Here is a 144,179-nt window from a genome sequence, read left to right as displayed (position 1 = left end):
TTTACCCTTTTCCTAATTAATCCTCATAATAACACTTGGAAGTTGGCATTAGTACAAAAGAAAGAAACTGAGGCTCGGAGATGTGAAGCAGTTTAGCCAGAAGAACTGAAATCCAGATGGGTCCCACTTCAAATCCTGGGCTATTTTCCCCTCTCTTCACTGCCTCTCCAGTGGCACCCTAACTTTCCATGCCATAAAACCCAGGTGTGAGGGGAATCTTTCTTGGCTGTCATGGCTGAAATCGGAACCATCCTACTTTCACAGAAAGGTCCGGGTCTGCCCACATGATGAGAGTCTGCCCACTGCCCAGGTTGTCCAAGGGCAGACCTTGCAGGAAACACACATGCTGATAATGGTTTCTAGAGCTCACTGTGGAAGTTGGAGATGCCTTCAGAGACACCTGCTTCAGTCTCTAAGCTACAAGAGAAGAACCACTTTCACTGCATCTCCCTCAGCACTTCGGGAAGCAAAGGAACCCATTAATGTTCATGGCTATGGTTGATACAGTTGTGGCAGTGCTAGGCACCCAGCTACCATTCTGGGCTCTAATGCTGATGTTTGCTTAGGAACTCCGTGGGCCAAGGGAGCCTTGTTTCTCTCCACACAGATATCAGGAAGGAAAATATTACCACATAGAGGAGATGTAGACAAGTTTAGTTATCTTATCACTCACTTTCAAAAATGGACTCTAGTCCCCACCCTAAAAATCTGCAAAATGAGACAACCTAAAATAAATTGATAGGATTTTTACTTTTAGCTAGGATGGCCATAAGACTTTTCCAAAGCTGGACACTTCTAAGAGTGAAAGAGGGTGGCACTAATAAAACAACAGGTGCAAAATAGTCTTCCTTCTACTTCTCAGGTTCTCTAGGAAAATTACCTGTAAAAAATGTACTCACACCTGTAATCCCAGCAATTTGGGAGGCCAAGGCAGGCGGATCACAAGGTCAGGAGATCAAGACCATCCTGGCTAACACAGGGAAACCCCGTCTCTACTAAAAATACAAAAAATTAGCCAGGCATGGTGGCGGGCACCTGTAGTCCCAGCTACTCGGGAGGCTGAGGCAGGAGAATGGCATGAACCTGGGAGGTGGAACTTGCAGTGAGCTGAGATTGTGCCACTGCACTCCAACCTGGGTGACAGAGCAAGACTCCGTCTCAAAAAAAAAAAAAAGTATTAGTTGGCTATCTGGTAACTGCTATTAAATGCATTATAATGTGGCTTAAAAGAAGGAATAGGATTTGGATAAAGGAAATGGAGATAAGAGGATAGTTCAGCCAAGAGAAGCAGCCACACTGAAGTTATAGTTCATGCATAAGTGTGTGCTATGTCTAAACAGTAGTAACATTGACAAGTGCAAGGAACAGAATGCACAGAATAATTGATAGCACAAACAAGTATAATTTTGTCCAGATTCTTTTGCCAAGAGAATTTATTTTCACATGGGATGGTGGTTGCTACACTTCTGGGTTTTCATTATTTGCATGTAATACAGCAGTCAGGTTGCCAACTCTATCAGCAATCTATTGCTGCATAACAAACTGCACCAAACCTTAGTGGCTTAAAACATAAACATCTATTATCACACAGGTCAGGAATTCAGGAGTGGCCCAGCCAGACGGATCTGGCTCAGGGTGTCTCATAAAGTTGCAGCTGAGACATTGGCTGAGGCTGTATTATCTGAAGGTGTGACTGGGGCTGGAGAGATTGTTTCCCACGCCCACTCACACAGCTGTTGACAATGGGCCTTGTTTCTTCCCTACCTGTTCTTCACTATGTGAACTTCATTATAGGGCTGCACACAAAATGGCAGCTGATTTCTCCCAGACCCAGTAATCCAAGAGAGAGTGACCTCAATAGGAAATAATGCCTTTCAGAAACCAGTCTCAGAATTGACTACCATCACCTCTGCTATATTCTGTTGTTCACACAGACCAGCCCTTGTACCAATCCTACATCCTCGTGCAAATACCACCATGTAGGGGTCACTGCAGACAATCTTGGAGCCCAGCTACCACACCAACTTTTAATTGTGCTAAATTTTTAATCATCATCTGATATAACAATTATAAATAAATAGAAATAAAATGTTGATTCTAAAATACTAAGAAAGATATAATGTTGGCATAATGGCAATTTTTTACATTAAAACTCCTATGACTATATAGAAAATATAATACATTTTCCTTATTTTAAAAATTTCACTGATAATAATTATGTATCTGTTTTATTTACCATTGCTTATCTCCACCAACTAGAACTGACATTTTATCTGTCTCATTGATACCTCCAGTGACAATAACAGTAACTGACATGAAGTAGGAGACATGTAAATATTTGTAGAATAAATGAATGATGAACACTTCACTTTGGATTGGTAATTAGTAGCAGACTAAGGCTTGGACATAAAGATCTTGGGACCCAATCCTGAAGACATGCTTTTTGTTCAAAATGGCAGAAGTGGTCCAGTTGAATGTAAACACTGAGGGTAAAATCATGGCACATAGCCTCTATTTAGAGCAACAAACTGCAGCAGAGGCAGAAAGAAAAGCCACGCATGAGGTAACAAGAAGCAGAAACTTTTCTATGACTTCAAAAGGTCAACCCCCTTAGGAATAACGTTCATGAGACTAGTCTTTAGAAGCAACCAGGGTCAATGACAGGTGGAGATATTGATAATGACAGTTTCTTGTCATTGGCTGAATTTCCATGCCTGATGGTACAATTAAGGCTAGAATGGGTTTCAATCCTTACCCATGGTCACAGAGCTGGATTCCAATGAGGTCAATGGTTTCTCCCCCTCAATGTTCTTTGATAGTCTTCCCCACTGGAATCATTCCCATCCCCACCCCACCCTACTCCCACCTTCATTACTCCCACTCCAAGACAGAAAGGCTCAGCCCAGGACAGCCATGGGCTCCACAATACATTCAATATCCCCTCGGCCCCAATCCCCAGTGGAAACCCAAGGAAACTCATACCACCAGGACTTCCCTGGCGGCCCTACCTCTTATTCCAGACAGGAAATGGAGCCAGCGCAAACATGAGCTCAGCATTTTTTGCTGACTAATTCTTCCTGCCATAAAAAGGCTTGGTAAATATGAGTTCCAGTGTAACCTAAAGACTCACTTAACCAAGGGGAAAACCCACCAGCATTTCTTAATTCTAACACAACTTGTGTTATGCAACAGGTATGTTTCTTTTTAAAAAAAATGAACTGATTTTAAGACACACACACTAGTAATTTAAATTCACTAGAGAGTTAGCTATTTAGAGGAACCCTGTTGTAAATCCTTTCACAAACTGAAGAACATTTAAGTAATTACCCTCTAATTTATGTGCTCTGTAAGGTCAACTATTTAAATGTCTGGTTTTCTTAATTTGAGGCATACCCACGTTTAAAGAATGTCTTTAAAACTCATTATGGCTGACAAATATATTTCTTTGTTTTCTTTAACAGACAAAACTGTATTTTGGTGAAATAGGCAGAAGATGCCTATTATTCTGGAAACTGTTTAAATACTCACTTATTGCAAAGAGGACTTCTGTGGAGGTGATGGAGAACAGATATGATCAAGAATCAAACTGTCTTATATTTAAGAACATATTGTGAACACATACATGTGAAGTCTTTGTAATTTGTATGCAGTCTTTAAACCTCTGTGATTTATATTCAATCTACTCATAATTTATTTGATGGTTAACCATGTGTTTTTATTTCTCAGTGAACTAAACAAAAGAGCTATCAACTAGTGTAGGTTAATAACAGGAATATTTTTAAATGTTTGAAATATTTTGATATTGGAAACTATTCTTACAAGTATTTAATGAATAAGTTGTCTTTTACATGTTGTTAAGCCAAGATAAAAAGACTCAATGAAAACTTTGCTCCTTATTGGTGACAACATGGATTTGCATGCTTGGTGTTTATTTGGTTGAAGCAAGTGTCCTGGGGAGGAGTATACCAGAATTCACACGCTCAAAAGGAACACACCAGGGGGTCGGAGGAAGCTGCTCCTGAGAATATCTTGCTGTTCTGATTTTGCAATAGGACAGGCTATAAAGATTGGCTATATTAAGGCCACGCACATGTCCCCAGTCTTAATTCTTTCCCTAGGTCTGGTTTTATAAACTCTGGTAATAAACCAGGTCAAGAAGAAGGTCTTGGGCTATCAGTGTGAATAGCTTGGAAAAAATGTCAACAGACATTCTTTGTCTGTTCAACCAAATAAACACCAAGCATGCAAATCCATGTTGTCACCAATAAGGAGCAAAGTTTTCATTGAGTCTTTTTACCTTGGCTTAACAACATGTAAAAGACAACTTATTCATTAAATATCTTTAAGAATAGTTTCCAGTATCAAAATATTTCAAACATTTAAAAATATTCCTGTTATTAACCTATGCTTGGTTTAGAGGCGGTGCTGCCAAGTTCTGAGAGCAAGGCTGCAAGTGCTGGGAGAGCTCAAATCTCCCGTGTGACCTGGCCAAGGGGCAGAGCCCCAGGCACCAGACCAGGGCCACCACGCATGCCTACAGGAACCCCATTCACCTGGAGTCCAGCACGAATGTTGCCCTCTAGAGCACAGTGCAGGGATGACCTCTCACATAGGTAACCCGTGTCCCTGGAGGCCCACCACAGCCCTGCTAGTCCCTCCTCACAGGTTCAGTTCCACAAAACTGTGGTCTAGATACAAGTTGAGGGAAGAGGATTTGCTTGACCCTTCCCAATTCAACCCGGCCATACTTGTTAACATAAAATGCTGGCTACCCTAGACAATGGAACTTTCTAACTCTTCTATGCCGCCAGCAACTTCTCCACGCCAAATGTCAGGGCTGCCTGGTAGATGTCACCTTCCAGGGTAAACCTGAGAAGTAGCTGGCAAGGCTAGAGATCATAGAAGGAGCAATAGCCAAAGGCACAGTGCCGTTCACCTGACTCAGGCAAAGCCATATATTTTAAAAGTCTGAACTGTGCAGGGACCAGATTCAAACTAGGGGCTGCCAAAAACCCGCTGATATCAGGGGACATCAGGGGCCCATCAATAATACATGACAGCTTCCTAAGAGAGAGGCAAGTATACTCAATCTTGTAGATGAATATGCAGATGGTTGCTTGGTTCTTTTTGCTCCATATAATAATAATAATAATATCATCATCATCATCACCATCACCGTCACAGCTGACAGATCTTTACCGGTCACATATATCAGCAGTGTTCTGAGCACTTTACACACATTCATTTTGTGTAAAGCGCAAAATGATTTGCACACCAACCTTGTGCAGGGTACAGCCCTTCATGACAGGCTCTGCTTCATGACTGCTCCTTGCACTTCTTACCTCCTGCCCTGGGGATACCCTGGTGTCACAGGTGAACCCACAGAATCCTGCTCAGCACTCCCACATGCAACTGGGAAGTACAAGGGTATTGTACACTCAAGATGAAAGGTGCACAGTTCTGAGGCATGTATTGTAAGGTCCTGGGCACCAAGCAGCCCAGCCATACACCGTGATCACCTGTTAGTCCCTCCCTCCCTGCAGGCTTCTCTTTCCCAGCTCTTTACTCTTAATGCCCTAAGATCTCATTCCCATAAATTACTCACATGTTAACCTTTGTCTTGTCCTCTGCTTTCAGATGATCTAAGCTAGGATAGTTGGCGTTATGGAATGAATGTTTTTGTTACCCCAAAATTCAGATATTGAAGTCTTAACCTCCAATGCGACTGCATTTAGTGATACGGCCTTTACAGAGGTAATTAAGGTGAAATGAGGGCATGGGGTGGGGCCCCATCTGATAGGATTAGTGTTCTTATAAAAAGAGACCTCAGAAGGTGAACTCCGCTCTCTCTCTCTCTCACTCTCTCCCCTCCCACACACATGCACACAAAGAAGAGTTCATATGAGGACACAGTGAGAAGGCAGCTGTCACAGGAAACCACAAAACACATCAACCCTGGCAGCACCTTGGTCTTGGATCTCCAGCTTCCAGAATGGTTAGAAATACATGTCTGTCGTTTAAGCCACCCAGGCTGTGATATTTTGAATGGCAGCCCTAGGAGACTAAGGCAATTGGTAAAAGGATAGCCCTGGAAATAGTATGCTCAGAATAAAATACTAGAGCGGGGTCACCGACCAATCAATCAGATGGCCATAAAGATGTCACTGCTGGGGTGAGTGGGTTTGTGCAGTCAGTCTCTATGACTCTTGTCTGTGATTGATTGGGATGGGGGACAGGTGATGGTGAAGCATCAGGTTAGTGACAATCATTAAAAAGGAAACCACACATGTCATTCATTCTGCATTTATCACACCCATAGAATAAGCAGCATCAACCTTGAACCCTGATGTAAAGTATGGACTTCAGTTCCTACCAACATATCAATATTGGCTCATTCAGTTGTAATGAATGTACCCCCCCTAATGTAAGACATTAATAATAAAAGAACTGTGCAGGGGGGTAAAGGGAGGGGTACATGGGAACTCTCCGTACTTTCCTCTCATTTTTCCTGTGAATGCAAAATTACCCTTAAAAAGTCTATTAATTTAAAAGATAAATTTGAATATGAGGAAGTTAATAAAAAAGAAAACAACAGGCTCAGATGAGTCAACTCTCACCTCAATGTAGGCTCAAAATCACAGTCAAGGTCTTATGAAGAGAGGCAGAAGTGCACAGGAGACTGCGTGTACAGCCAGGACAGGTCTGCTATGTGGAAATCAGGGCACTCACAGGAAAGCATAAGTCCCTGAGACCTTGTAGAGGCCAGGCAGGCTGGTGGATGAGCTGAGCCTGAGAATCTTGAACGTCAGATGCCCTGAACTCTCTGTACTGGCACAAGCAATGCCCTGCTCTGTGATGGAAGAGAGCAGCCTTCCCCACCTGGATCCCTGCAGACATCTCACCTAGAGCGTGCTTCTCAGACCACAATGCCTGTCCTTCTCAGGATCTGTTCCCACCCCACCCGCTTTGCCTCAGCAGAGACTGTGTGGGAAAATAAAGTCCTTGATATGAATGGAAATGACTCACACGCTGAAAGGATGGCAGGACTTGATGGATATGTACCAGCAGAAACCAGAAGATAGAGGCACAGGGCAATAGGGTTGTAGGGCTGGTTGGGGAGGAATTGTTGACATGGGCAATCACTTGTGAGTTCCCATACCTGCTTTTGATGATTCCTTGAAGTTAGAACAAGGTAGGTAGCGACATACAGCAAAAAAAGGGAAAATGACCCAGTGCAGTGGCTCATTCATGCCTGTAATCCCAGCACTTTAGGGGGTTGAGAAAGAAGGGTCACTTGAGGCCAGGAATTTGAGACCAACCTGGGCAACGTAAGGAGACCCCAACTCTACAAAAAATAAAATAAAATGAATGAGCTGGGCAGGGGTGGTGCATGCCTGTAGTCCCAGGTACTGCTGCAGCTACTTGGGAGGCTATGCTGGGAGGATGGCTTGGGCCCAGCAGTTCAAGGCTGCAGTAAGCTATGATTGTGCCACTGTACTCCAGCCTGAGTGACAGAGAAAGACCCTGAGAAGAAAGAAAGAAAGACAGAGAGAGAGAGAGAGAGGGAGGGAGGGAGGGAGGAAGGAAGGAAGGAAGAGAAGGAAGGAAGGAAGGTGGGAGGGAGGGAGGGAGGGAAGGAAGGAAGGAAGGGAAGGAAGGAAGGTGGGAGGGAGGGAGGGAGGGAAGGAAGGAAGGAAGGAAGTGAAGGAAGGAAGGAAGGTGGGAGGGAGGGAGGGAGGGAGGGAAGAAAGGAAGGAAAGAAAGGGGCTGGCCACGGTGGCGGTGGCTCATGCCTGTAATCACAGCACTTTGGGAGGCCGAGACAGGTGGATCACGAGGTCAGGAGATCGAGACCACCCTGGCTAACACGGTGAAACCCTGTCTCCACTAAAAATACAAAAAAGAAAAAAAATAGCAGGGCGTGGTGGTGGGCGCCTGTAGTCCCAGCTACTCGGGAGGCTGAGGCAGGAGAATGGCATGAACCTGGGAGGCGGAGCTTGCAGTGAGCCAAGATCGCGCCACTGCACTCCAGCCTGGGCAACAGAGCGAGACTCCATCTTAAAAAAAAAAAGAAGAAGAAGAAAAAGACATGAAGACATGGCAGAACATGTGAAAAGGACACAGTGAGAAGGTTATGAAAGACTGATTAAAATGAACAGCCTGGTGCCAAATGCAGTGTCTTCACAAGACAGATCAAGTCCTCAACATTGGAGCAATCTGTCACCCACAGCAGTGGCCATCCTAACACACATCCTTGAGTTGGCCTTCCCTTTGTCCCTGTCCCACCTCCCCTGTCTCTCTCTCCTGCTATCTGGGATCTCTTTCTAAGATAAGCAACTCAGAAAGATAGATCTCTTTGTTCACACTCCACCGTGGGGAGAACCTGGGCTGTGACAGATTCTGTCGTTATCCCCATTTTGCAGATGAAGAAGCTGTGGCACAGAGAAGCTGACTAACTTGACTGAAATCACACAGCTAATGAGTGGCTGAGCAGGGCCGTGACTCCAGGCCACCTGATTTTCAAATCTGTACCTTTCACCATTATGCTTAGTCAAATAAGACAGGACAAGTTGGAGAAACATAGACCTCATTCCTGCATATCCTAACCCATAAATTCTGAAGTCTTGAAACAAGTTTCTCAATCGCCTCAGTCTAAAATTTTTCAACTAATTTTTAAAAAGTGGAATGGAACTTGTCTTAAATCATCCAATTAAGTATTCCTTTGCTTCTCTTCTCTTTGACTCTATAGATCCGGTTTCTCTTATCTCCATGATACTTTACCACCTTCTCCTCAACAATGACAAAGCCATTAAAATTATTGCTAAAAAATTAGAACTTTAAAGCAGCTTGGAAAAAGTACTATTCAAAGAGGCAGAGCAAGTATTTGGAGCAACTAGACTGTCACAGGTAGCACTGGGTACAAGATATGGGTATTTATTCATCTAAACCAAGCCCTAGGACCAAAGGATAAATTGGTTAATTTTTTCATTGAATTCCCTTTGAAAACTTCTTATTTCGTAAGAAAAATTCTTATAGAAGAAAAATAAGAATTATTCTCATTTCAAAAAAAAACCAGCAAAAAATGTAGTAGCAAATATCTGTATCAATTGGAATCTTCTTCCTTGGCTTCGTGATACCACTTTCTCCAGCATTTGCTGCTTCATTATTTTCCTGGACTCTTTTGCTCCCTTAAACTTTCTATGACCATGACCATCCCTCAAATGTGGGTCCACCTTGGGAATCTGACCCCAGTGCTTGTCCTTGTTGTGCTCACTAAGAAGTCTTTCAGCAGGGCGAAGTGACTCACACTTGTAATCCCAGCACTTTGGGAGGCCGAGGCAGGAGGATTGCTTGCTTGAGCCCAGGAGTTCAAGACCAGCCTGGGCAACATGGAGAGATTCTGTCTCTACCAAAAATAAAAAAAAAAAATTAGCTAGGCATGGTGATGCACATTTGTGGTGCCAACTACTTAGGAGGTTGAGGTAGGAGAATTGCTTGAGCCAGGGAGGTTGAGGCTGCAATGAACTATGATCAAACACTGCACTCCAAGCTGCGTGACAGAGTGAGACTCTGTCTCAAAAAAAAATTTTAATTTAAATTTAAAAAAGAGGCCTCCTGTAATCCACAACCCCTCGTCCTGGGCCCCAGCCCCCAACACGTACACACACACACACACACACACACTCTCTCTCTCTCTCACACTCACACACCCACATACACTCATTTCAGCCAAAGCCAACTACTTACTAAGACACCAAACTCCTCCATGTCTCCGTTCTATGCAAGGAAACAAAAAGAGATTTCTTTCCCACTTTCTCTTTAATTCTTATGCATGAGCCCCAAGGTCTACATGTAATTTTAGGGAAAAAGTTCATTTTAAGGACAAAGAAGGTTTTTCATCTCTCATACAGTAGTCCTGCACCTGTATGCTCAAAGCCAGTTGGTCTTCGGCTACTCTGTAGTTCAGCACCAACCACAGGGAAGGCTGTATGTCAGACCCAGGGCCTAGAAATGTCTCCTGTCCCTTCTGCTCACATTCCTCTGGAAGGAACTCAGACACACACCTGCAAGTGGCTCTTGAAACATAGCCACCAACTGAGAGGTCACATATTGGGCTACAGCTAGCTCATTACCTTGAGAGAATGGGAAGGTAGACTTGGTGGGTAGTCAGCCATCTGGCCACTGGGATATGTCTACAATTCTTGGGTTCATGGTGCAGCAGAAGCTTTAGTTCACTTCCCACAAAAGAAATAAGGAATAAAGGGGAAAAGCAGACCTGATTAATTCAAATAAACAATAAACAAAAAACTATTTTACTATGTACAAGATTGTGAGCCTGAATGTTCCACATATTTTCTTTGGATCTCTGTTTTACTTAGAATAACTTTTCTGAGAAAGAAAGGCACAACACCTTTCGAAGCATATGGCCCTGAGACTCATCTAAGAAGAGTAATAATGGATAACAAAAATGTTTCTGCATGACACAGAGGGTCAAGGACATACCCAGGATGCCTCCAAATCTGAAAATGATGCCAAGTTTGAAATCAAAACAAAATCTAAGACTCTCCAAGGCAAAACATAAGGGCCTTAGACACACATATGGTTTCCATCTCTAACTGAAAGAGCTGGATCTAAACGGAGTTTCAAAGCACATATGCAGTTTCATAAATAGAATTAGGTATATCAGGATACCTTCCAACCCAGAAGTTTAGCAATGTCCTTTGCACAACTAAAGATCTGCTGTTCTGAAATCTAGTCTTTACTAAAGTTTCCTGGCTGGTCTTGAATCCTCATAAAATTCGGTTTTCACATGTGTTGGGGAAGCTTTAAAGACTTGCTTTGTGAGAAGGCTAATGAGAATGCCAGAATTTTCATTTTCGGGTAAAGAGTATAAACTAAGCCATCCATTATTTGAACATTTGAAAAAGATCTCCAAAGCATGTCTTTTGGGGACTAACCTCTCAATAAAATGTCCTTTCTGTCAAAACAGTTTGACCAATGAGACAGTAATCACAGTTAAAACTAAGCCACTGCTATGGTCAAGAAGAATTTACAAAATCTAGAGTCGTAGCTGTTTCAGATTCCATTGTCAAAATGCAATACCTAGCCTGCATTAAGACCATAAATCTGAAAATATAAAAGAAAATTTAAAAAGTATGAATCTGAAGTGAGAACTTAATTGTTTCTGTTTTCCCCAAATTTATTGAGCCACTGGTCAAGTCTCAATTTTATCAAGGTAATGGCATACACATGGGGAAGGTCCTAATTGAGAGATTCTGTTTTCAGAAATTTTGTACCCTGCCTATTTCATTTTATAAGGTGTGCTATATACACACACTGCTTCCCAGTACACCTGTTTGAGGTGGGATGTTGTGATGGTTTACTTTTCAATTACTTTCAGTTTGGGATTGGATGACTTATTTGCTCAAACTCGTGATAAAATTATTCTAATTGCTGTGGTCCTAGGGGAAAAAATAAAGTAAAAGAAAGCTGGAATCATGTTTGTCCTTCAAATTGGTCAGTTGATCCAACTTTCATAATTTTTGTAAATTTTTACCCAACAAGCACTAGATAAATAGAATAGTTACTTAAATTATTCATGAAAACAATTCCACTTGAGGTCTCTCAATTTAACTATACAAGCTGTACCAAAAAAAAAATCCTCCAAGAATTTCCAACCTGCTCCTTTGTTTGACAGTAATTGTCTGGATTAGTTAATCTACTCTGTGAGGAGAAGGCTGGAAGCCAGCCAGTGTGCAAGCCTTGCGGTTAACTTCTTGAAACTGTGTTTTCCATATGAAATCAGGATAGTGCAATTGCTAGGTGAATTCAAAATTCTTTCAGACTCATCTACAAAAATATGGTGAAGGATGTATAAATACCTTTTTGCCAATGTTCATGTTCTCCTCTGGAGCACAGGTTTTCTTGACTTACAGGGTTTGACAGTTGGGAGCATCCTTCATTCACTCTCACTTACGGTTGATGACAATGAGATTGAGAGAGATGAAGTCACTTGCCCTGTAGGGTTCACAATGCTTTCTGACTCCCACTCCAGTGCTCCTTATCATACAGTCTGCTACCAAACTCGTCCCAATATTCATCTTGAGGAAAGCTAGTTGTGAGAATCCAGAGATCACATTGCCAATGCCAGAATAACTTTAGTTTGTAGTTAAGCATTTGAAAAGCTGGTAGGAAGTCACAGAAATGGAAAATGTGGCCATCGCAAGACACTAATGAAGGAAGAGGAAATTCTCAAGGGGAACAGGCTCATGCACAGGCTGCTCTTCTTCTGAGTCAAGCTAGCAGGAATTTTTCTGGAGAGCATCCTGGAAAGAAAAGGAAAGATTTCTTTGCTCATTCTTTCCTTTCTCAATAAGACAAGTAAACGTTGGCAACCCACCAACATGGAGAATTGGCATAATAGTTCCAGGACCCCTCACGTATTCACCTGTCAGAGAAGGGTTACTGAACACAGTTGGCAGTTCCTGAAGTTCCTTGTTGAGGGGACAAGTCACGACCAACCTTTCCCTTTCTGAGAGGTTTCAGATGAAGGAGGATCCTCTCAGTCTTTGAAGATGAAGCTCCAAGAATCACAGAAAGGTGGCATTTAGTTAGACAAGACCTCTGGCTCTTTGGTTGGGAGTATTAGAAAGAGGTTTTCTTTTAACAAAGCACATCCTCTTATATCCCAACGCTGGTTTCATGCTGCTTTCTAATAAAGGGGTTTTCTAGAAGCAGCACCTGTAACACACCAGAGCAGGACTTTTCACTTGCATTTTCATAGTTAGTTTGGGTTCTTCAGGAGCCTCCTAGATGTAGAGCTGCTGTTCTGTGACTGGAATGTCCACACCCACAGGAACTGGATCAAAGAATATGGAAAAGAGAATTAAACTACACACAGCATATGCAGGCTTAGCTGTCCCAGACCTTGCCATGTGTGTGTCAGGTGGTGAGCTGCACTGGATGGTACTAACCACCTCTCTTCATAGCCAGAATCTCCACTGATAACTGATATGTTCAACCTCTTAGCACATGGTCACCATTGGTTCAATAAATATTCACTTTACGCTTTATTAGGCACTCTGTTGGACACTCTTTAAGCTTCCAAGAGTAGAATATGTGAATTCTCTGCTTTCCAAATCTTGTCGGGGGTTTCCTTCCCTTCTTCTTCTTCTCCAACCTCTTGTCCCATTTTACCAATATTATGAACAGATTCAGAGTAGAACAGAATGGACACAAAGTATCTTCCAGGGATTTTTGAGCCTGGTGTGATACATGTTTAACTGTTATGTCTGGTGATTACTAATGGAGACACAGCCTCAGATTCTCTGCTGCTTTGAAAGGCGGAATGGTAGCATATGGATTCCGCACTGCACTCTCCTTTTAACTAACCTGCAGGAGCACCTGTGTCAGGCTGAATTGTTCCAGAACAGCATATCAATTAGGCAAGCAGAGGCTTGAGGGGTTTTTTGCAAACCATCCTACCAAATGCTTCTCTCCAATTTTGTCTGTTGGCACTTCTATTTCAGTACCTCTCACCTTATTACCTAGTCTTTTTGAAATGATGACCACTTAAGAAAAAAACAACAGAAATAAGTAAAGAATACAGAAAATCATCCCTTTCTTCTTCCAAAACACCCCTTAACCAGCAAACCTTTGGAAGCTACTAAATATCCAGAAATATCCCAGTGGCAGAGCTGAGTAAAAGCTATATACATTTCCATATTATCTGTGTTTGTTGGGACACACTCTGCTATGCTACAGTAACAAATAAAGTAGCAGGGGTTCAACCTTATAGAAGATTATATGTTGTTCATGCAAAGTCTGATGCAGGTCAGCAGGACTCTCCTCCATCTGATGTCTCAAGGATCTAAGGTCTTCCCATTCCATGCTGCTACCATTTCAACTCCTGGCTCCCACGGATAGAGTGAGCATGGGAGACTCTTAACTGCCTCAGAACAAAAATGATATGCCTTTTTACTCAAAGTCCACTGGGTAGTGCTGGTTAGATGATCTTGAACTACTTTCAGGACAACTTGAGTCTTCTCATGTGCTCAGGAATGAATACCTGGATGTGGTAAGCACTAAGTATCTCTAGGGCTTCCATCAATGGCCCAACTCATATATTGTGAAGCAGGTGTTTTCATTACAACCATCTTCACAATTGTTAGCAACTGCCACATCTGACAAGTAGCCAGTCCCATTGCTTCAGGGCCAATGACCTCACCATAATCTCAAGGCCCTGCCTCCCAGGCCCACATGAGGGACCAGGGTTTCTCATCACCACTTTCAACAGCATCACGGCATTGCTTTTTGACCTGGAGATTTAGATTAACTTCTGCTCTACCAATACAGTCACCAAAACGTCAAGAGTAACAAGAGAAGGAAACTTAATTCTCCAGGATCTCTTACAGCATAAGAAATCAGGTCTTGGTGAGAAAAATACTTTCATAAATTGGTTGAGTATAAAATTCGCAAATGTTGAGGAATCATGTGTTAGACATAAAGCTGAAGTCATCCCAGAGGAGGGAGAGAAAAGGCAAAAAGGGTGGGCCTTTTCTAATAAAAGACTGGGGGGATTCCTAGGAGGGGGTCCTATCTCAGAGAATGATTCTCCAATAAAGCTGCTAAACTGAGAAACAGGCTTGAGAATGACCTTCCATGAAAACAGTGGCATGGACTAAGGAGGTGACATTCAGGCAATGAGGCTAAGGGAGGCTGAAGGAAGAAAGCACTAAGGAAAAGAAATTGCAGGAAGGACTCTGAGTTCTTCCAAGGCCACGGAATGAGGATTCCAGTAAAATTTGACCAGATTCTCCTAGGCGGGAACCCAGCTGACAGCTGGCTCACACAATAAGGACCTTAACTCGACTGGGTGTGGACTGGTGAAGCCCTACAGCCAAGCCACAGGAAAGGAGGGGTAGCTGGGGCAGAGTAGTTGACTCGTTTCATGCCACCCTTCAGGTGTCTCAACCTTACATCTCCTGAACATCTGCAGTGAAAGTAACCTACTTTCACCTCTTAGAAAACATCCCAGTTGGCCTTATATCATATAGGAATTGTGTTAACTTCCTCCAGCTCCCCTCCCCTCTGCTTTACACACATGCCTTGAGAACTAGGACCAAGAGAAATGTGCCTTCTCCCCAGGACTCAGCCCCATGTCAGGCCTACCATGGAAACTTATTCACCTTCTTCCCTAACCTATAAGATGGGCATGGTGACAGAGATCATACAGGATACAGGAGAGGTAGTGTGGCATAAAGATTGGCAGCAGGGCTAGGGCATAGGATCACACTGGTGTGTACCACGATTTTGATCCTAATTTCCATGAAGAGCAATCATCTCTTAGAGCTGTGCTAGAGACTACGTGAGAAGAAGAATATAAAACCGAGTGTAAGAGCTGGCATATAGTGAGCCTCAGTGAATGCTGTCTGCTTGAATAGGTAATGCCCTCTGAGAGGGTGGACAACAGGAAAAAAAATATCTTGGAGGTGAATCACCCGGAAATCAGCTCAGTTGGGCTGGGGAAATATTGGGGGGAAAAAAACAAATCAGCACCGGGAACTCTCCAAATGACCTGGAGCAAGAAGGTTTCGGCATGAGAAAGTCCTCTTTGTCTTAGTGAGAGACTTAACAACTGTTGAGAATGCAGGCATCAGCTAAGTGGACTGGGAGATGCAGGAAGGTAGGGGAAGGCAGAGGCACTTCCCAGAAATCTGGAAATTACACAAATGACAGAGATCATCAGTGGTGGCCAGTGTGCTTCCCACTTCTTTCATAGTACTTGTTTTTTGCAGGCACTGGCTGACTGAATAGAGACAGCTAGGTATAGTCCTAGACCAAGGCTCAGCCCATGGGATGTAAGTGAAAGTGTGTGCTGCAGTTTCTGGGAATCTTCTTTAAGAGACAGCAGGTGTCTGCTCTTTGCCACGTCTTCCTCATTCCTCTTTCTTGCTGGCAGGAATGCAGGCGTGATGGGCAGTGCTACAGCAGTCATCTTGGACCTAGAGGTATCCTGGGGGAACAGAAGCCCATGTGGAACCACAAGAAAGAAGAAGCAATGAGCAATGGAGGCCAGACACCCCAGCGTCTAGTGTGTTAGATAAGCAAAGTTGCCCTCACTCCAGAGGACACAGAGAAAAGAGGGAGGGTGGTGTCCAGATTTTTATGTAAGAAAGAAATAAACCTCTATCTAGCTAAAGCCACAGTTATTCTGGATCTCATTTTATGCACAGTCCAACTCAATCCTCAAAGGTAGTAACTTACTCTACCTATGTGGCCGTTGATGACATTTCCACTTACCAGCCTTGGCTGTTCATTATATTTCTATTCAATTGTTCTGGGATGCTAGCATTTATTATAACATTAATCTTATTTTAGCAGTGTTATAATCTCACTCCCATTTAACTGCTCTTCAAAATGAAGATTGAATGTCAGTTCTACTATTGTCCATCTTGCCTGGATATTGTAACAGTTTTCACATACCTATTTTAAAACAAGTGGGGCTTGGGGGAGCTGAAACGGAGCTTCCCAATTTTGCCCAGAGCTGGCCTAAGGAACACCTTACTCAGCAGTGGGAACACATACAAATAAAATACTATTTTTAAAGGGCTCCGGCCTCCCTTCATCCAAAAGAACTTCATCTCCTAACACGAACTTGGCATTCTCTGTTACTCACCCAATGTAAATTGGTTTTCCTTCTGGGTAAGCATTGATTTGCAGAGATCACCGGGGGCAGGGCAGCTCCTGATCCCAGGCTGCGTTGGCAGTGGCCGCCCTGCACATTCAGACAGCTCCTCTGCCTCTGCGGACTGGGAGAGACTGCCTGCTGGCTCTCCGGACCATGCTACCGACCCAGGCCGGAGAAGGAGAAAAGAAGGCGGGAGAAGTGATCCCAGCCAGGTGGTGCTCGGCACTGCCACATGCCATTGTCCTCCTGACCGATGGGAGGTCACCTGGTAAGGGCCGGGGCCCCCACCCCTCCGCTGTGACTGCTGCTGTCCGGCATGCTTGGGATTCCAACTCATCTATTATTTAGTTGGAAGGGATGTTTTTAACACCTTGTGTGTTTAGGCTGTTTTATTCTTTCACCAGCCTTCACAGGTATGAATCTACGTAATCTTCATAACAACTTTTAGAAACTAGGTATGGAAGATACTGTTCTCAGTATTTCAAATGGAGGAAACCAAGGCTCTGAGAGTCGCCTCCTATAACTTCTGTAGCTGGAGCCCTGCTACCTCTTGCCTGGCCTGAGGACAGCGGGGAAGCTACGACAAGTGCATGGATAGCAGCTGGGAGGGGAGGCTGGCAAGAGGCTCTCGGTTTCCCCCTGCATGCTGCCTTCCCTGGCCCCGCCTCTGCTTGGAGTCCCCAGCAGGCAGTGTCAGCCCCACACAAGACAGAGATCTGGGGCCTCACACCTCACCTTGCCCGCCCCTCCAAGGGCCCAGCAATTACTCGAGAATCTGACTTTGGTGATTTAATTGCTTTTCCCTTAAATATGAGAAATAGGTGTAATTTCTCCTTTTGTTCTTTTACTACAGCCGGAGTGGTAAATACTACCTACTGCCAAAGAACACGGGCATCCACTCTGTCTTCAATGCCTCTTCCGTAAGACATTTGAACTGAAATACGAGGTGTATCATCTAGAATGAATAACCAAGGGGGCCAAGAAAGGCCTAGACTGAAGAAATAAGTCAACATGTGCGTTCTCCGGCACAGGCCCCTCCATGGAGCCGGCAGTCGGCTATGCAGCCAGGGGACGCAGATCCACAGCTCTCGGGCTGATTCAGGACTGTGCAAGCCCCGCAGAAGCCAGGGAGCTGGTGTCCTGGGCATCCTGGCAGTTCTTTTCACGTTGGCGCAAATGAGCAATGCGCACGAAGCTGCTCCATCTCCTCTGCTGCGATTTCGCTGCCGAAGAGCCGAGGAAGGTTAGGATGCAATTAACAGAGCGGAGTGACCTGCGACGGGGTTAACCTGCGGAACAGAGGCAGCCATAAATCAGCATCCCGGCCTCACGGACGCGCCAGCAGAAGGAAGTCACGCAAGGGGCTTTAAGTCAGCCAAATTGATAGCACCAACAGATCTAGATGGTGTTTTCTTTTCTAGAACCTAGAGTAGGTCTTTAGAGACAGACGGACGCTTGGTTTCCGAAAACTGTAAAACAAGGATGCAAGATGCAATATGCACAGAGAATTAATGTCAGTTGTGTTTATGGCTTTTTTTTTCTTGCCAAAAAAGAGTAGATTCCTTATTGTCATGTGGTGAAAGATGTGCTCTGTTTTCTTTAAAATCTAATCATACTTTTGGTAACAAAATGGAAAAATATGAACATTCCTTTTTTTTGAGAATTGATAAAAGCTTATCTATGAACTGACATTAAATAACCATGATGTCAAAAAAACAAGACCATTTTTTGAATGCTTATTATGTGCCAGGTGTTAACCTACCTTAGCTCTTTGATTTTTTCACACTTTTCAGAGGTAGGTTCAGTGGGGACCATTTTGCAGATGATGAAACTGAGGCCCATACAAATGAAGTACATTTTCTAAAGTCACACCACTAATTAGTGTAAGAAATAGAATTCCAAAGTTCAAAAGATACAAACTGAAAAGTTACTATTTACCGTGCAATTTTCATACCACTTCACATCAGTATTGGTAAGAATTTTACATAGGGTAAAGGTGTCATGGTATAAACTACCTAACTGGTTTTTTAGTTGTTTGTTTGTTTTGTGACAGAGCCTCACTCTGTCGCCCAGGCTGGAGTGCAGTGGCACAATCTAAGTTCACTGCAGCCTCTGTTTCCTGTGTTCAAGCGATTCTCCTGCCTCAGCCTCCTGAGTAGCTGGGAATACAGGTGCCCGCCACCATGCTCGGCTAATTTTTGTACTTTTAGTAGAGATGGGGTTTTGTCACGTTGGCCAGTCTGGTCTCGAACTCCTAGGCTCAAGTGATTCGCCCACCTCGGCCTCCCAAAGTGCTGGGATTACAGGCATGAGCCACCATGCCCGGCCATCCTAACTGTTCTTGAGGACTGATCCTGTGCGGGTTATCTGACTTGCATTGTTTGAGAGAGTCATTAAATCCTCATGGTCAGAACTCAGTGTGTATTATTCTTGCTACTCCTTCATGAATCCATCTTAACACCCATGCCGCCTCTATATTTCCATACCCATTGTAGAGGTAAAGAAAGTAAGGCTCAGAGTGTGCAACTTTCCCATTATCTCACACAGCAAAGAAGTGCCAGAGCCAGGGACATACTGAAATGCTCTCGAATTCTAACGCCCACATCTCTCCCACTTCTTCACACAGATTCCATCAATAATTAAAGACAGAAGAGGGCCTGTGGCTGTGCCTTCCAGACTCCTTTATTTACTTATTTTAAAATAGAGTTAAGCCGGTCAGTAGCATGCACCTGTAGTCCCAGCTACTCAGGAGGTTGAGACAGCAGGATCGTGTGAACCTAGGAGTTCAAGGCTGTAGTGAGCTATGATCAAATCACTGCACTCTAGCGTGGGAAACAGAGTGAGACCCTGTCTTAAAAATAATAATAATAACAACAATAATAATAGAGTTGACCAAAGTCAGAAGTAGGTAGGGAAGGAACCAGGCAGGTAGACTCCGGTCTTATGAATGACCGGTGGCTGAATGTCCAGGAGTTTCTGCCACAAAGAAGGGAGGCCAATACCTTGGGTGTTGAGGCTGCAAAAGGAATACCATAGCATTTCATGTAGAAAACTACACATGGATTCAGGGAAAGAAGATTTGGATAAAAAAGGATTGGACCTTTGACGTGAAATATGAGCTCCGAAAGGCTCACAAGTGGCCAGGGTTACTAAATAATTAATCAAGAGCAGGCGGGTGGCAGTTTGAAATGTAAATGGGATGGAGGAAGGTGTGATGCTGTCATTCAGGAGAGGCTGATGTGGCTGGAGCTCTGAGCCACTGTACCAGCTCCCGGGAAGGCATGGGCGCAAAGGAGCAGCGAGGCCGTCCGACAAAGGGCCCCAGAACCCCTAATTCTTGCCTTTGACCTGCGGTTCACTTTCATGTCCCTGTCCCTCAAGAGATGTTAAAAAATGATGAAGAACTGGCTAGGCATGAGGGAGGGGAAGCGAAGCCAACTAAAGAAATGTTACCTGTGTCAGGCAGCAGCAGACACACTTGAGAACACCTTCAATTTTCCTTACATTTTCCTGCTTCTTGAAAAAAAAATGCATCTTTTGTCTGTCCTCTCCCCCTTTCTTCCCAAATTCTCTAGAGTTCTTCCTGCAAGTGGTTCTGTGTGACTCAAAGGCAGACAACAGCTGCAAGCAAAGGAACAAAAAAGAAGATTGACAATAGGAAAAGGGGCAGGTGAGAGAGACTCCCTTTACCTTATCAAACCAGAAAATGCCGTGGCTTAAATAGCAAGAAAATACAGTCTGCAGAAGATGAAATGTCTCTTTTCTGACTAAACAGTGATCAAAAATCTCTGTTCTAGAAAAATATGACTGCTTGGCATTCAAATCAGTGTCTTAGATCCGGAAGTAACACTCATGCCTAGCATGGTCTGGTACTTAGTGGGTGCTAGATGTATATTCATTCTTTTTTTGTGTCCCTTTTCTTGTCTATTACACCTTCCTGCACAGGCCAGCCAGCCTCCCCTTAAATTGGCTAGTCTCTCCAAGCTTCAGTGTAAGCTCTGGAAAGCAGAGACAACTCTGGTGCCCACCTGGTAGGGCTGTGCATGTCAAGGGCTGAGCCCATGCCTGGCACGGGCATGAGCTGGTGTAGTGATTGTTGTGTTTGTTATTCCAGACTTAGGAAGCAAGATGTGCACCACTTGGTTTTGTGGGGAAACTGCCAACACTTCTGGGCAGCAAAAGCACAGGGTTCCAGGCAGGGGTGGCAGGAGAGGCGGCTAGTGAGGAGGGTGGGCCAGGGCGTCTGCTGTGTGAGGAGGGACTTGCTGAGGCCTGTGGAGGTTGAAGGGGGAGGCAAGGGTGGCACAGCCCCCACTGGAGAGCAGGCTCAGGAGGTCCTCACTAGGTACCCTGAGGATAGGCATGGAGAGAGGGAGTGGAGAATGTAAAGGACCCTGAGGAGTGGGGCCATTTGTGCTCCCCAAACCCCCTCACTGCCTAGGCCAGGGGCAAGGGGGCTGGGAGGGGTAGGGGCCACACTGCCAGCTCCTTCAGGGGCTAAGTCTGTGGAGGAGGTTTTTAGCAGCCTGGAGGTAGAACCGGTGTTTTCTGCTTCTTCTCCCTCCAGACAGCGGCTCCCCACCTCCTGTCCCTTTCCTTCCTCTCCATTCCTCTCTCTCCCCGTCTCCCTTTCTCCTCTCCTTTGCTTTAGCTTTCTAACCTTCCCTTGCAGAACAAAATCAGAAATGAGTCCCTCCCCTAGAAGTCTCCACCCACCATATGGGCATTTCCATTCATTTTTCTGACATTTCTGCATTTTGCAGGAGGTTGTGACCATGCAGGCCAGGGCCGGGGGCAGGAGCAAGGGCAGCTGAACGGAGGCAAGGGCAGCTCTGCGTGGTTCCAGGGGGTTCTGCTCCCATCCCACCTCCCTCTCTTCACCCTGCTGCACCCACGCCCGTTACTTCAGATATTGGCCAAATGGAAATCTGTTGACTTGCACAGCTCTGGCTCCTTTCTGAATAGGATCTCATAAAAACACACAAAAGTAATCCGTAATGGAAATAAAAATAGAATAGAGCCAAGTGCTGCAGCTTTTCCTCTTATGTAGTACAAATTGCTATGATGCACACATTGTTTCAAATTTAAAATCCTGGTTTCTTAATGCCTTTCCATTCAGGGAGACAATATCACTTAACTCTTAAGTTCATGGACACTTCCTTTCCAAGAATTTACTACATGTGGTGTGTATTTCTTTAGGAAGTTTATCTGCTTCATAATTTTAAGAGTCTATAGGCCAGAACTTCCAAAACTCGGTAATTTAACTATTTCTGCTATAAAATATACATACAGAAATTGTATCAGCTAGAAAAATATTAATTTTGAGAAATCAAAAGCTAAGTTAGATTTGATTTGGGGAATATTTTCCAAACAAAAGAAAATAATCCTAAAGTCAAAACTCTGAGCTTTTTATTATATTGCAAGGAAAGCATATAGAGGAATTGGGTTGTTTAGTGTGTGTGTGTGTGTGTGTGTGTGTGTCTTCTCAAAGAACTGTAGATTTACACACAGAGCATTGTAACCAACTTCATCCCCATCTAGTATGCAGTGAGAAGCTTGCAGCTTAACCTTGAGTGAGGAGGATTTAAGTTCAATATCAAAAAAAGAGTTCCTGGCAATAAGGGTTGTAAGGACATTTGTAGAGTTTGCCTAGAGAGACTGGCCCACCCTTCCCTGGAGAGCTGTGCCACTTGTGTAGATTCAGTCTGAGATGACAGCCAGGAGAAAATTTCCCAGGTTATCTTATCCCAAAAACCCTCCCCAGGACCGCCTGGACTTACACGTGGGTTAAAGGGTAGATTGAGTGCACCAAGGCCAAAGGCCAGCCTAGACACTTGCCAGCATGGGATCTTGAGCAAGTCATATGCTCAGAATCAATTTTTCAGTTACAGGAGAAACATGGTAAGAACCGTACATCCCTCCTAGGTTTGTGGTAAGGCTAAAGGGGGTGGAAAAGTGCCTATTAGGGTGGAGCCTCCTACAAGTGTTGGTCACTAGTAGGTGCTGCATGAAATTCACAGATGGAAGGTCATGATCCCTTTTTAATCCAAAGGGATTAAAAACCTGCAGAAGTCCAAGGTGAGCAGATCACAAGGTCAGGAGTTCGAGACCAGCCTGGCCAATATGGTGAAACACCATCTCTACCAAAAATACAAAAATTAGCCGGGCATGTTGGCGGGAGCCTGTAGTCCCAGCTACTCAGGAGACGGAGGCAGGAGAATAGCTTGAATGAGGCAGAGGTTGCAGTGAGCTGAGATGTGCCACTCCATTCCAGCCTGGGCAACAGAGTGAGACTCCATCTCAAAAACAAAAATGAAAAACCTGCAGAGGTACTAATAAAGTTTACAAGTCCTTGGTCTAAGTTGCAATTTTTTTCTCCACACCTGAGAAATCTGTTAAGTTGTACAAATAAATAATTCAGAGGCCAAAGTACCACATATCTCATCTTAGGTGATCAACAAGTTCACGCCAAGCCCCAACAGCCCAGCACTAAGGAAGGCCACAGTGTCCATGTGAGCAGTGACTCCCAGCTAAACTTAGACTCAGTATCTGTCCATACAGAGGATCAAACATCCCAGAGTTCCACCTCGAGGAACTTCCCTGATTGACCCCATGAGTGGACTCCTCGGTAACATTCCCGCTGTGAGAAAGCCTGCCAGACCCATCAGGGTCTTCATGCCAGAAAGGATGCAGCTCCAGGAAGCCCTGGCTCTCGTGGCCAACTCTGAGGTGTCAACCCCTCAAAATCTGACCAGAGAAAAGGCCAGTGCAGCAGTGCAGGCCTCATGAGCAAGCACCACCACCGACTTGCCTTAGGAATGCACTTCCTCTTTCCCCTCAACCTCCCTATCGTTAAGTGACTGAAAGCCACACTCACAACGAGAACAATATCTGGGTATCTCTGGTCATCATTTCGCTTTCCTCTGAAGCTGGAATAATTATCCTACAGGTATCAGCTGTGGCAGAAGGTGGCCGGAGTTTGTGCTACAAGAATATTCCCAGGGGTTGCAGTGAACCGAGATCACATCACTGCACTCCAGCCTGGGAGACAGAGCAGGACTCCATCTCAAAAAAATTAAAAATAATAAAAAAAAGACAGACAAATATCACATGTTCTCATTCATATGTGGGAGCTACAAAGGCGACTTCATGGAGGTAGAGGATAGATGATGGTTACCAGAGGCTGAGGCTGGGAAGGATAGAGGGGAAGGAGGGATTAAAAATGGGTTGATTAAGGGGTACAAAAACACAATTAGATAGAAGAAATTAGATCTGGTGTTCCATAGCACAATAGGGTGGCTATAGTTAACAATAATTTATTGCATATTTTGAAATAACTAGAAGAGTAGAATTGAATGTTCCTAACACAAGGAAATGATAAATGTTTAAGGTGATAGATATCCCAACTACTATGATTGGATAGTAATTGTATGCTTGTATCAAAATATCACATGTACCCCATAAATATGTACAACTATGATGTATTCATAAAAATTAAATTAAAAAAAAATATGTCCAGGGATATAACCTCAGAGGTAAGGTAGTATCTGGGTGAGAACTTACTGGGCACAATAAGTGCCGCACCCATCTTGAGGATGGAACCGAGGACAAAGCTGGTCTATCTTGTCCCCACTCACCATCCCTTCCCTGTTGCTGGTGTCTTTCCACAACATAAGTCTCAGGCCCCTGAAATGGCAAGAAACCTCCAATTTACAGGAGCCACAGGACCCACCTCCAACACCTGGTGGGATGAGCCCCCCCAATTCCCAGCCCACAGACACAGGGAGGCCTCATCTTCTGGAATCCAAGTACAGTATAACCTACCATCTTCCACCAGAGCCATCTCAGGTGTCTCACTCTCATCACTAAGAATTTAAAATATGATGTCTTTTTTGCATAAAGTAAAATTCAGGAAAAATAAAAATGTTTATGGTCCACATATTTTTAGGAGTTACATGTAAAATATACATATACAGAATGCCTTCAGTACACAGGAAGGAAGGGTAGCAAAATGCTTTCTTGGTGGCATTGCCTCCTCCAACTACTCACAAAATAGTGAAAAATGAACACCCTGCTAGATCCTTTCCTGAGGATATGTGTGGAAAGGATAGAGGACTATGTGTCTCTCTCAACCTCAATCCAGGACACCAACTGCATGCACATGGCCGCAGATGCCATCTCTCTGGGCCAGCCTCTGTCCCTCCTGGGCTGGTAGATGGTTCCTCAGCCCCAGCCTGGCAGGGTCAGCTCCAGCTGGAGAGACAATACTGCTCAAACTTGAATGAGGGAGGTTATGTTCAAAGGACTCCACCACCTGAACTGAGGTTTTTGCTCCTGAAATTACTAGATTGATGTTTGCATTCCTAAAGCTTGATGACTGCATATTGCTTATCACTGTTATAGAGAAAAGATATTCCTGACGCATGCCGTAACCTACCTGAATGTGAGACATTTCCATTTAGAAAGAGCCCGTGAACTCAGCCCTGGCCCTCTCTCTACCTGGTACCTCTTCCTTGAGCTTCCCCAAAACTCACACTCCTTTGCCAAAGTGCCTAAAAAGAGTAGAAAATGAAATGATTAAAACTGAAGAACTCAGGAGGAGGGCATGGGCCACAATATAACATGTTCTGTACTCAGAATCCAAATATCAGAGTTCAAAAACCACACTCACCCATGACCAGCTGTGTGACCAGGAACCAGCCTTTTTACCTGAGTCCCAATTTTCCATGCTTATAGCACACAGGTTCCCAAATTCTCTCTGCCTTCCACGGATCTAGGGGTAAGGCTTAGATAAGATAAAGCACTTGACAGTCCCCAGACCAGGCCCTGCCCCCACACAAAGTGCTCAGTGCAGGTTGATTGTAAAGTACTGAGGGAGCATCTGGTAAAATCACACCACTGATGACAGCAATCAGGGGTTTAACGCTGCTAAAAAGTCTGCACCAACCTGTAAAAGAGATGGCAAGATCCTCGCTCTTCTCTGAAGCCACACCCTTTGCCTGTGCCTGGAGCTTGCTCTCTGCGGGAGAACCTGGAGCTGATCTCCAGAATACAGCTTCTCTCGGCCTTTTAAACCAGGGCCCAGAGAGGCACTACCAGAATACCAGATTACCGGGGAGGCAGGGCAGCCGAGGCTCCAAAATGGAGGAGGAGCCCCTTGCTCACAAACCAGGACCTGCTGCCTGCCTAGAAGGGCTCTAGCAAGAGATGAAACCCCTTAAGCCACAGTCGGGGAAAAGGATCAGACAGTGAGCTCCTCTCCGGCCCAAAGCGCAGTGAGGACAGGGACAACACATGGATAGGAGTGCTCTCCTGTGACCAGGACAGAGCTTGGCACTAGGAGGTGCTCACCAAGTACTGAAGAATGCCTGAATGCCCTAGGCAGAGGAGGTGTCGCATATGCCAGCCCCAGGGCACTGATGGGAGAGCCACAGAAAGCCCCAGGATGCAACTGTCCCACAGCAGTGGGGCTAGAAGTAGAGGGAGGAGGGCCTCCAGGGGAGAGAAGTCGCCAGAGAGCCTCTGTTTGCTTCCTGCCACTGCCCACAGCCAGCCCTGCAGCAGCGTTTCTGGCTCCCTTCCTCAGCCACATTGCAGAACAGGCAGGCCCGGCTGTGGCACAGTCTGAAATGCCCAGGCACAGCACGACTGCTAAATTCTCGCACTCCCTGGACTCAGCTCAGCCCCACACCGCGCATTCTTACTCTCCAGTTCTGGGGACAGATTTTACAGCCCGTTCGCATCTTCCCAAGCCTCGCTCAGATCTGGGCACATGGCACAGGAAAAAGCGCCGCTGAGCGGATCTAAAGAACAGCGGGTGTCGGGGAGCCGGAAAGCAGGAATCATCTCAGCAATCCGTCTCTGGATTGGGAGGAAGAACAAGCTCCTAAACACATTTGCTCACTGCTAGGGAGGCGGCGCCTCTTCTGAGGGAAGCCACTCCCTCTTCCCACAGCCTGCTCCTGGCTTTATTGCCCTTCTCAGTCACTGTCATTGCCGTCACCTCCTCATCAAAATCTACCCCCTTCTCCCTCTCTTGTTCTCTCCCCTCAGCCCTGCCTATCTTATTAACACTTTCCAAACACGTCTCTAATCCACTCCTCTCCCTCTCCCCAGCTCCAGGACACCCTCACAGCTGCGTCTGTGGACTGCTTCAGTATCCTCCCTGCTGACCCTGTGGCCCACAGCTCACCAGCTTCTGTCCTTCCTTCTAATCCGTACACCAAGATGTCCCAAAATGTTCTTTGTGAAGAGTAAATCTAACAGTGCCTTCCGACGGCTGAAGACCATTTGTGACTCTCCACGGCCTGTTCTCAGCCCAGGCTTCTGTTCCCCTAGCAACACCAAACTATCACCTTCTGAGCACTCAACAAAAACCCTGCTAAGTGCTTTCATGAAACTTCCCATCGAATCCTCACAACGTCACTGGAAAGAGGCATTGCCGTCTGCATTTTACTTGTGAGGAAGCTGAGACTGAAGGGCTCCATCATTTGTAGACAGCAAGGCAGTAGTCCAGCTGGGATCCTCAGCCAGGCAGGCCCAGGCCTACAGGCACTGGCCCATCCCACCTCCAGTGGCTCCCAGGGCCACTTAGAAGTTTCAAGTCCTCCCCAGCTTCCCAAGGCCAACTGCAAGGAGTCTCTCAATCCCTTCCAGGTGTCCCCATCACTAAAGGATGTGTCCCTCTGCAGCTTAGTTGTACGTCTGTTTTTCTCCCCAGGGTGGATGCCTTGAAGATAAGAATCATCTTGAGTCCCTAATGCTTAGCACAGAGCTGTACTCAGGAGGGTTAATTGAATTAATTAATGGTCAGCAAAATGAATGAGTGGATGAATGAATATCACACATTCAAGTGATCACATTTCCTGTCTCTTCCACAATAAGGCTCAATTGATTGGCTTGCCTATGTCAGGAATGTTGGATATAGGTATACTGGTTACAGAATAGTATCAGAGCAAGGTTAAATTTTCAACATTTAAGGGTGGAATCACCCTCACAATAAACGTGTTGTTTTTGTCAGCATTGTCGCTGTTGTTGTTTACTATGGAATGTCACCATGCTTGAATCTTAAGCAGACGGGCTTGGGCTCCATTCATAATTTTCGTGCTTTAGAAAAAGTTATGATCACAGAAGGGGACCTTAGCGCTTGCCAACTGCCAGAGCCCAACAGCAGCTTTGGTGTCAGCACAGGTGGATGTGATTTTCTTTACCGGTGATCTGTCCACGAGCTGTGCAGTTTGTCCCACTGATGATGTGGGTGAAAGATGAAGCCAGGGCTCACCCTTCTAAGGGGGACATTGAGATTCCTGGGCATTGTACCAATTCAGCCATATGTCACCCCAGAAAGTAACTGCTTTTTCCATATATGATCATAACTAATGTTGCAAAGCCTGTTTTGCCTGGATCCTTTTACAGAACCTATGCAAAATATGCTGTGCGCTTTCACTCCAGATTTCTTTCTTAGGATGAATGGCTCTGCGCATACATGGGAAGAAGCTCTTATTCTGTTCATCAGGAATGATCATTATTCCATAGGCTAATTCCCTGCGCATTAGTTATATGGGGTGAAGTTCTGGCTCATATGCAGGAGCTGATGGAAACAGAGTCCTAGTGGCCAAATACATCCTAATGTTCTCCTTTCAATTCTTTCATTTTTTCTGTCTTTACCTTTTAGAAAATGTTAATGTATTCCTGATGAATTCAGTGTGAAAAAAAAATATGTTTATCAGCTTGGGTTTAAAATTTTTATTCATAATAAGAATATAGTAGCACTGCCAAGACCCTCCAAAGCCAGTCCTCGGATCTTCACCAGCTCTTTGGGGGCATGGTAAACAAGCTGACCATGCAGAAGAGTTACAAGAAAGGGGTTCCCATGCCAAAACAATAGCAAGTGTATTTTCATTAGGTATTGATGCTTTGTTCTTGCCACGAGTAGGGTTGAAGGAAGTGTGCTCTGGTAGCAAAAACCCTGCAAGTTGTCATTTGGTAACTGCGTAAGTTGTGCCTTTAGCCAGGGCCAAATGGATGATAAACTTGCCACTGTTAACAGTCTCTAGTTATTTGGAGCAATCCACACTTTTTCTTGCAAAATCACACACTCAATTTCTTGACTACGTTTCCTCATCTATAAAATGGGAGAGAGGGAAGATAAGCTCTGTGGCCCTTTTGCACTCTGCAATCTCTAAGTGCCTTTGCATTTCCATCCAGTCCCGCCCCACCCCACCCCACCCCACCCAGGGGATGGATGCCCACAGTCCCCCACCCCAGCCCTGCCAGCATTGCAAAGCCTGCTGAGGATTTGCACAAGTAAACCCACCTCAGCAGCTTCACTGCTCCCCTTAGTAAATAACTGCATACAGAAACCCTGCAGGTTCTCAGGCTGCAGCCAGCGCCACAGCTGGGTTCTTTAGTTTGCTGTGAAAAGAATTCCAGCATGACACAGCTCCTCTCAGCACAAAGACATGCTGAAGCACTAGGGAAAAAAATTTTTTAAAGAATGCTTCTGAAAGCCAGGCAGCCAGGAGAGAGATGTAGGCTCGGGCCAGCCTCCTCCCTGCTGGGGCCTGGACCTGTTGCCTGGGCTCTGCTCCTTTCAACGGTAAACAGAGCCGTTCACGAATCACCAAGGCTCAGAACGGCGGGTCTGGCCACAGGGGCGCCTCGGACGCCTCCCGGGCATCTGCAGCAAACAGTGCCGCCTGCACTGTGGTCAGATCAGGGACAGCCGGTCCCCCCTGTTGTTTGATTTCTAAACCTGCCTCCACCTCCCCAAGGCCTCTGAGAGCTGAGGGCTTGCAAATCAACACAACATTTAATTAACTGCACATTAAAGTTTCCATCTTTCAAAGAAGGGAATTAGGGACAGTGCACTTTCTGAAGCACTCATTAATGAAAAAATAAATTCTAAAGCCTCCTGAGTTCGGGGTGGTCCTTACCATTCTAGGTGGCTTCCTGCTTTAATGCTCAGGGCTGGGCAAGTTCCCTCAGATGAGCTGCAATCTTCAGGCGTTTTTAACCCTCTGACAGCTAGCCTTGGTTTTGCCCCACACCATGCACCCTGAATAATCCTTAAGAGTTTTCAAGAAATATCCAGAAATATTTCCAATTATATTGAATTATGAATGCTTTTTTATTAAAATAAGATATACAGATGTTACTTTTAAGAGAGGCATGAATAATATAATTAAACAACTGTCTATACTACCTATGGAATGGTTGTAAGCTGCTATTACCCTTGAGAATGACGGAGGCGCATGTACTGCTGGCATGGAGGGACATGGCCATCAGCTTGACAGTGGGGAGTGATAGAGATGGGAAGGAGAGCAAGTGAAAGACAGACCCGGGCCGGGTGTGGTGGCTCATGCCTGTAATCCCAGCATTTTGGGAGGCTGAGGTAGGTGGATCACTTGAAGGCAGGAGTTCGAGACCAGCCTGGCCAACATGGTGAAACCCCATCTCTACTAAAAATACAAAACTTAGCTGGGTATGGTGGCACATGTCTGTAATCCCAGCTACTGGAGAAGCTGAGGCAGGAGAATGGCTTGAACCTGGGAGGTGGAGGTTGCTGTGAACCAAGATCGTGCCACTGCACTCCAGCCTGGGCAAAAGAGCGAGACTCTGCCTCAAAGCAAAAACAAAAACAAAGACCCGAAGAAATCCAGTGCAATTCATCTCAAGCAGGGTAGCTCTCCATGTGCCAATTCAGGCTGTGGCTAGATACACACACACACACACACACACACACACACACACACACACACACACAAACTCATCACTTACTCACACATCCTGCCTGGAGGCAAAAGAAAAAAAAACAAAAAAAAAAACAAAAAAAAACAGTGAATGGGAAGAATGTTGCTCATGAGGCCATGGATGCTGCTCCTACTTCTACCACAAATCCACTCCCTCCTTTTTCTACTCATCTGAAAAACCATGGTTGCTACCTGTACCTGCATCAAGATCACCTGCAGCTCTTTCTATGAGTTGCATCATTTTTAAAAGGAATTATGTTGCAATGCTTTGTTTTGTTACTTATCTGTGCACATGGCTTTTCCCAATATTATCAAGTTTTGAGAAAAAGGAAGGGATCTGATTTAATTTCGTATTATGCCTTGTGTGTATCTAGTCATGCTACACATTTTACTTCACTTCTATTATGTGCCAGACACTGCACCAAGCATCAAGGATATAGATGCTGGTCCTGCCCTTCTAGAGATGGCAAAGAAATAGCAGATAAATGAATGGATTGTCAATTAGAATTATGGTTAGGTAGGGACAAGGGCCTAAGATAACAAATGATAGAGAAGAAGAGACCAACTTCCAATGAGATGCTTCAGGACAGCCTCTGGAAGGGATGTTCTGGGTCATCCCGCAGAAGGAAGAGAAAGTGCTAGCTATGCAGCAAGAAGGGAGAGTGGCATCCCTGGTAGAGGTATCTTGCACATGACAGACACACAGTCACTTGATTTGTTGATAAAAGTTAATATAATACATCTAATAAATTCAAATTACTAATGCAATCTAACCACAGTAGGCTCGTGTATAGAAAAAGCACCCACTAAATTAATTCTTTGCTATCCAGGAGGTGACAGAGCCTTGTGTAAGCAATGGGCTCCCTCAAGGAGAGGGATCACTTAAGATCACATAAGATGGGTTCATTTAAGACACCAAAACTAACCAAGCTCAGAGCCCTTGTACCCTCAGCCTTTCCTTTTCCTCTCATCTCAGCTCTCTGGTCAGTGCCCAGCATTAATTTATGCAGTAACTGGAACACCAGAGGATTCTAGGTGTTCATCCATAATTCCCTTAAATTCACTGTTTCTATCCTGTCTTTGGATTTTTCTCTCCAGTGTGACATCATGGAAGAGGCGGCATCTCAATTTCTCACACATATTCCTCAAGTAGCCCGCAATGCCATCACACATTGCAAGAACACAGAGCGAGGGTGTGTCCTCATCAGACACCATAGCTTGTGCAACTGGCTGTGGGTCATTGAAACGTGTGTCCCATCTTGTGATGAGAGAGGGAACTGAATGAGTCCAAACTGCTCAGCCACTTGGTTCTCATGGCACAGGTGCCCCATTTCCCTGGCCTCCCATTAGGCTTTGTCAAAAGGGGAATGTAGGCGGAGACAAGGCAGGAAATAACTAGCGAGGTGAGTTTTCCTGGCTGGACCCTGACAGATACAGCCACCCAGGAGATGAGAGCTCTTCTTATCTTTTCTCATTACTTAATAATTGTTGCCTGTGTGCCCAGGCTGTCATGTAGCCCTTGGGGTGGAAGAAGGAAGGCAGATAAAGACTAAAAAATCTGTATCTGTAGTCACCTGGTGTGCAAAAGCAGCATCTGGCTGGAAGCTGTGCCCACCCACCCCTTGAAACAATCTGATGCTATTGTTCTCCTGTCCCCCACCTTCCTTCCTGTCTGTCACCAACCCTTCTGGGGGCCTTCTCTATGTCAAGCCCTGTCCTATGTTATACTGTTAGAACCACACATACGATGATGGACACATCCTTACTCTCAAAATTCCAGTCTAGTGAGGATGCATGAGCAGATGACGGGGACAGAGTGCGAACTACTGTGATCGAGGTGGGCAAAGGGTATGAAGGGGCACAGGTAGTGGTCTCATTATGCAGCCCAGGGGGAGCGGATGGTGGGCTTCTCTGAGAAGTAGAGGCCAGGGTCAACCTGTGACTGATCAAGAGATAAGACTGACACTGAGTAAACAACAGGAAAATATAAGAGGTGCTGCATCAACAGGCACATTACTGAAATGTATGGTCCTTATTGGTTCCCACACAGGCCTGGGGATTGGTGAAATGGATTCTGATGACTGCATTGGAATCAGGGAAGGCCCCCACTCCCATCCACAGAATCTAGTCCAGTGGGTCCATGTTGAAGCTCAAGAATCTATTCACTTGGTTTAAGTCCTAATAGGGGGTGTAGTAGGTACCTGGTTATCTCATACTCGTAACATTCCTTTGAGAGTCAGGGAACTACTTCTCCCTCTTGAAACCATGAGCAGGGATCAGCCAGTACAATGAATATGAGTCATTCACACCCAGGAACAGTATGATCGAACCCCACAAATGGTGGGCCAAATGCTTTCTGGTGCAAAATTTTGATGGATGATGCTTCTTTAGCCTGGGCAGAGATTTAATTTGTGTTTCAGTGGAACTCTTTCAATTGTCAACGACAAAAGGCGATATTTCCAATACTCCTTGAGAACAGGCTTCAAAGGCATCAGCTCTTTTTTAAAAAAGCGTTTCAGCTTTATTTTGATGTGGCAGAAAAGTTTTGCATGCATCCTCGCATCTACTGTTGTGACAGCTGCGTTTAATGAGTGCAAAATGATCAGAAAAACATCCTTTGCTGTGGGTTGCCAGTTGGTGACAGGGGAGAGGTGATGCTGTAATCGGAGCAGTAAAGTCAGGTACACATCTGCGGAGGCAGATTTCTGCTATCTGGTCTGTACTGGGCACCTCAATGCATAGCCTCAAATCCAAATAAGACCCGTAGACCCACATCCCATGGTCCCCTTCCTCAAGCAGCAGGGCAAAGACTCAACTGGACCATGTCTAGTTGTTTCTGCTGGAAGTTCATGCAAAGTCAAGTGTTTCTAAATCTTCCACATACCTTTCCTAAGGAGAGAAGATCTTTCTGGCTACTCTAACATAATTAACAAACTCAGGAGAAAACCAAAAAAGCAGGACGGGGGCAAACTTGAAATAATTCATGTGTAGAGGCCTAAATCAGAAAATAAAGGACTTTCTTTAAATATAGTTATGATAGATTACATTATTGTTTAACAAATATTCAGTACCCCTCCTGCCCCCAACACAGAAACATACTGGCCTCCAATGGGAAGAGTTTACTTTCTCACCCTACTGATGTTGAGCTTGACTATGGGACTCCTTTGGCCAGTGAAATGTGGGCAGAAATGACCATATGTCAATTTGGAGCCTAAGCCTTAAGGCATCGCATGTTTACACATACCACTTTGAGAGCTTCTACTTGCACCTTAGAAAGATTGTAAATCAGATAGCTCTATGCCCTGTGATGATCATTGCAGAATGAGACAGGTGAAACAGACCTGAATACAAACTGTGGCTTGAAGCAGAGTTTTTCCAACTGACCCATGCACTGCAAAGCATCCCTGGAGGAGAGGTGCCTAGCTGTGTCCACATAGATCACCCACACCACAGCTGACCTGCAGCCCAGGAAGCATGAGCATAGACGACAGTTAATTTAAATCACTGAGATTTAGAATTGTTTGTTATTCAGCATCATTGTGTTGCTTCATAAGCTTTTGATAGAGATTACCAACAATGAATGCCTGATTATGTGCCAGAGAAATTTTCCCAGCTGTGCTAAATGCCTCCTACAGCTCTGTCGACATGGTGGGAGGGTGCTTTGGGTTAAATGCTTGTGTCCCCCCAAATTTTATATGTTGAAACCTTAACCGCCAATATGATAGTATCAGGAGGTGGAGACTTTGGGAGATGATTTCGGTTAGATTGGGTCATGAAGGTGTCACTGTCACTATGAGATTAATGACCTTATAAGAAGGGAAAGAAACCCAAGATCTCTCTCTCTCTCTCTCTCTCTATCTATCTATCTCTATCTCTCTGTCTCTCTGTCTCTCTGTCTCTCTCTCTCTCTCTCTCTCTCTCTCTCTCTGCCATGTGAGGACACAGAGAGAAGACATCCATCTGCAAACCAGGAAGAAAGTCCTCACCAGGAACCTTGATCAGCCAGCATCGTGATCTTGGACATCTCAGCCTGCAGAACTGTGAAAAATAAATCATCATTTAAGCCCCCACCCTCAGTCTACGGTGTTTGTTATAGCAGCCAAAACTAAGACAGAGGGAAAATAGATAGATGGAGCAAATACTCAAGTCAAACAATCAGATTTACACAAAGCAAGACAGGTAACAACTCCATGTTGAACTACATTTTTCAGCTTTTGGTTCCATTTTGGGGTCATGGAGTCAGTCACACTTTGCAATTAATGGAAGTGTAGCTTCAGGAAGGTTGCCAAGGAAGCTCCTTGGTACCAACATTCTTTACTGGTTATTACCTTTTTGCATCTTATTTTTTTTTTAATATTTTATTTAGAGACAAGCTCTCGCTCGCTCTCACCCAAGCTGGGGTGCAATGGTGCAATTCTGGCTCACTGCAACCTTGACCTCCTGGGCTCAAGAGATCCTCTCAGTTCAGCCTCCTGAGTAGCTGGAACTTCAGGTGCATGCCACTATGATCAGCTAATTTTTTTTTTTTCCCGTAGAGACAGGGTCTTGCTATATTGCTCAGGCATGGTGGAGAACTCCTGGCTTCAAGCAATCTTCCCACCTCAGCCACCCAAAGTGCTGGGATTACAGGCGTGAGTCACCATGCCCAGCCCTCCTTCTTACATCTTACAGGTGAAAACTAAAAGTAACTACTTGTGTCCATCTCTTTCCCTTGAGTCTGTTTCATTTCTGTATGGCTTCAATCTTCTCTTTCTTCAGTCATAGGAAGACAACAAAAATAAACTGTCACAGAGAACCATTACAAAAATTTACTCTTGCGGGGAGAATCCTGTGGGTGTCTAAAAGCTTACGCTAAGTTATATTTGCTTCATTTATGCTTCTACTGATGAATAATTAGGGCAGCAATTAATTTTAAAATGCAAATGAGCAATGGGTCTCACTGTTTTGTTTTGTTTTGTTTTAAATATCCTTTGTCCTCAGTTCTATTGGTGTCTTAATGGATTTAGTTTAGCAAAGGAATGAAATTATTTTTTCTAATGCTTTATTTACTTGATTGAATCGGGCTTTTTATCAAATATTGACTACAAATGTTTGTTCAAGATCATATGCCATAAAAGTTAATAGAAATAAAAACCTGGAGTAGAGAACCACCATTTTTACATGTCTTGTGGGTGATCTGTCTGAATGATTATCAGTGACAGTCAGAAGAGGTGATGGCCTTGTGCCTGGCTATCTGAACTAATTGTTGTTTCGTAGTCAAAGGGAAAATTCTTTATCTTTGAAAATGTCTCATAGATATTCTTTGAGAAAACTTTCCAACCATAATAAGTAAAATTATTATTTATTTCTTTTATTTCTTCCATTATTGGAAGGATTGGAAACATCATGAGAAGTCCACTAAATATGCCTTTCATTTGCTCATTCATTCAACATTGACTGACATGTAGTATATGCTAACACTCCACTCTATGCTAGATTTACCGTCTCTGCTTTCAAAGAGTTCATAGTCTACGGTGAAAGTCAAACAAGAAAAACCTCTGTTGTATCTTTGTCATGGCACTTCCTGGCATCATTTCCCATGCACGTCTATCATCTTTCTCCTCACCTGGAATGTCAGCCTCAGGAGGGCAGGAACTGTGTCTGTGTGAGCAGGACCTACCAAAGAAGAGGCACTCAGTAAATATCTGTGGCTGTTGGAAAAAAAAAAAAGTGATATTTTAGATATGTAAATAGGATAAAATGGAAGCTCAAAAGGCAGATACCTTTCTCAGCATAGACTGTGGTGGAAGGCGGGTTGATGGGAAAGGTATGGAGGAGTTGATGAGGATGGGAGCAGGGAGCCCCATGAGGGGATGTGCAGGAGGTTTCCCAAAGAACAAAGTCTGGAAGCACACAGCAGGTGTGAAGTCAAGGAGGAGTGGGCCATCTGGATGAGGTTGGGAATGCTGAGGAAGTTTCACTGGAGCATAGGATGCTGTGGGGAATGGCAGGATCTGGGGCTAGTTGGGCAGTGAGGCTTGAAGCAGCAGTCGTCTTATACCCAGGTGGAGAAGCTGTTCTCTGTAATCGGTGTTGATTACCAATTGACTGAAACATTTAAATGCCAAATTATTAACTAGTGCGAGCATTTAAGAAAAAAGTCTGGGCACAGTGACTCATGTGTGTAATCCCAACACTTTTGGAGGCCAAGGCGGGAGGCTCACTCGAGCCCAGGAGTTCGAGACCAGCCTGAACAACATAGTGAGACCATTCCCACCTCTACAAAAAAAAAAAAAAAAAAAAAAAAAAACAAGAAAATTAACCAGTCATGGTGGCACAGGGCACACACCTGTAGTCCCAGCTATTCAGGAGGCTGAGGCCGGAGGATCAATTGAGCCCAGAAAGTGGACACTGCAGTGAGTTGCGATTATGCCATTGCATTCCAGCCTGAGTGACAGAGCAAGACTCTGTCTCAAAAAAAAAAAAAAAAAGTCCACCTTTGACAGAAATCTGAATCCCTCTTTTATAATAAACCTCTAATGCTCTCCACTGACATGGGACTTAGTTTGAGGGTACAGCCAAGACATCAACCACTTTCCCAAAGAAAGCACTTGGTCACTAATCATGGTCACTAATCATACACATCAGCTGTAGCTGTTTTTGTTCCATTATCTAAATATTTAAAGAGAAACCAGCATTTTGGTCTCAATTATCTGAATAATTCCACAACTCACCATTTGTTTTTAGTAGAGATTCAAGGTTAAAATAATAATAATAGGTATCTTTAAGACTAAACATTATTTATATGAAAGTCTATTTTTAAACAACATCCAAATTATTTGCCTCTGTTTTTCACCCATGTAAGAAAATATTTGATACATCAAGAATGAATAAAAGACCATCACATGGGCTGTTCTGTTTTTTTGTTTTGTTTTTTTTTTTTTTTTTGGATTGCTCATTGTTGTTGTTTCATGGATTTTTCTGTTTTATTAGGAAAAAACAATTAAATGGAGCACATATGCAGATCCAATCACTGCCTCCCTGCTGCAGGTGGAGGTCGTGAGTAAGTGGTGGCAGGCTACTTCTGATTTCATTATGAATTCCTCTCATGTGGACACAGGCTTCAGCCGGGGATGACAAGGATTTTTGAACTTCAAAAAAAAAAAAAAAAGGAGGAATCATAATAAATATTTTACTGTCTAGTCAACCCAATTTATGAAGCCTGATTATCTAGCTCAGCCTCCGGAGATTGCTACCGGAAATCTCCCCAGATGTTCCCCCTTCTAACCCAACTCTCCACTGTCTGGCAGGAAGGCAGCCGGGCATCTGCATTCCGGAAGCCCAGCTGCTTGGGAAGAGAGAGGGAGCGGCCTGCACATCACTCAACAGCCCTGCCTGCTAACCAGTTAACCAGTTCTCAGTTGGGTTCACGGACCCATGAGCGGCCCAGCTTTCTTCCCCTCAGGTTGATATTGTGCTCCAAGCTGGGGTGCCCAGGGACTATGTGGAGGGAGAGTGCCTGAGGCAGCAGGGAGCTGATCACCCTCACTTCCCAAGTCAACGGGTATCCTGAAATAGTGCTGTTTGAACGACATTGGGCAAGAACATGAAGAGTGCTTCTGAGGTTCTTTGTATAGGCCCAGACACGCTCATTTATTACACAGCCCCAAGATTTTCAGGAACGATGGGATTCTGTATACTTGTGTTATTTGTTGTTGGTGTAACTGAAAATTTAGCTTATAGTATAAATGTCATTATATTATATAAAATATATAGCATAATTATTTTTATATGGGCACTTGTTCTTCCTTTTTTGGAACACACCTGTATATTTTAGTTTGCCCTTTCACCATCTAGTCCTTGGCTGTGATCCCCGTGGCTATACTACAGTATACACTAGGGCCATGAGGAACTTGGACCTAATGTGAAATTCAACAGAACTTATCACCCTTAGGAGGAATCATCTAATCACAAATAGCCCTTGGGAGTCAGACCAACCAAACTAGGATTCTTGAAAGAGTTGTTCCAGAAAAATTCTTGTTTGGGTTTTTTCAAGCCACAAAGCCAAAAGTTTGAAGGTGAATTTGATATGCTTATTGCCTGGCTGCATAAAATAAGTACACAGTGAGCTTGTGACAAAGAACATCATCCTTGCAGTGCCTCAGCAGAGTCTCTGAAGGCCATAACTAGAATCTGAAGGGCAGGTAACCTGAGTTCACACTGGAGATCAGAGTCTCAGCAAATTCAGAGGGTTCACATTTGCTTGGCAATCTCTGAAAAGATGGGAATTTGGGGTTGTCCTGCATATTTCATTTTTCTAGCCCAGTTTTCAAAAGATGAGGAGATTCTAGTGCTGTAGGTGATGATATGTCACATATTATATACTGACCAAGGCTTCAAGGTACATTTGTGTCTGCTAATGATCAAGTTTCACCAAAAATAGAATTGAAACGTGAATGAAATATAAATCATTTTATAAGACACTGGATTTCTGTGTGTTTCTCATAAGAAATTCTGCATAGACCCCATAACTTTGAATTATCAAAACCAGAATTTTATAATACTAGTACAAAAACTGAACTGTTTTACTCACAAAAATAAGAGTGTCAGGTAGACATTTATGTACTTAGACATTAATGAAAGGGGAAAAAGCTTTTGATTAACAACAACCAAAAAAACCTTCTCAAAAGAAAAAGGCAGAAAAAGATCCAGTTGCCAATTCACCTAATTAAAAAATGTCCAGGCTGGGCACGGTGGCCCGTGCCTATAATCCCAGCACTTTGGGAGGCCAAGGCGGGCAGATCACCTGAGGTCAGAATTCAAGACCAGCCTGGCCAACATGGTGAAACCTTGTCTCCACTAAAAATACAAAAATTAGCTGGGTATGGTAGCAGGTGCCTATAATCCCAGCTACTCCAGAGGCTGAGACAGGAGAATCGCTTGAACCTGGGAGGCAGAGGTTTCAGTGAGCCCAGATTGTGCCATGGCACTCTAGCTTGGGCAACAAAGCGAGACTCTGTCTCAAAAACAAAAACAAAAAAACAAACAAAAAAAAGTCCCAACTAGAGTTTTGAATTTTTTCAACTAGCATTTATGACCCTCTAACACAAAACTTTATGTAAATTTTTGCTTTTAGACATGTCATTTTTATTAATACCACTGTGATATAGACCTATTAACAGCAAAATGTGATGATGACAGTATTTAGAAAATAACTGTGGTGAGACAGCATTTCGTGGTTGACTTCATGATACTCCTTTCGTGTTGCATGCTTTGTCCCTGCCCACTCACGACCTCTCCAGAAAGCAGAACTTAGGAATCACAAGTATTAGAAAGGACAAGACATTTCTCATGATTTGCATTCTTTCCATTTTGTTCCATGCTGTCTTTCCTTCATTTATGATCTAATTCTTTAGACATTTCTCTCTGAACGGAACTGATTACACCTATAAATAAAGCATTGATAAAATGGCCTGAAGTTTTAAAAATATGATTTGACTTTTAAAATAAAACTGCTACCCTGCCAAGTGTCTCCTAGGTCCAATTATCATTTTGTTCTGTTTTGTTGCTTGACTTTTTTTTTGCACCAGTAACCAAGGATATTCTTACGGCCTGCATCTAAGTTGCATAGGCTCAGAAAATATTCAAGATGAGGAGATGATATTGGCATGCATGAGAATGTTGAGTTCTGGTTACTATTGTTTTAACATTGGCTCACTGTGAGTCATCATACTGAGCAATTTCACAGAAAAGAAAAAGGTTTCTGAATAAATTTTCTGGGGGACACACAGGAGGTTACCTAGGAATTTAAGAGGAGACTAAAAATAGGAAAGAGGCAAAAGAGAACTCAGAGAAAAGTTTTATAAAATAAGGGCTGCGTGATCACATTTCTCTGAAACAAGGCTTAGAATGATGGGTGCTGGAAAAATCAAGTCTGTTCCAAAAATTAATATATCACAACATATAAAATATTGATAAAAATCCTTACTGGATAATGAAATTATTGCCAAGGAGCTAAAGATTAGAAGGGAAGATTTAACAGGATTTAGGAACTATACAAAGAATGGCAGAATTGTACCACATTAACAGAATGAAGAACCAAAAAGTTATGATTTTCTTTAATGATGCAGAAAAAGTATTTGACATATTCTATACCTTTTCATGATTAAAAAGATACTCAACAAACTAGGAATATAAGGAAACTACCTCAACATCATAAAGACAATATATGAAAAGCCCACAGCTAATGTCATACTCAGTGGTGAAAAACTGAAGCCTTTTTCCCCTAAGATCAGGAACAGGATAAGGATGACTACTCTTGCTACTTCTCTTCAGTAGTACTGGATGTCCTAGCCAGAGCAATTAGGCAAGAAAAATAAACTAAAAGCACCCAAATTAAAAAGGGAGAATTAAAATTATCTCTATTCACAGATGGCATCATGTTACACATAGAAAACCCTAAAGATAATACCAAAACTTATAACTTTTAGAACTAATAAACAAATTCAGCAGTTGCAGAAGGCAAAATCAACATACAAAAATCAGTTGCATTCCTATACACTAAATGAACAATCTGAAAAGGAAATTAAGTAAACAATTCCATTTACAATAGCATCAGAAAGAATAAAATACTTAGGAATAAATCTAAATAAAAAGGTGAAAAGTTTATACACTGGAAACTACAAAACATTAATGAAAGCAATCAAAGAAGACTTTCAAATAAATGAAATGACACCTCATATCCGTGGATTGGAAGACTTAATATTGTTAAGATGTCTGTACTACCCAAAGAAATCTATATATTTGGTGGAATTTCCACCAAAATCCAAATGGCAATTTTTGCAGAAACAGAAAAAAAAAATTCTAAAATGAAATCTCAAGAAACCTCAAATAGCCAAAACAATTTTTAAAATGAAGAACAAAGTTGTTGTGTTCACATTTCCTGATTTCAAAACATATTACAAAGCTACAGTAATCAAAACAGTGTAGTAATGGCATAATGAGAGACATATAAACCAAAATAATAATAATAATAATAATAATACTAGAATAAAGAGCCCAGAAATAAGCACTTGCCTATATGGTTAAATGATCTTCTGCAAGGATGCCAAGACCACTCAACAAGGAAAGGTCAATCTCTTAAACAAATGGTGCTGGGACAACTGGATGTCTACACACAAAACAAGTAAGTTGGACCCTTATCTTATATCTTATACAAAATTAACTCAAAATGGAGGAAAGACCTAAACATAAGATCCAAAGCTAATAAAACTCCTAGAAGAGAACATAGAGGAAAATCTTCATGGCATCAGACTTGGCAATGATTTCTTGGATATGATGCTAACATCACAGACAACAAAAGCAAAAATAGATAAATAGTATTTTATCCAAACTCAAACAAAAACTTTTATGCACCCAATAATACAATCAACAGAACAAAAAGGTAACATACAGAATGAGAGAAAATATTTGCAAGTCATATATCTGATAATGGGTTAATACCCAGAATACATAAAGAACTCCTACAATTCAACAACAACAACAAAATTAAATAACCTGGTTAAAAATAGGCAAAGGAGAGGCTTTCGTGGAGGCAGCTAGCCTGAGGCTGGGGAGCACTGAGCTGCGCGTTGTGCCCTGCACTGCTCAGACTAGTGAGCAATATGGTCAGGATGGCTAAAGGTGACCCCAAGAAACCAAAGGACAAGATGTCTGTATATGCCTTTTTTGTGCAGACGTGCAGAGAAGAACATAAGAAGAAAAACCCAGAGGTCCCTGTCAATTTTGCAACATATTCCAAGAAGTGCTCTGAGAGGTGGAAGACAATGTCCGTGCAAGAGAAATCTAAATTTGATGAAATGGCAGAGGCGGATAAAGTGCGCTGATTGGGAAATGAAGGATTGTGGACCAGCTAAGGGAGGCAAGAAGAAGAAGAATCCTAATGCCTTCCAAAGGCCACAGTCTGGATTCTTCCTGTTCTGTTCAGAATTCCGCCCCAAGATCAAATCCACAAACCCTGGCATCTCTATTGGAGACATGGCAAAAAAGCTAGGTGAGATGTGGAATAACTTAAATGACAGTGAAAAGCAGGCTAGCTACATCACTAAGGCGGCAAAGCTGAAGGAGAAGTAGGAGAAGGATGTTGCTAACTATAAGTTGAAAGGAAAGTTTGATGCAGCAAAGGGTCCTGCTAAAGTTGCCCAGAAAAAGGTGAAAGAGGAAGATGAAGAAGACAAGGAGGAAGAGGAGGAGGAGGAAGAGGAGGAGGAGGAAGAATAAAGAAACTGTTTATCTGTCTCCTTGTGAATACCTTAGAGTACAGGAGCATTGTAATTGACACATCTCTTATTTGAGAAGTACCTGTTGCCCTCGTTAGGTTTAATTACAAAATTTGATCACAATCATATTGTAGTTTCTCAAAGTGCTCTAGAAATTGTCAGTGGTTTATGTCAAGTGGCCATGGGTGTCTGGAGCACCCTGAAACTGTATCAAAGTTGTACATATTTCCAAACATTTTTTAAATGAAAAGGCACTCTCGTGATCTCACTCTGTGCACTTTGCTGTTGGGGTGACAAGGCATTTAAAGATGTTTCTGGCATTTTTTTTTATTTATAAGGTGGGGTTAACAATATGGTTATTGGCTAGAAAACCTGAGTTATCAACTGTATGTATCTATAGTTTGTGAAAAGTACAAAACAACCAAGACAAACTCTCGATGCTCCTTGCTCGGCATTGAGGCTGTGGGGAAGATGCCTTCTGGAGGGGCTGTAGCTCAGGGTGTGCACTGCGAGGCTGGACCTGTTGAGTCTGCAGTGGACATCCATTTAGCTTCAGGTTGTCTTGTTTCTGTATATAGTGACATAGCATTCTACTGCCATCTTAGCTGTGGACAAGGGGGGTCAACTGGTATGAGAAGTTTTACTTTGTTTTTGTTCTTAGTTGAGTGCATTAGTTTTTAAACTGTTTTTAAACAAACTGTAGAACTCTTCATTGTCAGCAAAGTGAAGAGCTACTGCATCAATGAAAGTTCAAGAACCTTCTGTACTTAAACACGATTTGTAACATTCTGGGTTTTTTTAGCATGTTTAGAATGCTGACATGTTTTTGAAGTTAAATAAACAATATTACATTAAAAAAAAAGCAAAGGACTTGAACACACATTTCTGCAAAGATGATATACAAATGGCCAGCAAGCATACAAAAAGGTGTTCAACATCGCTAATCATCAGAAAGATGTTCACCAAAACCACAATGAGATGTCACTTCACACCCATTAGGATGGCCACTACCAAAAAAAATGGAGGAGGAGAATAACAAGTATTGGGGAGGATATGGGGAAATTAAAAACTGTGTACACTGTCAGTGGGAATGTCAAAAGATACAGCTGCTATGAAAAATAGTATGGAGGTTCCTCAAAAAAGTTAAAAATACAATGAAATATCACTTCACACATGTTAGTATAGTCACTACCAAACAAACGAACAAAGGAAAATAACAAATGCTGAGGAAGAATCCTTGGGCACTATTGGTGAGGTTATAAAATGGTGCAACTGCTATAAAAAAAAAAACTACAGTAGTTCCTCAAAAAACTTAAAAATACAACCACCATATGACACAGCAATTCCACTTCTGGGTATATATCCAAAAGACTGAATTAAAAGCAGGATTTTAAGAGAGAGTTGCACACTCATGTTTATTGCACCATTATTCACAATAGCCAAGAGATGGAAGTATCCCAAATGTTCATCAAAAGATGAATGACTAAAGAAAATATGGCATATACATATAATGAAATATTATCCAGCCTTAAAAAGAAGGAAATCCTGGCACATGCTACAACATGGGTGAACCTTGAAGATATTATGCTAAGTAAAATAATCCAGTCACCAAACGACAAATATTATATGACTCTACTTCTATGAGGTGCCTAGAGTAATCAGATTCACAGAGACAGAACATAGTACGGGGGTTCCCAGCGGGAGAGAGATTGTTGTTGTTTAATAGGTGCAGAGTTTCAGGTTTGCAAGACGACAAAGTTCTGGAGAGCCGTCTCACAACAACGTGAATGTAATTAACAGTATGAAACTGTACGCTTAAAAATGACTAAGATGGTAAATTTTTTGTCATGTACTTTTTACCAAAATATTTTTTTTTAATTTTCGAATTTTGTTTTTATAAAAGATGAGTGGCAGTGGGAAGAAACCCAGAGCAAGTGAAAGTTCATTTGTGGCAGCAGGAAGGGGCCCAGAGGAACTAAGATTTTGAAGCAGTAAGAAAAAAGGAAAACTTGTGTCCAGCAATGAAGAAGCACCATGATGAAACAAAGTCCCAGGAAGACTGGACCTCCTGCTGGGGACTAGCAATGCTCGAAGTGTGCTGGATGGAGGAACTGCTAGAAATGGCATGGGGATGTTTTTGTCCAAAAGCTCCAGTTTTCAATTTGAATAAATCAGTGAGACCATACACAAAAGCTGAGCCTTGGCTTCCCTCCATCCCTTCTCCCAGTTTGGAAGAAAAACAACCTGAGTGTGCACTAAAGTGCTATTTCAGATCCCAAAGCAATGGAAGAGGTCCTCTGATTGGTACCAATCCATGACAAAATTTGAGTCATTCATTCATTCAACAAACCTTTCATCCGTGCCAGGCACTGCCCTCAGTGCTGGTGTAGGGGTTGGTTGGAAGACTCTCTTCCCCCATGGGACTTGCATCTTAGAGGCACCCATCAGGTGGGCTCCATTCTGTCACACATTTCTGCTGTGCAGGTACACACTGGTTGAGTATCTCTCTCTCCTTGCTTTTCTGTACCTTTAAAGAACTGGAAAAGGCCAGGCACGGTGGCTCACGCCTGTAATCCCAGCACTTTGGGAGGCCGAGGTGGGCTGATCACAAGGTCAGGAGATTGAGACCAGCCTGGCCAACACAGTAAAATACAAAAATTAGCCAGGAGGCTAATTAGCTACTCAGGAGGCTGAGGCGGGAGAATCGCTTGAACCCAGGAGGTGGAGGTTGCAGTGAGCCGAGATCGTGACACTGCACTCCAGCCTGGTGACATAGTGAGACCAAATTGAACCACATTGAACTGGAAAACTTCTTAAGACCTTGGGCTCATCCTTTAATGACCATTCACTCTTGGCTATAAAAAGCCAGTGTTTGTACAGCTGTGGGCAAAGAAGTCCAAGTCTCAAATGACTGGGGATGCTGTGGACTTCTAAGCAGAGGCTTAGCCCATGAGAGAGAGGAGAAGGGCTGGAACTTCAGGCATCACTTAGGACTTGGTCAGCCAAGTATGAGTTGTAATCAAGAAACAGAGATCACACGAGCGCAAACAGAAGAGCCTGTCAGTGAAGAAAGACATGAAAGAAACAGCAAAAGAAAAAAAATCTTTCAGATTATTTGCAGCATCACCGTATCTCCTGTGGACCTGGTGGGCAGCTAGCTGGACCTGGGCAGATCACCATGGCAGGAAGCCTTGCCCTTGAGGAGAGCCAAAGAGTTTGTAGTGCTCTTGAGACTTTTAAAGTTAGACTTACAAAGCCTTCTCCATTTCTAGTCTACTAGTCATCAAATCACCTCAATGAAATGCAGGAAGAAAATATTAGAACTTCTATATATATTTTTAAAATCTCCTCTTTTTGAGTTTTTACCTTTGGTATATTTTATAACATATATAATCTACCAATACAATAGAAAGGGTGCACAACTTATAAATATATAAATACATAAAATATATATGCACCTAGTTGCCAACCTAGTGAAAATGATGGACATTACGTACCTTCAAAAATTTTACTTATTTAGTTTTACTAGTTAGAGATACTAAATTTCACATTATAGCAATAAAGACTTGAAACAAATCCATATTTCAGAGCCATGGATTTAAGTATGCATATGTTGGGACTTTGTGATCAAAACATTTTAGTGATAAGGGTGAACAATCAGAAAAGTTTGGCAATCACAGCTCTAGGCAACTTATTCTTTCTCTAATCAGCTTTTGTACCTGTAAGACCAAGAGCAGCCAGCATTTTGAAATACCCATTGCCTTTTGTACCAGACCAGCAGGATGGAAAGAAGGTAGAGGTAAAATGGAGAGGGGGCAGGCAGGCAGGGGCATAGTTAGTGGGTGGAATTGGTTCTGAAGCAGCAGAAGCCGTGGACAAAGGCCCAGGAAGAACAGGAAAGGAAGTGTGATAATTTGCAAAGTGTTTCGTAGTAATTTTAGGGTTTGCTGCCAAATAGCAAATTTTATCAGACTTATCTGGTTTCCCTTGGCATCCACATCCTATGCTGTTCCATTCAGAAGATAAAGGGGTCCTACATGTGGAAAGGTTTTATCCTTAGGGAGAGAGAGATTATATCCTTACTTGCTTTATTAATTACCTGAATCTATCTTAAAAGGAAGCAGTAATTTCTCTAATAGCTGGGGTGTGGCTGCATCTTCAGGTGGATGTTAAGCTCTCCTAGGATGGTATGCTCACACACAGGCACTCACATGTGAACATGCATACAAACATGCACCTGCATGCATGCATATGTGCACATACATATGTGCAGGCACACACAGGTACACATGCACACATGCTCATATATGTGTACACAAACTTAAGTCCATGGCTCTGAAATATGGATTTGTTTCAAATCTCTATTGCTATAATGTAAAACGTAATATATTTAACTAGTAAAACTAAATAAGTCAAATGTTGAAAGTATGTAATGCTGGCCGGGGATGGTGGCTCACGCCTGTAATCCCAGCACTTTGGGAGGCTGAGGCAGGCAGATCACTTGAGGTCAGGAGTTCGAGACCAGCCTGGCCAACATGGTGAAACCCCATCTCTACTAAAAATACAAAAATTAGCTGGGTGTAGTGGCACACACCTGTAGTCCCAGCTACTCAGGAGGCTGAGGCAGGAGAATCACTGGAACCCGGGAGGTGGAGGTTGCATTGAGCCAAGATTGCACCACTGCACCCCAGCCTGGGCAACAGAATGGGACTCCATCTCAAAAAACAAAAAAAATTGTAATGTCCATCATTTTCACTATGTTGAAAACTAGGTGTATTATTTTGCATCTTAATGGATCCAGGAAAAGTGTTTCTTAATAAAAGAGAAAGGCAAACATATTCACCAGCCTGATTAAGAACAAGGATAGTACTTATAATCTATATTAATGTTGAAAATTCTACCTCCTTTGCAATGGCTTCTTTGAGATCCATTGTATGGATATACCACTACTTGTTTTATCAAACCCACTGATAAACATTGAGATGGTTTCCAGGTTCTCACTGCAGCGAAAAACACCTTTATGTTAGTTTTCTGTCGGTTAAATGTCCAGAATGTGAAGCTGTGTGGTCAAAAGTCAAGTACATTTCAAAATGTGATCTCTACTGCCAGATTTCCCTCAAAAAATATTGAATCCAACAATGTTAAAAAAAAAAAAAGCCCCTTTCTCCATATCCTTGCCCTCACCGGGGATTCTCAATTTTTTTTTTATCGTGTCAGTCAACTCAACAACAATTAAAATGACATCATGTTTAAATTTACAGTACATTTGCATCAGTTATTTCCTAGATTGAATGTTTATAGTATCATGCTTACTGCTCATTTGCAGTAACTGCATTATTGCCAGTTTCCACATTTCCCCCTTAGTTTGCACTCTTCAGAGTCTCATTCACTGAAAAGAGGTTTTTACTGTTGAAGACATTAACTCTTTGCCTACAACAACATCAACCAAAAAATACTTTTCCCAGGTTCATTTTGTTCTCTTTTAAGTTTTACTTATAGTGCTTTTGCCATACAAAAGTTTTACATTTCAAGAAATTGTATCAAATTGTAGCCATGTTAACAAAATTTTTGCTTTTTATTGTCTTTTTTGTCAAACTTAAAAGCATCTCTTTATACAAGATTATTAAAATAGTCATCAGTATTTTGTTCTGGTATATTCACAGTTTCGTTTTTAAACATTTACGTATTTTATTCCTCTGAAATTTATTTTGAAGGAGTAGAGTAATCCATATCTTCTCAAATGGTCAGAAACATCACCTCTGTCCTATGTTCCTGTGCATTCCCCAGCCTTCCCGTCGTTTCTATGACCTGCCTGCCTCAGCACTGGCACCATATTCTTTCACTTTTATTTGTCCATGACATACTGTACTATCTCATAGGGCAAATCTTCCCCAACCACTCTTTCTTCTTCAAAATTTGTGTAGCATTTCTATCATATGTACTCATCCAGCTGAAGCTTAAAATTATATCGTGATACAAAATAAATGTTTTTGAAACTTTAGAACTTCCACACTTTCATAATAAAGTTCCCCAAAAATATTATTTATGACAGGGATCAGCAAACTTTTTCTGTAAAGGCCCAGACAGTGAATATTTTAGTCTTTCTTTGAAGGCTGTTATGATTTGTGCCACAACTACCCAACTCAGCCGTTGAAGTGCAAAGGCAGCCATAAATAGCATGTAAGTTAATGAGCATGTCTATATCAAAAAAACTTTATCTACAAAAATAGGGAGAGGTTCAATGGCATATTACTCAGCCACAAAAAGAAAATAAAGTACTGATACATAATATTATGTTGGTGCAAAACCTGCAATTACTTTTTCACCAAGCTAGTACGGTGTGAATGGACCTCAAAAACATTACGTGGAGTGAAAGAGGCCAGATACAAAAGGCCACATGTTGTATAGTTCCATTTATATAAAATATATAGAATTGGTAAATACATACAGATAGAAAGCAGGTTAGTGATTGCCACTGGCTAGAGAGAGGGGAGAATAAGGAGTAATTACTTACTAGGTATTATACAAAATAGTTTTCTGGGAGAGGTGATGGTTACATATCATTGTGAATGTACTACTGACTTGTATACTTTAAAATGGTTAATTTTATGTTATATAAAATTCATTTCAATTAAAATAAAAAAGCAGAGGGCTGAATGTGGCCGATGGGCCTTACTTTGTCAACGTTGATTTATAGTATAAACAAAATAATAGAATTTAAAAAAGGAAAAGTTTCATAAAGAAGGAACTTGCATTTGCAACATAATCTTGATAATCATTTTTTTTTCTAATTTTTGTCCCATGGAAAATGAAGCCTACCCAAAAAGGAGTTGACAGGAAGTTCCAGGGGAGAGTAGAGGTAGACACAGTTAAATACAAGCACCAGGGTGGATTTGTTAGGATAGGATAGGATAGGCTGAGTAACAAATAATCCCCCATGCTTTGGTGGCTCAGCACAACAGAAAGTTAGTTCTTGTTCATCTAAGAGTCGTGTAGAGGTATTCAAGTTGGTAGGGCAGTTCTCCACCATGTGGTCATTCAGGAACCCAAATCCTTCCATTTGATAACTACACCATTCTCTAGGACTAGGCTATTTCTTCACAAACTTTAATGTGCATCTTTTTTAAATGAAGATAATGACTCAGTAGGTCTGGGTGGGACCTGAGAGGGCGCATCTCTAACACACTCCTGGGTGATGTGGATGCCTCTGGTCTGGGGACCATACCTGAAGTAACAAGATGACAAAGACATTATTGCCAGCTGCATTCTAACAGCAGCAAAGATAGCAGGAGGACATACCGGCTCTTCTATAAGGCTCATCCTTGAAATGCATGCTGCATTTACCTTTACATTCTGTTGGCCAATCTGCATGATGCCACCTAATAACAAAGCAGGCTGAGCAACATACCCGACAACAGTTCTTTAGTGTGGAAAGAGAAAACTAACTATGGTAAACAGTTAGCAGTCTCTACTCTACACATTGTAAATACATTAAAAGATAATAGGCCGGCCGCAGTGGTTCATGCCTGTAATCCCAGCACTTTGGGAGGCCCAAGCAGGTGGATCACCTGAGGTCAGGAACTGGAGACCAGCCTGACCAATATGGTGAAACCCTGCCTCTACTAAAAATACAAAAATTAGCCGGGCGTGGTGGTGCACGCCTATAATCCCAGCTACTCAGGAGGCTGAGGCGGGATAATCGCTTGAACCCGGGAGGTGGGGGTTGCCGGGAGCCGAAATTGTGCCACTGCACTCCAGCCTGGGCCACAGAGGGAGACCCTGTCTCAAAAAAAAAAAAAAAAAAAGATAATAATGCTGAGATTTAACCAGATTAGCTAGTGCTTCCTATCAAAATACAATGGGTTTTTTGAGTTACAGGATCTTAGAGAAGTGCCAATCAGACGCCTGGCTGTATCAAAAGAACTGAAAATTACATGGTGGAGGAGACGCAAACTACAACGAACTAAGGGCTTTAAAATATTTTGTTTTGTTTTGTTTTTTCAAAGAAAAATTGGTTTAGGCAATAACTTAAACAAAAGAGGGTAAATTGATCCACCAGTAAAGGCTTTTAAAATGTGTACATTAAAAGAAAGATCTCAAAACAAAAATGATGAGTAAATAGTAACTGAGTCTCAGAGAGGAAACTGAATAAAAATTTATCCAAGGTTTTTCTGGGCAGAGCCCAAGGGATACCAGTCAGACAGCCAAATTGGCAGGGCAAATGTATCCTGGGAGGGCATGAGTTTTCACCTGTGATAAAAGAAATGCATGTTGGACTCAAAAAGATCCCCTGCTTGACAAGGATACCAAGAGCACACGATGGGAAAGGACAGTCTCTTCAACAAGTGGTGATGGGGAAACTGGATATCCACATGCAACAGAATGAAGTTGGGCCCTTACTTTAGACTATATACAAAAATTAACTCAAAATGGATTAAAGATCAAAATGTACCACCTAAAATTCTAAAACTCCCTGGAAGAAAACAGGGAGAAAGCTTCATGACATTGAACTGAATAATGATTTCTTGGGTATGACACCAACAGCACAGAAAACGAAAGCAAAAATAAAACAAATGGGACTATATCGAACTCAAAAACTTCTATGCATCAAAGGAAACAGTCTACAGAGCAAAAATGAAACACACAGAATTGGCCAGGCACGGTGGCTTACGCCTGTAATCCCAGCACTTTGGGAGACACAGGTGGGCAGATTACAAGGTCAGGAGATCGAGACCATCCTGGCTAACACGGTGAAACCCCATCTCTACTAAAAAATACAAAAAATTAGCCTGGCCTGGTGGCAGGCACCTGTAGTCCCAGCTGCTCGGGAGGCTGAGGCAGGAGAATGGCATGAACCTGGGAGGCAGAGCTTGCAGTGAGCCGAGATTGCGCCACTGCACTCCAGCCTGGGTGACAGAGCGAGATTCCATCTCAAAATAATAATAATAATAATAATAATAATAATAATAATAATAAAAGAAACATACAGAATGGGAGGAAATATTTGCAAGTAATATATCTGATAAGGAGTTAATATCCAGAATATATAAAGAACTCCTACAAATCAATAATAACAAAAATAAACTCAATTTTAAAATGAGCAAAGGGCTTGAGTAGACATTTCTCCAAAGATTATATACAAATGGCCAATAAGCATATTAAAAGATTTTCAACATCACTACTCATCAGAAAAATGCAAATCAAAACCAGAATATCACCTCACAGCCATTAGGATGGCCACTATTAAAAAAAACAAAACAAAAAACAGAAAATAAATGTTGGCATTTACGAAGAAATTGGTACCCTTGTGCACTGCTGGTAGGATTGCAAAATGGTGCAGTATGGAGGTTCCTCAAAAAATTAAAAATAGAATTACCATATGATCCAGCAATCTCACTTCTTGGTACATATGCAAAAGAATTGAAAGCAGAATGTCAAAGAGATATTTGCACTCCCATGTTCATTGTAGCATTATTCACAACAGCCAAGGGTGAAAGTAACCCAACTGTCCATCAAAAGATGAATGGATAAACACAATGTGGTATATCTGTACAGTGGAATTTTATGTAGCTTTAAAAAGGAAATAAATTCTGACTCATGCTATGTGGATGAAACTTGAAGTCATTATGCAAGTAAAATAAGCAAATCACAAAAAGGATAGATATTGTATGATTCCACTTATATGAGGTACCTATGAGAAATCAAATTCAGAGGCAGAAAATAGTACAGTGGTTGCCAATGAGGAGTTGTAGCTCAATGAGTATAGAGTGTCAATTTTGCAAAATGAAAACGTTCTAGAGATCTGTTGCATAACAATGTGAATATACTTAACACCACTGAACTCTACACTTACAAATAGTTAAGATGGCAAATTTTATGTTATGTGTTTCTTTACAACAATTGAAAAGAAGAAAGAGGTTGGGGGTGGTGGCTCACTACAATCCCAGCACTTTGGGAGGCCAAGGCAGAAGGATCACTCAAGGCCACAAATTTGAGACCAGCCTGGGGAAAATAGTAAGACCCCATCTCTACAAAAAAGAAATAAATTATCTGGGCGTGGTGACATGCGCCTGTAGTCTCAGCTACTCCAGAGGATGAGGTGGGAAGATTGCTTGAGCCCAGGAGTTGAAGGCTGCAATGAGCTATGATTGCATTCCATCTGAGTGACTCAAAGTGAAACCCTGACTCAAAAAAAAAAAAAAGAAAGAAAGAAAAAGAAAAAGAAAAAGAAGAAACTCTTCAGGTCTTGGTGGATGAAAAATCTCTCCTAAATCTCGATCATGAATATAAAGTGGACAAAAGAACTTAGGCAGGTACTAGAGCCAGATCTGTGTCCTTGAAAAGGAAAGGCCACAACCCACATTCACTGCTGTGTTGCCTGAGGCCAGAACTGGCGTCTAACGCAGAGATAGAACAAGTCAACCAAGGTCCCCTGTCAATGAAAGGACTGAAGAGCAGGGCACAAGGTAGTGGGAAAGAATCTTCAGGAGAAAAGAAAGTACAGCAGGGGATTACAAAGAAGAAAACTTCTCTCACCTCTCTGGGGAGCAGCAATGGTGATGGGTTCTCAGCTCCCTACCCCTGCCCACCCTAATCACCAGGGGAGCTCCTGAAACTGCTGCCCAGGCCACAACCCAGAGCAAATCAATTAGCCTCTCTGCCAGTGGGGCCCAGGCTTCAGTATTTGTTAAGGCTGCCTGGTGATTATTATGTTCAGTTACAGTTGCAACCCACCGTGCTGAGGATGGAGATGGATTTATTTTGATGGGAATAAAACATAAGCATCATGTCAGGGTCCCTCACTTGCATGGGTCCCAGGAGTGCTAGCGATTGCCAGGGGTTGGGGCAGCCAGCGTGTGAGCAGGATGTGTCTTTACACATGTGGCTCAGGCCAACTGCTCACTGAGAGCTCTGGAGCAAGGCCTTGGTCTTTGGGGCTCCAGTAACATGGTGTCAACTTTCATTTCATTTATTATAAATATTCTTTCTCATCTAATTCTGTATTTGGAGTTTTGTATTCTTCTTCATAAAGAAGACCCTCAAAACTATCAGGTTCATGCCTCACAAAACCTGGCTCTCCCTTGGGCAAAAGAGCTATCATTTTGAGCTCTGTGAGGGGCTGGGGGTTACAAGAAACTCATGAGGCATGATGCCTCCAGAGAGGGCTAACCCTCATACAGTGAAGTAAAACTCAAGCTTTCATTCACCCTACACATCACAGTGTCCACAAGACCTCCACAATCTTGCTCTCTTGGGATAAGTAAGCTAGGTTGAAAGGGCTTTTCTTTCCTTGGTCCTGTGATGTACTAAGAACAGCACCTCTCCTAGGTCAAAGTGGGTGTCAACAGGAGAAGAAGAGGGCTGGCATCCATGCAGATGTCCCTCCTGCTCACTGCTGGGAGAACTTGCTGGGGTCCACCCCTGAGAAGGGCTCTGTGAAGGCTGTGGCAGGAGCCCCCAAGCAGCCCTTGGGATGATTTAGAGAAACAAGGGTGAAAAGCATCCTGTCCTTAGTAGCAGCAAAGAAGAGAAATGGGTTTCATGGTTCATATTGAAAGTTACTCCCAAATAAAACTCAGGCTCCAGGCCTATGGTGGCTTCTGAAACTTTGCTGTTTGATGGGATCACCAGGGATTTTTTTAAAAATCCCAATGCCAGGCTCCCACCTTGACATTCTGACTTCATTGGTATACGGTGTGAGCTGGGCATCAGGATTTTTTAAGCTGCCTGGATGATTCTAATGTGCAGCCAAGTTAGGAAATCAGTGGTATGCAAACAAGGTGATGAGCATCCCGACTTCTTCCTTGGGCCAGACAAGTCCATGGAAACAATTCCAGTGGCTCTTAGCCCTGACTGCACATGGGAGTCACCTGGGGAACAGTCAACATGACCAATGCCTGTCCCGGCCCCAGGTATAGCCTGGACACAGGGATTTTTGAAGCTTCCCAGGTGAACCAAAGGGCAGCTAAGCTGAGTGCCCTGCACAAAACACTATTCCCAAACATTCCTAAAACACAAATCTGCTGGAGCTCTTTTAAAAGAGAGAGAAAGGGCTGAAGGGATTGATTCCTAGTGTTCATCCCAGACCTACCGACTCAGGGAAGAGGCCTGGTAATCAGGGAACTTCACAAGGCCCAAATTATTCTTATCAGTAAAGATTGGGAAGCCCTGTACTAAAAATAGTCTACGCTCAAAAAGCAAACATTTCCATTAGTGTGTACGTGTCTGTGAGACAGAAAGAGAGAGAGAAGAGAGCGGGAAAGAACTGCCTCTGTGCTCACACTTGGTAGGGGCCAGGGATTACAACAGACACATAAGGCAAGATGCCTCCAAAGAGGGCTGGCCCTCATACAGCAAAATAAAAACTCAAGCTCTCATTCACCCTACACACTGCAGCATCCACAGGGCCTTCGCCTTCTTGCTCTCCTGTGGCCCAGCTAGGTTGGAAGGGCTTTTCCGACTGCAGAGCTCAGAGCGTGTAATTGACTTGCATTCACTCCCTTAGTTAGTGGGCCAGCCAGAATCACACCCCTGTATTTCACCTCCAGGACCAGTGCTCCCTCCACAAAACTGTGATGTTTCAAGCCACAGTCACTGTATGGGACCTGGGCTCCCCTAAAATATTTTGCCATAGTTGAAATGAACATCAAAGAGAAACCTGATGTTCTCTTTGGGGAGAACAAGCATGCACATACAAAGGCTTGAGAGCTGGGGGCTCTTGGTGATGGTCTGAAGTCAGCCTCAGGGCAGAGATGCAGTGGACCCACCATTCTCCCCACCAGCCACTCCCCAGCAGCACTCTGACTGCTGTCCTCCCAACAGCACAGGGCCCAGTGAGGCAAGGGGCCAGTTCAGTAGCCAGAAGCTTCTGATCCAATCAAAAATAAAACAGAAGGCTGCGGATGGCATCTGACCACGGGATCAGTACTCCTGGCTCACCCCTCTCTCAGAACGCACTCTTGCATTCATTTATGCAAACACAGGGTAACTGTGCACTCTGAGCTGGGCTGTGCTGGGGGACCCTCAGTAAGCAAAACAGGCCAATCATGGGGCTTCACTTAGCTTATAGTCTGAAGCCCGGTTTCTCCAGCCTTGCTACACTACCTGAGAGCTGTTGGAAAGGCAGGATCCAGGCCCCACGCCATACTTACTGAACCAGAATCTGCATTTTAACACAGCTCCAGGAGATCTGAATGCACATTAAAGTTAGGGAGCAGTGATTTCAATGCCCGTTTCAATGGGTGAGAATCAGAGCATGAACTCCGAGGAAATGCCATATGAGTTCCCTTCCCTCGGCTTTCAGTGGGAGTGGGTATTGAAGAAAATAACTCTTCAGCTGTTAGGTCTCAAAAAGATCTGAGAGTTCACCTAGTTCAACTTTGTCCTTTTACAGATGACTAAGTCAAAACCCAGAAAGATAATATGGTTTCTAAGGGGAAAAGGTGGGATCGGAACCAAGGATTTTATTCCCAAATTCAATGCTCCCATCACATGCAAAGGCTCCTGCAGACCATCCAAATCTTGGGAAGGCTGAGGATGGTCAGGTAGTAGTGTCTGTGAGAACAAGGAAGACGAGAATGAACGAGGGAAGATGGGGAGTTGCACCACTGCAGATCCTGAGGGATCCCTCAAAAATGGAGGTGGGCTGGGGGCAGGTCTGCTCTGCAGCCCGTTTTCAAGTTGGCTTTTTCACTCTCAACGTTGGTCCTGATTTTTATTTTTATTTATTTATTTATTTTTTTTTTTTTTTTTTTTTTTTTTTTTGAGATGGAGTCTCGCTCTGTCCCCCAGGCTGGAGTGCAGTGGCGCAATCTCCACTGCAACCTCTGACTGCCGGGTTCAAGTGATTTTCCTGCCTCAGCCTCCCGAGTAGCTGGGACTATTAGCATGTACCACCATGCCTGGCTAATTTTTGTATTTTGAGTAGAGACAGGGTTTCACCCTGTTGGTCAGGCTGATCTCAAACTACTGACTTTAAGTGATCCACCCACCTCGGCCTCCCAAAGTGCTGGGATTACAGGCATGAGCCTTCGCACCCAGCTCCAGATTTTAAAAATACTGATTCCCCTTGGCTTCCCATCATGAATGTGCTCTGACATGAAGGAGGGCTTTCCAGCCCCTGAAACCCACAGCGGCACAGCAAGATGACCACTGAGTATCATTCTGCCTGCATTCCTCCAGCTGGGCTGGACCCAAGAGGCCAAGATATACTTTCTAAGGCTCACCCCATGCCTTCAAAATGCTTGGTTAGATCGTTCGAAGCTAAGCAATATCCACTCATTCAGAATGTGTATAAATTATAGCCCAATGTGTTAAGACAAGCTTCCCCACCAAAAGCGCCCCTTTAAGTCTAAGCAATTGAACAGATTGTCAAGGAAGCTGACAACTCTGTTCCTCCTCCTCTCTACTCATTTTAAGTATTCTGCACGGCACTGCTTTAAAACTCAAACTTAAATCAACTTGAAAGATTCTTCCCCAAGAACCAGCACATTTTGTCAAAAACCAGATAGATTTAAAAGGAACACACACGCCCACTATCCCTCAAGTAGTACCAGAGCACAGTTGTCTGAGTCTCGGAGTGAGAGACGGGCAGATGGGGGCCAGGGGTGTGTGATAGGCCGGTCACTTCCTTTTCTTCCCACTCCAATAATAAATAATCAATTTCATAAAGTTGATAGAAAGAGGCAAGAGTAGAAAGTACGCGTGGTACATTTATAAGATGGATTTTTCCTGGGCTGCTTAAGTACAGTGTCTTGATTTTTCTCAGTTGTATTAAACGTATGAGAGAACACCTGTTTCATGTTACCCACCCACAACTCGGCTGTGTGATTAGATGGAGCACACACTACCAAGAACAAAAAATATTTGTGGGAAAGAATGGCTTGACAAGTTAACAAAATTTTTTATGTTCTTTCCAATTCAGAGAGAGAGAGAGAGAGAGAGAGAGAGAGAGAAAGGAGCTGAATTGCCAGAGGATAGAAACACTTTGTTTCTACTTGAACTCTCATAAAAGGCTTCTGAATGAGGTTTTTGACATTGGAACGGAGGATATTTTTATGATGGATTTTTTAACCTTTTCCTCAAAAGCTGAGATTTTGCAATCACAACCCACTGTTTCCCAATGATGATGACTTAAGGAGAAGTAGCATTTCTCAGCCCCACAACCTGATGTTTCCACTGAAGCCAAAGGGGTTAAGGATTTGTTACTTGATCTAATGGCAATGACTTTCCAATAGACATGCACAGAATCATTGATCAATGTGCCCTCTCCTTGTTTGCACTGGAACACTGTTCAATTTACACCAATTAAAGAATGCTTGGTTTGGGTATTGAAGAATAATTAAGAGAGGCAAATCCCCAAGGGCTTCTAAAAATGACATCTGACTAGAATGGTGATTATGGCATGAAGGCGGCATTAGTTTTAAATAGTTTGACTGATATACAAAATCATTACAACGTCTCTCCAGGAAGAGTGACATTAGGTCAATGTATGTACTTGCCTGGTCACCCTAAACAAATTTGACAAGTCTAATTTTAAGTAATTGCTCAGAGTTTAGTGGCAGCCTCTGTCCCCACAAGGGCAGCTGTCCAGACCACATCATGTAATTGAGACGTGTCTTTAAACTATGTGTGTCACTCCAACGTGCGAATGTGCTCTCACAAAAATGTTAAGGGTTAGTGACACTCCAGTGAATCATTTTCCAGTCGAGTTTCAACTTTACTGTAGCTTTTTGAACTTTACTATAGCTATATGAAAACTTTACTGTAGCTATTTGTTAACTTATCAACAAATTCTACCTCATCCCCCTATAGGAAAGATTGGGTTTTCTAGCTAGATCGAGCTCTAGAGTTCATCCAGGAACCATTTCAAGGTGTGATCCCTGGACCAGCAGCCTGGGCAGTACCTGGGCACTGGGTAGAAAGGCAATTTCCCTGGCCCCACCCCAGGCCTGCTGAATCAGCAGTTCTGCAGATGAGGTCCCACAGTGATGCTTTAACAAGTGCTCCCAGTAACTCTGAAGCCCACAGATTCACTATCTGGGTGATTAAATGGATGCCCAAAAGTTTAGGTAATTTGCCTGAACCATGCAGCTCACTTGAGAGTGGAGGCTGGGGCTGATCATATCGTGTTCAAAATGTTTAATTCCTGAACCTTGGTCCAACTTTTATCTGAAATGTTCATCTTAGATTTGTATTGCAATAAAACTCCAGCCAACTAAGTAAGACTGATTTTTATTATTCAGTTAAAGTCTTGAAAATGTTTTGCTCATCTGTTTCTTATTTAACTCCCTGGGTATCCCTGAGAAGGTGTGCAGCATCCGGACTGGTGGATGGCTGGTTGTTGTCTTCCTCCTGGTCATCAGAGGCTGAGCCTGCGTGCAGGTGTAGTCATTGGATTAGTTGTAAGAGGAAGTATCTCCAGAGCCAGCGATTTGATGACCAGTGTGAGAGCCTCAAGAGGCCCCCTCTTCAGTCCTTGGAGATCTCTATGCATATGTAGAGAGTGGTCCTCCCTTGCTCCAAGGGGCTCCTGCACGACACTGATGAGCAGGGCCCCTGCTGCCCCTTACTGGACATAGAGTGAGAGTGACAGACTTTGGTATATGAAGCCACTGATATTTGGGGAATGTTTGTTACCACTTTACAACCTGGCACATCACAGGATCCTGTGGGACCTCTAGACCATCCCTTTGCACCATTAAAAGTACGCAATGGGTAGGACAGAAGGTAGGTGGGAAAAAAAACACTTCCCTATGTAGAATACAACTGAAGAGAATGGTATTTCCAAGAGGACAGAAGAAAGTGAACTAAATTTGAGTTACTAACCAAAAGACTTCTAATTTAATTTTCTTTTTTTCATCATCACTGTATCTTTTGCCACCTACCCCAGCCTGACATTCCTTGAGCCACATAGAGCCCGTATTTACCTAACTACAAGTGAGTGAATCAAATCAAAACTGAAAAATAAGAGTGGTCTCATTTGCAGGCTGCACAAGTTCGCCGTTTCCAGTGCCCTGCCAAGCAGCTCAGCCATACAACTGAAGTGTATGAAAAAGGCTTCTTTCCTACTTGCCCAGGCTCCCAACAGATGGAGAAAGCCTATCTTAGATGCCTGTCCCCCTCCCTCTCCCTACTCTCCTTTTCTTCCTGAGCACCCTCACCACCCAGGTGAGCCTGTGGACCCAGCACAGCCCCTCTCGCCCCCTTTCCTCTCCATCTCTCTCCCTCCGTCCCTCTCTCGGCAGTGATGCTGAGTCGTTCAGCCATTTCATCCCTGGGCTCTCTGTGCAGGGCGAGGGGTAAAATGTGCCTCTGAATGGGGAGGAGTAGACAGAGTGGATTAATGGCAGCAGCAGAAGAGTGATACAGCCGAGCAGAACAAAACGAGAGCGACCCGGACAAAACAAAGCGCCACAATAGATCATTTCTGAAAAGTCATCCGGGCAGCTTTGAAACCCAGGGTTGTGTGTTCCAGCGCAGTGTCACATCCACCGGCTTTCAAGAGACATGAATGGAAACGGAACAGTAACCCTTTTTCATGCCTCTTTTCAGGGGTCTTGTCAGCAGAGAAGGATTTACCATTCAATTCCCATACTTTTATGTGGGAAATTAGGAATTTGCCCCTTGAAAAGAAATTGCCTTTTAAACTCATAAATTGTGGCGATTTTATAGATTTACCAAAACTTCTTCCTCCTTTTCCTCTTTCCACTTATATTTCATTTTTAAAAATACTCAGAAACACCAATATGCACATACATATACACAATTCCTATCTTCTCCACTTTTCTCAGGAATCTTCTATTCAGAAAATCTTCAGCCAAAGAGCGATTTCATCTTTCTGCTTGATAAAGTACTTGGTTTCTGTCCTTAATGATTTCATTTTACCACATTTCATCATACATCCAACTTCTTTTCAGAATGAAGAGACATACACTAGAAATTATTTATCACTGTGTATCGGAAAGATTGGCATGTGTTGGGCTAAGGTGGTGAAAAGGTCAGAGGCAAAATAAAATAGGACCCTCATTCATTTACTGGTCAGCAGGAGTTAACTAAGTAGTCACTGGTGAAACTTCCTCTGACTAGCCCTGAATACATCCTACTTTTGAATTGTCTAATAAAAATAATCAGGTTTTACTAGAAGAGAGCTGGATAAAACGTCCCCAGCTGGAATGGACGGGCCCGTAGTTTCCCCGTGGACAGCACATATCTGGCCTCTTCCTTCTCAGAAGCGCACAGTGTTTTGCCATGTTAATCTCATTAACCTTCCCTATCAGTTTCAACGGGACAGAAATGAAGACTTGAGAACGTAGAGTTCCTGGCCGGAGGAGTCAAGCTTTGGCTCGGAGCCAGTACATTTGATCTGACTCCCCAGGCCTCTTCCAAGGGCTTTTTTTGGAACAGAGGAAGAAAGCACAAACAAGGGAACCTTGCCATAGGAAACCCAGCCATGTGTGATTCCTCGCTGCCCTCTTCCCTCCTCCTGCCCCCAGGAGAGTCCCCATTGCCCTAGAAGGGAGCAGAGCGCAGCTGAGCTGACGGCGGGCCATTCTCCAAGGGCGGTCAAGCATGCCCATATCCCCCGGCCCATTCCCTCCGAGAAGCCTTTGGGGCAGGCAAGAGATAGAAAGGAGGGACAGGGCAGGGGGAGGGAAGAGAAAAGAAGGTTTTCCTCCTCAGCAGGTCTGTAAGGCGAGACTGGGGCACGCTAACCATTTCCTGATGTGAAAACGCAGAAACTTGGACTTCTTTTCTTGTTAGATTTCTTAGATATGCAAAAACCTAACCCAACAAAAGCAAGTCTCGAAATAGATTTAACTTGGATCGGTTCCGACACTGGTGTCACTTCTCTGACCAAAAAAAAAAAAAAGATAAAAAATCAATTTCCTATTTCTAACGGCAATATTTAAAACCTCAGAAAGAAAACCCCAATACTAACTGTATCAAACTCCGCAAATCTGGGAACAGTGTCATTTCCTTCCCTGTCAATAGTTACGTCAAAAAGAGTCAGGATGTTGCTCTTTAAGAAGCAAATCCCCATTAGGAATTAGTATTTGAAGGAATGGTGGTTCTCAAACACGGACCTCACTTGCTTCAATAACAGAGGCAGCTTTAATGATCTGGGAAGGTTTACTTTATAATTAAAATATTTAACTATATTTCATTTAAATGTATATTTAAACTATAATTAAGTATATATTCAAATTACATTTAAATATTTAATTTAATATTAAAATATTTTCAATTCCTTCTTTGCTATCTCTAAATGAAGAGTAGAAATTCCAAAGACCAGGCTGCTCACAAGCTTTCTAAAGCCCCATGGCAACAACTCTTACTTGCCCCAGAAAGAGCAGTGCCCAGTGCCTCTGGGGAGATGTCCTTTTCAACAGCCTCAGCCACAACCAAAAACTACAAATGCTGACAAGATGACAGCACCGCTAACCTCTAAACCAGCAATTCCCAGCCTGTTTGGAATTAGGGCAGCATATTGCTTAAGAAACTCTCTTCCTACTTAACTCTTCAGAAAAACTGGCTTACACTTATTTTTTAAAACTTAAATTGCTTTCAAATATTATTATGTGATTAGAAAAATGTTTTCTGTGATTTTTCTTAAAACCTGTTCCAGCCTCCACTGCCAAGACCAGTATGGCCTGTGACAACTATATAAACTTAATTTTTCCTTGTCCTTCCTCCATCAAGCAGTGAAAGTTATCCTAAAATAATTAAGTGAATTATCCCACCTCCCACCTCCATTGCTGGCTTAAAACTCTTCCACCAGGGAGCTTCCTGATGCATTGAGGGTAACACTAAGACCTGGCTCCCATCTACATTGCCAGTCCTCTGTGGTGCTTCTCTCCCCTCTTCATTCTTGTGTTCAGTTCCTTGGGCTCAACTTCTTTGCTCCAGGACCTTTGCACATGCTCCCCTCTGCTTGGACTGGTGTACTCCCATTCCTGGCATCCCTGGCTTCTTCTCTTCCATTAGGGCTCAACTAAAACACCACCTCTTCACAGGGGCTTGCCCTGACTGTGCTGTCTAAAGTAGCCTTCTCTCCCCCATTCATATCTATCCCAGCCCAAGTTTTTGTCCTTTGCAACACATATTCCAGTCTATAGATGTTTTAGTTTTATGTGTGTCTACTTGTTTCTGTCTGCCTCTTCTTACTAGAATGTAGGCTCCACGAGAGAGGAACATGGCTTTTCTGTTTACCATCACCAGCACCTTGCATATTGCCTGGTACAGAGTCGATGCACCATAAATATTTGTGGGAGAAAGGAAAGAAGACAAAATACTGACTTGAAGTCAATGTTCTACTTTCCAGCCTGGATCTATTCTGCATTATTCAGGGTCAAACCTAAGCTTTTATATTAAACAGACCCCAAAATAGAGTAGCTCATAAGGTGGAATTGATTTTTCTTTTTTCTTTTCTTTTTTTTTATTTTTTATTTTTTTTGAGATGGAGTCTTGCTCTGTTGCCCAGGCTGGAGTGCAATAGCACGATTTTGGCTCACTGCAACCTCCGCCTTCCAGGTTCAAGCAATTCTCCTGCCTCAGCCTCCAAAATAGCTGGGATTACAGGTGCCTGCTACCATGCCCAGCTAATTTTTGTATTTTTAGTAGAGATGAGGTTTCACCATGCTAGCCAGGGGGGTCTTGAACTCCTGACCTCAAGTGACCCACCCACCTCAGCCTCCCAAAGTGCTGGGATTACGGGGTGAGCCACCGTGCCCAGCCCGAATTGATTTTTCTTTCACATATATTGTGGAGTTGTTTGTTTTAGGCTGGGAGGACGTTCTGTCACACATAGTAATTAAGAGATCTAGATTATTTCTCTTGCTCCTCTATCCTGCAGGGCAGTACTCATCTGCTTGGTAGAATGGGATTACCAGCACATCAGGTGCCCACCTATTGGAGGGGAGAAAGAGAGCACGTCCAAGAAGAGTGATTTCCATTCAAGATGGGAAACAGGAGTTGCACATATCGCCTATGCCCACATTACAAAAGCAATAATTTAGTCTGCAAGGGAGGCTGGGAAGTATAGTCTCTAGCCGAATGGCTTCATACCCTGGAAGAAAGGAAAGATGTATTTGGAAGGATGGATTTGGAGGAAACTAGCCATCTGCCACATGTTCCTAGACTTCTCTCTGGGTATAAAACATTCTGTGACCTGCCGTGGAGTAGTGGAGCCTGTGCATAGACTCTGTCCTTAACTAGACAGGGAAGACCTCCACCCAGGATCCCTCTACCACACTGCAGAGCTCATGGGAGCCAGAAAGGCAGCATAACTTAAGGGTGGCAAATGGCTGCAGCCACATTGAATACTGAGACTCCAACTACTCCACCTTTCCCTACCTATCTTAGCTCTAAGCTTAGAAAATATCCAGATGCATTTTTGTCTTAGCACCTAAATTCTCCCAGTCAGTTCTTCACTTACAGCGTAAGAAGAACATGCAAAATGCAATTGCCCAGAGTGCCAGTGATTTTCATTTGTAAGGAAGAAAATAGATAGGCAGACCTCTTCCCTATCCCCAAAACAATCCCAGCTCAGTGGTTTCCTTCCAGGTGATCTTCAGCAGATTACTGAACGTCCTTAAGACTCAGTTTGCTCACTTCCAAAATGGGAGCCAAAATACATTTGTCATATGGTTATTAAAATGTAAAGTCATGAATGCATGTAAAGTTCTTTGTTTTTTAAAAAGAAATGCACGGCCAGGCTTGGTGACTCATGCCTGTAATCCCAGCACTTTGGGAGGCCAAGGCAGGAGAATTGCTTGAGGACAAGAGTTCAAGACCAGCCTCAGCAACATAATGAGACCCCATCTCTACAAAAAATAAAAATAAAAAAATTAGTTGGGTGTGGTGGCTTGAAACTGTGGTCCTAGCTACTTAGGCAGGAGGCTGAGGTGGGAAGATCACTTGAGGCCAGGAGTCTGAGACTGCAGTGAGCTATGATCGCTCTGCTGCACTCCAGGCTGGGTGTTAGAGTGAGACCCTGTCTCTAAATAAATAAATAAGTAAATAGAAATACCTGACAGATACATATTTTCTTACAACTAGTGGCTTTTCTTTTGCCAATTTCCAGCCAGGTAAACTATCTCTCTTCCTCAAACTAATCAAATTCCTCCGCACTATATTAAATTCCCCTGTTGCCTAAAGTCTTCTCGGAAGTAGTCCAATAGTCCTTGTCTGTCTCTTTTTTCTCAATTCCTTTCCCATGAGTGTTCACATGTTTATGCAATGTCTTGGGCTATCCTCTGATTGTGTCATAAGTATTTATCTCATTGCCAAGACTGCACGCTTTGTGAAAGTAGTAGGAATCATGTTGGTGGGTCTGGTAGCTCCTAGCATCTAACACAATGGGCGCTACATCATAACCATGCAACAGACACCCTGTTGAGTTATTGAAATGGAGACATCAGCAAATTAAAGTTAAGTCTATATGATCCTAGAGAAACAAATTAATTCAGCAGATTATTCCCAAATATTGGTTGATTCGAGATTTCTTTTTTTAAATAGTTAAATCTGCTGCTTATCTGAACTGAATGACTAACTTACTATCCCTGTGTAGAAGAAGCTGAAAATGTTGCCTAAAATTATGTTACACACGGGGACTTCTGGTAACTCATGATACTGCCTTCTGGGTGGTGTTTATTCTATGCCACAAACACCTGAATTACTGAAATTGAAATCCATCCAGGTTCTCTGTTTGGGGTTCCAGCACTTTGTGGACTGGCACATGTGTCTGACAAAAATCCGGGGAATGCTTGGCCTTTCATTCCTCTGAGAATTATGCCATTTTCCAAGAAAAGCTAAATAGCTCATTCATGTTTCACCCTCTGTTCTTCCAGGCTGGTTTCCTGAGGATATTTTTTAGCCAGACTGGTGTGTTTTCTTTTTTTCTTTTTTTTTTTTTAAATAGGCTGCTATACATTGAGAATTTTCAACTTAAACTGATACTGAATGATTCTTAAGTGCATAGTTAAATGACAAATATTATTCTTATTTCTTCGATTACAGATGAAAACAATATACACATTCGTGGTGTCCACTCAGTGACATGTGTTGACAAATTCCCCCAGAGTATAACTCAAATGCACGTGAAATTTCTCAGTACTGCTTCCGAGGGGAGCTAACTAATAAGTACCATCAGGTAACGAAACTGTTATTTTTTCTTTCTGCGTCACTTTTATCATAAAGAGAAGTGAGGAATTTCACATTTCAAGGGCTTTTTGCTCAGGAAATTCTAGTTTGGCCTTAACACAGATTGATGTCTCTAGGGGGGAAGTAATGGAGTAACCTGAAAAACTTGAACAGAGGAGCAAAACTCCTTGACCGGATGGCATCCATCTGGGGCTTCCAGAAGGAAACTGATAAGTCTATATACCACCCGCAAACACGGAGCAAGCTCCGGACCATCTGAATCCTCGTTTCAAAAAGAGGAGACGCATGAACTGCAGAGCTCTGAGCCCAGGTTCACTCCCCAAAGCTAAGCAATAAGCTTAAATGCAGACAAGGAAAATACTGGGTTTGGCTTACCTAGCTGGTTCAGGCCAGTGTGAACTGGACAGGGGAAAGAGCCCAAGAATTTCTAAAAGTTACTTAGAAAACAAAAAGGCACGAGTCAACTGAGATGGCCTGGTGATACACAAATATGTGTCTCCCAAAGTTAAAGGGAAAGGCCCCCCACTTCTTTGAAATGATGAAACCAACGAAGGCTTCAGAGAAGAGGACACTTGAACTGGGTCTTTACTCACAGCCAAATAAGAGCACGAGGTGGACTAGGAATGTACAGGTGGCCCCGTGAGCACAGAGCAAGTGCTGGGCTGACAGGGGCAGCAGAGAGAGCTGGGTGGGAAGGGTCTCGGGAAACATGTTAATGTGCTGGGACACCACCTTGTATAGACTGCTGTGAGTTTGTTGAACTGGGCTGTGGATAAATAGGTCTTTATCTCCCCTCACACTACATGAGGAGCTGAGGATTCACCAAGCATCACAGAACATGGTTGCTGCCTTCAGGGCGCAGGCAATGGAGGTTCCCTTGCTTTAGAACGTACAATGATGGTGAATTGTGTGGCTTATCAGCAAGTAATTGAACCACAGGACAGCAATGCAACCTGATGCTAGATGACACTTAGTCCAATCGTGGCAGGTAAGAACAAGTAATATTACTGCTGAACTGGGGGAGGGGGGACGAAATGACATCTTTCCATCGCATTTATCATGGTCTAAGCTACTGTGGCAGTCAGCATCCCTGTGGGAAACAGACGGCTAATTCATATGGTAAACTGGGGTGACACTAATGAAGGATCTGTTTACAGAGGTGCAGTGAGGGTTAAGAACACCAAAACGATGGTGAGCAGTTATGACTCCTAAGCTTGAAGTACCACTGTTAAGGGCCAATTCCCTCAATTGTGGAGATGGAAAGGAACTGGCCCTTCCCAGTGGCACTTCTCCACAATTGGAGAGGGCTGACTTCCTCCACAGGGAAGGGCTGATTCCCACCTTTGGGGAGGGCAAATTTCCACCATTAGGAAATGCTGATTCCCACCATTAAGGAAAACTGACTCTGACCACAAAGGAGGGTTGATTCCCTAAATTGTGGAAGACTCATTCCCTCCATTGGGGAGACCTGATTCCCTCCACTGGCGAGGGCTGATTCCCACAACTGGGGAGAGCTGATTCCCACCATTAGGGAGAGCTGATTCCCACCATTAGGGAGAGCTGATTCCCACCATTAGGGAGGACTGATTCCCACCATTAGGGAGGACTGATTCCCACCACTGGGGAGGGTAAATACCCACCATTAGGGAGAGCTGATTCCCAGTACTGGGGAGAACTGATTCCTACCATAAGGGAGAGCTGATTCCCAACACTGGGGAGGACTAAGTCCCACTATTAAGGAAGACCGATTCCCATCATTGCAGAGGACTTATTCCCAACTCTGGAGAGGGCTGATTCCCACCATTAGGGAGGGCTGACTCTCAACATTGGGGAGGACTGATATGCAACATTTGGGAAGAGCTAATTCCCAACATTAGGGAGGGCTGATTCCCAACACTGGGCAAGGCTGATGCCCACCGTTAGGGAGGACTGATTCCCAACACTGGGGAGCTCTGATTCTCAATATTGGAGTGGGCTGAGTCCCTCCCAAAAAGAAGGCAATTGTGTTACCCTCAGGCCATCAGGAGGGACAGAGGCATCGGCACGCTGAGCTCACTGTTGTACTCTTCAGTCTCAGGTTACTGACCCAGGTGGATTCTGAAAGGCAAGGAAACCATTGATGCCCTCTTTAATGACCTATGCCCCAGAGGTTCTCTACAAAGCAGGGAAGAAAAGGGTATCGAGGAGGTATGGGGAGGCAAATGGAAAACGGCCCACACACAAGCTGTGTACTTTACTTTTAGATGTTCATTGACTACCTTCCCCTATTAGAAAATGAGATTCTGGAGGACAGCGATTTAGCCAGTTTCATTCCCTGCTGTGTCCCAAGTATCTGCAAGCCGTGAGCATGCAAAGGATATTCATTGAAAGACTGAAGAGGAGCAAAGAAGAAAACTGTTTGCCCAATATTTAACAGGAATTAAGTAATAAGAGACTAGCAGTATTTTTTATAATGAAAATATTTCTGAATGGAATGTTTCCCTATAGTATACTGGGTCTTATTTTGGCCATTCTGCCCAAAGCAATATAGCCAAGATATATAAGAAGGAAAATATAATGGGGTACCAAATTTGCTGAAAAGATTATGTTTATGCTTTGCTTGGAGTGAAGAAATGTTGAGACTGAAGTATTTAAAATTGCCTCTTAAAAAAATACAAGACATACATCTTTCTCCCAACTTTTCAGACCTGTGGTCTAAGAATGAGGGATGGTTGCCAGGATTACTAAAGAAACTGTGTTCAACAGGAGAAAGATGTCAGGTTGTGGGATTTTCTGCCAGGAGAGGTTTTAGAGACCAACACTGTCTGGATTTGATGACAGGTAATGACATTAACTAATTACAAAACTAATCACATTTGGAGCAGTGGAAGCTGAGATCATGATAAGTGTAATCAAATCCCTGACTTCAGGGCTTTGGGAATCGGAGGATAAGCTTTCTTCTATTGCAAAGCTTGACCAGATGACTTTCAGGGCTGTTGTTCTGAATATTTTGGAAGCTGCAGATACCAATGGAAGTCTGAACAAGGGCGCTGAATTGCAGCATTCCGTGGCCTGACTGGCAGTCAGCGAGGGGACTGCACTATAGGGACTCTGTGTGGGTCCCTACTGGCTGAAGATGAGTCCTGCCCACTCCATTGTCAGGAGTTCCATCAAGGTACATTCCTGGCCCCATTTTTTCCCCCTAAAAGCCTGAAGACCTGTACCTCCACACCCATCTCTCTGGTTGAGTTGCCTTGAATTAACTACAATCCGCGAGAGGCTCCGTTTCTTCCTCTACAAGTAGAGAGAAAAATATCTTTCCCATTTGCCTCAACACATGGATGTAAGAATCCGGTGAAATGTAGTTTACTTTCCATACTATAAACCTCTCTAAATAGAAAACTTATTGTGAGTCTTAAGCCAAAGTAAAGGCCCAAGCGCCTACATTACGAGTCCCTCAATCACCAATAAGGTAGGAAACTATTCCAGTTAAGAAGCTGGCTACCTTCTAAAGGTCAGTTCCTCTGCCATGTTGTCCCCTCTTCCTTCTTGTTGACTCTGGCCTCCTGGGAGGAGAGGGATGAGGTCCAGCTCCTTCAAAGCCTTTCCAGCCCTTTAAGGAGACAATAGGGCATGGAGCTGTGCTGTGGAAATGCCCTGGTCATTCTTCCCATCTACTCACATTCCTTCAGCCCCTGGTGTAAAACTTGAAAGGAAATAAAATCCTAAATGTAAACACTATCTTTCAGTCACTTGGAAAATTATCTACCTCTCCTTTCTCTCTCTTACCAATTCACTCACCCTCAATTAAAGCTGTCCTTTGAGTTCAGTCTCACTCTTCAGAAACCAAGCAATCACTTAAGAAAAACATTAAGAGATCCAGATTTCAATTAACTTTGCCATTGATTTTTGTGTAATTCTGGAGGAGGCATTATTCTTTTGGCAAAGTGGGGGCAAAGAACTCAAAGATTAACGAAGGTTCTAATGACAGCAGTGGGCAAGGACTGAGACATTTGCAATCCTGTCCCCCAGGCCCTGCTGAAAAGCAGAAGCAAAACTAGGAGGAAATGGCCTGGAAGTGAGGCCTGTGAATAGCCCATGACAATGTCTGCTATTCAGGTGGAAAGCCTTCCGTGGTCAGTGGACACAGTGTTTTCTTTCTTTCTCTCTCTCTCTCTCTTTTTTGTTTTTTGAGATGGAGTTTTGCTTTTGTTGCCCAGGCTGGAGTGCAATGGCACAATCTAGGCTCACTGCAACTTCTGCCTCCCAGATACAAGCGATTCTCCTGTCTCAGTGTCCCAAGTAGCTTGGATTACAGGCATGCGCCACCAAGCCCAGCTAACTTTTTGTATTTAGTAGAGACGGGGTTTCACCATGTTAGTCAGGCTGGTTGTGAACTCCTGACTTCAGGTGATCCACCCGCCTCAGCCTCTGAAAGTGCTGGGATTACAGGCATGCGCCACCGTGCCCAGTTGAATACAGTGTTTTCTTGTACTTTTTCATTTTAATGTAATTTGTGTATTTGGTGATTCACATAATTGTGCCTGGGTGTTTTTTTTAAGTGATCAATAAAATACATATATCCAACCTTGCCTTTTTAAAAGCTGCAATTATTTCATAATTTTGAATATATATTGATCATAACCAGGAACCAGTAGGTTAGCACAAAAGAGCACGCATGTACACACACATACACACCACATAAATACAATAGAGGAAACCACTGATACAGATATAATTTTTAATGTGTTATGTCACTGGATGTCTATCAGAGGAAAAATTCTCTGTGAAAATAGATTTAAAACAACAGGCAGTTTAATCAGATAAGTACACAGCATTCATCTTTGTCTGCTAGCAATATGATTGCAGCATAATGAATGAAGGGTGGGAGCTCATCAGAATATGTCTCTTCTGAGCAATAAAGTGAAACCAACTGTCATGGAGCATCCTTTCCTGTGATGGGAGCTGGAGCAGGATCTGCTGCTGTGATCATCATCATCATCATCAATAGCTAAACTATTAGACTTGAACAAAGAAAATAAATGATGCAATTTGGGATTTTAGGTTAAAAGGTTTATTCCAACTTTACACAATGCCCTAATGGGGAATTTAGCGTTGCGACCCAACTCGCCAACTTTTGGAAGCCCCCGCTAGGGTAGAGCAAGGGTTCCGTTCTGTGGGGAGTCAGTGAAGAGAAACTACCTTTCAAGGAAGTGTCAAGGGAGTGAACTGGAGCAAACGTCCTCCTCTCAAACCAAATGCAAAGAGTGAGGCTATTCAATTACAAGGCAGCCTAGGTAAAGCTGTAGAATGCACTTGTTGCTTGCTGCTTTTGTGCAAAAAAAAAAAAAAAAAATGTTAGATTTGTGTCTGGCTCTGCAGCTCAGTCAGAGTAAGGCTGATGGCCGCTGTCTCACAGGGAACAAGAGGGTTGGTGAGGGAACCTGAGGGCGCCAGCACACCCAGTGGCCCGTGTGAATGCCCATGCAGTTGTTGACTGCCTGCTATGAGCCAGCCCTGTTGAGGGCTTTACCCCTCACATGACCTTGTGACCCTGTGAGGCAGGTCCCGTTATTCCCTCCATTTTCCAGACAACGCAGAGAGACATGAAATGGGTTATTGGGTTTTAAAGACACATTCAAAGCCACACAGCCAGTACTGAGAGTACCAGGTAACCACTATGTAGCTGCTCAAAGGAATTGAATTATTTGAATGAAAAATCAGAGAAGTAGTGGGCTGAAGAGAAGACAGGAAATGATTTGGCTTAGTTGTAATCATCTCCAAAATAAAAACTGATTTGCCCAGCTCCCCTTCCATCTCAGCAGTGTTCAGCAACATTTCCATGGGTGCCACCGACAGACAAGTGTCCTCTCCCTGCCCTGCCTTCCAGAATCCCTTTCTACCACCACACCTCCAGAAGCTACCTGCATGGTAAAACCAGTCCCAGGACTGACACATGCCTCATAGATTGCTGAGAGAATGGGGGCCAGGAATGGAGGTCAGCCAAGACCCTGGAACTGTGAACCCAGCAGCTACACCCCATCACCCAGTCCTCAGGCACTGGTTCTCCCAAACTGCGTTGGACACCCTCTTGTTCCACCCATGTGGCCCTTGCCCTGGTGTCTGGAGATCAAGGACAAGGCTCTTTCTCTCTTGAGACCCCACCATCATGACCATCACTTCCCTGCAGACTTGCCTACTGCCCTGGGTGTGTGCTCTCAAGTGCTTAGCTGGGCTCTGAGGCCTCTTTTCTCCCCTAAGGACTGGGGCTGTTACAAAACAAAACAATGTCTTGGGTAAGGCTTGCCTATGGATGACTATAGCAGAAACTCCAACAACAATGGCTTGACCAATAACATTTATTACAGGACATAAAAATATCTGATACAGTGATCAAAGACACAAGTAAGAAGCCAGGCTCTTTCCATCTTTCAATCAGGTCAACTGTGCCCTGACCGTTGCCTGCCTCGGGAGCAAGAAGGAGCTGGACCTGGAAGAGCAGCCATGATGGACTGTGGCCTGCGGCTCATGGGGTGTACTATTGTAGGCATCTGAGCACCCCAATTTGTAGGGCAGTTGGGAAAGGGAGCTTTTGGCTTTCCAGCCTCCACAGCAGGAGGCTAGTTAGAGTGGGGATATCTAAATGCCAGTTAGAATGGGGATTGCAGAGGGGATTGAGGGAGTCAACCCAAAGAATCTGTCACACTCAGGAGAAGACTCGTTTTCCGCATCGTTTCCCTCCCTGAAGCCCCGAGCAGGCAGTGGCCAGTTGCTTGAATGAGGAAGAGATGAAAAGAAATACTGAGTGGTAAAAAGGCAGATAATGCTCATACAATATTATCCCACCTCATGGGTTGAAGAACACTGTCTGGGTAGGCGGCCCAGAGAGAGCTCACAAGCTGTGTGTGGGTCCACCACAGAACCAGACTGGGAGTAAGACACCAAGACCCCCAATTCCAACCCCTGCCACTCACTCATGGGCAGCATGACCTACACCAAGGGCCTGTATTTTTCCATTCCGACCCTGGCTTGGCCTAAGAGACCCAACAGGCACTTGGTGAATACGTGCCAAGCCAATGAAGCTCCCATGTTTGTGAATGGAAGAGGCTGGGCCAGAACACTGCAGGGCCTTGCTTCCCTGACATAAATGACTCCAGGAGGCCTAGTCGCCGAGCAGAACCACAGAGGACCAGCCATTCTGTAAAAACTGTGTGCTACTCAGCTCCTTAAGGGGCTCCAGAAGGGTCAGTTCCAGGCTTGGTTCAACTACAGAGATCCAAGGTGCCCTCCAACCCCTTGAGCTCCACGTTCATTCTGGCTGCTACCTGGTGTGGCAGAAAGTCTGACCTGCTGAGCCCGTCTCTTTATGTGTAAAATGAAGATAATAATGCCTACCTCACAGGGCTGTGTGAAGATGAGAGATGATGGATGCCTGCCCAGCCAGGCCTTTTAAGCCTGCAGTATTGGCTCTTCTCACAGAAGACCCTGGGGACTTGGACTGGACCAAGAACAGGATCCAAATCAGTGCTGACTGCTAGAGATGTGAAAGGGAACGTTCGTTCACACCTGGGTAAATCTACCTCCAGAAGCTGCTCCGGAAGTTGGTTTTTTATGGGGAAGGGTTGGGGGTAGGCAGGGTTGGCTGAGAATGCTCCCCAGGCTGGCATGGCTGATTGGTACCAAACTGTGGGAATCACCTACTGATCTCAATTCAGCCTGTGGATGTTGATGTGCCCTGATGTGCCTTGGCATTTTCATCTTTTACCTACAATGATAGCATTTGCAAATAGATTGACCCTTTTAGGCCCTTTGAGTACCTTTAAGACTATGTGCTTCTATATAGGCATCTATACCAAAGTATAAAAGAGCATTTTTAATCAACACTCAGCGTAGAGCAACTAAAAATGATGTGTTTGCCAAAAATAAATAAAATAAAATAAAATAAAGTCCATCTCTGGCAACATTCTTGAAGTCAAAGTCCTGTGTGTTTGAGCAGACCATACCTGAAGTTTTGGTGTATTCTGTGAGCTGCCTTGTAAGGTGAGAGGAAGGCAAACTACAGCTTGTCCAGAGGAGGGGGCTGGTGTGGCCACCAGCCACAAAAAGAAAACTCCTCCACAAAGCCAAGTTGAAAAAAATAGGACTGTTTTGCCTGGAAAAAAAAAAAAACAGATAAAGACAATCTTCAAATATTTGGAGAGAGCTTCCATGTATAAGAATGAGCCTTATTTTATGTACATCAAGAAGGAAAGCTACACCTGTAATCCCAGCACTATGGGAGGCCAAGGTGGGCAGATCACTTGAGGTCAGGAGTTCGTGACCAGCCTGGCAAACATGGTGAAACCCCGTCTCTACTAAAAATACAAAAATTAGCTGGTCATGGTGGTGTGCGCCTGTAATCCCAGCTACTAGGGAGGCTGAGGCTGGAGAATCACTTGAGCCTGGGAAGCGGAGGTTGCAGTGAGCTGAGATCACATCACTGCACTCCAGCCTGGGCAACAGAGCAAGACTCTATCTCAAAAAAAAAAAGAAGGAAAACTAGTGCCAATCATAGAGCTACAAGAAGACAGGTTTTTACTCCAGTGGGAGACGGAAGTGCAGCCCTGAGGGGCAGCAGGATCCACAAGCTAGCAGTATTCACGACCTTAGGATGAGAGCCTCTTGAAGGCATCATATCCCACTGCCTTGTGGAGTTGTGGTGCCAACTAAGGAGACCATTGTCTCAGACCCCTCTGCCAGCTACCTCTCAGGTGCCAACTCAGCCACACTGCCCAGGGTCATTGACTAATTGTTCACCAGAGCTGCCTTGCAATAGACTGTAGAGCACAAGATCCAGCGGAGCCTCTCCTTGGGTACCTTGCCTGGCTTCTCTTCTCCCACCCTGGGGCTTCTCTGTTGCCCCTGAAGCATGAGATATCCCAGCAAAATTCAGTGCACAACCATGCTCAGCCCAGAGGTAAGAGGAGGAAATAAAGGAGGATTAATAACCCATGGCAAAAGCCACTTACCAATCAATCAGAGGCTGAAGCTGGCAAACAAATTCTTTTCCCTTCCTCACTCTCCCTCCACCCAATCAGTCTGTCCTGAGACTTAGTCACTCATGCTCTGGGAGGATGGTCCCTGTATTAGTTTCCTGTAGCTGCTGTAACAAATTACCACTAACTTGGTGGTTAAAAACAATAGAAATGTATTATCTTATGGTTCTGGAGGCTAGAAGTGTGAAATCAGTATCACTGGGCTCACAGCAAGGCATTGGCGGGGGGTGTGCTCCCTCCAGAGGCTCTAGGGGAGAATTCCTTCCTTGCCTACTCTGGCCTCTGGTGGCTGTGGCTTGGCTTATGACCATATCACTCAGATCTCTGTCTCCTTGATCACACTACCCTCTCCTCTTCTGTGTATGAAACCTGCCTTTGAGTCCTTCTTGCAAGGACATTTGTGTTGGGCTGCACCATTCACCCAGAAAACTCAGGGTAATTTTGCATCTCAAGATCCTAAATGGCATCTGCAAAGTCTTTGCCATATAAGGTAACATTCACAGGTTCCAGGGATTAGGATGTGGATATTTCTTTGGGAGCCAATGTTTAGCTTACCACAGCCCCAGGTGATGGAGCAGTCAGCTACGTGTCATTTGATGACAGCTACGTGTCATCACATACATCAATAATACACCCTTGTATTTGCTCCTTGCATTTCAGCCACACTACCTTTTCTTTCAAACTCCTACTACTCTGGGATGAAACTCTCCACGGAAGAGGCAGCACGTGAGATTTTCCTCAAGCTCTACTTTCTGGGAAACCCAGGGTAATATACTTAAGCCATTAAGAACACTGCACACAGTAATGATAGTCACAATAATAGTGGTAATACAGTATAGTTTTCAAAGAGGTTTAACTTTCTTCCACAGTATTGCTTAATCATTAAAAAACAGACTTACACACTGAGAGAATGGAGGCCTTCTATTGCAGTGGAATTTTACACTTTGTTGAAAAATCTATTTCCCCTCTACAAAACATTGCCAACATGGTGACAATTTTTTCAGTAGAATACCTGCTAAATGAATAGAATTAGAAAAAGAAGTGTATTCCACAGCAAATGGAAGAAAATTCACTCTGTTAGAGGAAAGTTAAATAAATTAATGTTGACAACTTCCTTACTGACAAAATGTCTTATCTGTAGCAACATTAAGTCCTTCTATGAATATGCCTTTTGTATGATGAAACAAATTATGTTCCTTAAAACAGCAGTGTCCTGGGTCCTAGGAATATCTGAGAAGTAGCATACTGCATGGATGAATCACAGAATTGATACTATCACCTCCAAATTCAGTCGGCAAGGCTGTGACTGCCTTTTGTGGGGGAAACGAGGAGAGTAAAGCAGAACTTTCTACTGCACCTCTCAGAGGTCTTTGCAGGTGACAACTGTATAATGGAAGATTCTGGAAGGTTTTTTTTCATTAGGCAGCTTCATTGGCACCTTTGTTTTAGAGAATCATATGACTTTTAGGTTCACCAATAAATCTGATGAGAACAAGTGATATGGTTTAGCTATGTCCCCACCACAGCCCATTGTAGTTCCCATAATCCCCACATTTCATAGGAGGGACACATGGTGGGAGGCAACTGAATCATGGGAGCAGTTACTCTCATGCTGTTCTCATGATAGTGAGCGAGTTCTCATGAGATCTGATGGTTTTATAAGGGGCTTTTCCAGCCTTTGCTTAGCACTTGTCTCTCCTGCCACCATGTGAAGAAGGACATGCCTGCTTCACTTTCCACCATGATTGTGAGTTTCCTGAGGTCTCCCCAGCCATGCAGAACTGTGAGTCAATTAAAACTCTTTTCTTTATAAATTACCAAGTCTCGAGTATCTCTTCATAGCAGCGTAAGAACGAACTCATACAACAAGTATCCAGTGACGCTGAATGAAAGGAAAATATTGGCAAACTTCCCCTACTAAAAGGGAAAATATCAAAATCAGAAACTTTTAAGTACTTCTCTTACTATGACAAGGCAAATCCAATATTTTGGCCGAAGCTGCTTCCTCTAGGCATCATCTCATCTCAAAAATTACAAGACACATAATTGAATAAATATAATCTGAATGAAGAGCTGTATTGAACAGCATGGTAAAATAAGCCTATATCTGGCACACCCATGTTTAATATATGTCACTTAGCTGGGTAATTCATATTTGAAATTTCTTTGATATGGATTCACTTGGACTTTATGTACAAAATCTTAGCTTTCGCATCTCCCAAGCCTGGATCATTTTCGTCTTTTAGTTGCTAGTACAATCTGCTATCAACATTTCAGTATCGCTCATTCTCTTTCCTTTCATGGTATGTGCACTCAAGAGACATGCATATGCACACAATGTAAAACAAGATGTCAGGCAACATTTTGTAGAACAATAGGATTACTCTCCCTCTCCAAGTTCATATACTTTCTCTTTCTCCATAGCACAAATAAAAGCCAACTCCTTGGACAGCACAGAATAAAACAGAAGAAGAATCTATGGACTTCTGGAGGATTCCAGCCACAGGAGTCTAAGAACAAAACTGAAGAGTTACAACTCATCTTTAAACAGTCATCACTCCCTGGAAAATTTCAGCTCTTTTTCTAGCTCATACAGGGCTCTTAAATTATGTTAAACAGCAGATGAATGAGTGAACCAATGAACTAAAGGACTGAACATTTCCAAAACTACAGAAAGACACATGATGTAAAGAAGCATTATGGTATACCGGAAAGAGTAGTGACTTAAAGCCAGGAGAAGTAACTGCCAGCTGTTCTACTGGCTTACTATATGATCTTGGGCATGCTACCTAAATCTCATTTCCTCGCATGCCAAATAGGGATGATAATTTATTCTAAAGTTTTATAGATAGCATCTATACCACAAATATAGTACCTATATGGTTTAGAAAACAATTGGATTCACATTCTCTCACTTGATCCTCCCAACCACCAAATGGTGGGAAAGGATGTTCATCATTTGTCCTGGAAGCAGAAGTCCACAATGTTGACCATAATGCCTTGATGTAGTTAATAAAGGTGCACTCCAAGTTAGGAGTCCCAGATATGTGTACACCTTCTTCTCCAGAGAGCAGGCAGAGAAAAAGATGGCTATAATCAGTGATTTACCCCTGGGACAATGGCAGAATCTTATCTCTAACCATGACTTCTTACCTTAAATCATTCTTGCTGCTTGCCATCCATATACCTGCTCTGAATACTCATAAAATTAACTCACAGCCAAAGGCCCTGAGCATTTCTTCAAATTAGTACTACATAAAAATACCTACAAATTTATTTATCAGTATGGAGTAGGTATCGAGTAAATGAACAATGAACTGGATGGAGAACATCAGGAATTGGCAAACTTTTCCCGTCAAGAGCCAGAGAGTAAATATCTTAGGCTTTGTCGGCCATATGGTCTCTTCCACAACTGCTCCATGTTGTGGCGCGAAAGCAGCCATAGATAATACAGAAACAAATAAGTGTGTCTGTGAGCCAATAAAACTTTATTTACAAAAGCAGGCGACAAGTCAGACCTAGCCTGATTGGGCCTTGTTTTCCAACCCTTAGACTGCATCCACTTTGAGAAAAGTCTTGTCAAAAGCATCATTTTAGCGCTTTCTTTTAGAGGCAGGGTCCTGACAACTCTTGATTAACACACACATCCAGGCACTTTGTCTCTCTTCCTCCGTTGTCCTTTGATAAACACCAACTGGCAGAGGGGACATGGAGCATTTTTCCTTCAATTGCAGTGATTCTGAAAGACAAAGCCGGGGCAGAGATTAAAACCAGACCCGAGGTCTTTGTGCCATGCTCGGCATATCAAGTGCCCCTCTTCAAATTGTCCTGAGCTAGCGGTATACCTTAATAAAGAAAATAGAACTATTCTTTCACTTAGTAGTCTTTTAGTGAGGGTATGGGGGCCAGGTTTACGAAAGCCCTTATAAAATACTGGCTGAAAGGAAATAATGCTCCTTGGCACCACAGAATCTTTTTCATGTGAAGCTACATGATCACTTTTCATTTTGTTTCTCAAGCACTCCATGGCACCCATCCATGTATTAGGCTAATAACTGCATGAATCTAGTTAAAAGGAGCCAAGCAATTATTTTAATTAGAAGAGAACAAAAATAATGCTCCTGGCTTCTGTTTTAAGGGGCAAGAAGGAAGTAGTCAGGGTTCAAAAAGCTCCCACAAAATATTTTTGTGAAAGGAAAAATAATTAAGGCCAAATTTAGAATGTACTTGCAATAAATGGGCCAAATAAAATGAATGGCATCACTGTGCAGCTAGAACCCATTCATAGATAAGAGCCCCCAGAAAGTCCGTTTCTACGTGATACCATTTTGAGGGTATAGCCAATTTTACAAAGTGAAAGTGAATGTCTACCAGAGATTTAATGATCCTTGTGAATCTCTCACATGATTTCCTAAAGAGAGTCTGTGTAAACTCTTTTATTAATAAGAGACGGGGGAAGGATATTGGTCAATTTGCTTTTTGGGCAGGATTTTTTTTTTCATTTACATTCTTAAATTGCTCAAATTTGTTTCTCTGGAAAAATCTATCTTCACAGCAAATCCGTGTTGCTAATCCATTCTATAAAAAGCGGATTCCACCATAAGAGGATTTTAATCAGCTAGACTGAACTCAGTTGTACAGGAAGAGATTGTATCTACAGATCTTCCTGAGCCTTTGCCTTCCTGCCTCCTTCCTGCCTCCCTTCTGGTCATGGCATTTTGACCATTTTATTCCATCTCAGGCTTCCATAAAGAAATGAAATGAAACTCAAAATAGTCAACTAGTCACCATTCTTCCTTCTGTTTGGATCTATCATTGTTTATTGTGCACCTGTTATCTACCAGCAAACAGGAAGTTATGGTTGTATATAGGTGACTAAAGCCCAGACCTTGCCTGCAAAGAGCTTACAGTCCAGTCTGACAGACAGACACATGGGCAGAAAGGAGAGCCAAGCAGCCCAGCTGGGTGGAGGGCAAGGTTACCTAGCCTGAGCTGGCTGTTAAAGAATGGATTATCCAGAAGGATATGGATAGTCTATTCCAGGGAGAAAGGTCAGCACAGGCAAAGGCACAGGCACAGAGAACCACAGGGAGCACACATAGTTGGAACCAGAAGATAGAGCTGCAGGAATGTAAAGCCAAAGACTAGAGTGAGACAGGAGAGCAGACTGAAGAGGTGAGCAAGAGCCAGGTGCTATGGTCTGAATGCTGGTATCCTTCCAAAACTCACGTTGGAACCAAATATCTGACAGGATCGTATTAAGAGGTAGGGCCTTTGGGAAGTGATTCAGTCATGGGGGCTCCACCATAATGAGTAGGACTGGTGCCCTTATAAAAGAAGATCCAGGGGGCTTCCTTGCCCCTTCCACCATGTAAGAATGCAGCAACAAGGTGCCATCTATGAAGCCCTACCAGACACCAAATCTGCTGACACCTGGATCTTGGACTCCCCATCCTCCAGAACTACCAGCGATATATTTCTATTGTTTATAAATTACTCAGTCTAAGATATTTTGTTAAGCAACCTGAATGGACTAAGACACCAGATCATGCAAGAACCTGCACCACATTGATAAACCTGGACTTCATCTTGCAGAGCAATACAGAAATCACCTGGTTTTCAGCAAAGGACTAATGTGGTTAGCTTTCTATTTCAGAGTCAGCATCTGCATGGCTGAGAAGAAGATAAATGGAGAATAGTATCCCATAGACGCCATTGCCCAGGCAAGAGGTGACAAGGCCTTGAACTGGGACAATACTAAGTAGGAAAAGAGAGCTGGGATGAGGAATGATATGCATGCTACTAAAGGATATTTTAAAACTAAAAATTAAAAAGTCTTTGGAGCAGTGACAGATAAGGTCAAAAGTCAGAGATTAAATTGGCCTAGAAGATTCTTGGCAGGGATCAGATATTTTATCTGAACACTTGTCATATGTCCAAAAAGTTTTCTCAACTGATGAGCCTTGATTATGGGTTCCAGGATTGAGATGCAGTAACAAATTTCAGCCTTGGGCACATGAACATACTGCTGAGTGCCATATGGAAACTCCTAGAAGATAGTCTAATTCCTATTTACTTCCCCATGCAAAACTCACACAAAACCAGCTTCCTGCTAAAAATCTAAGTTAAAATACACAGAAACATAGAAAGAGAGAAAACTGTAGTGAGTCCTTCTCAGGATAAACTACATATATGTTTAATTACTATGTGATATTAGACTCATTTATGTTTTAATTTCTAAAAGACTATATACTTCTCAACTTGTTTTATGAGCCAGTGGAACGTTGATAACACATTTGAGAAAGACATTACAATAAAAGAAAGTTACAGGTAAATTTCATTCATAAACATTTCTATAAAAATTATTTTTGAAAATATGACCAAAGTACATGCAGCAATATGTAAGACAAATATTACATCACACCCAAGTTGAGTTTAATCCAGAAATGCAAGATTGGTTTAACATTCAAAAACCCATTGAATAACTCACCATGCTAACAGAATAACGGAAAAAAGTAATATGATCATTCTATAAAGAAGTGGGTGCTTAATTTATGACAAAAGTGTCCCTGCAGAGCATTGGAGAAAGGAAGTCTTTTCCATTCATCATGAAGGGTAAGTAGATATCATGGAGTAAAGAACCAAACTTGATCCCAACCTCATACCACATACAAAAATCAATGCCATGTGGATTGTAGATCCAATTGTGAAAGGTGAAACAACACAACTTACAAAAGATAATATGAAAGGATATTATTATGGCCTTGAAATAAGCAAAGCTCTCCTAAATAGGACACAGAAAGCATTAACCACAAAGGAAAATAGACTATATTAACAGTAACATTAAAATCAGCTGGGCACAGTGACTCATGCTTGTAATCCTAGCACTTTGGGAGGCTGAGTTAGGAGGATCACTTGAGTCCAGGAGCTCAAAACCAGCCTGGGCAAGATGGCAAAACCCTGTATCTACAACAACAACAACAGAAATACAAAAATTAGATAGGCATGGTGGCACATGCCTGTAGTCTCAGCTACTAAGGAGGCTGAGGTGAGAGAATCACTTGAGCCCTGGGGGTTGAGGCTGCAATGAGCCATGATCAAGCCACTGCACTCCAGCCTGAGCAACAGTGCAAGACTCCTATCTCAAAAAGCAAAACAAAACAAAAGAAAAAGTTAATATTTTCTATTCATCCAAAGACACCACAAAGAGAATGAAAAGTCAAGCTCAGGGTGGTACATATTTTTAACATATATAACCAAAAAGCTATATGCAGAATATATATCTCCTACAAATCAATAAGATGAAAAGTCCAATAGAAAAATGGACTTATAATGACCACTTACAAAAGGGAATATCCAAATAGCCACTATACATGAAAAAGATGCTCAGCGTACTAATAATCCAAGAAAATGGAATTAAAACCACAATGAGACTCTATACATACCACCAGAATGACCAAAATCAAGAAGACTGAGAATGCCAAGTGCTAGCAGGGATGTAGAGCATCACCCACTGCTGGTAAGAGTGGAAACTGACACAATCTCTTTGGAAAACTGTTTGGCATTATTTATTAAAGTTGAGCATAGTCATGTTCTACAATGTGGTAACTTCCCCTTTAGTCTATATATAGACTAAACATAATGCATATACACAAGCATCGAAGACATGCACAAGAAAGTTTCCAGCTGCACTCTCTGAAAATAGCCTAAAACTCAAAACAATTCAAATGTTCATCAAGGGTAAAATGGATAAACTACCGGGCATGGTGGTGCACTCCTGTAATCCTAGCACTTTGGGAGGCCAAAGCGGGCAGATCACTTGAGTCCAGGAGTTTGAAACCAGCCTGGGCAACATGGCAAAACCCTGTCTCTACAAAAAAAAAAAAATACAAAAATACAAAAATTAGCCGGGCATGGTGGCATGGGCCTGTAGTCCCAGCTACTCTGGGCCCGAGGATCACTTGAGCCCAGGAGGTCAAGGCTACAGTGAGCCAAGATCATGCCACTGCACTCCAGCCTAGGTGACAGAGGGAGACCCTGTCTCAAAAGAAAAAAAAAAAAGATAAATTGTGCTATATTACTGATACAAGGATGCAAGGGAAGAAAATATAACAAAGAAAACATACTATTAGTATACCCAACTACATAGACACAAAAATAATGTTGAGAGAATGAAGACAGACAAAAGAACACCTATCCAGGTTTAATGTTCTTATCACAATAAAGAAGAAATTTAAAAAAGAATACCTACCATATGATTCCATTTACATGAAGTTCAAAAAAGCAAAACAAATGTATGGTGTCAGAAGTCAGGCCAGTGGTTACCTTTGAGGGAAAGGGGCCTTCAGGAGCATTGTTCACATTCTCCTTCTTGTCCTGGGAGGCAGTTAGAGGATGTGGTCACTCCAGAATAATTTATTGAGTCACATACTTCTGCTATTTGCAGTTTTCCATATGTGGAAACCCAATAAAGCTTCCATTTAAAAGTTTCAAATGTTGATTTCCATTTTCCTTGAAATAAATAAAGGGAATAAGAAAATATTATAGAATATCTTCATTAAAATCAATCAATTTTAATTTGCTAACCAAGCTGGCTCTTACCTGTGTTCACATTGCTCCCCTGATGTCAGCTACAGAGCAGGAAACAGGAAAAACCACGCTTATGATTTTCGGGCAGCTGGAGGAAGAGGAAGAGAATGCCTTCCCTGTGAGGGAGAATGAATGAAACTGGGACCCTCTGCAATTTAGCTAAGAGGTGAGTAATGCATAGAGAGGAAAAAGAAAAAAAGAGAGATAGAGAGCTGAAGGTCCAATGTATAAAATAATGACAAAAATAACGGGCCTGCTGGAGGCTCATATATTTCCAGCCTTATATAAAACGGGATTAAAACGTAACAAATTTAGACTGGCTACGAGAAATGCTTTTTTATGAAATGTATAATTAACCTGTAGCCACTGGTTTAGTAAAATCCAACTCCTCCCATCATCCAAAAAAAATAGCTATTTATAGCAGCCAAACCAACAACATTGACAAGTATTGTATTACAAAGACTCCCCTGCTTCCAGGCAAAAACTGATCACCAGCTGGGGTCAGGAAGAAAATTTTCCCTTTGGTGTAGTATTTCATGGCTCTGTTATCTAATATTGAACAACTCTCCCGGGCTGAGTAGCATTTGCACCTCCATTCACGGCACCTGGCTCTGGGATCCAGGATGGAATATTGAAATAGGCTATTGTTTTAATCCCCGGATGGCAACACCTGTATGCCTGTATTTAGGCAACACTTTGTGTTTCCAAAAAGTAAACACAATGAATATAATCAAAATTGTTCCTAACACTACTGTTCTTATATCAACAATCTATAAATATATGGAAGAACTCAATATATGTGAGAAATAAACCGAAGGCATGCCTACATTGAGGTAATTCAAAAGATGGCTCTATAATTTACCAGCTTGAATTTCAATTGTTGCATTTTTAGGTATGAAACATTATGAAAAAAAGAGATATTATTCATCAAAGTGATTGTCCTGTGCACTTGTATACCTTATATAATTTATTTTTTTCGGGGCTTTTTACTTCAAAGAAATCACTAGCTAATGACATTTCAGACTTTAGAAATTTTTTCTGATAGCACATTGGAATTCCCCCAGGGACAGAATTATGAATAAGTGGATTTTTTTAAAGATCATTAACAGATATTACAAACCAATTCAAACTGAGCATTTTCTTTGCAAATTACCTTTAACTTTTAAAGCCAATGGAAAAAAAAAAAAAAAGACAGTGAGTGATTTAATTTACTTAACCTGTCTACAAATTGCAGCTTTGCGCTCCATCGGCGATTGCATTTTCAACCAAAAAGAAAAAAAGAAAAAAGGTCTCTAACTATCTCTAATAGAGATATTTTTCTAAATTATCATACCCGATGAGTGATACTTCAAAAGAAAGTAATGTTTATTTTTTTTTCATTTAGCAAGTTGCCCTGGAATTGAGAATGTTTATTCTATTGCTATGTTTAAAGTAAAAACACAGCCCTACACTGTCTATATCTGTTGCTTAATTAAAACTCTCCAGCAATTAGCAGGTTTATCATCTCCAGAGCAAATGGATGGTGGTGGTGGAGCTTTGGTGGTGGATTGTGAGTTTTTTGAGGGGAGGGGAGTGCTCTTTTATTTAATGATCAAACCACAGTTTCTGGGCTAAAGAGCTAATATTTGGGGTGAGAAGCACCTTTATTCCTTGCATACATCAGGCCTGATTCTTATTGGCATCAACACCCCGTTGTGTATGTTTTCCATTCAAAGAGTTCCCATGGACTTCAAAGGGAGTTGCCTGCAAAGATGGGATATGTGGGAGTCCTGACAGGCCCCAGAACAGGCCCAGAGCTGGAAGAAACCATGCCAAGAGTACCTCACATTGGAGCCCCCCCAAAAACCATGTCACAAAATTAAAGGGTCTCCCCTGCCTATGCCATCCCACAGCACACGTGGGAAACATCCTCAGGCTTGCCAAGCACTGCTCTGACTCTGCAGGGTACTAACATATACATATTTGATGAGTAGAGCTCCATTTATAAGAAAGTATGTTAATAAGAATATTCTTTGAGAATGGTGTCCAGTGCAGACTTCAAAAGGGTCATTGTTTGAGGTACCAGAGGTTTCCTTTTTCCCCTTTTAAAGTGCAAAGTCAACTTACTACACACCAAACAAAATAATTGCACATCCCTTTGGATGTCCCATCAACAACAAATGGGTAGGAGTCTATTCTGAAGAATGTTCTATTTTTGGAGTGATTAATTGAATTATTAAGAGTAAAGGGGCAGAGAAACTAATATTTCTTGAGTGTTTCTTATGTGCCAGGTATTTTAATTCCTCTCTTTTAATCCTCACCAATATATTATGAGGTAGATGGTATTATCCCCCATTTAAAAGGTGATAAAAATGGGCTTTAGTGAGATCATGAAAACTATCCACTCCAAAGTCCCATGACAGCAAGTGAAAAGCATGTGGAACTCAGCCCTCCCCATCTCCAAATCCCATGTTTGTCTCTTTACATCACACTAACTCCTCATTGTCTGCTGATTTCAAATGTCAAGTTCACATCTTACGGCAACTGCCATTTTTCTAAATGGCTGGAACTCACAGACTGTGGGTTCTTTCCATTCAAGCTCAGACAAGAGTTACTGTATTCCAAATGCTGATGATTAAGTTGCAAAAGCATCGTTTTGCTCCAAAGAATTACCAGTGGAATCCTGTCAGGAAACATAGAATGGAAGCTGGTTGAAGATCTACACTAGCTATTCTGAATGTCACACGTGTCCCCAAATGCTGACACACCTAAATGAGCCTCACATCATAAGCGGTGATCCTAGTGATCACAGTAGACTCCCTTGGAAACAGGTCTAAGGGGGAGGCTGGGCCAGGGCTTCAGGATGGCAGAGGACCAAGATGCTCATTGGTAGACAGGTAGCATATCCAGAATCATTACAACCACATATAATTAAGTGTAGGGACGGGGGAGACAGCCAGAACTTCCATTGATCTTTTTGGTCCCTGCCCCAACTGCAGGACTTCGGAGTCCTAATGAAGTTTAGGATGTGGACACCCAGTGGGCACAGAGTGGGATTAGAGAGGTGGAGTCTCCCATTCACCTGATGAGCAGACAGCAACCAAGGGCTTGACCTGTGTGGAAGTGGTAAGAGGAGTGGGGATGGTCTGTCAGGGCCACCCCTAAGCTCCTTCCTGCTCACCACAGACTCCTCCAGCAAAGGCCTCTGAGGCCACAGGTAGCGGCCCAAGCAATTCTGAATGTGGCCACCCTTTGCCTTGGGCTCACAGAAAGCTCACCAGAACACAGGCACATGTTCCAGAGACCTTGCCAAGTCTTTTCCATTCTCCCAGGCTCCGCATCCTTATTTTCAAAGTGGAGACAATATGAATACCTGCTCAGTCTAGTGCGTCTGGTGATGACAAAGGGGACGGATTGGTTCGTGAAAGCACTTCATGAGGTCCAGGCAGTGGGAGGGCATCTCAAGCTGCTTCCCTCTAGCTGCAGGCACGTGGCTAAACACCAGACCCCATTCTCCCCACTGTAGCTTGGTCTTGCAGTGAAAACAAATCTAAATGGAAGTGACTTTTTATATAAGAGAAATCGAAACCAAAGTTTAAAAATAAAATAAAATGGAATGTTTCTGAGCATGCAACATCCATCTACTGTATTTGTTTTTTGCTCATTCAGCACATTTGTATTCGGCGCTGAGTGGAGGCAGAGGCGCTCCATCACTGGATTTCTGAGCACACTACTGAGCCTTTGCACTTGGGAGAAAGTCCAGCTCCTGAACAGGAAACCATCCTCTCACACCCCACCCTCACCCAGCAGCCCAGCTCATGGCTCTGCAGATGAACAGGACACGCGCCAGGCCCACCTCCTGGGCCTCCTTCATCCCGCTACTCACTGTCAGCCTCTCTGCTTCATCCTCGACTTGCCTGAAATGTCCTCTGCTCAGAAAGACCTGTCAGAGAGCACCTCCGGTCCAAAGCGGTCCTAGCCCTGATCTTCACCCTCATGCCTAGTGGGTTTCCTGCGGAGCCATCATTGCCACGCGTGGCGATACTCTGTTGGTCTGGGATCTCCTGTACCATCTGTCTCCCCAGCTTGACTGTGACCTTCAGAAGAGCAGAGGTCACCTCAGCCTTGTTTCTGCACTTCAAGCCCCGGCACAGTGCCTGGCCCATGAAGGACACAGGAAACAGGGTTTTGCCTCAAAGCAGCTCACCTAATATAAAGCAACACAAAACCCCACGCAGTCAGGGCTTTGTTTCACCTGCTGCAATGGCAGCCCTTGAACTGAAGGAGAAGAAAAGTTTTTCTCTCCTCTACCAAGCTCAAATTCTTTTTTTTTTTTTTTTTTTGGACAGAGTCTCACTCTGTCACCCAGACTGGAGTGCAGTGGCGCGATCTTGGCTCATTGCAACCTCTGCCTCCTGGGTTCAAATGATTCTCCTGCCTCAGCCTCCAAAGGAGCTGGGATTACAGGCACAAACCGCCAAGCTCAGCTGATTTTTGTATTTTTAGTAGAGGTAGGGTTTCGCCATGTTGGCCAGGCTGGTCTCAAACTCCTGACCTCAGGTGATCCATCGGCCTCAGCCTCCCAAAGTGCTGGGATTACAGGCGTGAGCCACTGCGCCTGGTCCCAAGCTCAAATTATTTCCCCTGCAATTAATCTGTGCCTCCTCCCTGCGAGGTGGCCACCCTCACCTGATCTGGCAGGAAGACCTGTATTTGCTCCCAGCCCACAGAAATGTCCCACCCGTTGGTCAGGGTCCTTCCTGTCAAGGAGGTACGGCTTCCCCTTGTCACCTAAGTGTCCCCTTATCTAAATGTAAGATGGTGATAAGCCTGGTGCCCTGAGAGGTGACTGTCAGGTGGTCCCCCTAGGACTCCCCTGCCAGAGTTAGCCTGGGCTCCAGTGATGGCCCAGAAATTTAGCTCCCATTACCTCGTGAATTCCCCACCCTGTGTGCTGCAGAGTGGATGATGGCAAGCAACACTCACAGCATAGTTTATATTCGTTTAATTTTTCTTTATTTTCAAACTAGAGAATATGTACTTACTGTAACAAGCAAAACAATACTTAAAAAGGTGAATAAAAGCAAATATAATTATTTCTTCCTATCCCACTTCATTACCACTATCTCAAGAACACCAAGGGCATGCATGCATATGCCTATATCCATGTATAATATATAAAGAATAAGCCAGGCACGGTGGCTCATGCCTGCAATCCCAGCACTTTGGGAGGCCAAGGCGGGCGGATCACCTGAAGTCAGGAGTTTGACATCATCCTGGCCAACATGGTGAAACCCTGTCTCTACTAAAAATATAAAAATTATCTGGGCGTGGTGGTGCGCGTGCCAGTAATCCCAGCTACTCCGGAGGCTGAGAAGGAAAATCGCTTGAATCTGGGAGGCAGAGGTTGCAGTGAGTCGAGATCATGCCCTTGCACTCCAGCCTGGGTGACAGAGCGAGACTCCACCTCAAAAAAATTAAAAAGTAAAATAAAATATATCTCTAATATATAGCATATATATTATATATACTACACATACCTTATATATCATTTTACATAAGTGGGATCATATACATGCTGGGGGAATTTTAGTGCCGTATTTTGTCTTTCTTTAATTATCTATTTTGCATGCCTTTTGCAGGTGTGGTTCCTCCAGGGACTCATTGGAAAGCGCGGACGTCCTGTGGCCATGGGACCACACCTGTCTTCAGTGGCACTGTTTCCCTGTTTGTTCTTGAACACGCCTGCTGCCTTGGTTACACTGGCCTACTGGTGAGTCTTCAGAGAAGTGGCACTGCTGTTTTTTTCTTTTCTCCGTTGGTGGTTTTGGGACATCTGAGATGTCGCCTACTCCCACTCAGTCTCTTTTATTTTCTGCAGTTCCTCTGGCCTGTCTTGTTCCCTGCTCTTTCTAATTGGCTCTCATTTCCAGCTGCCAGCCCCTGCATTGCTTCTGACCTTGTCTATTTCCAGAGACCTTCCCAAAGTCACAAATCTCTTGACAAAAGGCTCCTTTCCCTTTCTGTATAGATGCCTCTCCCTATCCCTCCTCAAACAAATCTTACCCAAGCCATCACCCAGTACTCAGCTCATTTGTCAGTAGAGACCATTCTTCCTGACCCTTCCCCTACCAGGTCACACATTTGATCAATACATTTGTGTATTGCTTTGTAGATTTCAAACACATTCAAATAGATTACTTCAACAAATTCTTACAACAGCCCTATGAAACAGAAAGGGGTAAGTATATTGCCTCCCCAAATATATAGGTCTTAAAGGACATTAACTGACAATTTGCAAAGAAGACATTAAAATGACCAGACTTTTTAAAAACTCAGTTTCACTATTAGTGAAAGAAATACAAAGTATAAGAACACGGATATACTTTTTGCCTCTGAAATTATCAAATATTTAAAAGAATGATAATACTCACTGTTCGGCAAAGGAGGATAGTGGTGGTACACTAGATTTTTGCAAATAGGAGTGAAAATTGGTGGCACCTCTTGATTAATACCTTGCCAACACATATTAAATTAGAAAACCATGGAGCCAGGCAATTCCTCTTATAGAAATTTATCCCAAGGAAATAAACAAAGCTATGTAGAACATTTTAGCTACAAGTATATTTTAATATGCAACTGATTAAGTTGAAGTCCAGTGATGCAATGAAATGCTCTAAAAAATGTTTTAATGATAACGTGGAAGAATATATAATATGTAAAGTATTTTGATATAATGAATAAAAACATTATACAATGATACATACTGTCAAGAGTTCCATATATATATGACAGATATATATATATATATATATATATATATGGGTATCTATATTAAGCACTCCAAAACAGCAAGGACGGTTATCTCTAAGAGATGGTGTTACAGGTGATTTTTATTTTCTAAATTTTGTTCTTCTCTACTTTCTAAATTATTTTCAATAATCACGTATGCTTTTGTAAAAAGAAAAACAAGAAAATTGTAACATTAAAAAAATTATCCTTGTTTAAATGGAACCAGTTCTACATTTGGTTCTTTAATCCACTCACTCATTCATTCAACAAATATTTTTTTAACTCCTACTATACACAAAGCACTCTGCTAGATGAAAGGGATATAGTAATCAAAATTTAAAAAAAAATTTTACAAAAAGAACTGGTGTCTGCCCTGGAGAAGGGGTTCTTGGTAACTGGGAGAAAGCCAGTGGAGCTCATTAGACATTACTGTTCCCTAAATGCAAGAAATGGCCTCAGAGGACATCAGTGCATCCAGTCATGCTTGAGTGAGACTTGGCATTGGAACTGGACCTGAGAAAGTGGTTTCTGAGAGAGGGCTGGGAGTGGAAAATGGAGAGAATACATGAGAACGAGAATCACCCTCACTCTGAGTGCTCCCAGCTACTGGGTCTCCTGGCGGCTTGAGACAAATGGTTGGAGTGGCCTGGCAATGGCAGAAATGGTCCCATGGGTTGTATAACTTCAGATGTTAATCAGAAGGCCCAAAATGATTCCTATTTTAGATAAGTGACTAGCAAAAATTCAACAAAATTCTACTAAAGTGTCCCTCTGAGTCTGCATTTTGAATAAGCATTCAGCCTCCTACTGTTATTAGTTGGCACTCCCCTTTAACTGGTAGGATTGGAACCTCCCACACACGTCAATCAATTTTCCCAGCAAGGAAGCCACCCCCAGGAAGTGTGGCACTTGGCACAGTCTGCAAGAAGTCCTTACAGCCTCTAGGGTACCATTTTGTTACCCCATAGGATCGTTGTCATATTCCAAATTAACTCAAGTCATCTGCTTTGAGTTGTTTTTCCCATAAATGGTGAAAAATTTTGTTGATTCTTTCCCAAAAGGCCATTTGTGACCAGTGGCCATTTGGAGACCTGACTGGGGCTTGGAGGGGGACCACAATGAACGAAGCAGCCCTCTTGGGGACTGAACCCATGACCTCATTAGCACAAGGTTCTAATCAACAGAGCCACCAGGCACATACCTCATTTAAGACACTGAGGCAGTAATTTGCTAAATGTTAATTCTTAGATTAACTACAGATGAGTAGAGTTCCTAGGGGGAAAAAATGAGAGAGATTTGTTCATTCTTGAAAGGAAATTTAGGTCATCAGTTTTTGATCCCTTTGGTTAGTTTTATGGTATAGTTCCAGAATCCTAAGATGATGTCCATCAGGGTCTATGCCCCATGATTTTTTTTAAATCAATATCTTGGTCAGGAGACTTTCAAAGAAAATGCAAATCGTGTCACTTCTGCACTCTTAAAACACCACACGATGATTTTCGATGGATACCTCTACAGTTTCTATTTCTCATGCACAACACAGGTGGCAAAATAAAGAAATGAGATTCATATCTGAGTCAGAGATGGTCCTCCCAGAGCAGGAAGGGCTGGACCCCATTACCACCACCCCTCAAAATCCTAAGTCCTGTGGATGAAAGGTCCCCCTCCATGTGGAAGGGGAGCCCCAACCTCCAGACCTTTCTCAAGGCATGCAGGAACCCAACCCACTCGCCTTCTTACCTTATCCCCCAGGCAGTCCCTGAGGAGCCAGTTTTACAAACAGCAAATATGGTTTGGAACAAAGTTTTGACACTGACTTGGTATCTTGTGCTCATATTACGTTTGTATGAATATTCCACCGACTTTTCAACTCCAAAGAAAAGTTTCCGCTCCAAGGCTACATTCAACATTCAGACTATTTCAACTTCAGTTGCTCCCACCCCAACAGCGATCTTTGAAACTGATATGGCCCTGAAAGAAGCCAGAATAACTTTGTAAAAATGTTAATAATAATGGGCTAGGTTCCCAGTCTTTGTAATCTTGTGGAAGAACCTCTGTGAGAAAGCACCCTGGGAATTGAATTGAGTGTGTGCCCACACTAGCTTTTCCATGGAAAGCCTGCTTGAAATGCAGGGTTGTTTTGCAGGAGCATTTCTACCAAGTGGAGCAGAATGGGAATGTAGCCTTGCATTTGTCACCTTTCATCCCAGGAGCTTTAAGACCACAATGAAATACCCAGGCTGCTGCCTGTTGATGGAGAGGTCCCCTACATTTGGCGGCAAGACCCAGCCACACATGTCAGGAGTATACCATTCTGCCACTGCCGGTTAGGGTCCTGTGGGAAAGCTAGGTATCCTCTCTGAGCTGTCAATTTTCTCACCTGCAAAATGATGGTAATTGTAGTTACTACAAAATAGGGTTGCTGTCTCCACACAAAATAATGGACATGAAATCCTTTAGCTTATTGCCTGGAACATAGCACTTACAAAGCACTCATTAAAACTTAACTATTTCTGTTGCTACTTTCTGACTCCTGAGAAAAACATAGCCATCTCAGTGTAATGGGTTACATTCCAAATATCCCTTTCATTATAAATCCAAAATGAAAATTAAATAGGTACCACAAAGAATTTTCTAACCGTAAGCTGAACACAAGCAAGCTTTAATAGTATGCGCTGATAGGAGTAGCTAAGAGGGAGCAACCTAAAATGAAAATAGATAGCTAGCCCTCATTTCTAAATAATACCTCTAAAAATGTTTTCTTATGAAATGCATTGTAAAATGGCATAAGGAACTTTCCAAACTCGCATGACCAAAATATATGATCTTAAAATCACAATGCTCTACAACACAACAAATTTTTAGCCAACCTAGATTCGCAGGAATTTCAAATTCTGAATGGATTAAAAAAAAATCTCCACTAATTCAAATAATCAAACCAAGTACATTTTTGTCTAAAAATACAATCTGAGGCAACTCCATTTTATAACCAAGAAACACTCATAGCATTTAGTAAGCTACAATGTTGCAACTTCTATTCAAGTTGAAGTTGACAGTTAGGAGCTACATAAATAGAAACTAAACTTCTGAATAGTTACCTATCTTGTAGTTACGGGCTCAATTACTACTTCAATCTCCAGCGGGGACAGCTATTAGTTTGATAAAATGAATATTTTTAATTTCCTCTATGCATTTCCTCAAACCATGCCAATGCACTTATCTATGGCTCACTTAAAGAGTTTGGTTAAGCAGCCTCCACTTACTTAAAAGACAATGTTTGATTTTCCCGTGAAATGGAGAAATGGACGTGAGTGCTCGTTGTTTTAATGCACTGAGCCCTTAATCACTTCCAGTTCTGATTCATCAGAAAAGTTGTCCTCTTGAGGGTTTGGGGGGCTTTTTTGGTCACTAAATATTGTCTTTCATTTTGAGATATTTATTCCTTGCCAGAAAATGATACTGTATTTTCCCCTAATGATGAAGGATGAAAGATGGAGCAAATTCCATTTGGTGATTATTGAACCACAGAGAAGTAAACTGACTCAGAAAACAAATCCCCAAAAGAAAAATAAATGTATTATGTGAGGTAGGAGCATGGGATTCTTGGCAAATATTCAATTGGAGCCAGGATTGGTAATTTAATAGCATCCTTGTCTCATTAATATTTGAAGGGGGAAGGGTAAAGCTCTCGGGCTTTTAGCCATGAGCCAGAATCTCCCTATTCTTCACCTCTCCACCGCTACCCCTGCCTGCATGGATGTTAAAGATGCAAATGCCTGGGATGCCTTGCTAAGAGTTATTAAAAATGCACAGGCCATAAGCAGGGGTCCAAGATGCCATCGCTCCTCACATAAGCCAAAGGAAATAACACAACCTTAACTTCTGCAGCTCAATGGGCAACGCGAATAACCTACAAGCCTACTCTGAACACTATTCCCAGAGGCCTGGAGCATCAGACCCAAATCAGAGCAGACAGAGGAGTTCATGAAGTGACATCTCCCAAAGATGATTCTGCCAAATCATGCCAATTTGGTAAATGCGTCACTCTACTTTCAACTGGTCCTTCTAGCTTCCCCTTGCTGATTGGCAGAGTTTGGCAGGGAAAAAAAAAAAAAAAAAGCCCTTCCTTTGGAAATCCTGGCCACATCTGTGCACTACAAAGGGACACCCCCAAGTGGTATAGATAGGAAAGGGCTTAGAAGTCAGCACTGTAGTAACACACAGCCCCTTTCTAGGACTGCATGTTATGAAGTGTAGCATTTTTGAGCTTTGGTTCTCTTTCAAGTTAAAGGAGGAGAGAAGGATATTGAAAAACGAAAAAGACGCTGGGCGCGGTGGCTCACGCCTGTAATCCCTGCACTTTGGGAGGCTGAGGTGGGCGGATGATGAGGTCAAGAGTTCTAGAGCAGCCTGTCCAATATGGTGAAACCCTGTCTCTACTAAAAATACAAAAAAAAAAAAAATTAGCCGGGTGTGGTAGCACGAGCCTGTAGTCCCAGCTACTCGGGAGGCTGAGGCAGAAGAATCACTTGAACCTGGGAGGTGGAGGTTGCAGTGAGATGAGATCATGCCACTGCACTCCAGCCTGGGCAACAGAGCAAGACTCCGTCTCAAAAAAAAAAACAAAGATGAAAAAGACAAAGAAGGAGAAAGACAAGTTTAGTCCAAACCCAGTCCCCAAGACAGCTCCGAATTGCCAAATTTCTGCCATAAACCTTTTTAATTCTTGGATTATGAAATGTGTAGAAAAAACAAATTTAATTGCTAACAATCTTACCTAATTTTATGGTCTCCATGGGTGTCTGAAAAGAAACATTATATGGGTCACACAACTGTGTGATAGATGGTGGTATTAGTGGTGATGGTGATGGTGATGGTGGCAGTAGTGGGGGTAGCAGTGACAGTGGTGATATGCTGGTAGTGGTGGTGATTGTGGTGGTGGTGCTGGTGGTGGTGGTGATGGTGGTAATGGTGGTGGTGGTGATGGTGGTGGTGGTGATTGATGGTGGTGATGGTGGTGGTGGTGGTGGTGGTAGTGATGGTGGTGATGGTGGTGGTGGTGGTGGTGGTGATGGTGGTGGTGATGGTGGTGATGGTGGTGGTGGTGATGGTGGTGGTGATGGTGGTGGTGGTGATGGTGGTGGTGATGGTGGTGGTGATGATGGTGGTGGTGGTGATGGTGGTGGTGGTGGTGGTGGTGATGGTGGTGACAGTGGTAGTGGTGGTGGTGGTGGTGACAGTGGTGGTGGTGGTGACGGTGGTGATGGTGGTGGTGGTGGTGATGGTGGTGGTGCTGGTGGTGGTGGTGCTGGTGGTGGTGGTGGTGGTGATGGTGCTGGTGGTGGTGATGGTGGTGATGGTGGTGGTGGTGATGGGGTGGTGATGGTGGTGATGGGGTGGTGATGGTGGTGGTGGTGATGGTGGTGCTGGTGATGGTGGTGGTGATGATGGTGGTGGTGATGGTGGTGGTGATGATGGTGATGGTGGTGATGGTGGTGGTGACAGTGGTGGTGACAGTGATGATGATAGTGGTGATAATGGTAGTGGTGATGATGGTGGTGGTGGGGATAATGGTGATGGTCATGATCGTGACAGTGGTGGCAACGGTGGTGGTGGTGAAGGTGGCGGTGATGGTGGTGGTGGTGATGGTGGTGGTGGTGGTGATGGTGGTGGTGACAGTGATGATGACAGTGATAACGGTGGTGGGGATAATGGTGGTAATGGCAGTCATGGTGGTGATGGTCATGATGGTGACAGTGGTGGCGATGGTGGTGATGGTGGTGGTGGTGACGGTGGTGGTGGTGATCATGGTGGTGACACTGACAATGATGGTGGTGGCAATGGTAGTGGTGATGTTGGTGGTGGTGATGGGGATAATGGTGGTGATGGCAGTCATGGTGGTGATGGTTGTGATGGTGACAGTGGTGGTGATGGTGAAGGTGATGATGATGTTGATGGTGGTGGTGATGTTGGTAATGATGGTGATGGTAATGGCGATTGCACTCAAATCCCAAAATATGAATTAAAGACTTTAACTGGTATGTTAGATACTTGAGAAATCTACTATACCTGTCTTCTCTAAGTCTTAATTCCTATCCCTCAAATGTTGATTAATCTGATTACAATGATATTGTTCTTTGATTAAAACCTGAAAGCACATTTGAAAGAAAGTAAAAGAAGTGAAGTTAAAGCAACTGCTTGAGGGATGGATGTATTTCTCTCCATGGGTGAGTTTTTAATTCTTTATTATTATTTTCATCACAGTCCTTGTCACAGAAAGGATTTCAAAGTATCAATAGTCCTTTAGGCTGCTGTATTATAAAATTCCAAGGATATAGGAATTTCAATTCATGGAGACTATTGTGAATTTAGATGACAACACTTTTTCCTACCAATGTAGAAATGTCTGGGGCAGAAAAATTCACACTTGCAGCACTAATTATTATAAACACAGAGAAACCCCTTCCCTGTGCAGTTATGTCTAACAGATGATGGGACATAGGACAGCTTCCCAACTGCTTTGCATTAGGCATGGTCAAGTGACTTTCTTTGGCCAATAAAATGTGAGTAGAAGGGACAGGTGTCACTGCTGGACAGAGGCTTTAGGAGCCAGGGTGTGCCTCACCATGTTGCCTTCCTCCTGTTATGATGAATGTGGAAGCAGGTGGAGAGGGGACCTCTATCACCCTAGGTTTCTAAGTGTCTATGACAGGCAAACCCCCTCCCAACCCATAACGGACATGCAGTGAGAGCAAAAAATAAACTCCTGTTGTTTTAAGCCACTGCGATTTGGGTGGTTCTTTTCTACCACATCATAACCTACCCTATCCTAATAGATAGAGATAGCAAACAGCCAAAACAAGGAAGTTTGAAGTCAACTGTGGTCACACTGGGGAAAAAGGAATCTACATATCTCCCCTAGTAAACCAAACCCTCAAGGCTTCTTGTTACCCAATCACAAATTCCAAGACATTTAATCGTTCTGCAGTGAAGGTCAATTCTGGACAAAAAGTGCCTAGGAAAAAGGTATTCCATGACCTGCAAGGAACTGAAAGTCACTCACCCACACAAGCTCTGCAATGATTTGGAGATCTCTTTTGGCCAAGTTCTATTTCAGACAATAAACCACCTTCTTACCATTATCCAGGCAGACAGCACAGATCTCCTTATCATTTTCAGAACTGTTCATTTCAAAGCTGCACTGCTGAAAGTATTAGCCTCCTTAAAGAACTCTACTTTTAAGAAAACCAAATCTCATAAAAGTTAGTATATTTCCACATTCAAAGTGGGGCAGCAAATGTGAAAAGCCCATCTGTGCCCACCCTCCCCTCCACCCCACAAACTCTACCACCACCCAGAGCTGTAGCTGGGCATGAAAAATCTAACACATGCAAAGTACAGAGGCTCTTTGAAAATTTGGCCCAGTGTGTCTTATATGTGAGTTGCAGCCTTACAGAGTCTTGCCAAAAACAACAAAGAGGAAAGAAAAGGAAAGGTTTTCTTTTCTCCGGACTTGGGAATGAAACATAAAACTCCTCTTTTCTGCAAGGCTGAATGGCTCCAATTTTCCACACTCAGGATGAGCTCTTACTGGCCATTACCTTCATAATATCCCAGTGGCTTTTTAGTGGGCATTTCTGTCCTCCCAAATGACTGGCGTGGCAGCAGTGGCCCAAAGAGATGCCCCAGCTCCCTACTGAGAAGCTGTGGCCCTCACACATCCTCAGGGTTCTTGTGAAGATAAAATGAAATGGATGATATGAGTGTGCTTTAAGTGTTACGTTCATGGTATTATTTCTACCATTCCTTGCTTCTGCTGCATCTACTGCGTCTACTGGGTCTAACTTGTACAGTTTTAGCTTTTCTGGGGTCTCTACCCAGGTAAGAACATAGAAGATTAACAGTCACTGGCTCTAAGTGCAAAATTCCGCAAAACCCTATGAGGTGAGCACTAGTGAGTCCAGGAATGCAGAGAGGTGCAGAGAATTAAGTGGTTTACCCAGGGTGACACAAACAGTGGTAAGTGGAGAGCCCCTGTTTGATCACTGTCTGAGTGCCCAGAGACACACACGATGCCAACACACACGATGCCAACCTCCCATCTAAGCAGTCTTACTGCTCCCAGACATGTGTGTTCCAAAAAGAATGGCTGTGAAGGTGCCACCTATTTGGTTGCTGAGAATGTACTAAGCTCCCAGGTTCAGTTGGTGAGGCAGGACTCTCAAGCTAGATTTTCTTAGATGTGACCAAATCCTACCTTACAAAGAAAGAGCAAAATAAGCAAGTGAGGAAGAACAGATGACCTCTGCTTAGGAAGACAAGGCAAGACTGAGCAACTGTGGAAGAGAAATTCAGGATCAACTCCAATTAGTAAAATAATGAAAACTGTATAAAAAAAAAAGTGTTGTTCATCAACATTGGTTCGAAATTTCCAGTAGCTTCCTATAGAAATCTCTATAGGAAGAGCACAAAGTACGATAGTCACAGAAGCAAAGAGAACAGGGAGACACTAGGGCGACATGGACAAAGGACAATCAGTAGAAACTTACGAAATAGGGAGAAGGGGACTGGGAGCGGTGGCTCACACCTGTAATCCTAGCACTTTGGGAGGCCGAGGAGGGCGGATCACAAGGTCAGGAGTTCGAGATCAGCCTGGCCAACATGGTGAAACCCTGTCTCTACTAAAAATAATTAATTAATTTTAAAAAATTAGCTGGGCATGGGGCATGTGCCTTTAATCCCAGCTACTCTGCAGGCTAAGGCAGGAGAATTGCTTGAACCTGGGAAGTGGAGGTTTCAGTGAGCCAAGATCGTGCCACTGCACTCCAGCCTGGGTGACAGAGCAAGACTCCGACTCGAAAAAAATAAAGAAAGAAAGAAATATGGAGAAGGAAAGTAGATGTGACGTCGAGAAGAAATTCCAGCAGTATCACTGGAAGGAAAGGAATCAAAGAGTGAAGCAAAGAAGAAAAAGCATGGAAATGGGAGATTAGTTTTAAATGCGAAGAGGAAAAAAGGACAAAAGGGAAGAAAATCCAAGGAGCAAAAAGCAATAAACCAAAACTGAGAGACTGGAAGGAGGCAACATTATTTCTGCAAAAAGTAAATAAATACTATCTCCTTAGAAAACAAGTTGAAATTGGCATCAGAGGCACCAGAAGAACCATCAAGGACCAGCTCATCTGACTCAGGTTACGAACGCTGATAAATTTATGAGCTACTTAAAAAAGTGTAACCAAAATAAAAGAAAGGAAAGCCTTTCATTATTCAAAACACATGTAGGTTTCTAAAACATATTTTTGTTGTAAGCCTCCAGATTTTTACTGAAGTCTTTTTCTCCATTTATTTTCCTACTTTATATTCCAAAAAAAGTTACATATTCATCTCAAATAATTACAAAAGATGTTCTGTGACATCTTTGCAAATGGCCTCACAAGAAATTCTTCATTTCGGGGGCTACGTCCATATTCCTTTACAGCAATCTTTGATTTTGATCTATCTACTCGAACGATCCAATTCATTTTTTTAAAATTTAGAACTACTTAATTCGTTTACTGAGTTAACTGGTTCACCAACTTAACTGGAATTTATAGCTGAATATATCATTCATTTCAGTCCAAATGGGCCAGCCATTTAAGCATACAGACACATAATGTGCTTTCTTCAATATTAATTAATTTGCACTGCTTCCTCACAGCAGATTATTGGCAAAATGGCTTTTCTTAAGATCTGGATCTACAATATGAACATTCATTATTGCACTCACCAACCCATAAATTCCCAAAGTTAGAGGGATAATTTTGTAGCTCATGTATTTTCTTATGGAGAATTATACCTTTAAGAGAACATTTCCTGAACTCCTTCAGTAATTATTTCCATCAGCAAAATCTTCCTATTGATAATATGATGAAAACAGGAAATTTGAGACAGTGTATAGTACCCTTAGAACAACTAGTGAAAAAAAAGGAATTCTTCCTACAATGTAACATAACATTTTCCAGCCCCAAACAAAAATGCAGTTTACTGAAACTGTATTGGCTCATTTTTGTAATGTTGTGGGTCATATTTTCTAAATAGCATCTGTAGAAGAATCATTTAGAGTTCTAATCTCAGAGATTTTGCTAGAGAGGAGTAAGGTGACAGAACATTTAATTTTTTTTTCATTCAGATCGGATGTTTCATATTTACTTCATATGTAGCAAAACTGCCCTGGAATTCACATAAATAATGAATTAATGAAATAACTCTCAAAGTTCATGAGACATAAGAAAGTATTCTCTGGGCATATCCCAGAGTAGAAATCTGAGTTTATGGCTCTGAATTCTCACCTATGCAAATACATAACCTCTCCAAAGTAAAGTTCCATCCCCAGTTCTGAATCATAATATTCAACCAAAAAAAAAATCACAATACACAAATGGTATTTCCAAATTAAAATAATTTAGCTGTGGCCGGGCACGGTGGCTCACACCTGTAATCCCAGCACTTTGGGAGGCTGAGGCGGGTGGATCACGAGGTCAGGAGATCGAGACCATACTGGCTAACACGGTGAAACATCGTCTCTACTAAAAATACAAAAAAAATTAGCCAAGCGTGGTGGCGGGTGCCTGTAGTCCCAGCTACTCGGGAGGCTGAGGCAGGAGAATGGCGTGAACCCAGGAGGCGGAGCTTGCAGGGAGCTGAGATCACGCCACTGCACTCCAGCCTGGGCGACAGAGCAAGACTCTGTCTCAAAAGATAAATAAATAAACAAAAGAAAACAAAATAAAATAAAATAAAATAAAATAATTTAGTGCAGCAGGGAATACCAGGGCCTTAGCAAAGGGACTTGGAAAATTTGAATAAGGTGCGTGGCAAAAGAGTGTGTCTGAGATCTTCTTTTGTTTGTTTATTTCTATATCACCTTCCATTTCATGGGATGTCTTATGATCTCCAGCTGTGGCACAGCAACACTGAGTCACTGTGAAAGTAACAATAGTTTTGACTTATAAAGCAGTTTTTTCTAAGGAGCTTTTGATAAACTTATTTCTTCTCCCAAAGTCTTTATGCTGCTGAAGTCAAATGGTATTACCCTCGTTATATATGCATGTGGATAAAGAGATATATTGTTGACTGACGGGGTCATGGTTAAACCTAAGCCAGCTAACATTATTGATGGCATGCCATTCCACTTTATTATGGATGCTTTATCAATGATATGCTCAAAAAGCTTCCCAACCAAAGAACATTCCTAGGTAGAAAGCCGGAGTGTAGTTTACCCAACAACAGATGAGGTGCACACGTGTTGACTGCCAAACAGGAGAAACTCTGCTGGGGTGGCTGGAGAGAAACAAAGAGGAACAGGACCTAGAGCTCTCACGGGACAGGTCATTTCACATCTCTCCTAATGGAGACAAAATGGCATCAAAAGTCAGCATTCTTTTATTGTCTCTCCTACCAAAGATGAAAACACAGTATCATTAGCCAAATTTACTCTGAACTTCCACCTCCTCAGGTTGAGTCAATGTATCTTTCCATCAAGGTCAATAATGTAAGAGGCAGACTGGTAACTGAATTGCTTAAGGAAAAATTCAGGGCAGGATGTATTTCTGGTTTTGACAAGGCTTTGGATCATTAGAAATACGGTCCTTTAGGGAAAAGAGGGTACATACTGGCTAGGCACGGTGGCTCACGCCTGTAATCCCAGCACTTTGGGAGGCCGAGGCGGGTGGATCACAAGGTCAAGAGATTGAGGCCATCCTGGCTAACATGGTGAAACCCTGTCTCTACTAAAAATACAAAAATTAGCTGCACGTGCAGGCGTTCTCCTGCAGTCCCGGGAGGCTGAGGCAAGAGAATCCCTTGAACCTGGGAGGCGTAGGTTGCAGTCAGCTGAGATCGTGCCACTGCACTCCAGCCTGGTGACAGAGACAGACTTCATCTCAAAAAAAAAAGAAAAGAAAATAAAAGAAATAAAAAGAAAAAGGTACATATAAGCTCTGGGGTTTTTTTGTTTTGTTTTTTTTTGTGACAGTCTCACTCTGTCACCCAGTCTGGAGTACACTGGCACAATCTCATCTCACTGCAACCTCCACCTCCCAGGTTCAAGTGATTCTCCTGATTCAGCCTCCTGAGTAGCTGGGACTACAGGCACGTGCCACCACACCCAGCTAATTTTTGTATTTTTAGTAGAGATCGGGTTTCACTATGTTGGCCAGGCTGGTCTCGAACTCCTGACCTCAGGTGATCCACTCGCCTTGGCCTCCCAAAGTGCTGGGATTACAGGCATGAGCCACCACACCCAGCCTCATATTAGCTCTTTATTCTGTTTCCTTCCTCACTGAAATTTGGTTTGTGATATTCCAATCCTTAGTCATATTTTTTATCATTGCAATTGGTCATGAAGTTTTGTCGTGTTAGAAATATGAATTGGTAATAAATAAATAGATTAATAATGTTAAAACTCAGCATCCCCAGGCTCCCAAGGTTCATCAGTATAAATTATAAAATATGTGATTTAAGTTGGACTTCATAGAAAGTTCACGACTGCAAACATCTTAGCCCTACGGGACCCTTTCAGACCTTTCTTTCTGAAAAATAGTCTCTCTGGGGGTTTGAACTCAAAACGGTACCACCCCTTGTTATACTGAAAGAGTTTTGATAAATCTGCAATATAATTAGATATCTGGGGAAAGGGAAAAGGACAGAAAGGTGGGGTGGGAGCCTGCCTCTGAAGTCAGAATCGAGTTTGTAGCATGCATGTGAAGTTAGTCCACACGTACAACTACCACACAGACATGAAGGATTGAAAGGGTGAGAATCTTTTCAATTAATATCTCTTAAGTTAAGAATTTGTGCACAATAGATCCTATCAGCATTGGAGGTTGGGTCTATATGGCACCCTAATAACTAAGGTGAAAAACTTAGAAAGCCTTCCAGATGTTGGAGCGACATCATGTCAAACATATGACAATGTAGAAGTATCTCATAGCCTGAGGCCTGCAGGGCCCACCAGAACAATATTCTACTTGTTAAAGGTGGATGCCTCCTGGCTGGCCACATTACCAAAGCCTGTTGAGGTGCTGACACTCCCAGTAGGATAACTGGAGATTCCCTGGCCACCTTTGCTATTCTTCATTTGCCCCTCTGAGGAATTCTCTCTAACCTCTGGGGTTGAAATATCAAGCTGAACCTTTTGGAATGTTCGTAAGCCTGGCATCTGTGCTCAGCAGTAGAGCCTCTGAATTCAAAACAGGACTGTTTCCTGGCTCAGAACTCCAGCTCCAAATTCCTCAGGCTCAGAACTGATGGGAAAACAGATCTTCAGCATTCTTCTGATTTAGAAATCATTCAGATAAGAAATTGACAGATAAGAAATTGACAAGGAGGTACAAAATCCTTAATTTACATAGCTGTCTCTTTTTTTCTTCTCCATGGTAAAGAACAGAGCATCCTTAACCTTGATTTTCTCACTTCTCTCAGTTTAAAGCACAGCCCATAACATTAATTAAAGTGTGTGTGAGCTGGAGGGTAGAAGTTATATTTCATATGCCGTACCACATGGCATTCTAGAAGAGCTGTATGATTTTTAGGTGTGCTTTTTTTCCCAACTTGATACCTACGTAGTCCTACAACTATTCGGCATAACATCTCCCATACTCCACCGAGGACCTCCACAGTAACAATTTTAAAATAAATGCAGTCCCAAAGAACAAATGCTGAGGGCACTGGTGGGTTAAGGATTTAGGTAGATGAAGGTAAATTTCTGACTCAGAGCTCCAGAATACTAAAGCTGGGAATCACACTGAGATGGTCAGTTTTTAATACTGGTAATCCACTGAAGTTTAGAGATGAGGCTTACAGAAGGTAGGTGGCTTATGTACTTCAGGGTGAAACAACACATCAGGAGTAACCCCAGGTATTTCTTATAACTCCAAGTTTTAGGGCCATAAACCACTTTGAGATACTGATGTAAGTTAGATATTTTCCAGGAAAAAAAAAGTCATATACACATATACATACAATGCTAGCATATAAACTCAGGGGGCTCATAGAACCCCTTAAACACCTTTGGATGTTTAAGGAGTCTCTGATCTCCAGGTTAAGAACTCTTGCACCTGAATAAGCAGCTTTTCTAAATATGAAGTGCTACTTTTAATCCCTTTGAAAACTTACCACCTTTAGCATATAAACTTAGATTTAATGAAGTAATCTATAAAATTCAAAGGAAAAGCAATTCCCACAACTCAAATAGATGATTTAATCCCTAATCAATATTTCCATATTTTTAACGTGTCAAGGAAAAAAATGTGCAAGAGAAATTTAAACCTACGTGTATTTTATCACCAATTTCACATATGGACATGGAATATCTTTTCTCCTAATATGGAGATGGCTCAGCAGTATTTAAATGATTCCTTATTCCAAGTCATATAAATATGCACCAGATGTATCTTTTGTAAATGTTATGTTTTTCAACTTCTCAGCATTTGCAAGTAGTTGAAAGCTATGTCAAGCATGCTTTAATGGGGCATAAAAGTGTATTGTATTCAAAGAGATGGCACAGCTCTGTAATAGGTGAAAATACAAATGTTGTCAATGGATACATTTTCATTTTATTGATTTACACTGCATAATGGAATGCCCTGTATTCTTCTTTACATGCAAGTTCTATAACAATTGAAATATAACTAGATATAAAAAATCATGCTTACATTAATAGATTCTCTAGATGACAGAAAATTCAAAACAGAATTTTATGACCAGAAGGCAACTTAAAGATCAACTAAATCCCACACCCTTATTTTATAGATGAGAAAACTGAAACCAAGAGGGTTATGGGAGGTCACCAAGTCACTAGGCTGGTTGTGGCAGAGGACACATGAATTTTTATACCCCTAAATATAAGGAACCTTTCTGAGATCTTCATATTATCTGCCTCTTGACTACCTAAACAAAAAATAGAGGAGGCAGTAAAACATATATCATTTATTGATTTCCTGGGATTTACTGGAAAGAAGCAGAACATGACCTATATTTTGCAAAGTATCAAAGTAAGTACAGAAAGTAAAATGCCAATTGCTAGCATTAAAGGTTGTCAAAGAATATCATAAAGCCCTTTCTCCAATGTAAAATTCCAACAGACTACAAGATTGGCTTTTTTATTGTGAATACAAAAGATGTAGCAAATTCCCCTATGAACATTTTTCTTTGGGGTTAAAGATATCAAAGATGTTTAGAAAATATTTTCAAGTAACATGTAATTGATAGTCCACCTTGAAAACAGTGTCTTTTTTCTTTTTTTAGATAGAAGTTAACATAGATTAATCGCTTATTGTTAAGCTTTTTTAAATTTTTTTCTTCTTCTTTTTTTTTTTTTTGGAGTAAACAACACTTGATCTCATGTCATTTTCTGTGGCTTTGGAACATCTCTAAGCACTTAGGCCCTTACGGACATACAGTAATGGATGCTCACTTTACGCTGGCTCCCTTTTCCCAATTTCATTTCTTACCGACATGCATTTTTATAAACTGCCTCACATTCTTCCTTGGAATGAGGCAGAATATTAATTAATTAATTAGGTGAAAGTCATTTTCTAAAAGCCAAGTAACTTTTTCACTTCAACCTTTACGAATAACACTTTGCCCTTTGGGGTCCGGCGGCAGCAATGAAGATTTCATTTAAAATAAAATCATTATTGAAGTTTTTTCAAACTTTATGTCACTGTTGCCATGAGTCGAGTACCCGAGTCTCAGAGTTCCCTAGCTGATTATATGTCCTCCTAGGCCCAAAGGAAAAGCACAAATTTTTTCTCTTGCCAAGAACCAGCGTTCACATGTTCTGCTTGCTTTCTGGTCAACATGCAGAGCAGCAGTCACCAGAGTCCCAGATCTCCCTCAAGGGGCAGGGCCTGGCTCAGAGTCCGGCCTCCCTGATTGATGCTTGGTGTGCCTGAAACAGCTTCATTGTTTCTCCAACAATGCCAACGCCAATGAGAACGTTTGGATGGTGGCCCTGCCTGTGTTCAGTGAGGCGTCCACACGGTCCCCTTCTAAGGTGTGCGTGAGCTGAACACAGTGACGAGCAAAAAACCAAACCAGCCTTCTGGGCTTTTCCCCCAGCACTGACTGGGTGTCCCTCACAGCCTTGAAACAGGGATAAGTTCCCGAGTCAACAGTCAACGTCGTGGTTAAAACATTGCTTCCGATTAATAGCTGTTTTCTTCCCCAGGGTGTTCATATACAGAGAAACAGACATACTCCTATACGTATATTTAGCACGAGAGAGTTTAAAGATACACACACATGCACGTTCTGAGTCCCCTCTCATAACACACCGTGCTTCATTGTAAATGGAGCATCCAAACCAAATTGTAATCATCATTTCACGTTACTATGTCCAGCCTTATTCTGTTCTCATCCTCACGAAGGGCTGGGAGATGTGGCAAAGAGTGCAGTCATGGGATGTGAAGAGGCCTCAGGAGCCTTGGCCATCTTTGTTTTCACCGGAGACAGGGTTGGGGAGAGGGCGGGGGATGCATTCACCAAATGTCACAGAACTGCTCTGCAAGCTAGCCCGGACTAGGCCCTAAAGGGGCAATGTTTGGGGGATTCCCAGTAAGGTAGAAAGCAGCAGGTCCAGAGTTTAAGAGACAAGACTCAAGTTCAAAACCTGGTGCCACCATCATGTGACCTTGGGCAGGTGACTCAGCCCCACAGGCCTCAGCGGGCTCATCAACCTAGATAGAAATGATCCTTCAGAGGGCTTTCAGGAGCTTAAATAGGGTAATATAAAACCTGAGGGGCATGTTTGAAGACCTGGTACGTGGTAAGTCTTTAGTACAATTTTATCATTATTATTACTTTTGCCATCATCATTGTTGTTATGGAAATTCTCCTTTGAGTTATTATGCTTGGAAATCAGAAAAGATTTGCTTAGAAGAACTCACTTTTTCTCTTCTCCCTACGCTCACAGAGTGAGCACATGCTGCTGAATTCAGGTGGGCAATTCCCCCTCCATCCCATTTAGGGAAGTTCAAAATGGAAAATAGGAGAGAGTGCCCAGGGCCCAAGCTCTAACCCATTTGGAGTCCAGCCACCCGGGCCCCTCCATGGGTTTGGCGCCCTGCTGACAAATCTAGGCAGGGTGTGGGGGAGGTGGGGGGAATCGACAACATTTTCACAGGGAGCTGAGAGAAAATCTCCTGTGAAAATGCTCCCTCTGGTTCCCCTCCTGGTTTATTGTGAAGATAGTGGAATCACTTATGTTTCAGTTCCTGCTAAAGTAATGATAAAGAGTTTTCTGGTGGGGAAAGGGGTAGATTCAGTCCAATCTCATTCCTCTCCAGGGGGTAGCTTCGCATTCCACCCCATTCTCCACAAAGAACACACCTATGCTGAAACTGATGGCCAGTGACCATGGTTAGTAATGCAGTTGTTTCTTTGAAATATCACCACCAACCCCACCAACTCAGTCCTTGTCTTCGCTAAGTTTTTCCAATGCCTGAAACCCGTTCCTTGCTTTCTCAACCCCCGTTGTACAAAACTGTAACATCCTTAAAGCATAAGGCTTGGCTCAGGAAATTTAAAAATAGAAAATAAATTTATCTTCAATGGTTAATGCACCTATCCCTTAAGAAAACAGACACAAAACTTTTTTTTTTTCTCCTCTCCACAAAAACCAATTTGGCTGTTACCCAATGCCATTGACCTTCCTAAGACAGCAAGCTAAAATCAGTTCATTGGCACACTGGCCCTGCGCCCAGAGTGCAAGCAAATGTGCTACCAGGGGCCTGTGTGGAGCTCTCTCTGAGTAAGGAACTTTCCTTAACTTGCACAGCGGCTTCCCCCCTCCCACATAAGGAGCTGGAGCTGGGCCTGGTGGGCTGGTTATGTTTAATGTGCTTAACCGAGGAGGGAGCTCTGTAGGGACTGGGAAAAGGGAAAAGGATGGAGACCTGGTCACACCCAAGCTCTCTGAAGGGGTTTTCATGTAGCTGCAACTTATTTCTCCTTGTCCACTGATGTTACTACAAAAGTGTCCCATCACACCGGGTCTAAGAGCCTCACAAGTGGGACCTTTGCTTCTGAATAACGCATGGTTGTTCATGTGCCCAATTCACCAAAGTCAGTATTGGAAAAGAGCATTATTTTCAAGATGCTTTTATATTTATAATAAAGGGTATTTCTTAAGATCATATCACAACTGTTTTGGATGTCTTGTGTTTTTTTGTCTTGTTTTTTTTTTTTTTTTTTTCTTTAAAGACTCTGAGTTTTGAGCTAAGGGCAGTTAATAGTAGCCAGTCCTGATTGGCCAACATCTGTTTCTTTAGAGGAACCTTACTTGCCAAGTGGCTGGACAGCAATACTCATTTGGTATTCATGGGAAGTACTTGCCGAACAATAATGACAATAATTGCCTCTGATTCTTGTGTTTACAACACTGCCAAAGTATCATTAGGGCCTTATTTATAGATAATAATGCTTATTAATCACAAGTATTTGAATTTTGGAATGTATTAGATTAATATTCTTTTGTACCTCAGTTCTGTACTAATGCTGTGAAAAGACATTTACTGAATGCAACTCATTGGGAATGCTTATTTTGAGCTGCAAAATAATGTGTGTAATTTGCAGGTGAAAGATAAAGAAATTACATGGCTACCTCTCAACAGCCGCCATCAAGATCAACGGCCAACATGGAGAATTAGACCCTACCTCTAAAACGAGAAAGGAAAAAAGCAAAATAAATATCCCTATAGGTTTTTTTTTTTTTAGAAAATCTTGTAAATACTTATGCCAAGAGAAATTCCTGATAATAAGTCTATTATTCTGTTTTGCCTTAAATCTTCCATGGATGGCATCGCTTTATTGAAAAGGGTCTGGGGTGAAGAATAATTAGTGATTCTGGAACAATTTCACACTGTATAAGTTTTTTAAGGCTCAATGAAAAAAAAATGGTACAGGATGACTAATAGTCGTAACCAGCAAAATACAATCTTAGGCCTAAATGCCTAGTTGTTTAACATTCTTTATTCACTTATTCACTAATATCTTTGTATATGTTTAATTTCTGTACAAACATTAAAGCTATTACGTAATTTTCTATTTTTATGTGCATCTAGAAATAGGAATCATTAAAAAATTCAAATAATTAGCACACTTTTTCTAAGGTTAATCTGGAAATACAATTTCTGTTAATATAATAAAACAACTTTTTAAATAAATAAAACCTATTACTAACCCACAGGTTTCACTTAGCTACTCTCTCTCGAAATTATAGCAAAAATGAAATCAGCAACTTTTTTTAGTCTAGCACACATTTTTACTTATTCTTGGAATACTCATGCTTTATGTGTTAGAACAATACTTCAGATTATTTAATTAGATGAATATAAAATGAAGTGACATAATTTTCCAGAGATTGTCAAGAAAAGAAGAAAGTTTATTAATATAAAGTCTAGATGCTCTTTCGAAAGTCATATTTGCAACTAGCTATATTTTTAAATGGCCTGTAATTATTGTTTACTATTGTCCTTTAGATTAAATCCAAATGATGTTCAATCTTATCTTGCTCTACAAAAAACTACTTTAAAATAGTCAACGGGCCTAATTACCACCTACAATTTTTAACCTTGTCCTTTCTTATTCTCTTTTGCCCGCCACAGAAAGTAAAGAGACTGCACCTTTCAAGCCACCAAATTACACTGAGAAAATTGTCCTCCCTAAAAAACTCTTGGAGATTTGTTCAGCAAATGTTTCCAAGTCAGAGCACACAAAGAGAATAAGATCCTAATTCAATAAATGTATAATGCTAACATTTTAATCCATTGCTAAATGTAAATAAACTTTAGTGATCCCAGTTGGACTATTTAACAGTAATTTAAAGTATTTTATAATATAGCATTGTCTCCTCTAGTGGGGCAAAGTAGAAAGGTGAAAAATTACCTAATAACTTCTATCAATGTACTCAGCAAAACCTGGCAAGTCATGCCCCTCAACTCCCTTTATTTAGATTTGGGGTAAATGTCTTAACCCATATAACGACCTCCACTGGAGGCCCATTCAGGTGTGCGCATCCATCTTTGTTAACGCCGGTAGAATGAAAAGTCAAGCAACAGCTTATAGAATTAGTTGATATCTTACAAATTTAATCACAGATAGATAGCCAGTCCAAACTGTTCAAATTTCACTTTTTTTTTTTTTTTTTTTTTTTTTTTTTAGCAGCTAGAAGGGAGAGCAACAATGCCTGGATTATCCAAGTGATTAATTCAATTCTCTATTTTGCCTTCAGTAGACATCGTCTGCCTCTCTTTTTAAAAGACACTGGTAGTTGCATGAGGAAAGGAAATAAATGTGTTTTAAGAGAGCACCAATATACCTCAGTACACTCGATGTGTGTCATTGATAATGTCTAACCACTGAGGCTGAGGTCCTTCAATCCCCCTAGGGTGTCTCTCCAAGCCTTTCTAAATAGCCTTGTCCAACTGCTTACAGACTTGGAGATGGGGGGAAGGAAAGAAAGAGGGGAAGGAGGGAGGGAGAGACATGGAGAGAAAGAAAGAACAAGAGAAAGAGAAAGAAAGAGAGAAAGAAAAAGAAAATGGTTAGTCATGAAGCTGGAGTCTAAATTTGAGGGTATTGAAAAAAATAATTAACTACGAAAAATGGTTTGACAGAATAACTTATACTCCACCAATATCCCAGCAGTTTTCTAAGAGCCTAGTTGGATATGAAACTTGAGATCTGTCAACATTTTATAGTTGCCCTGATTTAATAAGCATTTTTCCTTCTTTTCTCTAACTGCCAAATTTTTTAATGAAATTGAATCTTGGATGCCTACATTCTGGGGAGTTTTATTTGCTATATTATAGTTCTGTCTGCTTTTAGGCCACAGAATGCCAAAGTATGTATTCTTACAAATCTTTCTACATATGTAATTTGAGTCTACTAAAATAGTCCTTTACCCACTTCATTAATTAAGTTGACAGAAAAGATTATTTTACAATTTTGTAGCAAATGACTCTTCATCCAGATTTTTGAATCAACGTTGTGCATTTTTATGTTATTTTATAGCCTATGCCTCCTCAAATCACTTCACGCCATCAGATATAAAACTTTCTAACATAAAAGACTAACTTTTGCAGTTGATCTGAAACCTCAACTAGAGTAAAATATTTTTACCTTTTTCCAAGTAATAGTTCTTGGGTTTTTTTGGGTTTTTTTTGTAATTTTCACTTGCGGTATTTCTATCAATTTAACCTCAAACTTTTTAGGAGATTAAGAAACAAACCTCAAAAAGTAGTTAGGCTAAGCTGATTTCTATTTTCACAAGTTCATCACTAATATTTAGACACCACCAATGAGTCACTAGTCTTTTAAATACTCTGAAATCAACAAGCAATAAATCAAATGTAGGAATAAATATCATCATAAACATCATATATGTTTTTTGTAAAGAAATATACATTTACATAAACGTGAATAAACAAACAAAAGATTTTATAATTCAGTACAAATAACTTTCATTACATGAGAGAGCTCCTTTTATCATGGTCTTGCATAAAACTTCAAAATTTCATCATTTTGATTCCTTTATCAACTAGGACAAATAACACTTAAAGTATAAAATTCTGGTAGATCACTTCTTTCCATTTTCTTAACACAAATGAGCATCTGGACTCTTGCCAATGAATGCCAATGTATTCATTTTAACTGTAGTTCTTATTTTAACCAGAAAAGGCCTCTGAAAATCCAAAGATTCAAAATACCATTTCAAGGAAGCAAATAAGTAACATGGCATCCCATATTATACAAATCAAATATAATATATGCCTCAAATTCGCTTTTACATTTTGAATTATTACTAGATTACTGAATGTCTTTTAATGCATATAGAGGACCATACGATCAACTAGCTAAAAATGTTTTCTTTACAATAGAGTAGAAAATAAAACTGCTGATCTCTTTCATTGCCTCTAAAATTTAATTTTTGTTCTAAGACAACAGTATGTAATGTGTGAAAAAAAAAAAGACAAAAAATAGGTACTCAGCTTTAGATGGAATGTATTTTAAATATGCTGTCCATTTTATTTTATGTGAAATGAGTTATTTAAGTTCATATTTTAGAGGGGTGTGTATAAAATATTAATACTACGAACCTATTATTTACTGATTTCTGTGGTGCCATCTACAGTTAGCACAATTCAGATTTCAAAACAAATTTTGAATTTTTTTCAATATGAATAAAATTCACTCACTTCTTATTTTAAGACTATCTGTTATAGAACGTATTGTTAATCATAGAAGTTTGCTATATTACACATGGGCATGTTATATGCAAATGTATTCAGTTGGGGTATGTATATATTTTGTTATGTTATGTACATAAACATCTACCCTTGTGCATATGTATATTTACATCATGTATAAATATGTGTAGTATATTACCAAACTGTACTATACTTAAGGAGGAGGAGGAGCTTCCAAGGATTGCCATACAATATTTTAGTTAACTGAGTACTGTTTCCTGTGAAAGTAATTAGGTTGTTTTTTGTTTTTTGCTTTTCACAGTCCCAAAGGTGGGTGTTTACAGACCTGGTTTAGTAATTCGCTGTTTTCCGAAAGGCTAGTTTTTAAATTTTATGTCAACATATGCTTTAAATAAATAAAAGTGATCCCTTCCTCTTCACCTTTCCCTTCTTTTAGGAAGGCCTATGGGCAAACAGCTTGATAAATAATTCAAAGAAAAGCTAAACCTTGATTCTAAAAACAAAAGCTCATCGAGTTAAACACTCACATTTTACCATTAACATTCTTTGTTAAAATTTACCTGCCTATAAATTATCTTTTGAAAAACAGTGATTGAAATTGTGTCAAGACACTAGCTGGGGAGGGCCTTTGGCAGAAGCTAGTGAGTGTGTCTAAATGTTACTTAGAATCTTTCTCTAGGACAACAGGTCCTATAAAGAATTATGGCTAACCGTAAAACCATCCAATATTAATAAATCCAAGACAGAAAAAATATATATCACAGGTATTTCCAAATTCGTGAAAATCATTAGATGCAAACAGTAGGGTAACAAGGGGACAACTAAAAGCGTGTCCTCCTTTTCTTCTTAGAATCCCTCTGAATCTCAGGTTATCAAAAATACATTTTGGCAACTGGGTTCATGGTCTCAGTGAAGGAGAGGAATGTTTAACCTTTTTCTGAATTTTTCTGTCCTGTTTCCCCTTGAGAGTAGAACAAACTTGGTGGGACCAGGGAGGGAGGGAGGCCCTGGTTAATGTTTTAAGAAGGAGGAATTTAATTTGGCCCAAGTTTTCTTCTGCTAGTTGCCTTTTCTCTTATAAAGAGATCCTTGACAGCCCTTGTTTTGTATGAAATTATGGAAATCACAGACTGGGAAAGGGGAGTCATTATTTCAGAATTGAAAAGGTATGAGTGACTTTACTCGAACCCCCTCCCCCCAAATTTCCCATCACTGGAAAGAAGCCAGTAAGTTGGAAAGGTGCCTAGGAGGGCTACAACTGGTCAGGTAAATAAAGAGAAGCCCCAAAAGTGATTTGCAATTGGTTCCTACCTCCCTCCTATCCCTCCAAAACTAAAAACAGCCTCTGCGCAGCAATTTTTAAGGCCAAGACAGAGAGAAAGCAGATACCCAAGTCCCCAAACGCGGCTTCCTGGTGCGTGAAATCCAGCCTAACGAGCAGGCTGGATGATGGACATGCCCTCGGCTAACACTGTCCCTTTCAGCCTGGCTCACGTGGGTCAGGGTGTCCATGAAAATCCCCGGACCACAAGGGGGATCTCTTTGGGAATCAGACTGGGAAGACTCAGGCGAAAGAGGGAGATGCCTGTGTAGAGAACCGAGGAGGGGGGCTGGGGTAGAATAATCAGCTCTAAGGTTGCAGATTTAGATCTCAAGGCTGAAAAGGATATGGTTCCACCAGAGCATCCTGTAGCGCCTCCTGTCCTGCCCTGCCCTGCCCTGCGCGCGCACCGCACTCACACGTACACCCGGTCCTCGCACGCGCACACACGCACACTGTTCCCCGCCGCTCTACCCTCTAGACTGCGAGGGAAACGGCTCCTCTGGGGCGCGCTCACCGGAGGTGAGGCGACCCAGCCCGGCCCAGGCCAGCCTGGTACCCAGCGCTGGTCGCTGCCCCTGTGGGGAGGCAGCGCGGCCTTCGGGGCTCCGGAGCGCGCGGGCCCGGAACGAGGCGCGCGGCCGCTGGCACATGCGGGGACTGCCCAGCGCGGACTGGAGAAGGGGAGCGAAGGGGTGGGGAGGGGGTGACGCCGGCTGCCCACCCCGCTCCGCGCCTCCCTCTGTGGCCCTCTCTCCCTTCTTCCCCTCCCACCCTGCCGCTCCCCGCCGCGTATGGAACTCGCGTTTGGAAAAGGCACGGAGCAGGCGGGCAGCTGTGCGTGTGCGCGCCGGTGGCCTCGGACGCAGCCAGCGCGAGGACCTCGGCGCGGCGGTAGCGCCCCGGCGGGCCCTCCAAGTGCCGGCCTGCAGGGGGCGCCGGCGCGCTCGCGCCCCGCGGGTTCTCCGCCGCCCCGCCTTCGCCCACCGAGGAAGGGTCGGAGGGAGGACCCGGACGGGAGCAGGTTCCCTTCGCGCCTCTCTGGAGGGTCGGCGGGGCCCTCAGGCTGGTGCTCACCCGTAGGACCGGGACGGTGTTGTCACACTTGTCACCAACGACGGCCGGCGTGGCGTCGCAAGTCCGCTTTCCAGTCTCAGCGGCTGGAGGAGGCCTCGGGGCGGCAGGGGGAGTTTGCCTCCCGGCTGGCTGGCTTCGCTAGACTCAGTCATTACTAAGGGGTTGGGAGGGGGAGCTTGTCTCTTCTCTCCTGGCAGAGCCGCGGGAGGCGTCGGAAAGTTTCCTACCACTTGAGGGACGAAGGTGGATGGATCGAGAGCCTTGTTTCCCTGCTGGGATGGCCGAATGTACCAGAAGTCTCGCTGGCGAGCAGCGCCCTCGGCTTCCCCGGCAATCATCCCAAACGCACACCCTTCCCCTGGCCGAAGGAACCCCAGGTTGCCTAGGAAACGGCCCCGCGGACCTGGCGGGCCCTAGGGTGGAGACCCGGGCGGGGTTGGGGGGTACTCGCGAATCTGCTGCGGGCGCAGCGTTGGGGTGTCTGGTCCCTGCCCAGCCGGTAGGCCGCGTCCGCCTTCCCACTCAGTGGGGCTTTGCGCCCCCACCCATGGGAGTTGCCCGTTCGCAGCAGAGTTCGAAGGGGAAAGTGGGGGCCACGTTCCCAGAGGAACAGAGTTCCAGACCTCTCAGGGCACTGATGGGGACTCCGTCGGACCCACGGGGTCCGCAAATACTCCCGAGGGGTTCCCAGGGCCGAAGATGCCTCCTGAGCAGACCTGAGCCTGTGAAACTCCGAATGGGTGTCCAGCTTCCTTTCTCACTTCAGAAGTTCAACTGTGCTTCGTGTAGTGTCTGTCCCCCACCCTGACCTGGACCCACCAGCCAAGCCGAGGCCAGAGGTGTGCGAATTTTTTTTAAGACCCACATCTTGTAAATGTGAGATTTTTATCAGGCAGCACAGATTACTTAAAGCGTTCCATTTCTCCGCGATCCAATTTTATTAGGATTTACTCTCATTTGTGCTCCGCTTCTCTGGGGAAATAATGCTTTGATTAATGTAATCCTGGCCCGGGATCCGCCACATGCCCCTCGACCCTCTCCCAAGAGAAGGACCCTATTTGACAAACAATAACAGAGCAGTAACTCTTGCAATCTGCCCACACCTTTGGGGGTGGCTGGGGAGAGGGTGATACACGTTCACACACCGCTTGCTAAATGCAGTGGCGAGAGGAGGGAGCAGCGTCTACATGAAGCGAACTTTTCAAGCGCAGAGCCCTGACTCCCAGGCGCGGGGGCTCACCGGGAGGGGCCCGGGCGAGAGAGCGCGCGGGTGCGTGAGTGCCTGTGTGCGCCCGCCCTTTGCTTGCTCGGGGTGTCCGCCTTTGTCCCCCGCCGCGGGCCTCCACGGTGGGATCTGCGCGCGGCCGGTGGGCAGCCCTCGACCCGGGGCGCGTCCACAGCGCCCACCCGCGGCCCCCAAACACCTCGAGAGCAGATCTTAGGGGTTAACCAGGCACCGACCTGAGGCGCCCTGCAGCTGCCAAAAGCTCGACCGGAAACCTAGAACATGGGACCCAATTCATCGGTTTTCCTCGTCCATACATGCATCCATCCATCCCTGCATGCGTACATGCATGCAATACAAATCCCGGGACGCCGGCACGGAGAGCTGCGCCTCGCCCTTGCTGCGGGCTGAGAGCGGGTACCCCCCTTCCAGCTCTTCCTCCTCCCGCGCAGCCCCGGCCCCCTCCCCGAAGGAAGAACAGCTCAATTACGAACAGGAGCCAAGGAACGAAATCCCAGGCTCAGAGGCGCCCGCCGTTGCTCCTCTGTTCCCGGTCCCTGTAGTGCAGTCCCCACCCCCACCGTCCCCAGCTCGAGGAGGGCGGGGACGCGGCGGTGCGAGGGGTCCTGCCCTGCTCCGCCGGAACAAAGCCCGCCGCAGGAGCCCGCGGCCGCGCACCGAATCAGTGACAAAGGCAAGCGGGCGGCGCCGAGCTCCAAGCCGGCGCTCCTACGGCTTGGCGGGAAGGAGGCCCAGAAGATGGGGTGCGATTTGCACCCGGATTTTCCTGGGCTGCGGCATCTCGCTCCTGTGTACCCAATGACCTGTTAGGGTGACTCAGCGTTTATCTCTTCGCCTCCCTGCTGCCCCATCTCCTCTCTTGTCCTCTTCTGTCCCCAGTCTCCTTCACCTCCCTGCATTTTTTAATCCACCTCACTCCTTGTACCTTACCCGCTTCTCACTTTGCCCTATTTACCTCTTTCCCTTTTTCTTTCCCATAGAAAAGCAATGCTAATTCGACTTCTGAAGGCCTCTCTAGATGTTCAAATAACAGTCTGAAAGACCTTGCTGGGCAGTGCTCAGAGAGAAAAGGGGAGTAATGGGATCCTTTTAATTTTATTATGCAAACTGTGCCCTAAATAAAATAAAACGCCGTTAGAATGCGATCTAAGGAAGCCGAGCTTAGCCCTGGGACCCCCAAAATCGCCGGAGATTCGGGAGAAGTCGCTTCTCGTGCCCACAAGTCACAGGAATGGCGGGGGGGGGAGCGGAGAGGAGGACCCCGCCGCTGTGGAATGGGGACCTCAACGCTGGAGACTCCAAAGCAAACCTTTCTGGGAAAAGTTCTCATCTTGCTTTCTAACCCAGAAAAGGAATTGCTTGCCAGACCCCTCCAATACAATCATAGTATTTTCGAATTTAGGATACTTTAACAGTTAGTGTTTTTCCAAGTGAAGTTTTACTTGTTTGTTTTTGTGATGTGAATTAAAAATGAAGGGAACGCAGCCATTTGAACAATATATGCCTGGACTTCTAGAGGCTCTTTGCACCCTGATTTAATACTAAATTAACATTTGACGTGTATTAAATGGCACTGTAAGCCTGAGCTCCTTCCCTTGGGCTTCATGGAGTAGCCAGGCTCCTAACCGAAATTTTGGGGAGAGAGGTGAGCGTTCAAAGCAACATCAGACAAGTAACTTTTAACTTGAGACTAACAAACTCCAAGCTGCCTGAAGCTACAGTGAGCAAGATCACTTAGCTCCACCATTAAAGTGTCTGACCAGATATGTTTGTGCTGAAAGTGTATCACTGCAAACCATGGTATTTGTAGTATCAAATATCAACGAATACATTCGGCACCGTATTTTGAAAGTGAACAACAATAAACACACTTTCTTGAAAACACCCCTGAGGCTGGCCATCCAGGGCAGGCACTGGGGTGTCTCAGGGCCCGGGGTGGGGGGGCCGGGGGGGAAGGAGCGATATAGTGAACTGGGTGTTTCAGCATTCACTGGAGAGAAGAGACCACAGAAGCACAGTTTGAGGGGAATGCCGAAAAGAGCAGCCGTCAGCCTGACGTGCTGCATCTGCACCCAGCTTCTCAGACAATAGCTAAGTTCAAATGTCAAAAAAAATCTAATAATAATAATAATAAAAACAGAGGCGCCAAACTGCAAGAATTGTTTGCTGGGATGTATGCCACATGAATCTCTTTTCCACCTCCAGACTACCCTGTTCCGACCCAGAAAGGCGATGCTGTATAATAATGTATGAGGAATGTTTGGCGTAAGGAGTGTCCTCAAGACTGAGAGAGCTGTTTGTTCAGTTCTGTTAGGACCACCACAACCTCAAAGAATCAAACCATTTTTCTGATAAAGCTGAATTAATATTTCTGGGCGTTGTTTTTACACACATACAAATACACACAAAACCCACCAAGCTGACCTTGGAATATTTTTCTAGCTAAGAAATGACCAAATTTTGTTAATGAATCATCATCGTCATCATCATCATCATCATCATCATCATCTCTGGTCAATCAGCCTGGCTCTATGTTACCTAGCCCTATGAATTTAAATTTGAAGAAGAGCATTGCACTCAGTGGGGAGGCAGGGAGGGTGGTGAGGGGGCAGGCAGGAACAGTCCATCACACTGTGTCAGCTCCAGCTTCCCTGGCAATTGGTAGCTTTCATTACCAGACTTGTCAGGTGCACGCCTGCATGCAGCTCGAATGGGCAAACTGTTGGAAATGGATTGTTTTAAAAGCATTCACTGGATTACCAACTTACTGTGCTTTCTTAGTTTATTTCCCATAATCTGAAATGCCCTGTAGTTTAAAGCTGTCCTATAAGTATCAGAAAGAAAGCTTCTTGCTTTCGGGTGAGAAATCATAATGTCTTTGAATGTATTACTCTTTGAAACCATCTAAAAACCTATGTACTTGCTCCTTTCCTGCAGATCAGACAAATCAGTTATCAAAATGATACAAAGAATTAGGGGAAGAAACACTTCAAAAAACTTAGGAAGACCAAGAAACAACTCATCCACTGCCAAGACGACAAATACTTTTTTCCACCCAAAAGCTACCGTGGAAGAGCTGTCCCCTTTGTATATAACACAGAGTATGGGTCGAGAGTATGCTTAACATTTTAATTTGTAAATGCTAATGGCAAATGTGCTTCTGAACTGCAGCGATACCAGAGCACCTTATCATTCTCAAATGGAAACAAATGAGTAAATACCCACTTTGTGTTTTGTACTTTTGACCCAAGTAATGTTCTTCATTCTCTCATTTGGCAAAAGCAATTTCGCCATCCCCAACAATTAAAAGTCTGTAGCTTTGCCCAGCACTTTGAATCTTAATTCATACCCAGCTTGATCGCTTCCACCCCCAAATCATTATAAAATGCTAAAGCCATCTCTATAATATGTCAGTTCTTGTCAAATTAACTTGTTGCTCTACCCAGATTTCTTATTTTCTGTTTCTTTTACATTAAGGAACCTAGGACTATAGATATCATGAGGGGCAAGCATTTTATCTTTTCTGTTTATTGTTTAATTACATTTTCAAAAAAAGAAAAGTAAGTAGCAGCAAGACAGTAACAATCACAGATCTTATGAAAAGTGGCACACAAAAATTATGCTCTAAATATATATAATGATTGCCTCACCAATGTTTTTTGCAGAATGTCAGGCTGATTTGAAAAGTTTCCTGTCTCCTTAATAATTTTTAAATGCATTCAGCAGCCCTGGGCATGCAAAGTAAGCTAGAGCTTTAAGACATTTGCCCACTTCATGTGGATCTGCCCCAGAAGTCTTTTGTCTGAAATGTCCCAAAAGCCAAAGAGAAAGCAATGTTTGGGCTCAAGTTACAATTTTCTCAATTCTCCCTGTTTTATTAGCGCGAACCTGAGAGTACCTTTCCTGACTCTAAATGTGAGAGCTTGGGGTGAAAATCACAGATTAAAATGTGTTTGAGTGTGCCCCTTTTGCTTACACTGTTCCCAGAATCTCTTGACCCTCCTAGAAAACACACCACTTAAATCCAAACTCTGACTTACTAAAGTTAGTGTCAAAGAAAAACTTCTCCTCATTGGAACCTGGTTGACTTGGAGCTGGGTTAGAAAGAATAAGGTGTCTTTTCCTCTCTTGCATAGGAACATGAGAGCGATCACGTAATGTGGCCCTTACTAACAGGCTCTGTGACACATTCACAGGTGTGTTCGGCTACTGAACCGTGGAAGCCAGCTTCTCACTTCCAGTCACTCCGGGCTTCCCTTTCCTAGTCACGCTCTCTGAATCTCCTTGGGAAAATTCTTAATGACAAACTGACTAATTCTGAACCAGTCAGGATCTACCCTTCACTGCTTTAGGAAGTTTTCCACATATCTTTTTCGTCCTTTACCACAATAAAGTTTAGTCTTCATTGGCAGTATGTAAATATCTTTGAGGCAGAAACCTTGTGGCTCTATTGAAACTTTTCTTCAACTGGGTTAAGTAATGCACTAAAAAGTTTCAAGCCCACAGTTATCTCTAACCCGTGGCTATTTTGTATTTTCTTTTCTCTGCCAAGCCTTTCAAGGATAAATCCAAAATCTTTCTAAAACCATAAGTGGTAACAAGAATGAAAGTAGCCACTAAATATTAAATGGAGTAAAAGTGATCCTGGGCCAGCGGACTAAATCTCTAGGACCCAGAGATGCATTTAGAAGTCAAAGCATGTATCAGGTTGAAGAACTTTCATTATTTAAACAGATCATACCCTAGGATGCATTTCATTTTCTTGACTGTTAAAACAACAACAACAAAAAACCCTGAAAGGTAGCTTCTTAAGTAGCCTATTAAATCCCCTTAGTAATAATTTTCAAAAACTATTCTTGCTTTCACATCTCATTTCTGTTTTCCAGCCCAGAATACACTTCACTGAAATGGAGGAATAGTTTTTGAACTATATTTCTTTCTGGGCCATTTCACAGACATGGGCGGGTGGGGGATGGGGAAGTCATTGTCTTCATATTTTAAAACCCTGTGTTATGCAATGAATTCACTCCTCATTGTGAATATGCATAGAAAGGTAGCGGTATTTGTTCCTTTGGCAAGTTTGGAAGAGCAGATTTGCTTTTGAAACAGCTACATTTTACTCAGCGCTCGCTAAGACGAGTCAGTGCGCCCCCTGCTGACAAGTCCATAGTGCTACTCCTGAGCAAAGTTTATTTTGTTCAGTAAACCGTGTCATATAAAATTAACAACAGCCAATAAAATTAGCTTATATGTTTCAACTGTAAAAGTCCAAAACAAAATAAAGCTAGTTTTAGTGGCACTAGAAATCTCTAGTTTGGCTTCTTCTCTTTGGCTGAACCAAGGTCCTTTTATCTAAAGCCCAGTGCACAAACATATAGCTTAATGTGACTAGTGTTCTTCCTTTTATTTCTTTCTCTATGGCAACCAATATGCTCTGCTCAGAAATGTTCCCCATCAAGGAAACAAATGATCTTCAGGGAGCAGCTCTATATGGCATCTGGTCCAATGGAGCACACAGAGTTAACCCCAGTCAAAAGCAACGCTGCCAAGCACGTAAACAAGGAGTGGAAAACTGGCGATCCTGAGCCCCCTCCCCAACTGAAACCTCTTCCTCCCTCGTTACAAACCGTTTCATTGATTTGGCATCAACTGTTTCCAAATAAATTACCAATTCTAAATTGCAAGGTGTTCTGTGTAAAAAAGTGCAATAAAATTCCAGCCATTGGATTCTCCCCCCTCATCATCACAGACGCAGCTTCCCTTAAAAGAACAAAACCAAGAAGCTTTTAAAATTTTCTCCGGCCTATTTCACTATGGTAAGGCACTCAAATGGGCCTGGACTTGGCCTAGCTAGGTCCTCCGGCCATGTTTATCTAATTAACTGCACCTAGCAATAACTGCACCCTCAATTTTTACAAAACCCAGGAACAGTGGCAAGGAGGGGACAAGTGAGGCTGTCAAAAATAGAAAACAAAGTGAAATCGAGTCTGCGATGCTAAAGCTCCAGCCTCCTTTGGGAATGAAGTGTAGGGATGTCCTGGTTAGTTTTGATTGATCACCCTCTTTCTGATGGGCTTTCACTACCGAGCTGGGAGGCTGCAGCTCCCCGCCTGCTCCCCAGACACAGCATTAACCAGGGGTGCCCTGACTTCCTGCCTCGCTTCCTCCTCCTCCAGCTCTCCGCCTTCACTTTGCCAAGTCCCCCTCCTCACTCCATCCTCCTGCTCCCAGCATGCGTCCCCCCACCCCAATCCAGGCAGGCACACACAATTCAGGACATCACCACTGGCTACAGAAATAGGGTTTCTTCCCCTCTAGTCCTGATTCTCTGGCAAAAATAAAAAATCCCAATCAAGAAATATTTATATACAGCATGCTTAATAATCACTTCTTTTCCAGGGCTTCTTCTCCCTCCTCCCACCCCACCTTCACGATCAACAATTACAATGAATAGCATTTTCCCCCCACCCCTCCAAAGTAAAGTGGCTTTTGCTGTGTGGGGCTTTGGACTGAGTCCATCTTTTTATGTAATATTTTAGCAGGGTTGGATTTTTTCAACTCCCCCCCAACACATCTTCCCTTCCTTCCTTCCTTCAGACAGTTGCTCTGTGAACCCTCTCTTGTCCCAAGCAATGAAAATAAGCTCCCAAACCTACAAGAACATAAATAAATAAGCCAAAAAGGAGGGGAAAAAGAAGAGGAAAGCAGGGAAAGAAAATGAAAAAACACTTACCGAGCAAACTTCCAGGGTTAGGTTTTTAAATAAAAGGTGTTTTTTAATTTTTTTTCAAATAAGGTGACTGGGTTGAGGGTGGAGGGGAAGGCATATTCTCAACTCTCCAGCACCGATGCGTCCTTAGCCTTCCCTTCACACTGACGCCTCGAAGCCCAGCTCTCCACTAGTCTATTATTTTCACCAAAATATATGAAAATGTATGCAAATGAAAATCAGCACTAACTGTTCTCCCCTTGTTATATACTTTGGATTTTTTTTTTTCCAGACAAAACAATCACACTCGCAAAGGGAGGGGGCGGATGGGGTGGGGCAGCGTGGAGGGGGGAGAGAGGCCGGGGAGCGATTCGAGAATTAAGTACGAGGAAAGGGGGGTAGGAAGAAGGGGACAGACCTCGGAACAGAAGTGTATTTCTGTTATCGAGGAGCACAACGTTTTGGGGGGCTTCCCATACGCGCACACACACCCTCTTGAAAAGAAAGAAAGTGGATCTGTTTGCAGAGGCGCTATCACGTTTCATCAGGCCACCTGAGACTGCTTTTGAAAGCGTGTACTGTGAAATTCATAGCAGTAATTTAGACAAAATCCTCACTGTATATTAATGAAAGGCGGCCCCATGGCTCTGTTCCTATCCTCCCCATTCAGTGTAAACAAAACCACGAGACTCTCTCGGTTTTTGAGCCGGATCCAAGCAAAATCGGCAGGAAAGGAAAACACGGGGTGCTGGCACCGACTATTCAAACGTCTGCACCTGGAGATCTCAGATTTATTCAATGAAATCTGTGTTCCATCTTTTATATAGACATATACGCATACGTAAATATAAAAAGCAACCTTTGGGGGCCGCAGAGGAAAAAAAAATCCGTTCTTTTGGGGTTTGGTTACCACCGCCTTTGGTATCTATACGTTGGCAATAATGGCTTTGCTAAAACCTACCTACGATGGTATCTCACCCGGCAAGCAGGAGCTGGACAAGAGCCTACATAAATTCTACGCGTCTAGTATTAATCTTGAGATCACGCGGGGGCTGCCTGGCTGCGGCTGGGCAGGAGAACTCCTGCTTTCACTGAGTTCACTTAACTGCGCTCGGCAGAGGCACGATACAGCGGGAGAGAAGGGCAGGCCCGTTCACATTTTAATCGGAGCGCACCGGCGGCCGCTCCTCGGCTGCGTCCTGGGCTGCCGCTCGGGCTCGGGACTGCCAGATGCAGGCTCTGGCTGGGGGCGGCGGGCGCAAGGCGGGCGCACCCGCAGCTAGGGGTGCGGGGTGCACGCACACGCACGCTCATTAAGAGCCATGTATTTATTGAATGTCCGAGTTGGGTTAGTTCATTGGAAATCCCCGAGGAGGGCTCAATTTGCCCTTGTTTTCGTTGCCACTTTCTCTTTTTTCTTGGTTCGCTGAGGTTCCTCTGTGCAGCGTTTCCGCTTGGCCGCGTCCCCCCACCCCACCCCACCCCACCCCACCCCACCCCCGCTTCTCTCGCCTACCGGGTGCACTCCCCCTCCCATCCCCCTTAACTCTTTCAGCTGGGTTAGAGCTGAGAAAGCATTTGTCGCCGCCAGCCCCATCCACCACGCAAATCCATCTGAGACAGAAAGGAAAGAAAAAAAAGCACCACCATGCCTAAGAATAGAGAGCGAGCAAACCCCCCCACCGCTAATAACACACACACACACACACACACACACACACACACGAGGAAGCGGTGGAGCAGAGAAGGGCGCGGCTAGCCGATCCCGGTTCTTTCGCCCGGCTCCTGCTGCCACGGGAATTCCTAAAGCCATTGGGGTCGAATACACTTACGATGAATCTATGGGGGAAGGTCGGACTGATTGCTTTTCAAATACATCGCACGGCTCCGCTGACCGGCACCCTCCAAACTCACAAGGGCACGCACGCTACTTGCACGAATCCCAGAGGAGGGAGGAGGGAGGAAGGGAGGGAGAGCGAAGGAGGGAGAGAGGGGGTGGAGGAGCCAGGGAGCGGCGGCAGCGAGCGGTCCGTCTCGCACGCGCGGGCACCGCGCTGGTCCTGGGCTGCAGGTTTCCCAGATGATGGCATCCGAGAACTTAAACAAAGGGGGCTGCCGCCGGCGCGCAGCGGCTGCGGAAAGTTGCGGTGGCGGATTTCCAAGGAGCGTGGCCACGACCAGAGCTCTTGGCGATGCGAGCCCCCGCTTCCCACCCCCGCCGATCAGAGAAGGGGGCCGGCTGGTGAAGGGAAGAGGAAACTTTGAAACCACTGGGGACACATCTGTCTATAGGTATTAGCTTGAATGGTACATCCGTGCCGCGCGCTTTACAAATCTCTGGCGGGGCGGGGGTAAGGGGGTGAGCAACCCGACGCGTACTAAGTGGGGTGGGCAGGTTGCTATTTTTCATGTTTCCCCCTTCGTTTTCCTTCTGATTCTCTTCCCCGCTCTCGTCCCTCCCTCCCTTTTATCTCCCCTTTCTTCCCCCCGCCCAGACCTATTGCGAACGCTCAGAGCCGCCGAGGGAACGCCAACGTCTGGGCCGGACACTAAGAGTTAAGATGTGGCGGAGGGGGCGGCGGGGGAGGGGCGGGGAGGGGAAAGTGGTGAGGGGGAGGGAGGCTGGGGGACGACAGATTTCCAGCTTCTACGACGCTCTGCCTAAATTAAAAAGCAACCAATCGGAACGGCCGGAAGGGGGGCCTCGCGTCCTGAGCCAGTCATTCCGAGCCTGCCAATCACCCAGCGGGTAGCCAATCAGCGGGGGCCCTGGTGCTCGACTTCCTTGTATTTGGGAAAGTGTGGTGGTGGGTGCGCGCTCGCGGCGGAGGGTAAACATTCGACAGTCCCCGCTCTGAGAGGGAGGGACAGAGAGCGAACTGTCAGATCGGAGCGAGAGCGGGCGCCCGAGAGAGGGAGAGAGAGAGAGAGGGAGGGAGAGGAAAAGTGAGAGAGGGAAAGAGAGCGCGAACGAGGGCGCAGAGCGAGCTCCTGCTGCAACTCTGCTCCAGCACGGCCAGCGCCAGCGCCCGCCGTCGGTGCACTCTACGAGCCGTGCAGCGTGCCCACTGGAGTTGTTGTGTATCAAGGATCGATCCCCTATATGCACACACACACCTCCACCTCCACCAATGCACTCTTCTTCCTCCTCCTTCTCCAGACAACTGCTGGGAAAAAAATAAAACACCAACCCCAACCGTCAGCAACAAGGTAACAGAGCGATTCGACATCATTTTTTTTCCTGTTCAATTTTTTCCTTGTTATATTTGTTTCCTAATTTCTGCCCAAAAGGAAAGATGTCGCATCAGACTGTGACTGTTGCGAGGAGAATGAAAAAGGACTCTTGTTTCAGAGGCAACCAAGAGCTCCGGCAATAGCAACTTCAGAGAAATGCACCATCGCAAGAAGTTTTCCTAGGACAGAACAAAACTTGAAACGAGAGGACCAGAGGGGGAGAGCAGGAGCCAGCCTCCCCTCTCCGCACTCGCGAGCAGCCAGCAGCACCACGCCTTCAAGGACGAAAAAGTTTTACTACTCTAAGGGAAAACGAGTGAAATGTGTTCCTGAGGAGGAGAGGAGAGGAGAGGAGAGAGCGGACAAGAGAAGGAGCGGGCCGGTTGCTGGTCATCCGTAATTTGGCTAAGGAAGAAAGGAGCAGCTTCTTTCTTTGTTATCTCCCGTGAAACCTTCACTTAGCAGGTGGACGGAGGCCCGCGACCAGGCAGAGTCCAGGCTCGCCCGAGGACAGGAGGAGGAGCGGGAGCCCGCGCGTCCCGGGAGAGCGCCCCGAGTGCAGGTCCCCGCCCCGCCCGGCGAGCCCCGCTGGAGCGAGCCCAGCGCGCCGGGGCTGGGGGGCGGCCACGACCCCCCCTGAAGGGGGTGGCCACGGAGCGCACCCCGAGAAGCGAGCCCCCCTCCCCAGAGCGCTGCTCCTGCGGCTGCTGCTGCTGCTGGTGACCAAGGCCGGCCGGCGACCCCCGCGCCCTGCCGAGCGGCCTTGCAGCTGCAGCCGGGGGCCGCGGCGGCGGCGGCGGCGGCGGGGGCGGAGGCGGCGGCGGAGGAGGAGGCGGCGAAGGCGGCGGGGCCGGCGGGGGCCCGGGGCGGGGGCGGGGAAGGAGGGGGGGAGGAGGCGGGAGGCGGGGGGCGCGGCGGCGGCGGCGGCGGCGGCGGCCGCGGCTGCTGCTGCGGCGGCGGCGGTGGTGGCGGCGGTGGGGTGGCGGGAGCGGAGCGGCATGGCCACGGCGGCTTCTAACCCCTACCTGCCGGGGAACAGCCTGCTCGCGGCCGGCTCTATTGTGCACTCGGACGCGGCAGGGGCCGGCGGCGGCGGGGGTGGCGGCGGCGGCGGCGGCGGGGGCGGCGCAGGAGGCGGGGGCGGCGGCATGCAGCCGGGCAGCGCCGCCGTGACCTCGGGCGCCTATCGGGGGGACCCGTCCTCTGTCAAGATGGTCCAGAGCGACTTCATGCAGGGGGCCATGGCCGCCAGCAACGGCGGCCATATGCTGAGCCACGCGCACCAGTGGGTCACAGCCCTGCCCCACGCCGCCGCCGCCGCCGCCGCTGCCGCCGCCGCCGCCGTGGAGGCGAGCTCGCCGTGGTCGGGCAGCGCCGTGGGCATGGCTGGCAGCCCCCAGCAGCCACCGCAGCCGCCGCCGCCACCGCCGCAGGGCCCCGACGTGAAGGGCGGCGCCGGGCGCGACGACCTGCACGCGGGCACAGCGCTGCACCACCGCGGGCCGCCGCACCTCGGACCCCCGCCGCCGCCCCCACACCAGGGCCACCCTGGGGGCTGGGGGGCGGCCGCCGCTGCCGCAGCCGCAGCCGCAGCCGCCGCCGCCGCCGCGCACCTCCCGTCCATGGCCGGGGGCCAGCAGCCGCCGCCGCAGAGTCTGCTCTACTCGCAGCCCGGAGGCTTCACGGTGAACGGCATGCTGAGCGCGCCACCGGGGCCCGGCGGCGGCGGCGGCGGCGCGGGCGGTGGAGCCCAGAGCTTGGTGCACCCGGGGCTGGTGCGCGGGGACACGCCAGAGCTGGCCGAGCACCATCACCACCACCACCACCACGCGCACCCTCACCCGCCGCACCCGCACCACGCGCAGGGACCCCCGCACCACGGCGGCGGCGGCGGCGGCGCGGGGCCTGGACTCAACAGCCACGACCCGCACTCGGACGAGGACACGCCGACGTCGGACGACCTGGAGCAGTTCGCCAAGCAGTTCAAGCAGCGGCGCATCAAGCTGGGCTTCACGCAGGCCGACGTGGGGTTGGCGCTGGGCACACTCTACGGCAACGTGTTCTCGCAGACCACCATCTGCCGCTTCGAGGCCCTGCAGCTGAGCTTCAAGAACATGTGCAAGCTCAAGCCGCTGCTGAACAAGTGGCTGGAGGAGGCGGACTCAAGCACCGGCAGCCCCACAAGCATCGACAAGATCGCGGCGCAGGGCCGCAAGCGCAAGAAGCGGACCTCTATCGAGGTGAGCGTCAAGGGCGCGCTGGAGAGCCACTTCCTCAAGTGCCCCAAGCCCTCCGCGCAGGAGATCACCAACCTGGCCGACAGCCTGCAGCTCGAGAAGGAGGTGGTGCGGGTCTGGTTCTGCAATCGGCGCCAAAAGGAGAAGCGCATGACGCCGCCCGGGATCCAACAGCAGACGCCCGACGACGTCTACTCGCAGGTGGGCACCGTGAGCGCCGACACGCCGCCGCCTCACCACGGGCTGCAGACGAGCGTTCAGTGAAGCCAGGGCGCAGAGCGAAGAGGGCCGCCGCCGCCGCCGCCGCCTCCGCAGCCGCCGTCAGCACCGCCGCCGCCCCCGCCGCCGCCGCCGCCGCCGCCGCGCCGACCCTGCACCTGGGCCGCTCCGGGCTCCAGCCCAGGCCCATCCGCCGCCCTCCCCTCCACCCAGAGACAGGCATGCCCGCCCTTGGAGGAGAAAACGCGGGAGAAACGGACCAAGGAGGCATTTTTGCAGTCCAAGGAAGGAGGGGCCAAAAAATAAAAAGCATAATAAACACCCAGACTGTTTTGTATACATATATAACAAACAAAACCGGAAGAGAAAAAGGGGGCGATCATGAGATCTCGTTTATACTGTGGTGGTGTTTCGTTTTTGTTTTTGTTTTTAAAGAAGGGTGAAGATGCCTGACGCACGAAAACTGCACTCGTGAGGTTTTTCCACCCTGAGATGACCTACACGGCAGCGGTGGACAGCACCTGCCTCGTCTTCTCCTCTTTGAAAAAAGGAGAGAGAGAGAGTCCCCTTTCCTTTCACTTTCTCCCTCCAAAACAGCTGCCTAAAGAGATCCACGGAAACTTTATTTCCTGGGAGCGACCTGAGAGAAAACAGAGGCACCAGGTTCCATCAGGGGACGACACCGTGCTCTGGGACCCTGTTTTTCTTGGCCATATTAAAGTCATTTGGAAACAAATCAACTCTGAAATGGGAAGGAGGGGGGAAAAACAGTCTCCAAGAAAAAAATAATTATATTGACAGCTTCTGAAACTAACAGACTGAATAGCAAAGCCAAAAGAAAAGTATCCTCAAAGTAACCTTGGAAATAAAAGCATCGGGAAGGAGCAGAGGGAGAGGGGGAACGTCCGCTGAGGAGTGGCGAGAGGCCCCGGCCGAGTCGGGTCGCGGGCGGGCGGGCGAACTGGGAGCAGAGCGGGGGCCCAGCCAGCGAGGCCGCCGAGCCAGGCCCGGCCGCGTACCCAGGCTTTGACGGCTGCCATTCAGGGTGGACGATGCCTAAAGATTCCACCGCTAATATTTTTTTTATTAATATTTTTTATTTTTTATTTCTGGACTGACTCAGATAAAGGAATTTAGAAAGACTGAGCACCAGCCGCTGCACTTCTCTGGACTTCTCTCCTCAATCCGTTGCCAACTTTGATTGAATGGGTGCTGTGGATGTGATTATATAATACTGCCATTTCCAAGCAGTGTTTTTGGTAGGTTTTAATAAACAGACTTTTCAAAAGACGGCAATATAGAATTGTTAGATCCGTTGTTGATCTAAAAATATTTGCTTTATATTTTCATTAAATGACTTCTTTTAATATTTTATTCAGAATACTTATGAACTGCTGCAAAACGGTAATTTATTTTTCCCCAGATCTTGTATTACGTGTTTTTTTCAGACGAGCACAAATCAAAATGAAATGAAAATATGGACAGTTGTTAGGTAATAAGGGTATCTTTTGATGTGATCATTTGATTGTAATTTAATTTGAGTAGTGATTCCGTAAGAGCTGATCGAGAAAATAAATTTGTTAGAATGAAATAGTCTGTGTCTGATGCGTAAACACTGTGTGGGAAGAAAAGAGTTCTTTAAGAAATATTTTTTTACTAATGAAAATCCCTAAGTAATAGCGTTGAGGAAGTAGAGCCTGCTCCACTTAAGGTACTTTTGGAAATCTAGAGAAAAGCATAGGCATTGCTGAGACAGCTAGTATTTTAACGTAGTCACTCCTCGATAATCCATAAATTCACAATATTTTTCTCTCCCTTAATTTTAGTGGATGTCTTTAGTGCTTTCAGGTGAGATTGCCTAAATATTAACCCTTTTCTTGGCGATACCTGTGTTTCTTATCGAAAGATTGAACGATATCACCAGTAAAAATGAGCCAACTGGTCATTAATGGTTAATACAGCCCCTCCCCCCAAGTTCAGCTTCTTTTTTCTTCTCCTGTCCTCCTCCCAACATGTTCCTGTCTCTTTTCTCTTTTTCTCAAGACTATAGTTGTTAAGAGTCGCTTATAAGTCTTATAAAATATTTTGATATCAATTACTTCCCATCAATAACTATATGTAATTAAATTTAAATTATTAAGCTTTTTGGGTTTTTTTCCTCCCTGTAATAAAAGAATATAGTTCTAAAATCCTGATTATGGTCCACACTGCATACCATCTGTGCAATTACCAACTCAGACTTAAGGTTCTATATTTCTGTGTTTTTGTCTCTCCCCAGTATGATTCTATATCTTCTTTACTGGTGCTGGGGGTTTTAGGTCACCTTTTACATCAACCCTGCAGAGTGGTCACACTGATCAAGTTAATGTTTCAATATTTACAATGTGGGAAAATGAAAGTGTAATGCCTCAGGTTGTGAGTACTTAAGACGCTAAAGGCTCAGCTTAGTTGAGTCCCTATATATTGTACTTAAAAGTATTTAGCAGTGGTAGAGCAACGATTTTATAGACAAATTCCCCCCAATCTCACTTAGCTGTCACTCACTTTTTTTCCTCCTTCTCTCATCTTCACTCCCTCTCCCTGTGATATCAATGCAGGGGTTAAAAAACCCGGAAAACTGTGAGAGCAACAAGGCACAGTTATTTCTCCCAGACAGGCCCTGTGTCACTTTCATAAATCAAACCCAGCCAGATGGCCATGCATTGGGTTGCATTATTTTAAACACCAAATCGTACTAAAAATCACAATCATTTTGATTTGTGAAATCTGAAAAAGGCCACATGTATTAAACAGAGAGAAGAAAAAAATGAAGACAAGAAACCACAATTTACTTTTCTTTGCCTTCTTGTTCCCTATTTCTCTTGCTGCTGTAATCCCTATGCCCAGCAAATTTACAACCTGGAGTGGGGGTGGGGGAGAAGTTCACCATTTTGGGGGTGCCTAGAGAGGCAAGCAAAGAAGTCCTCATTGGAAAGCTGAGGACTGGTCAGGTTGTTTTTATGTGGTGGATACTACTGGCACGTGAGATGGAATCTTGTTTTTCCTATGGGAATGGTGGTGGTTGATCAGACAAGTAACGGGTCTATTGAAAAAATTGTAGGAGGTATCTACTTAGTTGATTTAGCTGACAACAAAAGAGCTAACATTAGATTTCACACTGTTTTCTATTAAAAAGCAAACTTTGCTGATTACTTTGGAAGAATCCCTGATTTGGGGGTAGCAGAGTAACTTTTAATTGGAGAAGCTGGGAAAGCAAACCCATTTTGTTTCATTATTTGCATTTTATAAAGTGAGCTAATGCTTGCACTCCATTTTTTTTAATCAACCCTTTGAATGTAATTACAAAATGAAATTCATGGTTGAAAAACAAAAGAGGGCAGATACAACTGAGAGGTTTTGTGCTAAGGCTTATGTTGTTACACATGTAAATAATGAAAATATTGTTATATATCACCAGATCTTTTTAATGAATTTGGTCATTGTGTTCCTTTGCAGCGCAAGTGTCTTGTGCTTCGTAAAGTGCCCATTTGTTTCCTCCATTTCAATCCAACCCCCCCTCCCCTTCCAACCCAAAGGAAAGTGACAAAGTTCTGTTCCATCAGCCTTGCTAATCCCAAGCTAGGCCCACTTACAGTTTACAGTCTCCTGTGGCTCTTGATCAGTTGTCCAAGCCTCCGTCGCTCCCACAACCATCTTCCCCTGGCAAGTCTGTGCGATAAATCATTCAAGGTGTATTGAAAATAGTCACTTTGCTATTGTTGCTCTGCCTTTTTTTTTTTTTTTTTTTTTTAGTACTTAGCCAAGGACTACTTCTTTGTTCCGAAGAGAACTGTTCGTTATTGATCTTAGCGATTCCCTTTGCTGCCCTGTAGCCTCCAGTGTTTGCTCATGACCATGCTCATAATCTGTTTTGTATGAATGGTTTTGAACATTCAGAGAATAATTGGTTCTAATATTAAATGCAGTATATACTATTGATAGTTTTATCGATAAGTGTAATATTTTAAATAATTTTAACAATTAAATTTGTTTTTTAAATTATATATTTGTAAAGTATTTATCCTGTTGAAAGCAACAATATATTGTTGTATTTATTCGTTTATTTTTGTAATAAATGATCAACCTCTTCAAGCTAAATCAAAAATGATACTTTTATATATTTATACAAAAATGTACTTTAAGAGACGGGCATATTTGCACTAATTTGTATGTAAATTGAGTAAAATCCATTAATAACTTGTAGCTTTCAGTACTAAATTGAAGGAAGAAACATTCTCTCCACATGGAGTTTAGTTTGCCCAAGTTCCAGGGTAATTAATCAACTCTAAAATGGATGCAACAAGTATTGGCACTGGATGCAGACTCGAAATTAATTATTTAAAAGGTGGACCTGATTGTTTTTTTAAGGCAGAAAGACAGAAATTAAAGAATTTTCTTCTTTCATGAAATGCACGTGGCTGGCTGCAACGATTAGAGCAGATGCTATGTTTCAGTGATAACCTAATACCTGACTGTGCTCAGACATCTACGTTGGGAAAGGGAGTTGTAATAAGAGTTGGGAGTTTGAGGTTATCAGTGACCCAGAAACAAGGTGATGTGAAAAAAGAATAATTGTGCTAGACTGAAGAAAAAAAATGAGATGATCTATAAAATGACTGTGAGTGGAGAAGCCCTTTGTCCTAGTCCAGCTACTAACAGCATAAGCAATCAGCACAGGTGTTGTTGTCGTTGTTGTTGCTGCTGCTGCTGTTGTTGTTGTTGAGTGATGCATGTGAGAAGTGTGAGGCAACCTCTCAGGCTCTCCAAGTTCTGTAGGTCGGTTGGTCATCTCAGCTCCTCAGGGCTGCTGGTCTGAGGGCCTGAAGTTCACCCATGTGACCTCCTGGGTGCAAGATCCCCACGGTAGGCTTGACGTTGATTTCAATAAGGAAAGCAGAAGGCTCTGCGTTTGCATCCTGAACTTTGCAGCCTAGGAAAGGAAACAGTGCGCAGGCTGGAGGAGCTGGGGGTGGGGGCAGCGGAGATAGCAGGAGGGGTACTTGTGTAATCAGATTCTTTGATTTTGTTAGCCTGGCTCATGGCCTATTAATTAGATTACTCTCTCTTTCATTCTTGATTTCACATCCGTGTTTGTTCCTGTATCCTAAAATGCGGGCGCGAGCTTGGCGAGCAGGAGCCTATGATGTCACTGCCGGCCAGAGGCGGCCGCCTGGCCTTCTGGCGGGCTGTGGGCTGCGTTCTTGATGAGTCCGGTCTTCCTCAAGGAAGAGTTGGCTCTGGAAGTGACCTCAGAGGGGTCTGGGAAGAGGGCAACAGTCATTCTCTTGGCGGCACGATGTGTGCGCTAGTGTGTGCGCGCGCGTGCCGTGTGCATGTGGGTGCGCGTGAGGGGAGGGGGAAGCGGAAATTCGCAGTCTGGACCCCGAAGCCCTAGGGGTACAGGCGACTGGGTCAGGTGTAAGGCCTGCCTCCGGTGAAAACCCCGGATCAGAAGAGGCGGAGGGGGAGGGGGACCCGAGGCAGCCGGGCGTCCAAAGCTCGCTTCTCTCCGGGAGGGAGGGTAGGGCTGGGCGCGGAGGTGGGGCGGTGGCGGTCGCGGTGGGGCGGCCGGGTCCCTGCTCGGCCCGGCACGGCCGGGCGGCCAGACTGTGGCAGCTGCTGTGGGTCCCACAAGTTGTTTTCCTCGTGGCGACCATTCAGCAAAAGGCACGAACCTTTCTCAAAGATTTAAATTTCGCGGATGAATTACCATACACCCGTTGCTTAGCAACTAAATTCAAGCAGGGCTAAGAATATGCAAGCTTTTTGTATTCTCATTAATAAAAATGCCACTCTGACACAGCAACCCGACTTTGGATCACTGCAACTTCTGTAAAAGCCGTAGGAGAATACAAACCGATCCTGCCTTTCAATTACAGATCAAAATGGCTTGAAACGCGATGTTTTGTTCATCTATCTTCCTAAAAAGCGATGGAAAAAATAACGGCTTTCAAGAGCAATAGTAAATTCTTTTTTTTTAAATGGAGTTGTCTATCGGGGTTACTGATAATTGTCAACTGAACCCTTTTGAAACACAGGTTTAAATAAACCTTTTCATAAACATGTCCACTCTCTCCCTCAGTCCCTCCTACCTTCTGATCCTGTTCTTCCCCAGCCTCATAATAACAATTATTATTATTATTATTATTATTATTATTATTATTCTGGAAACACTCAGGCCTGTGGAGCCCTAGAGACTAAAGGGCAGTCAGCGGAGTAATGAGCAAACCTGGGGGCTGGAGAAAGTCCAAGGAATTGAGGAGCGAAGGAAAGGGAAACTTCTGAAAGTTTCCCTGGAAGGTTGAGGGAGTTGCTGGAGGCTGGAGTCGGCTCAGGTTCCAGAGGTTCTGGCGATAACTTTCTGCAGGGCTTGTGGAAGGAAAGGTAGAAATGCCTGTGGGTCTCTGCGCGACGTTTGCGGATTTTCCGTTCTGGGGGTGCAGCCTCCTCCCAGGAGAATTGAGTTGCCGCCCCCGCTGCTGACGGTGGAGTTCAGAGGGGCTGAGTTCAAGGCCTGGCTGACCCGGGCTTTCTCTGAAATCCACCTCTCTGCTGCCCAGGGCCCTGGAGCCCTGGAGCGGAGGACAAAGTAAAGACGGATCTGGACCCGTGACCCCTTGGGTCTTCCAGGACTGTGGCCCAGCCCACAGACCAGGGCCCGAAATTGACGTGGGGGGCGTACTCTGTTTGTCTTCCCGAAGGATGCGGCGCGTGGAAGGAGATGCGCTGACTTGTTCCAACCCATAACCTTTCGCTCGGGTCCCCATGTGCGGGCAGAAGAAGTCAGAGCGGAACAGCCTAGTGCACTGGCAGGGCTCATTGTCTGGGAAGACACCGAGGTCTAGGCAGCTGGGACTGCGGAGTGGAGGCAAGGCCGGAGGCGGCCGGCGGCTTTGTGGAAGTTTCGCGCCGCCAGGCCCTGCGCGCCGCACGGGGCGGTGGAGTTCTTGGGCAGCCCCCGGCGCTTGGCCCACGCCTCCGCTTCCCGCGTGTGGGAAACTCGAGCACCCTACAGGCACCAGGGTAAACTGCCTGTGCCTGGCCCGGTGAGGGTCGCTCCCCCAGGCCCTGTCTCCGCCCGAGGACTGCAGGCCTAGGCCTACGGGGAGATCCTGAGACCGCGGTGTGCGGGCGCCGGCAGCAGGGCAAGGCAGGGACTGTGCCCAGTCCGCCCGCCAAGGAGATCGCACGCCGGCTTCGCTTCTGAAGCTGCAGACGGAGGCCGTGGTGAGCCTTAGAAAGATCCCGGGACAAAGGCGAAACCCCAGATTAATCCCCATAAGATTCCTAGGGAGCCATTCCCCCTTCCCCCCGCACTTTGGCAAACATGAGAACTTTAGAGGTGCCGCGTCCCCAGGTCAGCCTGGACGCTTAAACCCCACAACTGACTCCATGTAACCCGATTTCTTTCTAGTGAGTACCAAGAAACAGTGGAACTTAAACCATAAGTGGAAATATTTGCTGTACTATAACATGCTCAGAGGCATTAGAGTTGGGTTTTTTTTCCAGTAAAACATACATAATAAACAGGGAGCCATTTATTTACAAATACAAATGTCCTAGACAAGCCACATTCCATGTATGTAATTCATTAATGGAATTTGTTCATTTTTCTTCCTTTGGAAACAGAAATTTTTGCTTTAAAAAATGGCTTGGTCTTGGGGAGGGGGTGGGTGGGAGAGTAGTTTACCTGTTCTTTGAAAAGGGAGAAGTGTCCAGCCAATTCCTGTTTCGAAAGAATGCTAAACAATATAAAATAACCTTTTAAAATAGATGGAGAGGATTTTGTTTTCTTTTTTACTCTTCAGAAAAGAAGTTTGTTAGTTGTAGTTGCTGTCACAGAATTGCCCAGTGGAAACGGACTGTTAATATCACCCTAGTTGACACGTGCGTGTGTGTATGTGTGCGCGCACATGCGTGTGAACAAAATTGCATTTTAAATGCCTTAAGCTGGATGGGAATATACCAAAATTGTATCTGTAAAATGTACTCAGTTGCCACAGTTTTAGAAATGTCTGTGGAAATGTCCCCACCGGCCTGCCTCCTTCCTGAGAGTTTATATCTAGGTAGAGTGTTAGGTGATGACTTCCTAGTCACCGGTATGGCCAGGATCAGTTACCTGGCGAAACTGAGTCTGGTCTTTAATTCAAGAAGTTTTCTCTAAGTGAATCTCCTTTCCCTATAAGTTGATAGAGGGGTGTTGTTTGAGGGAGAGTTGTCCAGAGGAAGGTGGAATCAAGTGTGAATTATCTGTGTGACCCAGTGAGCAGTGAATAAATATGAAAAGTGCAGAATACACCTGAGGTATGTCTGGGGCTTTGTAAGGTCCTAACACTAGACATGATTACATAGGACAAAAAGAATGATCACTGCTGCCCATGTTTCTTTATTGTAGCTACAAAATAATGGAATGGACATTGAGATGGAAGCAAAAACTTTTTAAATTTTTTTTCTTTTAAAGAAAAGGGACAAGAGGTGTTCTGATGAGCTTCCTGGGAGACCACACATTAGCTCTGTCCTGCAGGACTGCCTCTCCGCATAAGGCAAGCCCATTAAGTCGGCTGGAACATTGCACACTGAAATAGAATAGATGTTCATTTCAAAGAATTTTCCTTGAGCCAGCAATAAAATAAAAGGTGACAAAACCCACCACCCTCATTGTACCCAGGTTTAGACAGGGAAACTTCCAGGTGTGAGGGGGGCTAGCCAGATTTGTTCCTTTCTGCCCCTATCAAGGTCTCAGAAGGAGGGTGAGTCTGTGTTTCACTTACATTTCCAAGGTTGAAAACTCTCCTGCAGAGTTAAAAAATAAATTAAATAGGTCTAATCAGAAAGCACAGTATCACCCAGAAACTAACCAAATGAAAAGAAATGTCTTAGTAGCTTGGTCTTGAGAATCTTTAGGTGACAATGGTGAAAAAGCCATCATAGAACAAAACAACATCTACGAACTATTTTAAATTACCATTTCATGGGGAGAAATCTTTCAAATTTCAAAATCGCTCAGGCAAGTCTACTGATTCTACTTTGTACGCCTTAAAGACTTAGGCCAAGCACAGCTTTAAAAACGTTTCACTCCTGAAAGAAGGTCTTTAACTCTTCCAATAACTATTTAATAGTTGTCCTGAATGTTTTTAACAAGAGACGGATATTAAGTGAGTGGCCTTGAGTCCCAAGCAGTCTGGGGGAATAGAAGTGGTGGACACTCAAAGGCACGGAGCAGCCTGCACCTGAAACGGGCTTTCTGCTTTTCGGTGAGGAGGGGCGGCCGAGGTCAGCAGTATTTACATATGTACCTGATCCCACGGGCTTTCCTCTATTTATCAAAGAGGAGGGCCTGCAGGTGAAGGGGTGGAAGTGAGGGGAGAGAAAGACCAAAAGAGAGATCAGTTACCTTTCCCCTTTGTTCCTGGGCCTTGAACTGGGGCTTCAAGGAGGGGAATAAAAGCCCCCAGGGAATGAAGCTTCCACCTCCATTTGCATCATCCTGACACCCCTGCCAGAAAACCAAGTGCTGGCTGAGTTGGGGCAAAATGGTAACTTGAGGAATCCCAGTGTGAGTGTGTTACATAACATACAGAATCCTCTGTGGGGAGAAGTGCACTCACTTGATTTTCTCCAAATGACTGTGTGCAGGCAGAAAGCCCTAGAAAGGAGGAATGAAGACAAGTTAAATAGGAAGACTGTGGGGAAATGGGGAAACGTGTAGCCATATATGACAGGGCACATGTAAGCTTGTGTGCAGGTAAAGTCATACCTGCACCATCTGTGTGTCAGAGCATCCTTCAGAGATCCTGCCTAGAGCTGCACCTTGGCTAAGCAGGAGTCCATACTTTACAATGGTGGTATGGTGGGGGCAGTGGTACCCAAGACTACTGGGACCTGGTTGCCTTGTGGGGTAGTAGGAGCCAGGTTAGTTCACAACTGTGTCATCCTCAACCAGCTCTTTTTTGTCAGAACCCTCAAATCCTTAGCCTGGGCGGGCAGATTACCGCCTCCTCTGTGCGCCCTGCTGTGCCCACCGCAGTCGCCCTGCGGTGGCAGGAGAGCTACTCATTCAGCAGTAGCAGCATTGCGCCGCTGCAGCATCCCGAGGTCACATTCAGAAAGCCCGTTCTTCCAGGACAGCATCGCCCCAATACTGCAGGCGGGGCGAACCGTGTTTATCTGCCCCAGGCACGGAGGGGAGATTGTAACCAAAGGAAAAGAATCTCGCAGAAGGGGATCTGGAAGAGGGCAGTTGATCCTGGGCAGATCCCCTGCGCCAGGCCCTCTCCGCTGGGGGCGAGCCCGGAGGGAACCGAGGGGCCCGGGAGGGGGAGCTGCTGAAGGCGCGCAGGCTGACAAAGCTATAACAAAGGCTCCCTACAAAACTAGTACTAAGGATCTTTAAAGGATCACACACCTTGCAGGCGTGTCCCCAGCTCCCGGGACGCAGAGCCCGCTGATTGTTCCCCCGGGCTCCGCAGACGTGCCCGGGTTGTCAGAGGTGTGGGGCTGGAAGTCCAGCGTCTCGGCCTCTGCCCCTGCGCTCCCACAGGCCTGAGCGGGTAGGGGTAGGTGCCCGCGCCTGGGCCCGCGGGGCTTTGGTCATGGCTGTTCCCCGGGAGGCTCAGTTAGGCGGCAGCCTTGCTGGGCAACAGGCCTCGCCCTTGGTTGATCCGGGAAGGTCGCGGGCTGCAATCTGGCCTGACGAGGCAGTCCCTGAAGTCTCCCCGCTGGGCGATCAGAAGAGCGTTCGAGAAGCCGGAGCTGGTGGGGTTGGCAGGCCGTCTGAGTCACTCGAGCTGCAGAACGGACGCCCCCACGACGCGCTGTGGGCACTCACAGCGGCTAGTTGGGCATTTCCCAGCAGCCAAGGCTGCGCACTCCGCCCCCGCTGAGGTCCCCTTTGGTTCCCGAGGACCCAGCTCCTCCCGCCCCTCTACTCGGCGCCCCCTGCCACCATAGAACTCTGGGGTAACCCTGGGCCCCGACCTCCAGCTGGTGGGTAGGAATTGGTGAGAAAGGATTGGCGCCCCAGCACCAGGAGACTGGAAGAGTTGAAATCAACGCAGGAGAACAATTAGGAAAAAGTAAGAAAAAATCACCCGGATGACCTCCAACTTCACCCCCACACCCCCACGGGGTTCTGAAGGCTCCGGCGCAGCTCCTACAGGCGTCTAGGAGTTGGTGGGAGAGGCGCTGCTCTGGCACCTCGCGGTCTCAGGAGTGGGGCTCAGCGCAGAGCGGGCGGCAGTGAGGAGCTCAGGGCCCGAGTTCAGGGCTAGGAGCAGGTGCAAGAACCCATCAGGCAGCAGTGTTTCTCCTCCGCCGACAAAGTGGGTGGTGAGAACACAACTCTGGGAAAGGGGTAGGCGTGGATGTAAAATATAGTCAGTGACTGTTCCCCTACTTCTTGGTGTCCCCTTTCTTGAACTCAACTCAGGAGAAGCTCAGAAGCATCGCTGCAGACCTCCAGCTTCCAGCTGCGGGCACCCACCGGCCAAGCCTCCCAGAGCCCAGGTCTGCCAAAGTTGGTCCAAGCCTTCAGGCCAGACCTCCAGACACCTTCTCTATCCACCCCCAACCCCTGCTGGACTGGGGTGGGCTAGGCCTTCCACTTCCCAAATGGCTGCTGCCTTGGGGCCTGCTCTGAAATTCCAGCTGGCGGGTCTGGTTTGGGCAGAGGAGGGGGAGGCAATGAGTGACACAAGCCCCCACCCCTGGTTACAAACAGTGCAAATGAGATGCATTTAGGCTGATCACGCTACTGTATTTTATGCAACTGAATGTGTCTATGTCTTGTCAACTCTTCTAGTCAGGAAGAATAGCAGAAAAAAATCTTCAAAGATTTTCTATGTGTGTGTGGTTTCCAACTATAATTCCATATAGGACAGTGGGGTGAGGGTGGGGCAGGGAGACTTGCTGACGTGAACAACATTACATAAACCCTCCTAAAATGCAATCTTAAGCCACAAAGAAAGAACTGAAAACAGGTGGGGATGGTGGTGGTATTACCTTAGACACCTAAGGGTTCAAAAACCTCAGTGGAATGAAATGGGCCTGGGGTATTCTCCCTTTGGTGCCTCCCTAGGGACAAGCCCTTTGGGCCTGGGTTATGGCTGCTAGCAAGAGATCTTGATGAAATTAGGTGGATTCCGGCTGGGAAAAGTTTAAAGCTGTAATATTTCTTTTAAAGAAACAAACTCATTTATATTTATTTTGGTACAGGGGACAGGTTCTGAACAATGTGTAGGCCCACCTAGGGGAATGTCAAGGGTGCCCTAGGAGGGGATAGGTTTTGTGACACGAAGGAGGCCCTGAAGGGGCGATGGAGTGTCTGTTCTCCTCTTTATGTCCATTTTCAAACAGGTTGTGAGTAGAGGAAGTCTGCCTCGGAATCTCACCAGACTCTCCCACCAGGTGTCCTGGGAACTGAGTGATGTGGGTCTCCTGCAAGGTAAGTGGAGGGGGTGCCAGGTTCTAGGAGACAAATAGCTTCTGGTATTGTGCCCCAGTCCTACTTGTGCACTTCCTCATGCACTTTGGGAGAGCTCTGGAACTCCCTGTAGGACAGCTGGACAGGATCACAGAGTCAATAAACCCAGAGCCAGCACCACCACCAGCCCTTCAGGCTTCTTTGCCTCTGACACCAGAAAGGGGAACAACTGATTGTCTTTTCCCTGTTCAGGGACTCTGCCTCTCCACCGCCCCCCGCTCCCCCCCACCTCCCAGCCAGGCTTGGTGGTGGGCAGATCCCAAGCTGAACTTGTTTGCTGAGAGTCCTTGCTGGGAGTTATAAGATGAGCCTTGTGGCAACCTCTTGTCCCCTCCTTCAAGGGGTTTCCAGGGTCAGCAGGGAATTTGCTTGAGGGGAGCCTCTGGGTCCTCTGAGTTCTCAGGGTGCCTCTTGGTGCCCTGGAACAGAAGAAAAATTGTTGTGGACACCTCAGGCTCTCCTCTTTAGAACTGCCTCTTGGGTCGACTGTCCACTTACAGAAAGTGACTAGCTTCACCTTCAGGACTCAGGGCCATCACACATAAGCTGCCCACAGTCTGGGCCAGGCCAAAGAGGCTTGTCCCTAGGGAGGCACCAAAGGGAGAATACCCCAGGCCCATTTCATTCCACTGAGGTTTTTGAACCCCTAGGTGTCTAAGGTAATACCATGCCATCCTGTTACCTGTGCAGGATTCCTTCCCTGCTGTATTTCTTGGCACTGCCTGAGGTGTGAACTGCCCCACTGCAGGGCAATTAACTCTGACAAATAGAAATGGGGAGGGGGGCTCATGCGCTTCACATCAAGAGAAGAGGCCACCCAGTGCTCAAAAAGTATCAAAACTTTTCGTTGCTTAGCAGAGGAGTGTGCTTGTCACTAGCAGCTCAGGTTTCTGCCATGCAGCCTGGGCATTTCCATACCAGCCCGGTAAACACATCAGAACCAGATGCTGCTGCTGCTGCTGTAGGCTTCTACCTAGGAGGAAGGTGAAGGGGAAATATCCCAAGCCAGGGACTTGAAGTTCATTTTTCCAAACACTCCTTGTGTCCTGAAGAGCTAAACTATGGGACAATGAGCAGAGATGACCTACATCAAGATGAACTGCTGGCTCCTCCAAGTGCCCAGCTGCCTAGCCTGCCTGCTTCATGGTGACTAAAGAATCCCTACTAACTGCCCCCTCCTTTCTTCTCATGGACTGCTGCAGAAACTTATTCCCTTCCTGCCTCCAGGCCTCTTCCTCCTATCCCAGAATGAACAGGGACTTCCATTTGGGATAAGAAGGGGTGTCAATCAAGAGGCAAGTAGGGTTGGCAAATCATCTTCAGTAATAAATAAACCCAGCTACACAGTAGCCTTTACACCAATATACTGTTCTCAGTAACCTTTTCTTTTCAGTCACTTAGCTTATGACAAGCTAAAGGCATTTCAACCCATGAGCAAAAAGAAAATTCAAAACATAGGCCCAATTCCTTCTTTCTCTTTGCTGCCTGGGTTCCCCATTCTTCATTTCCTCACCTTCCAAACATCCCAATAGCCATTACCCCATCTGAAGAATTAAAACACTTGTTCCTTAAAATCGTCTAGGGTCTGCCGGATTATCAGAGTAATTGAAGACAGAAAGCACCCCTGCTCCATCCCAATTCTGCATCCAAACCAAGTACCATATATTGTGTAACCACCATCATCAGTTACACTTTGCGTAACTTGGCAGAGCCAGAAAGGAAGACTCCATTATTTACCAGCAGTAGCAATAAACTTTCTGAGAAAAATAAGTTCAACATTGACCATGAATACCTACTGGAGAACTCTTTGAAAACATAACCTGTTTTTTTTTAACCTCCTATTTTGGGGAAGGAGTGCGGTAAAAATATTAGGTATCAGAATTTTAAAACAGCTTGATTACCTCATTTGGGTTTGGAGTCCTCAACTCCAGTCATTAGTAATAAAGTCATTAATAGTCATAATTGGTATTTAATTGCTTGATCTGATTGGTGCTTTATTCCTGATTCCATTTAGTTTCATGGAGAGGTACAGGTGGTGCAGTCAGTAAACGGAAGCCAGCCATTTGCAGGCAACTTTTCAAGCATAAGGGAAAGTACTTTTGTTATATTTGCAGACATGTGTCTCACACATTTCCCCCCTGCTTTTGGTAAACTATCTAAGAATAAACATTACAGATCTGGGCTTTAATTTCTCCAGATGGGATCATAAAGTACCTAGGAGGTGTGTGTGTATATATGTGATATAGAATTGAGGTCACATGGCTGCCGTTCACACTGCAAGTCAAAAAGAAACTCAGTGCTCAATGCGAACGTAGAAAGAACTCAACAACTGAACCGCCAGTGGAATCCAGTATCTGGGCAAGTTCACTTTATTCCTTCGCAGGAAGAGGGTCAGCGGCGGCCAGCGAAAGTTTCCCCCGCTCTTTGAAGAGGGAGGTGACAAGACCTGCCAGACCTTCCCACGCGCGGGCCGCCTGGGTTCTGGGGCTTTCGTGACGTCTTCCCTCATCGCGCTCCCCACCCCCGAACACACACACACACACAGACACACAGACACACACACACACGCACACACACACAAACTCTTCCTTGCTCGGGAAACTTGGTTTCAACCTGGCTCCCCCTTTCAAAACCCCCTGGAGAACTTCCCCTGCAGGGATGCCCTGCGCCCGCCGGCTGCGCCCTCCCTCTCCTCAGCCCTGCTCCTCCTGTCCGCTCCCCGGCGTTCTGGACTCACCCGGCACGGTCCTTCCATTCCACATACCGGCCTCTTCGGGACAACATTTGAAACCTCATTTTATCAACATCATCAAAGACCAGGGCATACACTTCGGGCTCTGAGCTCCGGAGCCCGCTTCTTGCAGAAAACCGGGTATGGGGGATGGGCTGCAGGGGCGAGAAATCCTGCTTCCAACTGCGATTTCAGCTTTCTTATGGAAATGAACGCGACGGCCCGTTCGCCCCGAGCCTCCCTCCCGTTCCCAGCCCCTCTTCAGCTTACCCTTTCCTCCCGCTAACCCCCGCCCTCCCGGTCCCCGAGTTGCCGCGGCGGCCAGGCTGGTGGGGACGCACTCGCTCTGCGCCCGGGTCTCGGCGCGCGCGGAAACCCAGGCCGTGGGCTCCCCTCCGCC

At 44.3% G+C, this 144,179-nt stretch overlaps 2 protein-coding genes, 1 long non-coding RNA gene, 1 other non-coding gene and 1 pseudogene across 13 annotated transcripts; 3 read left to right on the top strand and 2 right to left on the bottom strand.

Annotated features, from left to right (window-relative positions):
• Positions 1–4,018: 4,018 nt before the first annotated feature.
• Positions 4,019–4,147, top strand: LOC112208252 (small nucleolar RNA SNORA72). Its single transcript, XR_002942669.1, has one exon. It is a non-coding gene; the product is annotated as a small nucleolar RNA SNORA72 (small nucleolar RNA).
• A 3,613-nt stretch (positions 4,148–7,760) lies between these two features.
• On the bottom strand, positions 7,761–26,772 carry LOC744610 (uncharacterized). 2 transcript variants are annotated; one of them, XR_001715979.3, is made up of 6 exons: positions 25,638–26,772; positions 25,362–25,463; positions 25,128–25,242; positions 20,144–20,311; positions 11,883–17,979; positions 7,761–10,235 (listed from the first exon to the last, which is right to left on the bottom strand). It is a non-coding gene; the product is annotated as an uncharacterized LOC744610 (long non-coding RNA). The 2 variants fall into 2 exon arrangements; XR_001715978.3 differs by having other exon boundaries at positions 7,761–12,326; positions 12,449–17,979.
• Positions 26,773–42,092: 15,320 nt separating this feature from the next.
• Positions 42,093–42,699, top strand: LOC100612900 (high mobility group protein B3-like; annotated as a pseudogene).
• Positions 42,700–78,340: 35,641 nt separating this feature from the next.
• Positions 78,341–124,760, bottom strand: LOC100613000 (uncharacterized). 9 transcript variants are annotated; one of them, XR_010149051.1, is made up of 4 exons: positions 124,671–124,760; positions 83,477–83,552; positions 83,201–83,386; positions 78,341–78,614 (listed from the first exon to the last, which is right to left on the bottom strand). XR_010149051.1 is itself a non-coding variant. In XM_063788928.1 (4 exons), exons 1-2 carry the CDS (start codon positions 115,219–115,221, stop codon positions 83,483–83,485), a joined length of 408 nt encoding a protein of 135 aa, XP_063644998.1. In that variant the 5' UTR covers positions 115,222–116,529; the 3' UTR covers positions 78,341–78,614; positions 83,201–83,386; positions 83,477–83,482. The 9 variants fall into 9 exon arrangements, 1 of the variants encoding a protein (XP_063644998.1); XR_010149047.1 differs by having other exon boundaries at positions 83,477–83,623; positions 124,671–124,758; XR_010149050.1 differs by having other exon boundaries at positions 83,477–83,580; positions 124,671–124,749.
• Positions 124,761–125,444: 684 nt separating this feature from the next.
• POU3F3 (POU class 3 homeobox 3) lies at positions 125,445–130,119 on the top strand. The gene has a single exon (XM_009443033.5). The coding sequence runs from the start codon at positions 127,071–127,073 to the stop codon at positions 128,571–128,573; it is 1,503 nt and encodes a 500-aa protein (XP_009441308.4). The 5' UTR covers positions 125,445–127,070; the 3' UTR covers positions 128,574–130,119.
• Positions 130,120–144,179: the final 14,060 nt, after the last annotated feature.

This window comes from Pan troglodytes, chromosome 12 (assembly GCF_028858775.2).
Source record: "Pan troglodytes isolate AG18354 chromosome 12, NHGRI_mPanTro3-v2.0_pri, whole genome shotgun sequence".
Lineage (NCBI taxonomy): Eukaryota > Metazoa > Chordata > Mammalia > Primates > Hominidae > Pan > Pan troglodytes.
Note: the sequence above shows the minus strand (reverse complement) of the source record. Positions and strands in the feature narration are given on the sequence as shown.

Coding starts and splice junctions, on each gene's coding strand:
- POU3F3 (XM_009443033.5), top strand. CDS start 127,071: ATGGCCACGGCGGCTTCTAACCCCTACCTGCCGGGGAACAGCCTGCTC.
- LOC100613000 (XM_063788928.1), bottom strand. CDS start 115,221: ATGATTGCCGGGGAAGCCGAGGGCGCTGCTCGCCAGCGAGACTTCTGG. Junction 83,553..114,883: donor ACACCGTCCCGGTCCTACGG/GTGAGCACCAGC, acceptor CTCTTCCTCCAG/CTGCCCGAAAATCATAAGCG.